Source organism: Nyctereutes procyonoides, unplaced genomic scaffold (genome assembly GCF_905146905.1).
Source record: "Nyctereutes procyonoides isolate TBG_1078 unplaced genomic scaffold, NYPRO_anot_genome, whole genome shotgun sequence".
Taxonomy (NCBI): Eukaryota; Metazoa; Chordata; class Mammalia; order Carnivora; family Canidae; genus Nyctereutes; species Nyctereutes procyonoides.
Window position 1 is genome coordinate 59976540 of NW_026575135.1, and position 144179 is coordinate 60120718.

Below are 144179 nucleotides of genomic sequence, written 5' to 3' on the forward strand. Positions count from 1 at the left end.
TTACAACATATAAAATGCCTGTAGTGAAATATTGAGTCTTCATTCCTTAATTTCTATTGAATATGTTTCCATATGGGATTGATTTTTTTCCTTCTTGATTGAACTACAGTTTAAGAAAGTTATAAAGTGGGCAGTCTGGGTGGCTCAGCGGTTTAGTGCTGCCTTTGGCCTGGGGAGTGATCCTGGAGACCCGGGATCGAGTCCCACCGTCGGGCTCCCTGTGTGGAGCCTGCTTCTCCTTCTGTCTGTGTCTCTGCCCACCCCCCTCTCTCTGTCTCTCATGAATAAATAAATAAATATCTTTAAGAAAAAAAAAGTTATGAAGTGTTCAATGGAGTCTCCTAGGCACATGTACAAACAGAACATTACAGATCTTCTCCATAGATGGCCCAGCAAGTGAATTGGACCTACAACAAGCAAACAAATAAACAAAAACCTGAGGAAACAAATGGTAGGAAGCGAGTATAATCTGTTGTTTGTATACTCAGCAATGTCATTTGAGACAATTTTACCCTACTGGATTAATGCCAGAAATATTCCAAAGCCAAGGGATAAACTGTTACTGAATAGCTTCTTCCTTCTCCCAGATGTAGCTTGTTTTCCTTTTGATTTTTAATATAGAAATGTCCAAATATATGTGTCTGTTACATAAAGAATAGTATTATGATCTCAATGTATATACCGGCAATTGTAGTAATGACCAGTCTTATGTCATTTTTTAACCTCACTCTGCCACGCATTATGGTAACCTTTTTTTTTGTTTGTTTAAAATGTTTCAGTTGAGTAATAATAAGAAATTGATATTTAAAAAATAAATGTTGAGTCCTAGATGCCATGTATGCTGCATGGCATAATAGTGATCTCTGGTTAAAAAAATAATAATAATAAAAATTAAAAAAATAAATAACCACAATGGCTTTTCTTTGACTGAAAAGCAGTTAAATTCATTATTCTTTTACGAAGAGAAGTCATGGGCCACCTGCTAATGTCTCCATGCTCAACAAAGTGGGTGAAATAGTTGTCTGGACCCATGTTTTTGTGGCAGTCTAGAACAGTGGCTAAGTATTCAGATTCAGGGTAGGCTTTCTACATTTAATCATGGCTCCACCAAGATTTGGCTGTGATACATGAAAATGTCACTTATCTTTTCTGCATATCATCTCATCTGATGATAACAGTACCTGCCTCATGAGACTGCTATGAACAGAGATTAAATGAACTAATATGTATGAAAAATTAAGAGTTTCTGGAACATGGTAAGTCACATGCATATTTCTCATTATTACTTAGAGGTTTTTGAATTACAAACCTCTTCTAAGTTTGAAAGAATTGTGCATCCCTAAGACATTTGTGGGTCTTTGGAGATAACACTGAAAAATTATGAAAGACTTTAAAATTATAGAGAAGGTGCAGCATCTTAGCTATGAAGAAAAAATACATTGTCTCCTTTGCTCCTAAAAATAGTCTGACATGACTACTTTTCAGTACTCAATTAACCATGTTTTAATGTAATGTTTCAGACTGTACAAATCTCAGAGACAATTCTGGTCAGGACAGATAATGCTAAGACTATAAAAATGAAAGAATATGCCAGAACAACGTGCTCATTGAAATCTTGTGGGATTCCTCTAGAATCCAAGGAAATGCCGTAAGAACCCAAAGAAATAGAAAACATTAAAATATGGTCAGAATAAGTGTCCTAGGCCTTAAATGCTATTCCTAGCAGTTCTCCAGTATGCTCATTAGGTTTTAAAGGTGTTTGAAAAAAAAAAAAAAATCAAAGGTGATTCCCTGGACGATATGAAGAATCTTAAAAAAAAAAAAAAAAAGAAGCAGAAGGAAAGAAAAGAAAGGACCAGAGCGGGGGGGGGGGTAAAAAAAGTAGGGAAAAGAGAAAGTGATTACAATATTTTTGGAAGAGGGTCCGCGGAGCAGGCTAGCACGCAGTGTACCTGGAGCTGTGGAAACCCCAACATACTGGCCTAGGACTCAGCCAATCAGGAGGCTGAGAAACACATTTCCATAATGATGATTGGCTGGGGGACTGGAGGCTCCGCAGGGCCGCGAGGATGGGGGGGCCGAGCTCTGCTGAAGGAAGTAGCAAAACAACTTTCTGCCTTTCTGTTGTTTATTGCATAGTCTCCAAACGATTGTAGTGATTCATCCTTTAGGAAAGCTTGTTTTGAAAACAAAAGAGGCACAGTCGTTCACAACAAAAGTGATACTCAGCAGCCAAAGGAGCCGAATATAATGGTACTCTTTTATTTTTCTTGAAACTCAACTTGAATCTCCGGATTTTTTTTTTTTTCTCTTCCCTAACCACATATATTAAGACTTCTTAGGAGATTCCTAAAGGTCGGATTTAAATTAAAATCAGACCGGGGGGGGGGGGGTGTTACTATTCCTGATAAGCATCTCTGCAGTATTCATCCGTCAGCTCTGTGAAATATGCACAAATGGAATGTAGTTTGTAAAGTGTGGAGACATCTTTAAATTCTAGCGCCAAGAGTTCCATGAAATACGTTCACAATTAAGGGGATTGTGTTACTGTTTCCAAGAAGAAGCTGCACTGGGAACATTTTTTTTTTTTCTTGGAGTCATGTATGTGTGAAATGTGGTGATGCATTTGCCAGTGTGTTTTGTATTACTCTCAGAAAATTTTACACATATATTAAAAACCCACTGTCATTAAATCGTAGAGATTTCTAAAAAAAATGGCAGGAGGGATGGCTGAGAGAGCGAAGCAAGGAAAAACGATGGGAGCAGAAGGCACTGGCTGTATCTTGCTCCCCTTTGGCCCTTTCGTGCTTGGTCTTCTGTTGGAGCTGTTGTTTTGGAGTCAAACAGACCGGTGACAACATTTCACCTACAAGTTTTTACATCTAGTGCAACCATCATTCTTTCCCCAGACCATCTTTCTGGAAATGAGAATAATTCTATAATGCAGATTAAGCAGAAGTATTTTTCAGGCTCTCCCAGTGACCATTCCTTGGCTAGCTAACAGACCAGCCATTCAGAAGCAATTTTCTTCAGGCTGAAATTATGTGCTGACCGTAGCAGAACACTTCCCATAATAACCCTTCCCCCACCCAACGCTAAATACAATCTGTCTCCTACTCACTGTAATAACGTGCAAATGACTGTAATTTTGCAGACAAGAAACAGCCCAAAGTGAAACGTGTCTAAACAGAGGTCGATTTGAAAAATCAGGGCTATTACCTAAATCTGTAAAATACATATTGTAATAAAACCAGCAACAGCAATCTCCAATAAGTAGTTTTAGAAAACTGTAGCTTGTGTTTTGATCTTCTTTATGTACCCGGTCTCCACTGGCATAAAAGAAAAATCCTTTTCCAGAAATGGCTTCATTACATGCGAGGTAAATTGCCTTACTTTGCTAACTGATCCGCAGACCTTGCTTGGGCACCCGTTCAGATATAGTAGCGTGCACCACGCCGCAAGGGCCTGCGCCAAGCGGAGGTAAGATTTCAGACACTTAACACTGACCTACATTGCAGTTCTCTCAATGTGAGCAGTGTACAAATGTTTTCCTTTAGAAGAATGCACTGTTTTTGCAATATTTGCTAGTTTCTCTAGGGCTGCACGGCTTTCAAGGGACAGGATTTGCTGTCTCTTTTCTTTTGAGTTTGAGGATTGGGAGAGAGAGGAATGGGGACATAGATACACATCTAGAGGGAAGCATCTCCTTTAGACTTTGTGTTTCTTTCCGATCAAACTTCACTGTGGTCTTAAATCAGAGCTATGGAGATTTTGCTTTATGTCATTTCGTTTGTTAACAAAACTGTTAGAAAGATTTGTGAAGACAGCCATTCATCTCTCTCCCAACAGAGAGTCAGTCCCTCTGTTGTACTCCCACGATTTGAAATTGAAGGTGAGCTAACAGTGTATAGAAGTGACCTGAAAAGTTTACACAGCTGTGTCGTCACACAATATGTTGTCAATGTCCATATTCAGGAAATGTGTTATCACAAGGCCCCCAGGTCTTCCAGGGCAGGGTGATCCCACCAGTGTCTTTTCTATGTAAATCCCACCCCAACCTCCACCCTTGCCCCCAGGAAAGGACCTGAAATGCTTCTCTGCACCAGTCTGGTCCTCTCCCACGGACGTCTGCTTCTTGTCACTTTATTTAGGTCCGGCAATATTTCTGGATATTGCAATAATGTCAAATATTTAACCAATTTAACTCATTTCTTTTTGGTGACAGTGGCCTAGAGATGGATGTTGTTAAAAATGCTCCACAGAAACTTGAATTGGATTTACTAAGCATTTAGGAAAAGGCGGAGAAAGTATTCTCTAAAAGATCTTTTGCGAGTGGCAAGTAAGGATGTTACCCACAGGTAAAAAGAGTGAAGACCTTCTAGTGTTTGTGTGGGTGTTCAAATCACCAACTCTACATCCCCTAGAAACCAGGGCAGGTCACCTGGCCGCTGCCTTGAGGCAGGTCTGTTCATAAACAACCTCAAACCAGTAAGAATCTTTCTCCGCAGTCTTCTTGGGCAGCTACAAGGTTTCTCATTATGGCTAAATTAAGTTCCTTTTCCCATAAATTAAGCCCATTTCCAGGTAGGTTTTATTTTTTTATATCCTTGCTTTCCACTTTCTCCACTCGTTCCTGAGTAAGTCTCAAGGGTCCATGTTGGCCGAGGTTTAGAAGAGCTGGGACCAGGTATGTACTCCCTTCCAAATAAACGCAGCTCAAGAATTTGTTTCTGATCCCTAATAATATGCCGCAATTCAGAGGAAAGAGGTACCAAAGACAGGCTATTGTCTTTTTCTGTGTTACTGCTTGAAGCCTCTGGCCTCCTCCACTTTGAGCTCTTTTACCCTTAAAATTAAGTAGCAAAGGCCTGTGCCAGGACCTTCTGATCACCTTGCAATCAGTGCAGAATGTCCTGGGGGCAGGGCTGTTGGTAGTGATCGGAGAAGGATAACCCTCTTTAACAGCCTCTCTTACACTATCCACCCCTACCATTCCTTCTAGACTTGTTTCCGGCCCGCTCTTCCCGTCTACCACGTCCCCGGGGAGACACGCACTAAACTGTTAAGTCACAAAGTGCACGTACTATACAATAGTGTGCCAGTATCAGCGAGTTTGCGCGCCTGGATATTAGTAGGGGGACTCCCGTGTTCCTGTGATCCTGTAAGAGACAAAGATAAAATTTTCTGTTCCCAGACCGAGAACTTCCCAATTTTGTAAGGGGAGTAGCTCTGATTTTCTAAAGCTGGTAGTTAATTATCTTAGTTTCACTCATCAATTAGCTGATAGCCCTCTGATGTCTCTTGATTGCCTCCTTTGTCAAACAAAACAAAACAAACACACGCAAAGCCAGCATAACAACTCCGGCTTATTCAAATCTTGGGGAAGAATGTGGAGGGCAGACGATGGGGGGTGGGGTGCCAATGGGGTGTTGGAGATGATGGAATGGCAGGAAACTGGTTTGGGTTAAATCTATTGACTGAGTTTGGCGTAAGCCTCAATCTTTGGTAGGTGGGCTTGCTTAACAAAAAAGTCTTTAAATTTTAGGGTTAGGTGTTAATGGTAGGGTTAGATCAGATTATGTATAGGAAGCCTGAGCTTTGGTTTTAGTTATCCTCAAATCTATGCTGCAGGCCGTGTGATTTACTTTTTTACCAAGGGAGTGTGTTGGAAGGGTGCTTGTACCCTTTCCGACTTTACCGACTTCAGATCTTATTTTCTGCGCTTCTTGAAGTCCAGTTATAAGAGCCGGTGATCGTTTTTAAAAAGGTGATGTAATATATGGGGTAGCCATGGTCTTCCAAAAGCTGAAATGGAGTAGATACCCTGGGGACCCTGGAGGGGCCCAAGAGTGACCTGAGGTTGGAGGAACCACTCTTCCAACAGAAGAAGAAAAGTTTGTTTTGTTTTGTTTTTAAATCACCCATATGATGCTGTGTTATTATCAAGGGCACGTAAAAAAATTGTAACATCTGTACATTCAACGATATAAAACAAATATCAAAGTGAAAATGGAGGGTAAGTGGATATCAGGTGGCTAATTTGCCCCATTTTATTTGTTGATGTACAGTGTTGATTTGAATACAGATCTACTTAGGGAGTTCTAAGGACTATTCTAGACTGCATTTCTCTAGTTTATAGACCTCAGGAAAGGGTGGAAACTGCTGTTTATTACTATTTGCAGCATCAAACTGAGTTCATCGTGGGTAGTGAAACAACTAATTGGAGTTTTTTTTTCTTAAGAACTAAATACATTGAAAGCCGAAACATGAGTCAAAAGACATTACTTAAAACATGTGACATAAATATTTTTATTGACCCACAAAGTCATCACTGAATATTTACATCATAAGCTGTCTTTGGCAAGCACTAATCCACTTTATATGTCCATTTGACTCAGTGAAGACACATTCTCACATTGCAGTTGTCATGCCGAAATTACAGTAGTGCTCCAGCTTTAATGCTTGGGATCATGGTGCTTTCAATTAAACTCAGATCACACTCTGACTTTAAAATTTCCACACTGTTGCTCCTAAAAGTAATGGCAAGTAACAAGTGAAAAATTAAAAATAAAAGTGCTTTAAAGGCTTAATATATAAATATATATATATAAATACGTTAAGTATATTAGCTGTTACGGTACAATACTGAACTTGTTATTTTATATAACCCCTCTTATCCTGTGACCTCGGAGTCCCATTAAGTTGGTTGTTGGCATTCGTCCTATAATAAACTCTAACATATTTCTGTAGTCTTGGTGGACTGAGCCGTGCAACCGTCAGAGGACTTTGACACCCCACTTCTTCCAAGATAGGGTTAAAGATTTGGGGAAAGGGGACCTCTGACCGTCTTTCTGTTTAAAAATGCACACTGGGACTGTTTAACGGGTTAATCTTTCTAGTATATTTATCTCCCACAAATCGATTGTGTAAAAAAAAATGAGGCTGGCCCGAGGTGTTAATATGGTTGGCTGGGACCTTTTTTCTTGTTTAATTTTTTTTTTTTTTTTTGGAGCGGCCTAGGACCAGGTGGAAAAGATTTGTTACAAATTCCAGGGAAGAACTGTTCCCGTAGTGGTGGTTCAGTGGTTGCCAGCGTTCACACTCGAGTGCTTGTAGACCAGAAGGCTGGAAACAAAAGGTTTACTTGTATCTCCACCACCGCCTTTCCCCCCAGATCGATTTTTCTTATTTAATCAGCGAGTAAAAAGAGAGACGGGGGGGGGGGGGGGGGGAGGGATTGGACGAAGGGCAAAGTGGTGGTGGTGGTGGGGGGGAGGGTTGAAAGCCAGAAGCTGCAGTCCAGAAAAATCAGTCTCGGGAGTTCGCGCTGCCGAGCCCTTGCAACAAGGAAGGGAAGCCACACCGCCAGCCTCCGGTTTTCTCCTCGCTCCGCGCTGGTGGCTCATTTGGCCTCCCTCTGCCACCGAGCGATCACATACATTATTTCCCCCAAGATAACACAATCAAACGTGTATTTACCGACATCCTTTCCTCGCAGCCTGTTTGAGATTTGTTTTAATAAATAAGTGTTTTCTGTGAATGATGGAGTCATTGAAAACGGGCGCACCATTTTTTTCCCCCCTTCTGACTGCAGGAGGTTCCTCAACCCCAATCTGGTTGGAAAATAAAACGCTTTGTCTCCACCACCCCCCCCACCGCACCCCCACCCGCTCTCCGAGTGTGTTTTATACGTGTGTGTATCTCAACCCCCTACAGTAGCCAAGAGAAAGCAGCTAGCCAATCAGAGAGCCCAGTTTCATAAAAGCTGCGCTCTGATTGGCCCGATGCGAAAGGGCAATGGGAACAAAGAGAAGTGCCTTTCAGGTATAGAGGCTGAGAGCTCCTTTTGCTCCACTCCCCCTGTGTGTGTGTTGTGTTTCAGTCCTGATTTCAATGTTGCAGAACAAGCTTGTGTGTGTGCACCGGGGGGATTTTTCTTTTCTTTTCTCTTCTTTTTTTTTTTCATTTTGATTTTTGCTTTTATAAAAAAAAATACACAGGACGGTCTGTGACATTTGATGGTCCATCTTCTTTAATAGTAAATTTGTTGAAGAGATTATAATTTCCAAAATAAAGCGGCTGCAACCAAACACACTCAATGCAGTTAGAAGGAAAAGGTCAACTCGATCCAATACAGACCGTAAGTACGGTTGCGTGGTGTGTCTCTATATAGCACTTAGCGGGGACTTCATGCAGGGGAATGTGCGAGTTTTATGCATTGAAATGAGGAACTAGTTACAGGGTTTGGCTTTTGCATTGAGAACAACAAACCCAAGAAGGGTGAATTTTATTCAGTGGAGGGTGAAGCATTTGTAACTTCTTCACACAAATTAAGCTTGACTGGGCACTCGGGGTAACTTAGAGTAAATTACCTTTTGGGCTGTAACCCAAGGAGAATAAAAGTGACACAGTTACATATCCTGATCTGCAGTGTCCATTCCCTAGCTCACCTCGCCCCCTCCCTCTCCTCTCCTCTCCTAGCTGGGCAAGACCCTCTTCCAAACCGAGCCAGGAAAAAGAGGGCAAAGGCAGAACAAGCCGATTTGTGTCTCTGGCCACATCCCAGTGCCCAATAATTTAATATTAAACAAGGGAATAGTTACCCATTACATGTAATGGTTATAATTACCATTTTCCACCTCCTTAAAAAAAAGCAAGCAGCAAAAACACCATCAAGGGGGGGGAAAAAGCCCCACCCAACCCAAACAAACCCACAAATAGAGTAACAATGGTGTGTTTATTACGGGACCTGGCTTGGGAGCTAGCAAAATGTTTTTCTTTGTTTAAGACATGAGGGGGGGTCCCCTAAAAACCCAAGTAGCTCTTGGCGGTGCCCTCCCCCGTCTTCTGGGCGTCCCCATCCCCGGCCCCTCGGGAAAGCCGACAAATTGGAGATAAGTTGAGGAAAGGTTTATAAGGTGTTTCTTTAAAACATCTGCTTTGCTCTTGTGCTCATTACATTTCACTCCTTCGAACTTCCGAGAGCCTAGATCTGCGAGAAATGTTTCACATTCATAACTTGTAGCTGCGCCCACTGCAGGGGGGTGGGGGCGCGGGGAGGCGGCGGCGGCGGCGGCGGCGGCGGGGGGGGGGGAGTGTGTGCAGGGGGAGGGGAGAGACCTTCAGCTTTTTTTTAAAGACCAGATCAGTATTTTCTTGATACGCTTGTCACCATTTTTGTTCTCACGACAACCAATTGAGCCCTTGATCCTCACGTGATGTGAAAGGCTTGCACTGTAACAAAATCGCTCCTTTTAGATGGTTGGTTGTTGCTAACTCGCCCATCCCCCTCTCCCGGCCCCGACATTTCCAGCAAAGCGACTCTCCACTTCCAATCCATCAACAATTCATTACTGCTTTTAGCTTCCAAACGCCAGCTAATTAAAAATACTAAGCCAAGCTCCGGGGCCATCTGACTAAACACAGGAGGGGGGGGGGTGGGGTGGGCGAGGGAGGAGGAGGAGAGGAAAATAAATAAAAAGGGAGACGCACCGTTTGCTGCGACTATCAATGGGAAAAACTGTCCTGAAAGAGGTCGCCTTAAAAAAAAAATCTTTTTTTTTTTTGACTCTAATTATCGAATTACCACATGACTGATTGGCTTGAGCGACAGCGGATTTTACCGCCCCCCCCCCGGGGGGGGACTATACTAGGAACTCGGTTCCTTTTTCTTAAAACAACATAAAACAGGAAAACATCACATCCTTTGGGTTTCGAAGACCGAACCAATTTTAAACGCCGTTATTTCCCTCGTCCCCCCGCCCCGAGCGAATGCTGTTACCACCGGTTTATCAGCTCACTGAATCATCTGCTCCCCTCCCCCCCCCCCCGCACCTTTCTTTTTCTCCTCTCGCTGGGCTTCTCATCCTCCCCTTTCTTCCTTCCCCTCCCCCCTCCCCCTCCGCCCTCCTCCCCCTTCCTCCTCCCCCTCCTCCCCTCCCCCTCCTTTCCTCTTAAGTTAGTTCAAGAAATCAAATCTGTCAGGACGGGCGGAAAAATGCCACTTCCCGACTAACAGGCGGAATCCAGCCCAGATTTTCAGTCGTTTCTTCTTATTCTTTCTTCCCTTTCACTAATTTATCCCGATGTTAGCACATTCTGTCTTGTTACTAGCGGACGCCTGTAGGTTTGCTACATGGGATCATTACTTACTGATCACCGTGACTCTGAAGTCTGGAACTGAAGGCGGAATGAGAAGTTGGGAAAACTTTTTTCTCTAAGCTCTCTCTGTCTCTCTCTCTCCTCTCTCTCTCTCTCTCTCTTTTTTTAAACTATTATTCTCGATGCTTGTTCAGAGGAAAAAAAACCTTTGGTCCTTCTGTTGTGAATGTGAAACATTATCTTCCAGCTGTACAGTGACACATTTTTTTAAGGAGAAAAGGACTCCTGATCCGTTTGCCAAAAGGGGGGTGGGGAGGTGGAATAATGTTATCGAGTGATTATTCTGGCTGAGATGTGTTATTTGGTTTCTTCCTTCTTGATCATTTGGTGTTTAAGTAAAATGAGGCACAGGCTTGTTTGCCGAGTGGAGTGGGAAAGGCATTTTGATTTGCTGGCCTAATTAAAAAATGATAAAGGATTAAAGGTAAGCAATGTCTGTGTGTGTGTGTGTGTATGTATATTTATTTATTTTTCTCGACAATCAACTGTTAAAAGGGGGCTGATCCCTTTAAAAACCGTTTTAACTGATCTTTGTCAAACACACACTCATTTGCGGTCATTGAGGCCACCTTGGCGCAGACTACTTAAAGGGCATGTCTTAATCAGTTTCCCCGTACAGTCAGTGGCACCATATTTAACAGATTGAGCAAGTCTGTGACCTAGGAATAGGGTAGGATTGTTTACATGTAATATTTTTCCCCCTCAAAAGGCAGGTATTCAGCCTTTTATTTAACACTGTCTTTGCTATAGAGAAATGCTCTTGAAGACATGTGTGTGTGTATTTCAAAAATACAATTGTATAAACTGTGGGGGAAGAGAGGGTATGTGTTTGTTGGAGGGGGGGTAGTTATTTGTTTCTCCTGTTCCTTACTGGGAACAAAAAACAGATTGCCCAGACAATTTGTAAAAAGAAGTAAGCAAATTAGAAATAAAGGAAAATTTAGGAACATCATTCTGAAACTAGCCTCAGAGAACTTGCAGGGTCTGGTCTTTGAAATTGCGAGATCTAGGACGCGTTTGGGGATGTTAAAAGCTGTGTTCCTCCCTCTTGTCTGAGTGTTTAGGTTGCGTTTCTGAGGTTGAGATATCACATGTATGAAAAAAAAAAATCCTAAACTGTGTGTGTGTGTTTTTTAAAGCTTTCTGGACTTGACTCAGATCTTTAAGATATCTTAATGCCTTTAAAAAAAAAAAGTGCTTATCCTTGTGTTGGTGATAAAGGGAATCTTTTTTTTTTTTTTTTTTTTTTAAAGCTACTGTAAGATGCTTACTGTCGTGGGTAAGTTTTTTGGGTTTGGTTATTTCCCTTTAAACCTGGCTGTGGAGACAATGTATGAGCCACTTTCCTCTCCATCCTTCCCTGTACCCCTTACTGACTCCCCAGTATTAATCGTTTTTTATTCTGGTAACACCCAGACAAGAAATATTCGACTTTTCCCCCCCTTCACAGGAAAAGGTGGACCTGGACTGAAGGGTGTAAAATCCTTGGACACATTCCTGGGGCAGGAAAAAGAAGAGGAAGATTAGAAGATTTTTTTTTTTTTTTTTTTTTTTTAAGAGCAAGCCCAGCGGAGCTAAACGAATGTCCCCTCATCTCCAAAGGAAAGTTCATCGGATTTTTATTCTAGAGAGCTCATCTTCAGGATGTCAGTGAACATTTCTACTGCAGGAAAAGGTGTGGATCCAAATACGGTTGATACTTATGACAGTGGTGATGATTGGGAAATCGGGGTTGGCAATTTAATAATTGATTTGGACGCTGATTTGGAAAAGGACAGACAGAAATTTGAGATGAATAATTCCACCAACAGCACGAGCAGCAGCAACTCTAAGGATTGTGGAGGTCTGGCCTCCAGTGGGGCCGGCGCTACCGCAGCCTTAGCTGATGGCCTAAAATTTGCTTCTGTTCAGCCCTCTGCTCCCCAGGGGAATTCACACAAAGAGACCAGCAAATCAAAAGTGAAAAGGAGTAAAACTTCTAAGGATGCTAATAAATCTCTGCCTTCTGCTGCCTTGTATGGGATTCCCGAGATCAGCGGCACTGGCAGGAGGCAGGAAGTCCAAGGGCGCCCTGGAGAGGCAACTGGCATGAATTCAGCGCTAGGTCAAAGTGTGAGCGGCGGCGGCGGCGGCGGCGGCAACCCGAACGGCACGAGTACCAGCCTCGGCACCTCCGCTGCCACCGCGGGGGCGGCCTCCTGCGGGAAAAGCAAAGAGGAGAAGCCAGGTAAAAGCCAGAGCAGCCGAGGCGCCAAGCGGGATAAGGATGCGGGGAAATCCAGGAAGGACAAGCACGACCTGCTCCAGGGCCACCAGAATGGCAGTGGCGGCCAGGCCCCTTCGGGGGGTCACCTCTATGCCTTTGGGGCCAAGAGCAATGGAGGTGGCGCGAGCCCCTTCCACTGCGGGGGCGCTGGGAGTGGCAGCGGCGCGGCTGCTGGGGAAGTTAGCAAAAGTGCCCCGGATTCAGGGCTCATGGGAAACTCTGTGTTGGTAAAGAAGGAAGAGGAGGAGGAGGAGAGCCACAGGCGAATCAAGAAACTGAAAACCGAGAAGGTAGGATCCAGTCGCCTTCCTAGATTTCCCACTCTCCTCTTTGTGTGCGTCTGTGTGTGTGTGTGTGTGTGTGTGTAGGGGGGGTGTTGTGTGTGCGTGTGTGCCGGGGAGGGTGTGTGTGTGTGTGTGTGTGTGTGTGTGTGTGCGTGTGCGCGCGCCTCTGTGTGCCTTCCACTTCTCACTCGTGCTCTCCGGTTCTTTGTGAGCTTTCTGTTGTGTGCATCCTTTCCGTGAAAACTTGCAGTGGGGGAGCTGACTTGGGTGCCCCGCTTTTAGCTCGCGCTGCGGCTGCGGGCGCTGCCAAGTGTCTGGGTCGCCAGGTGGGAGGGCCCGGGTGTTCCCAAGTGCCTTTTGCCCTGCAGCGGGGCTCCTGGCCAGCCAGCCGGTTGTGGTGTGCTTTTAATAGAAGACCTGCTCATGTACCCGCTTGACTCGTGTCCCGGTTTCTCGCCTAAGGAGAGGTGTCTTATGTTTTCATACGCCCGCCCTGGTCTTTCTGGTAATGTGTCCTTAGGTGCAGGGTTCACGGCCCCTCCCCGGAGAGGTATGCCGAGGATTCTCATTTACACGCTTCCCTCGACCTGTTTTCTCCAAGACTGTTCTGTCAAAGGGTATCATCCTTGGATGGGTTCCTCTTATTGGTCCCGAATTAGCCCCCCAGCCCTGGTGTCCTGGGGTCGTTGGTTTCTTAACCGCGTAGCAAGCCTGGAATGGTTTTGGTGGCGTCTAGGGCTCTCCCCTGGCCCCCTCGCACGGTTCTCAGCTGGAGAGTGAAGAGTGTTGTCGCTTGGACTGCTAGCTTGCCTAGGGAGTGGACAGGTCGGTAAGCGAAGTGAAACAGACTTGGCGGATTGCTGCCCCTGAAACGTGGAAACGGCTTAGAGGGGACGAGAATTTGGTGTCGCACCTGAGTAATGGGGGATCGCCCGTTTAGAGCAGCGCGGAGGAGCGTTCCTGCCATCTCCGTCATTGTCTTAAAGTCTAGTTAGAGACTGCCTTTGAGAAGCTGCCCCCGGGGGCTGCGGTGGCTGGTGTGGGAGGCCTGGGACTGACTTCCTGGTCTGGTGATGCTCATGCGTTGTTGAGCGGTGCCCTGGGACCCAAGGTTGCTCTGTCCACCGGGCAGGTTGGGAGTGAGCTGGGGGTGTGAGGAATGTTTTTATCAAGTCAACCTTCAGATGAATTCCGCAGGTTGTGCTTCGCAGAAGCAGAATTCCTATTTTGTGGTTTCTGGCATGGTTGTTTGGGAGTATGCTTATTAAATAATGTGCTTTTTTTTTTTTCCGACTTCTAACTTGATCAGAAATGGCAGATGTCTTTGGATGATTATTTCCGTGTACGGTTATTCACCGCTCTCCCTCCAGACTTTCCTGTTTTTGTTTTCTTGTATTTGAGATTGAAATCAGAGCGCAGGAAGAAAGTTCTGATTGTATGATTTTGGAAGTCGGCGGAAGGTACGTTAAAGTGCACATGATGCCAAAAATCACCAAGAAGCGTCCGAATGCTTCTTTTATTCATCTGCCTTTGGTCCAACAGCTTTTGACACCGTCGAACGTAACTGCATTTTCAAAAATCCCAGGTTTCGAGTCTTACGTTGCCTTGTGTCGCTGCACATAATTTCTGCTAAAAGGCGTCCTGAAATCTTCTTATTACTCAGTACAGTAGGGCATTTACTTTTGTTGCCAATAGTCTTCAAATTGCACTTCTAATCTGCTCTAACTATCTAGATGAATTGCCCTAATCCAGTGCTCACAATGGCTGTGGTTAAGGAGTCAGAGCCATTTGATTGGATTCACTGCGGCCTGGAATGTGGGAGGTACTGCCCTTTTGCATTCCCCTTAGCCTTTTAATCTTCCAGCCAAATGTTCACATTCAACAATTTTGTTTAGCTGGCAATCGGAACATTTCAGTATCTCAAAGGCTGCTGTCATGGCAACTGAGATTAGAGCTTGGTGTCGGTTCTCCGTTGTGTGTGTGTGTGTGTGTGTGTGTTCTTTTCACTTTCCAGTCACAGAGGAAACTGGATAAAGAATGAAGAATTAGATTATTCATATACATGCAACTCCTCTTCAGTCAGAGCGGTATAAATGTGATAATATGAATTACGTAAATGAAGAGCAAACAAGTCAGGTTGGGGGGGTAGGTGGGGTGGAGAGGGGTGGAGTGGAGGGGGTGGAGGGGGTAGGGTAGGGGTGGAGGAGGGGAGAAAGCTCAGCACATTTAGATTCAGTCCACCGCCCTCCGCCCATCGTGGCCGCTGGTGTTGGCACAGGGGCCCCTCAGGGATGGCTCTGGGGGGGCTTGGATCCTGCCGCGTTGGCCATTCTGTCAAGCAGGGGGGTGTCGGCCCGGGAACGGAGTTCTATAGGCTCTCCGCACCTCCCCCCCCCCCAACCGACTTCTCTTAAGAACACTTGCCTCCCTGCCACACAGAGATGGCACTGCCTTGCACAGATGCCACCCAGGGGTGTCACCCCTAATGCCACCAACTCACGGGAGAATGAGACCTCAGTGGAGGGATTAATTCCTTCCTTCTCAGCTCATGGAGGGTACCTATTTTGGGGGTCCAGATCGAGTCCATTGAGCTTTACCTGACAAAGTATTTTCACACCCAGGCATCTTTGAGGAAGGGTGTTTTTTTTTTTTTTTTGTTTTGTTTTTTTGGATGTTTTGTATCGTGTTTTAATTTCCGCCTTGCTTGATAGTCTGGGTTGGCAAAGAGCAAGTGGCTCCGAAGTGAAGATGATGAATTTTCAGCCATCAGATGTGGCTCAGGAGGGGCCTAATGTGAAAGCCGAAGGGGGGTGTGTGTGTGTCTGTCTGTGCCTGTGCTTTTCTTCTGGTTTTTTGTTTTTATTTTTTATTTATTTTTTTCCCCTGGTTGAAAGGTTTCACAGGAGATTCATAAGCCTTGCTGTCACCGGTTAATTTTCACAGCATGCTTAAATGTCTATTTTTGGTCTGTTTATTCTGTTTCTACACTACACAAAGTCATGTAAAACATGATAAATTGGACCTTATGAAACCTAATTAAATCAATGAGTGTTCTACTCCTTTATGTGGAAACCACAAGTATGTTGTAAAAGTCGCCACTCCCTTAATACGTGAACAAAATCAAAACATGCCATAATTCTAAGATGTTTGAGCTATATTTCTATAGCCCATTTTGTGGTTAAGCCACCAGTGACATGTCTGAATAAGTAGATTTGACGGGTTGGCTTTGGGTTGTTAAAACCTGCTTCTCCACCTTCCCCCTCCTTTCTTTTGAAGCATAATAGCCTGTATGGAGGCTCTTCTGCATGTCTCTCTCCTTAGCCGTCTTACAGTTTTGACTTATCAGACACAGGCACTCGGCCAGGCTAAATAGGGTACACGATTTTTATTGGATTGCCAGAAAATGCAAAACTACACAGGAGAATTCTTTAAAACACCTAAGACTTACCCAGACATGAAAAGGCACAGGAGAGCCTGCAGTTGTGTCTCAGGGTTCTGACTACTCGGTACATGTTCAGCAGAGAGAATTACTTCCCTGATATCATACTGCTTTCATTAAGCTGGTCCTTAACAGCCTAAAGGTGCTGTCTACAAATGGACCTGTCTATAAGGGGTATCATTCATTTTGTTTTATTCTCTTGTAGAAGCCTTTTACACTTCACTAGGGAATTCTGGCACATTTTCTAAGTGAGTGTGAGCAGTTTAAGAACATATTTTGATTAATGAGTTTTGTGGACAATATGCCAGCCTCCCCAACCGCACCCCCCCCCCGCCTCCACCCCTTTCCCCCAAATCTGGTGTCCCCTACAAATTCTCCTTAGAGAGTGCAGTTTACTGTGAGATAAAAGGGCAGAAATGTCACTTGCTATAATTAAAAAACAAAGTCCATTGTTGCAGGACAGCAAACTGTTTTGAAAGCTACATAAGGGATTTAGTGGTTAAAAATGTTGGTAACGAAGGCTGGCTCCCAGTCACCGTTGATCCTGCTCCTTACTTTTCTAGAAGCAGCCTCGGAGGGTGACAGGGCTCTTGGAGGTGAAGGCAGAGGCCATCCTTTCCCCAGCAAGTGTTCTGTGAGAACCCAAGGAAGTTGGGGGAGGATTTGTGTGACCAGGCGTATCACTGAGTCCTGAGCATAGTATTTGAAATGTATCAGGTGCACTGGAAAGATGAAAAAAAAATGCATACAGGGGATCAAGATTGTGCTAAAAAGGAGATGAGTAATGTGTAGCAACTTTTAATAACTTTGCAAATAGTCTGGGGTGGGGGGAAGGGAGTGGGGTGGGGAGTCATTGTCTAAATGTCACCAGGTTAAGAATGCTCTTCAAGTGAAATTGCTTGGCTGCAAGATGGTTTTAATTAGAGTGTTATAAAGACTTATTTTTCCTAAGCAGCATTTTATAGTTAGTAAATGAAATGTATGCCGCAAGTGCTAAGCAGAAATCTCCCTAACCACAGAGGTGTTCAATAACCAGATTCAAACAACATGGAAAGTACCATCTGTTCTTCGTTTTCAGCTTGAAAAACAAGGATTGAATGGCTGAGATTTGCTCCAATTTTGCCTGTGTCTGTGTGTGTGTGTGTGTGTGTGTGTTTTTAATTTAAAAAAGTTCACCTGGTACTTCATAGAAACTTGCAATTGCAGTAATAGGAGCAACACTGTGAAAACACATGTTCCTACATTTATTTTAACCAGTTCCACTTTTATTTAAAAGATTTCCAGAAGCCCAGCCATTGAACACTTTATAATGGTTATTCGGTTCCTGCAGGCAATCACAACGAGGGGTCACTTCTTCAAAGATCTCACTATTTAGTCAGTACCTGAATTATTCCGTCAATTTTCCCCCTGGAGGCAGGAGGGGCAGGGGCTCTCCCAGGCTAACTCTGGCCAGCTTTTATCGGGTAATCTGATTGTACGTGATAGCACTTTGGACTGGTGTTTACTATACATAGGCCTTGCTCGCCCCCAGAGCTGGATCCGGGACGGTTGATGAGGAGGAAAATATTCTTTTTCACCATGATAACTTCTGAATCTGACTCCTAGACACTGAGCTTGGTTCCGGGTTTAGGGAGAGCCCTGGGTGAAATGTTATCCGGCCTTTGTTTGAGGTCTTTTATAGAAGCTAATGACTAGGCTTGTGCCTCCCTGAGATAAATGACATTATCTCTGAGTGGGCTGACAGGAAACAGACATATTAATGGTGAAGCTGCGGGGAAGATCTGCTCTGGTTCTGACAAAAGAGTCAAGAAGGGACCCCTGGTTGTGGTCATTAACACATAATGCATTCTTGCTCTTCCTAAGAGGCCCTTGATAATTGGAAAGCTATTTTAGCCACAAGCACTTAAATCATAAATCTACTACTCCTGGTTCCTTTGCATTTTTAAAAGTCGCAAAGAAATGTGTGTTTTTTTTGGTTAACAAGTGTGTGATCTTTTTTTTTTTTTTTAAATGGTGGCAGTTCTAGGCTGGGCGTCCAGGAGCTGCCCTTCGAACTGGCTCTTTATCGGATGGGATCTCTCTTTGTCTTTCATCGTGGCTCAGTCATCCCTCTGTCTTCATAAAGCAAAAACAAAACAAAACAAACAAAAAACAGAAAAACAAAAACCTGGGTCCGGAAGCTAAAGAGAAACCATCTATATACATGAACAGGTCTCGTAGGAGACAGATTAAAAATCTATTATTATTATTTTTTTTAATAAGTTGGGGAGAAGATTTTGTTCGGCGATTTGAATGTGATGAAACCTGCCTTTTGAAGTCTGTTTAAAAAAGTCATGGGTATAATTGAGTTTCAGTGCAGTTTAAACTCTATTTCTTGAACCGAGATAATTGCCATGTTGAACACACTCTAGAGGTGTAGAAGAGGTGGAAAGATCATGTTATTCTATTCTTTAATATTAAGCACTGAAAGTTTTTTCATAGTAATTACTGGAGCACAACACAGTTTTGATTGCCAGCACTCTGAACTTGCCAGGGATCTGAACATCAAGGGTTTTGCTTGAATACTAAACAGTTTATTCCTAACTTTCTTGTATAGCATTCTTGTAGGACATGGGAGCCAGAACTAAGGACATACTGGGCCATCCCTAGCAATCTCACAGTGGAAATAACCCTTCTTCCCTATGCTTGTTGGCCAATAAATAATAGTTTCTTCATCTGGACAGTCAAGGTTAGAGACCAGGAAAGAGTACCAGTGAAATCTTTGCCTCCAGAATGACTTTGATCATCGTGAAAGGTGAAAGGCTGATATGCAGATTGTGTCAATGCCCTGCAACTCCTGTTTTCATAGGTGTGTGTACAATGATTAAATGGTGAAATTTCGCTGAGTAAATTAATAGACCAAATTGGCTTTAATCAAGGAGTCATGAATTGAGCAGTATCTCATCCAGCAAGTAGAAAGGAGCTCTGAAGAGCTGTCGGAAAGAGGAGAGGGTTTGAAAGGTAGAAAGGAGGCAGGAGAAGGAAGTTTATTAACAGAGTGCCTTCCTAAGGGGGGCTGGAAGGGGTCTATTGGTTTCCTTACTAATGCTGACCAGGTTATTCCATCAGGTTATTCCATAACGACGGGGTAAAGTCTACATTCCTGAGAGAGGCTGAAATTGCAGGCAGAGTTAGGTCTTAGTTTGCTGATGTGGGGCTTAGCACAAATGACTCCGTTTTGGGCCTGTTTCTTTTCTTTTCTTTTCTTTTCTTTTTTTTTTAACAGCTTTCCCCTACTCCCTGCCCTTAGATTAGACTGCTGAACTGTAGAGATGTGATCAGACTTTATGGCATTAGCCCCACTCCCCATGAGTTCCCCATCTGAAGTTCTCTCAGTTCTTCATCCTTTGGGTGGTTATTCGCAGGTCATGACCTCAGGCTCACCAGTGTTCAGTGGCCATTTTCTCCCTCCCTTTTCTGGCGTCCCAGTCTTAGGTAGCTAATTTGCTGGGTGATTAGTGGTTGCCAACATGCCTTGAAAGCTTCTGAGAGAATACAGCATGCCAGGGAGAAGACTGATTATTTTAAGTAGGATAGTTCCATAGTTCCCAATGTCTGGAGTGCACTTTGAAGCCATGGTCCCCAACACCCAAACCAATCAAAGTCAAGTAAGTCAGGGAAAGACTCTGCTAAAGGCATCACTTTATAATAAGCTAAGTGGCTCAGTGATCAGTCAGTAACTGAGTTTCCACTTCCAGAGAAACGTTAAAATCCAGGCATAGCGGGTGATGGTGGCTACTGCATAGACACTTCGTTGTTCAGCTGGAAGATAAATGAGGGCTGCCCTCTTATCAGAAATAAGTGTGGGCAGAGAGTCTAGGATGTTTCAGGGACAACTTTGCATTGGCGGTTGATTCTGTAATATTTTCAAGAGTTGAGGATGGGTTCCTGATCACAGCCTTGCATTTACTCCCAACCCTGGAAATTGAGACCTGCCAAAGGGAGCTAATTTTAGTCATGAAAGTCTCCTGGTACAGGCATGGAGGCCAGTAAAATTTAAGTGTTTGTAGACCACACTGGTAGTTTTATTCTAGTTACTCTTGACTCGTATTCCTTTCTTTGCACCGAACTTGAGTGCAGAGTTCCCTGGGTTTTGGGATTATTAACCAGAGATGTGGAAATGGACCCTTATGGTTAGGGAGTCAGATGAAATGGGTTGGGGCTGCTGAGTTTGAGAGCGTAGTGACAAGTCCAACAATTGTTTGGAGGTTGGATTGCCACCCTCCTTTGCAGTGGCCTAAGAGATATGGATGATGGTATTACCTTTTCAGGCCAGTGCCAGAGTAAAATAAAGAAAGAGAGGAAGAAAGTTTTAGGTTTAAAGTATGAAGTCTTGGTGTGACATCTTGGAAAGAAGCAGTGAACCTCAATGTTGGCTACTTGTCTTCCTAGTCAATTTGATCTTGAGGTCTCCAGCTGGAGTATAGGACCTGTCAGGTGGAGACTTCTTCAGCTGTGAGATATGTTGTGTAACCAAGGTTTAAGTCTCTGAAGTTTGGCTGCCATCTGGGTAGTGAGGGGCATCTGGTACATCCTTCCAAGGATACTGATGGGCTTAGTGATTCACAATCAGAAAAGTGGGAGAAAATTGGAAACAGTAGCTGGAGTGGTACCAAATATTTTAAGAAACAGAGGAATTCGGGGCTCAGTCCAGTTACAGGTAAATAATAAAACCTCTGAGGCAATTAATAGGGTTAGAATCTAATATAGAAATAAATCTAAGAACTAAATGCAAACTTTTTTTTTTAACTTTCTATAGTTATTTCCATTATTTCCACCAGAAATAATCACAGTGAAAGTGATTTGTTTGCTTTAAACTTGGTTTGATTATTTGTGTAAATGCAGCAAGAATAGTGATTGACCAAAAATGCTCTTTTTAAGACTGCATTGCTGGAATCTTTTAAGCACAGTACCTGCCAGTTTTTCCAAGGGGCCTTATTGGTTCCATAAAGTCAGTCTCAGGTTTTAAAAACACTCTGGTCCTGAGTCTATAAGGTCTCTCAAACACAACGTTCCAGTAAAAGTCTTGGTAATATAACCACCGTTTCCAGTTGTGTTGTGTTACAAAGAGACTGGATTCTCATTGAACTTGTATAAGTAATTATTTTGCCATAAAGAGAATACTCAAGAGTTCCCAAATTCTGAAGAAATCAAAGGAAAAAAGTAAATGTTTCATCTTTGTTCATGAAGATATACTTTACCAAACTACTGTAAGTCATAAATAGCATAAGGGAAAAAGTTTCCTCAAATCTTGAAAAGTAACATTAAGGAACTAGCAATATTTCACATAAGAAGTCATAAAAATTATAATCATCCTCCTCAGTTCATTCAGTCCCATGTTATTAATTTTTGTTCTGCTTTAATCCACATTTTCCATTCATTTTGGGAATTATTAACCAGTTTATTTTTATGATCTTAAAGTTATCAGAAACCTGTGTTTGCCAGAGTCCTTATTTTGAAGCCTTGAAGATGATGTACCTTTGCTGAACACATTTGCGAAAACATCTGAGTAAAACAGTAACTGCCTGAAAGTGAAAAGACTTAAAAAAATGTCCATTGCTAAAGATCAGTTCAGAGTTCGTTGTAAGGGAATTGCCAGGAAATTTGGTCATTTCTGTGGCACACATTTAAAAATAATGACTGGAACTATGGTAATAATGTTATACCAGGAAATATTGGACTTTAGGAATTTTATACAGTTTCTGAAACACTTATAACAAATGCAAATAACAACATAAAGAAGTCGTGGTATGGGCAAAGGGGAAGGGGAAAAAAGAAGTCTTACTATTATTTTTTGTTTAACAATGCTTTCCATGTAATTCCACATAGCAAATAAGCCTACTTAGTTTAACATCTCCCTTTTTTATAAGGAGAGAAAACAAATCTTTTCAGATGTTTTAGGGACCCTCTGAAAAATCTCAAAGTTCTAAGTGAAACAGACTTCATTTAGGATTTAATTTTGGGAAATTTGTCAAAAATTTTAAAGGTTTTAAATTACTTGGTCAAAAAGATCGTAGGTCATTGTGAAACAATGTGATTAAATATCTATTTAACAATGGGGGAGTTAAGACTTCACAGGTAGGGGTACCTGGTTGGCTCAGTCAATAGAACATGTGACTTTTTTTTTTTTTTAAGATTTTATTTATTTACTCATGAGAGACATAGAGAGGCAGAGACATAGGCAGAGGGAGAAGCAGGGTCCCCACAGGGAGCCCCATGAGGGACTCGATCCTGGGGCTCGACTCGGGGATCCCGCCCTGAGCTGAAGGCAGATGCTCAACTGCTGAGCCACCTAGGCATCCCAGAGCATGTGACTCTTGATCTTAGGGTCATGAGTTCAAGCCTCACTTTGGGTATAGCACTTAGTTTAAAAAAAAAAAAAAAAGACTTTACAGGCAAATACAGGAAATTAAATAGTTGTACAATGTCTTACAGACAACTCAACAGATGAAAGAAAATCAAGGTTTAGTTTTATATAAATACACTACTGACATTAAAGCTTATTTGTAAAACCCTTATAGCAAATGTTTTCAATCTTACTGTTTGAGCATGCATAAAATTCTTTCCTCCCAATTTTTTATTTCACAAACTTTCTTTTTTTCCATTCTGATTTTGTCATCTTTTTTTCCTTTTTCCCATCTTGACAGAGGCACCCTCACTTTAGGACAAAAGTACTTTTCTTTTCCTTCAACAAAACGCATCTCCAATCCTTGTGCCTTTTTTAAACCACATCCTACTTTGCATAGAGATGTTTCCCTTATTGTTTCTAGTAGCTTCAATTATATACATTAGAATTTTTTTTAATGTGAGACAAGGATTTTTATTTTGTTTTATTTTAATCAATTAACTAATTAGAGTGAGAGAGAGCAAGTGAACAAGCAGGAGGAGCGTCAGGCAGAGGGAGAGGGAGAAGCAGGTTCCCCACTGAGCAGAGAGCTCGAGATGGGACTCATATGGGGCACAATCCCAAGACTCTGGGATCCTGACCTGAGCAGAAGGGAGACACTTAACTGACTGAGCCACTCAGGTGCTCCACATACATTAGAATTTTTAACCCTTAAAAACTTTATGTTCTTGTGAAAAATAAGTAAACAATTATACACTGTTATAGTAGCTTGGCAAATTTATAAATATTTTGCATAATTTCTAGAAATGTTTTCTTGTAGCAAATTTGCTGTGGCACAAAATATGTTTACTATTGGACCCAAGTATTTAGTTTCAGTGTTTTATTTTATTTGGAGATGATCCAGATATTTATTTGGTGGCCTTGACTTAATTTATCATTTAACTGGACTTGGCAAAAGTTTGTTTCAAGTAGCTAAAAAATTTTGGAGGCAAGTTGCTGAAAAGTTCACAAACTTTATCTCATTTGCATCTATTTAACTCATCTGTTCTTAACAATTATGTTTAATTACCTATGAAAATTTCATTATATATCCCAAGTTATTTTTCTCGTTGATAAATGTTGTAGCAGAGATATCATGAACTTACTTGATTAGTAAACTCAGAATAAAAGTTGTACATCTGTGTTTTATTCAATGTTGGTAACTTTAAAGACACACCTATTTCAATTAAACCAACAACCTCAATCTAGTTGTTACACACAAAACAATTTTAGATCACATGAAATTGAAAAAGGAGTTGGGGTTTTTATATTTTTTGAGAATTTTAGGAGTCCTTCAGCAAAGACTTTAGAAGGCTATTCTTACTTTCTGGGTGCAGTTTTAGTTTAGTTTAGGGGGAAGGCCTAAAAACATCGTATCATGCTCTGAATAATAGCTTCCAATTTGGCCATCTACTGGGGGGGAAAAAAAAACCTTGGAAATATTTTGTCAGTTCTCACCTGGGACAAAGAGTAAATATTTCTGGCAATCTTGAACAACACCTTGGACACGAGCTGTCCCCAGAGATGGTGCTAAAAATACTTTATTTTCCTCTCTCTACTGGGTGCTACAGAGTTTTGGGATAGGTGACTCTGGTATGAATTTTCATCCTTAGCTGGCTTTTGTTAATTTTCCCAGGATTCCATCTGTAGGCTTCGAGTTGGGTTTAAAGTATGCACCAGAATTCATTAATTTCATTAATTTTAATTTTGGTTTTCCCTTGGCTTTTAATGGGAATAACACAGCATTCTACCAGAGAATTCCTGAGTCTCCGCAACTCTGCGAGGCAGGTGGGGGTTGGGAGACAGCTATATGGGATCCTCCAAGAGTAGATAATGGGTTTTCTGTTAGACCTCTAATTTGGCCAATTTTTTTTTAAGATTTTATTAATTTGGCCAATTTTGTTCACTGTCATGGTCGTTTCAAAGTGTTCACCTTTTATCATCACCTCATTCTTTTATTTTCTGTCTTTTTCATTAATCAGAAGATAATCTGTCAACAGAAACTTGAGGATGTCCCCTGGGTTTAGGAAATTTAATTTTTAAACTTATGGCCCTTAGTTTGGCCTTTGACCAAGGAGTGAAAGATACTTGAAGAGGGTCACTTGGAGCCTTGGGTGGTCTTATTTTAAAAGTGTTTACAAGTCTTTTCAGGGTGAAAAGTCGATTTAGATAAAGGATCAATAGATTGAGTACTGAAATGGTAGAGGAGAACAGTGGGATTCCATCCATCTTAAAGTTTTTTGTTTTAGGAACCTTTTGTACTTTTAGTTTTTCATTGCCCTTTTGCAGTGAATCTTTCAATTTAGTTATTTTGGAATTTTGAAGACCTTCGAGGCTTAAAGTAGATGGCCAGTTTTGTTTGGTTGATTTGGGAACCCTTGCTTTTAAGCCCACTTCTTCAATGATCTTATCTCATTGGAGCCTTTCCTCATAATGGTCTTTCTAAGTTCCCTGAGCATAGGAACCTGGCCAATGGAGTTTAACCTGTTTTTGTGTATGGCCATATTTTGGAACCCTCAAACCTTACAGTTACCTAGTCAAGTTCTTAGGACTGAAAAAAAGCTCAGTAAGGTTTTTGCTGTTTTTAAAAAATTGATCTTTAGTTTCTGAGATCATAATTCTTAGACACCAAATAAGCCGCTATGCCAGAAGGTGGCGCACTTAACTCTTTGGGTTTTAAGGATCCTTTTTTGGGGGGAGGGGGGTAAGTCTTTGGTTGTCTTGGAGCCAAACTAACACCTAAGAGGGGTATGTCAACTGGGTTGGGGATCATGTGGTGTTTTACATTGTGTCTTGTTGCACAGAAATTTTCTTGAGGTTGGCAGGTGACCTAGTGTGTCAATCTTACCCTGTTGCATCAATTTATCCAATAGGTAAGGCTCGAGTTTGGTGAGCACTGTAACGCCTTTAAATGACTTGACCAGTGCCATCAATTTTGTGGCCTTTTGTGTTTCTTTTTTGTTTTTGTTTTTGTAGTCTTCAAGATTCCCATGAACAATAGCCTTGACTTAAAATTTCATTCACCCAAGGCTTTGCATGGGACCCAGAACAGCTCAAATCAGGCACAGTCCAATTCCAGGCCCAGGCTGGTTTTTTAAGTTGGACTCAGTCTAATAACCACTAGCATTACCCAATGTGGAATCTTGGAGCAGTGGGGAGAGACTTTGGGGAGGGATTTCAATCAAATGAGGAACTTTGGAAAGCCAGTTAGATCAGAAGCTCTACGCCAAGAGAGTGGAAACCAGAACTGAGAGGAACTCATCCATGGCCTTCCCTTTGGAAATGATGAGAAAGACAACTCAAAGTTCTCAAGGATACCATGCCTGCATTTCTCTTTCTGTGTCCCCAGTGCCTTTGGACATCTCCTTCTGGTGCTGCCACTGCCACCAAATTTGCGAAACAGCAAAACACAACTAACTTTTGAAATCAAATTGGCTTTATTGAAGGACTCATGAACCGAGTAGCATACTGTCTTGAAAATAGAAAGGAGCTCTGGAGAACCATAGGAAAGGAAAGGTTTTTAAAAGTAGAAAGGGTTCAAGAAAAGGAAGTTTATTAGCACAGTGCCTTGTTTTGGGCAGGGTCGCCTTCTGAAGGGATTAGAAGGGGTCTTTTGGACAGATTTTTCTCACTGGTGCTGACCAGGTAATCCCAGATCACCTAGTTAAGGATGACATTCCTGAGAAGAGGCTAGAACTGCAGTTAGATTATGTGTTAAGTCTTGTTTTGCTGATGTGGGGCTTGACATAAGTGACTCCGTTTTGGGTCTGTTGTCTTTTTTTTTAGCAATATGTTATAGTTGCATACATAGATGTTGGGTTGGGAGTAGACTGGAAGTATCTAGTTGGTAGGGGCTTGATTTCTTTTAAAATAAGTGTCACCAGTGATTTTATGTTCCACTCGCTGCAGGGCAAATGGGACCCCCAGTACCCAGGCCCCTCCCGGGCTCAATTTTATCTCCCCACTCAAGTTTGACTGAGTGCCTTCCTGCTGTCTGCTGCAAGTTCTTTTTAAGTTAAAGTCTCTTGGCAATTGAAACAAAGCTTTCACAACTGAATGAAAGGTTATTCAACTGTTCATAGTCTGTTGACCAGCAGTCCGGCTGTTGGTAAGGGTTTTTTTGAGAACTCAAAGGATTTTTCAGGAGGGGGTGAGATTGACACAGGACTGCTCTGCTGAATTCTACGTTTGTGCTACATTTTGGTTAAGGATACCCTTTGGTAACATATTAACAGAGATTATGGATTTCGCATGAAGAACTGAAATGATCACAAAGCAAATATGTTTTGATAAGTCAGGCCTTGAAGTACCTGAATCTCATTTGGTATTCAGAAGGCTTCTCCCCCCCCCACAGTGAGGCTAAATGAAGATTTAAAAATTTGTATTATAAAAAAAAATTTTATTATAGCTGTTAGAGAGAACTCAAAAAGAAGGCCATTTTGGTTAGAACAAATGGGTTTGAAGTAATGAATAAATACTACTGCTGACTTTTCAAAGCTGCTCTCCTTTTCATCCCTACCCTCCTCCTCAGTTTGATTATTCTTTACTGTGACTATTCTAGCTCAACCACTGAGCTTTTCTGCCTCCTGGGAATCCTCATTGTCAGCTAGCACCGTAAGAAAAATGTGCCTACAGGGATATGTAGGTTTATTCCAATAATGCCATATGAATGCAGCTTTTACAGTTTCAAAATCTATTGATTATATTTTGTGTTGTATATAATGATTTTAGAAAGCAGATATTTAGGTTGTGGAATTGGCTTATTATGTTAACCAGAGAGCAGATGGCATGGTGCCACAGACGTATAATTTTACTTAAAGGGACTTTTAAGGTTTTGATGTGTTTTCTTTTCCTCTTATTTCCCTGATGGCTTCTTTTTATTGAAGGGTAACTTAAGGAGACCTGGTAGCAATTTTACTGCCTTCCCCTGACAGTTTGAAATAATAGCGTGGTCTTTGGTTGCACTGATCTTCCACCAGTCAACTCGATTCTGGTTTTTGTCATGTGGCAGTGAATTAAAAAAAAAAAAAAAGTGTTTGTAGTTATGTTTTAAGAAATGGACTCTTTTATATGCTTCAATTAGCAACAGACGACAAAGTTCCAATTGGTCACACTTTCATAAACTTCTAGAAGTTACAGTTCGTCCTTTTGATTAAAGAAAACTGGTTTGGTTTCTTAGGAAAGCACATCTGGCCCTCTGGTTCTTTTAGGTACACCTTTCTGTCTTTCTTTCGCCTTTAGTCACCGAAGGTTCAAAGGTCGTGTCTAAGTTGTTCCTAGTTAGCTGAGCAAGCTTTCCCCTTTCTGGAGGGCTGTACTTTTTGGGGGGTTGCTACACCTACCGAGTGTTAGAATTCACTTGGCCTAAATATACCATTTATTTCAATACCGAGATTCTACAATTTTACCCATTCGTGGAGAATATCATCGGGACCAGTTGGAAAGCGGCTCCTAACTTTTGTTTTGCAAAGTGTGCGTAGCCAGACCAGCGGACTTTTGGATTTCCTGTTACCCTCCTTGGCTGATTTTATGGATGGCTCATGTTAAAAGCAACAATAATGTTTGAATTGGAAGAGTCGAAGCCTTGGGTTTTCATTCTTCATGGAGAACTGTTTATTTGTGTGTGGTTCACCACAGTACATGGATAATGCTATCAAATCTGTGCTTTATTATAGGCTTATGACTAGCACAGCAGCACTCCAGTTCTGTTTCTGAGTTTTTCGTTCTTTGCCAATTCTTTTGTGATGGAAATGAAATTAGAACTGAATCTTTGCAACCAAGGGGAAAATAGGCACAACAAATAGAAATCGTCCCTTGAGCCAGTTTAGGAGTAAGCAGCTGTGATGGAAGTGTGTGTGTGTGTGTGTGTGTGTGTGTATACGCACACATATATATGAGTATTTATACACATAATGTATGTATGTGTATGTGTATATAATCTTTATAAATAAATTCCATCTATATGCCTATAATTTTTAAAACAGTAAGTGAAATGAATTGAAAAGTACTTAAATTTCACTTTTCTGTGAAGATCTCTGGCCAGTGAGCCCACCCCTTTGACCCACGGAGGGCTATTCCCCCTCTGTACTGTTTGCCATCTTCAGTAACTGATCGGAAAGCCATTCACAGGCCCAAACCTTCGCACCGCTTTGAAGGTGGAATCCGACTTAGGTAATACTGTTTGCTTCTGCTCCCGAAGGGAACAACGTGATTTTAAAACAGCAGTCGAGCTTCTCCGCATCAAACTCCATTTGGCCACTTGTCTCCATTTATATTCCTTGCCCAAATCTTTCACCAGCCTTTCCATGATGCCGCAGCAGATGCCAGACACTGAAGTAGAAAGCGAGCAGCTGTTTCCATTACTCCATTGCTGGATTATCCTCCACAATCTGCTTGCTTTCTCTCTCTCCCCTCCCCTCCCCTCCCCTCCGCGCGCCCCCCCCCCCCCCCATTTAAAAGAAAGAAACCTTCTCTCCCGCCGACTTTTGCATGCTCCAGTTTATCCGTCTGCAGGGTTTCTATCTTATCGGGACCATTGCTTTGCTCGCAGGCGGGTTTATTGTTCCGGGCTGCAGCAGATGGAGCGCCGGGGCCCGGGGGCGTGGCCGCTGGGCTGCCCGCGCGCGCTCGGGTCGGGGCCGGGTGGGTGCGCGTGTGTGTCGGGGGCGCGCGGGCGGGCGGGGCGCGCCCCCTCCCCTCCCCCCTCCCCTCCCCCTCCCCCTCCCGCCCGCCGCTCGTTTATAGCCCTGAGCGCTGTAAATCTGTCAGCTCTTCGCGACGCCCTCACCTCTTTCTTCATTTGCTCCAGCTTCTAGTTTGACAACGTTCCCCCGAGGCGGAATTCTAATCTGCTTCCAATTAGTTGCAAAATGTGACTGAAATTTCCACATTATGACTGCTGTTTTACTTGCACGCACACATCTAGAAACAAATTAATGCTCTTGAATATTTATTTTTTGAGCCCTTGGATTTACTTTAAGAGGAAGAGTTTCCAACTGTTTGGCATGGCTTCCAGGATTTGCATGGTTTTTTTTTTCCCCCCTCTCTCCCTGCAAGCCTCCTGTATTGTTTTTTTGTTTTCTGTTTTTTAAAAAGCATAACTATGGTGGGGTCTCCCCACCTCTTAATAAGCATTTTCCATCTTTTCAAGATTTCTCCAAATGTATTACATATGTTTGTTATGCAAATACATTTTGTAGCATTTCTAAAAACAAAACAAAGTTGTTGGCCTAAGTTTAATGGAGGGGGGTCCCGGTGTGGTGTTTTAATACAACACAGATACGCACAAAGTCACTTCTAAATATAACTTCAGTCTATTGGGCCAAAATACAAAAGACTTGTTTTATTTTTTTTTCATTTGATACTCAAAAGCTGTAAACCCCAGATAAATGAATTGTGGGATTAATTGACTTACCAAGTACAGGGCCAGCATTAAAGATGCCACTGTGGGCCGTAATGTCATCCTGCAAGTTTGTGCCTAGATCCCCAGCCTGTCCTGGGAGCTGTTGGGACTTTAGGGCTGCAGTAAGCATAGTGAGTGGCTTCTTGTGAGTTTAGTACCCTTTCTACCTGTACAGAATCCACTGTAAGACCATATGCTGGACCTGGGGTTTGGGGGCTCCCTTTGAGGGAGATCATTACTCCCAACCCCATTTACTCCTTTCCAGTGATTTTTCTCTAAAACAAAGATCTTGAGAGCACCTGGTGGCTCAGTGGTTGAGCGTTTGCCTTTGGCTCAGGTCCTGATCCCAGGGTCCTGGGATCGAGTACTGCGTCAGGCTCTGTGCTGGGAGCCTGCTTCTTCTCCCTCTGCTTATGTCTCTGCCTCTCTTTGTGTGTGTCTCATGAATAAATAAATAAAATCTTAAAAAAAACCCCACAAAGATATTGATTCACCTGATTATATGTAAGTATTAGAGTTATTTAGATCTTGATTGCTGAGAAGGTCAAGTTTCGCTTTATTTATTACTTGCCTTACAAACTGCCTTCTCATATACTAGTGAATTAGCACAAAGACAGCGGGTCCTCGGGTGTGTATTTGCAGAGAGATGGTAATCTTAAGTAATGTAAACGGGCTTATAGTCCTCAGCATCTTGGCAGATTGGTATCAGTAATAATCATGAATTTTGAAGTGTGGAGAATTTTATTGATGGGAAAAGTGGTTGATCACATTGCTTTGTATTAGTTTTATTTTATTTTATTTTTTTTAAAGGTTTATTTATTTATTCATAGATAGAGAGAGAGAGAGAGAGAGGCAGAGACACAGGAGGAGGGAGAAGCAGGCTCCAGGCCGGGAGCCCGATGCGGGACTTGATCCTGGGACTCCAGGATCACTCCCTGGGCCAAAGGCAGGTGCTAAACCGCTGAGCCACCCAGGGATCCCCTGTATCAGTTTTAATAACACCTTCATGCAAATAGATCATTTGGTTTTCCACCCCCCACCCGCATCATCATCACGTATAATCCTAAAAGCCCCACCTTGATTTATAGTATCTCTTTGGTACATATTATGTTCAATCTCTCTAATCAGGTGGTGGCGCATTTATTTCACTTTGTCTAAGGCAAAAGTGATTGTAATACTACATATGGACTGCCAATTATGTAAGTAATTTTATTTAAAAACTTTGAGCTATGCCAAAATTCCACAAAAGAAGTAGGGTCGCTCTTTGTGTTGCTTCTTTTCTTTCTACTCTATGACTGGTAGGAGAAAACATAGCCAGATTGAAATCCTTAAAAAACTTAAAATGTGGGCCTTTCAGACTCTCAAGACCTTCTGGGTTAAAAAAAAGAAAAGAAATTAGTGGCCCCATACTGAAATGCTCACAATAGGCACAACTGTGCTAGCCCCTCAAGTCCCGGGGTTCACTAATTACCCATTAATGAGGTCAGTCTGCCCCAGCTTTTTCCCTACCTTGGGAGGAAAAGCACACAAGACAGTTGGAGTTCAAGTGGATCTTGCTGTATTTGCAACTTAGCATAAATGCTTTGAAGGCCCCCCAGGCGCTTAATTGGGGCTAGGCATTTTTGTTTTGGGGGAGACTCCACACAGCTCCCCATTGTGTGTGTAGAAAGCCACTGTGCATCTTGGAAGCATTACATGCTTTTGTTGATGGTGCATAGGTTTATAAACTCCAAATGAGCTTATTGCCTTTTAACCATTGGGAGCGCTAAATAATGGAGGAACCTAGAAGTCTCTGGATTGGGTAGCCGCCAAGCAGTTAAAAAAAAAAAAAAGAATGAATGGTTTAATTGTAGAGCAAACCATTTGTTTACAGATTAAGATTTATTAGGTCACCAAATCCTCTGGACCGAGAGGTGAAAGAATAGGGTGGAAGGTATAGGACTTGAATGCCCAGTGTTCTGTATTGTGATCCTGTTCAGCTGTTTTTGCCCATTTTGCTCAAAAGAAAAATGAATTGTGGAATGGTGAGAGCTGCCTGGCCAAGTGTACTTTTTAGGCTAGAGAGAGAGAGAGAGAGAGAAAGAGAGAGGAGGAAGGCAGAGGCAGGTTGTCATTTCTTTACTGTCTGGTTCAGAAGCTGAAAACTTAAGGTTTCTTCCAACTGAGAGAGAGAGACGGACAGACAGCAAGCAGCTCTTGGGTGAATTTTCCTGTCTTTTCAGATAAGGGGGAGTGGTGGTGATGGAGGAGGTGGGGAGTAGAAAATAGATAGAAGGTGTGTGGGAAAGTGGGTGCTGGTTGGAAGGCCTTTGTAAAACAGCCCTAGACAATGCATTCTCTTGAATAATTGGGACCAGTTACAGGAATTCCCCACTATTTCTTTAGTTAGTGGCCATGGTACTAAATAGAAAGAAACTCTCCAGCAACGGCAGTGAAGTGGTACAGGAATTTTGGGGTGGGGTGGACAGGCTGTTTGCCAGGCAGCCTGAATTTCAGGATGTCTTTTTTCGTTTTTTAAGACTAGATTATATTGCACAGTAGAAGACCAGAAATCATGGCCTTTGTTCCCATTGTGGTTGCAGATTGTCCTTCTAATCCTTTTATGAATAATAGGCTTAAGGAAATCACTAGTAAAGTGTTGTTTTCTAAAAGTATCATTTTGAACACTCCTCTGTTTTTATTTTTGCATTCATTTTCTTGGGGATGAAACCCTTTTATCTCCAAGTGTGCTTTTGTGTATAAACTGTCGCCATAATAACAACTCAGGATACTTTCAAGTATTGTTGCTACATGATGTCTTTGCGTTCTGTTTGGCCATGAAAAAAGCGCGTTCCTTCTGGAACGTGAAAATTATTTGTTATTTGATGCACATTTGAAAAATTGAATTTTAAAAACACTAAATTGACTTAATGTGATATTGTGTTTTAGGTTTTTTTTTTCTTCTTTTTTAAAATTTTTTTTTTAAATTTTTATTTATTTATGATAGTCACAGAGAGAGAAAGAGAGAGAGGCAGAGACATAGGCAGAGGAAGAAGCAGGCTCCATGCACCGGGAGCCCGACGTGGGATTCGATCCCGGGTCTCCAGGATCGCGCCCTGGGCCAAAGGCAGGTGCCAAACCTCTGCGCCACCCAGGGATCCCTTTTTTCTTCTGTTTTCATTTTCCTTCTTACTCTAAGTTCTCCAACTATTTTGGTATCATGATCACTAAGAAAGGCTTGATTTATCCAGTCAAAATCATGGCTGATAGCTTCATTTTACAAATCTTTCTCCTTTGGAAGGTGGTGAGCAACAGGAGAAAGAGGGTAAAAGGTCTAAGTGGTTTCAGTCTTGTCAAACTGAACTTTTTATTGTGCTATTGTTCATTTTGGATGCTTTTCTATTAATATTTTCTAACCTGCATTTTACCTCTCCGAGCATCCAACATAACTTTTAAAACTTTAAACTTTGAAATCTCATAAAATTTAGCAGTTACAGTCACCAAGTTGCTTACATTTGTGTAAAGATGTTTTTTAAGGAAATCATGCCAAAAAGGAATACTGCGTTTAACAAAGAGGTAGATCCCTGCAAATGCTCACCTAAATTTGATTTCTTTGGGTGTTGACTGTTAATATGTACTCAACCTAAGTTTTCTTAGCAAACCAAAACAAAAGTGCAAAGATAAAAAACATCGCTCATGTTAATATTTATGACAGCCTGGAGGCTTTGCAAACTTAAAGTCTCTTTATAGCTTTAATCCCTCCTGGGAAGAAAGACTTTTACCAAATTGTCAGCGCCTCCACAATGTAAATACTTGAGAGGGTTTTAAAAGCCACCTGAACATCCTGGATATTTCAGTTTCAGTCCCATTCACATGTACACAGAGAACAGGGAGCCGGGGCCTCCTGGGTGGTTAAGCGCTTGCCTTGGGCTCACTCAGGTCGTCATTCCAAGGTCTGGGGATGGAGGCCTGCTTGGGGTTCTCTGCTCAGCGGGGAGCCTGCTTCTCCCTTTCCCTCTGCTGCTCCCCTGCTTGTGCTCTCTCTGTCTCTCAAATAAATAAATAAAATCTTAAAAAATAACAGGGAGTCAGTGCTCAGCCTTCCTGCCTAATAATGAGGGTTCCCCTGGTCTCTGGCTCCTCCTCCCTCACCTCTTCTGTGTACTATTGGAGCGGATGCTTTTCTGTAGCCCATTAGAACGTGAAAGGAAGGGTGCTAACTTTTTTTAAGGTGCTCTGCAAATGATTTTGATGCCTGTGTCTCCTACTTTGTATCTTAGCTCATATTCAAGGCGTGCTGGAAGTCTCCTTTGAAAGGCTAGTGTGTGAATCCAGAAAGCCCACTGTAACTCCCGGACCTTACTCCCTTGCCAGAGCCAGTGTTTTCCACTTACCTGGCAGGCAGTACCGCTGCGGGCTTCCTTCTCGCGGATGGTCCTGCGCAGGGCTGGACGGTCCCAGGTTCCCGGTGCCCCCAGCTCTCTACCGGGGGTGCAGTGTGGTTGTTGGATCTCAGCCAAGTACATTGACCCTGAAACCCGTTAAATTTTTTTCTGACCCTTGCAGTGAAACCCAGAGAGGTTCGAAGACTTTCATTCTTGGGGGGCGAGGAAAAATCGAGAAAGTGCCCAGTGTATTCAGATCATATTGTTCGTGGTGTCCCCCTCCTTAGGGACACAGGTCTCTGCAGATGACCTCAGGTTTGGGGAGCCGCTTGTCAGCACCCACTGGCAGCTGGGAGGGGGGGTTCGGTGGCAGGGGAGAAATAGGCACCGTTTTATCTTTTGTCTGCTAAATAAATTCTGACAGGTCTTTAGAGACTTTCATTTTGAGTGTGTGGTAGCTCCCATCGCAAGCTGAGGGCTGGGGCAGGTCCTGACTGTGCGAATGTTCTGTGCAGTGAGGTGTACTTGCCTCTGTGCTATTTGAGGCCTGAATGTGCGTGCATAATTGGAGAGATTATTGCAGACTGTTTTGCTGTGGTAGATGTGGTTTAAATCCTAGCACCGAGCGCAGCATTTACTTTCTCAGCTTACCCACAAAATCTGTGACTAATTTAGTGAATGCGAAGATTTTAGTCCAGATGGTTAGGTTTAATTGTAAAAACTGGAAAGATTTCAAAGTACCCTTTGGGGGAGTGCAGGAAACAACAACTGAACAACCAGAAAGAATGAAGAGTAACCGGAAGTCACTAAATATAGCGTATTTGTGTATTTGAGATTTTTAAACATGTATGTGTGTCTACAGTCCAGGAAAAGCTTGAAGAATTTATTATGCCAAGCAGCATAAACAGACAGGATCAAGAGGGTTTTTTTTTTTTTTTAAATGTTTAATGGCTTAGTGTGTTCTGTTTCAATTATTTGGTCAAATGTGTATGTGTGGCATTTCCTGGGCGTGAAGAAGGTTTTCTCTCAAGTGTATTGAGAGGCTGTGGCTTCCCTGTCCCCTGGATTCTTGGTTCAAGAGCATTGGCAGTTACCTCATCAAGCCTGAGGGCATTAGCGCTCTTGGATGGCGGGTGTCCCCCTTGCCATGGTGCTCTCTGAGGCCTGGGCCTGCCTGATCTTCCAGAACTGCCAAGGTGGGCTCCAGAGGGAGCCCAGTGCTTTGGAAGGATGCACCTTCTTGTCTGCACCCATTTATCCTTACCTGTTCTCGAGGTTGCTGGCCATGCACTAATAGGTCCCAAGAATTGGAGCTGATGCTTTTTTTTTTTTTTAAGATTTTATTTATTTATTCATGAGACACACACACAGAGAGAGAGAGAGAGAGAGAGAAAGAGAGAGGGAGGCAGAGACACAGGGAGAGGGAGAAGCAGGCTCCATGCAGGGAACCTGATGTGAGACTCCATCCCAGGTCCCCATGATCACACCCTGGGCTGAAGGCAGCGCTGAACTGCTGAGCCGCCCGGGCTGCCCAGAGCTGATGCTTTTAAAGCTACCCAAGACCACCTTCTGGTTGCTTCAGATCCAAGCTTAAAGAATAGAAATTGGCCCCTTCCTCTGTTGTAGCTGGGATGCCACTAACCTAAATCTTGGGTCAGTATGTTAGCTTTGAAGTTGGTAGGCTGATAGGGCTCTATGGAGGACTTTATTTATATTACCTGGAGAGAGAGGCAAGAAGAGTAAACCTATCATGGCCAGAAGGTTAGACCTTGGGGCTACAGATAAGATCTGCTTTGTTCCAGTGGAATTGCCTAGGGTTTCTGGCGTGGTAATCCCTAAGGCAAGCAGATAGACACAGTTCTGTCCCAGGAATGGAAATATGTCCACATATTGATAAACACATTTCATGATACTCAGAAATCATGGAGAAATGAGGCAAATTTATCTGTGTTACCGTTACCATCCATCTGTTGTTCTAACATCTGTGCCACAGTGTTGTAAAATGGCACAAGGAATGAGCAGGAGGTCGCCTTCCATGGTGAGGGAGGTCAGGAGAACAGCTGGGTGGGGCCGATGATTTTCAGATTATGGAAAGCCTGCAAAATACAGACCAAGAGTAGTTGCTTCCCAGGAGGAGTGAGGGTAGATCTTTGAGGCTCTTATCATTGGTGGCACAGAAAGCAAGATAAACAGAAGGTCAACCTCCCTAAAGCAGAAGCGGTCTTTGCCTCGATGCCCTCAGCGAAATTCCTTTTAAATATAGCCGCTTTTTACCTTCTGCTATCTCCTTATCTGCTTAGGGCCTAATTTTTCTCCGTTTATCAACAGTTTCACCTTCTGCTAGCAATCCATCAGATGACCCTAAAGGTGACTTTTAAGACTGGGCCATGCTCACATTGTGAGTAGACTTCTTTGGAAGGCCAAGGGATGGAATTCTCCTGTAGGGACCCTTTGGTAGGGAGGAGAGGCAGGGGAGATTTCCAGGAGTCTTAAGCACATCCTGCCCTTGGGCTAGGCATCTTCTCTGCCCCCAAAGCTGGTTTTTTGTTTTTGTTTTTGTTTTTTTTTTGCAAAGCTGATTTTGGACAGAACCTCTTTCAGTGTTTCTTAGTATATTTGAAGCTGGCAGCAAGGTTTAAGTGATGAGGTTGAAGCAGGGTCTGACATGGCTCCCCACCATGCCCTCCCTGTCCCTTGATTTCACAATGGAGATATATATATATGTGTGTGTGTGTGTGTGTGTGTGTGTGTGTGTGTATACACACATATTTCATAATGGATATATATATATAAAAGATATATATGTATAAAATATTTTATTTATCATGAGAGACACACACAGAGAGAGAGAGGCAGAGACATAGGCAGAGGGAAAAGAAGGCTCTCCATTGGGAGCCTGATGCAGGACTCGATCCCAGGACCCCGGGATCATGACCTGAGCCAAAGGCAGATGCTCAACTGCTGAGCCACCCAGGCATCCATTCACGACAGATATTTTTAAGGGAGTTTTATAACTAATGTAAGGAGTGTGTTTCAAACAGGAACCTAGTAGGCATATGAGATCCTAAGGATTGATCCTGCTCTTGAGTTACAGAGCAAGTCACAGACTTGAGAGGAGGATAAATGTCATATATTTCTATTTTCTGGATTAATAGATTTTATATATATATATGCATTTTTATAAGCTATATTTTCTTTGTGTATGTTTAATATATCTGATGAATTTGATTTGAGGAATAGAAATAACTGAAATAATGTGTGTAACTGAAGGGGCTATGAGGGCAAGTGTACAAGGTCAGGGTTACTGGGATTCTAGGCACACAGGTCAGAAAAGGACATAGTTCACCAGTGTATCCCTCAGCTCCCCCCACGGGACACAGGTCCTCATAGTTTGTGCAGGCAGTGGTACCTCTTATTTCCTCTGAAGCTTTGTCTTGGAAATACACCGTTACATATTCTTTCCATGGGAAATCCTGCAGGACACAGTGCAGAAGAGATTCATTGGAAAAATGGAGTGGAAGATTAGCCTTTAGCCTCCTTGTATTCTGTTAATATTTCTTTATGATCTTAGGACTTTGACGATGGGCACCATGTATTTAAGAGGTGAGTTTGAAGCAGCTGTGAGGTAGCTCTGGTTTGTAGCCCAATTACAGGGTAGGGTGCTTGTCAAGTACAAACTTGAGATGGGAAAGAAAGAGCAGATTCAGCGCCTGACAGTGACTTGAGGGGAACCAAATGCTTTTCTCCCAGTGATTGGATGTTTGCACTTTTGTTTCTGGATGTGCTTCCTGGTCTTGCTCTTGGCTGACTGCACATGCTGTGAAATCCACCCAGATAATAACACATGGAATGTGTTCCTGGCAGACCATGCCCAGATTGAATTGGGAGTTGAGCGCAGGCCAGATAGCGCAGGGCTTTGTAGGTCATGGGGAAGAGTTGGGATTTTAGTTTGAATATGATGAGAAACCTTTCTAGAATTTTGAGTAAGGGAGAGTGACAGTGTTTCTGAAAATTTACTTTTGACTGCTATATGGAGAATTGACTCTAGGGAGGCAAGAAGAGAAAGAAGGGGAATCAGTTGCAAGGCTTTTTCAATGGTCCTGGTGAGACAGAATGGGATAGACTTGGTCATGGAGGTGGTGAGAAGTGCTCACATTGTCTAAGGTGATGAGGACAGACTTGGATGTGGAGTGTGAGAGGATGAGACTTTAGGATAACATCTAGAATTTTGGAGGTGGGTGGAATCAGGAGTTGGGACACCCTTTGGGTGTATGGCTGCCAAGTGATGATACTCAATGGAATGGCCAGTGCTGGAGGCACAGATTGGGAGAAGTGGGTAGTATACAGGTGGGCTTTACAGTCAGAGGCCTGGAGGAGGTCATCTAGTGAGTGTAGTTGGGAAAGATGAGGCCAGTGCTGAGCCGTGTGGAGCATCAGGGGGAGCACAGCGTTCATTGAGGAGCAAGAGGACCCATCCAAGTCTGGTGCTTCTCAAAAGCCAGTGAAGACATTCTAGCAAGACTAGAATGTATGTAGTCCAATGTACTACATGTAGTCCAATGTGTCAAACGCTGCCAAGCAGTCAGGTTAAGATGAGAATCAGAAGTGAGTTCTGCCTTTGGAAAGATGACTGTTGTTAGTGATTTTAATACAAGTGGTCCTGGGGAAGAGATGAGGTGGAGCTGGAGGGAATACTAGTCTGATTGAAGGGCTTAGATTTTGGGTGTGAGGTGAGGAAAACAGAACATGAGGAGTATAGCACCCTTTACCATAAGGGACAGCATGGGGCCAGGGAATATTTTATATCATTTTTAGAAGTAGGACACTCTGTTAAATAGCTTGTTTGTCTGCTAGATAACTTGTTTGTGTGCCAATGGGAATGATACAGGGAGGTAGAAGAGAACTGATCTCCTGGAGAGAGAGCGGGGGTGACGTGACCTGGATTCAGGGTGGGGATGGCCATGGGAAATATCTGCTGCACGGATGCATCTGTGCATGGCCTCTGGAGCTGGGACAGGTCCCCCTCTCCAACAGGGGGAAAGTCAGAAAACGTGTACAGATGCTGTGGGTTTGGTAGGTTTCCTTTTTTATCGTTAGTGCAGGATATTGTTGCTATGTTAAGGAATTCTTCTAAATACAGATATTCTGGACAACAGGTGGATATTGAATTTTCATTCCCTGCTTCCTGTAATCAGGGAGGGAGCTTTGACTGTGTTGTGTTCTGACAGTAGAAATACCAGAAAGGGTGGAGGTGTCAACGAAGATCTCTGTGTATTCTTTCATTCATTCCTTCACTCATTCCTTAACCCACCAAACACTTTTTGCCTGTTGATTGATTGATTGATTGATTGATGGATTTGCCTGTTGATTGTTATGCCAAGCCCAGTCTGGGTCCTGGAGATACAGTAGTGAGCAAAGTTTCTGCTTTCATGAAGCTTATATCCTAGTTTATTCTGGATAAATGTTTCCGGAGGTGTTAGGTGCTTCAAGAGGGAGGACGTGGTAGAGAAGGATTGTGGGAAAGGAGAGTTTTTATTCTTTTGTGTTTGAATAGGGACCTGATAGTGAGGAGGAGCCATTTGATCCCCTGGGGAGAGAACTTTCTAGGGACTAGGGAACTGCCTGTGCACAAGCCCTGGGGGGGAGAGGGTGTGTGTGTGTGTGTGTGTGTGTGTGGTGGTTCAGGAAGACTCCAAGGTGGCTGGAGCTGAATGAAGGGGAGAGAAGCTTGCTCAGAGATGGAGTTCAAGAAGAAGCCTGAGGTCAGGCTCCAGGGAGCCATGAGGAACCAACTAAGACTCAGAGAAGGGGAGCGATGGGGCTTTTTGTATGTGAGGGGGTGCTGCACTGTGAGGTATATGTTTCCAGGTGTCTCCAGTTGTGTGCATGCACACGCACACACAGTGCCCCCCCCACCATGTGGCATTGTATTAATATAGTCGATCATTACTAAAATTAGAAACAATGAAATTCTAAAATGATGAGGTAAGAGTATAAATAGAAATTCTCATCTTTTTCTCTTGTGCCCCAGTGGATACCTCTCACATCCCCGCTGGGTTTTTACCATGCCTCTGTTGTGGGAGATGGGTCTAGAGCCTTGACACTAGTTGCATTTATTAAAATGTCTTTTAGTCAAGTTTTCTTTTTAAATTAAGAAAGCAGTACATGAGTCTATAAAAGTTTAAAAAGTACTAAAATATTATGTAATGGAAAGTAGGTTCCCTCCCCTACCCTCCATTAGACCTGCTCCCCAGAGCCAGCTACTTTGAGCAGTTTTGTGTGTCTTTCCTGAAATAGTCTCCATATGTTCAAGCATATATATTTATATTTCTCGTCTCCTTATACAGATCCGAGCATGCTAAAGAAACGAATATGCACTTTACTCTTTTGTATAACTGGATATCTTGGGATATGTCCTGTCTTTGCTTTCTACCTTTGATTCCGTAATTTATATGGCTGATTCTCTACTAACAGCATGTAGGTGTTTACAGCCTTTTTCAGTTACACAGTGCTCTAGTGATCATCCCTGAACACATAAATTTCAAAATTTATCTCCTGCCTTGATGGCATGACTTGCATTCCCACCAACAATGGGACACGAAGTGCTTGTGTTTCTACAAATTAATGAATACTGTGAATTATAATTATTTGACTTTAATTTGTGCTAATCTGATGGTGACCCTTTACTGTAAATTCCCCTTTTCATGTTTACAAGCCATTGTATCTATTTTCCTCCATATTGACAATTTATAACCTCTGACTCATTTTCTTGGGAGTCGTTGGCCATTTTTTATTATTTAAAGTATTTCAATGTATATTAAATACACTTTTCTTTTTTAACATTTTTTTCCAATTTTCTCCTGTGCTTGCAGATTCTTCCCCCTGATTCTGTTTATTGCTAGTTTTTTTTTTTTTCTTTTGCCTCTGTAGTATCTTAAATTTTGTCATCAGGTTTATTAGTCATTTCCTCATGTGGCTTCTGGGTTTTGTGTTAGTGTAAGAGGACCTTTTTTTTTCTCTGAGATGATTAAAATTTTTTTTGTATTGCTTTGGTCGTAGTTGTCTATCTTTATAGTCTTCAACTGGAAGGTGAATATGATTTTTATCTGATTGGCTCCTGGGGTCATATTGGCTTTTATAATAAATAGTGTTTATTAATCCTCTGTAATAAATAATAAAACATAAATAATATTTGATCAAATACCCAGAATCCTTGAACCTTTCATTTAAATGATTGTTCCTTAATCAGAGCTGTGCATCTGAATCACTTGAGAGTGCTTAATTTTTTTCCTTTCCCCAAACACACAGTTCCAGATCCCATATGTCTGTTCTGACTCTCTAGCTCTACAGGGAGGCTGCTTTGTGTGCATTTAGAAAAAGCTTCAGATAGCTTACTGGAAGTTGTCATTTTTTTTTTTTTCCCTCAAAAGCAAATGTTAGGAATGGTTATTGGAATTTCCTGTTTCTGGGGTTTGTTTGTTTGTTTGTTGTTGTTTGGTTCCTTATAAAAAAAATCCTCACACTATTGCTTTAAATATAACTTCAATAAGTGTTTTACAGGTGGTTAATTAGTGTACTTGGTCAAAGGGGAGGTGGAGGAGAAAGGACTAAGGATTTGCTGCACTGGCCCTGGGAATATTCACAGCCAGGTAAATAAATACCCTCTCCAGTGTTTCCTTGAGTCCTCCTAGAGCTCCCAGAGACAACCTGCACAGTGTGCTGCTTAAGCAGTCAAGATGAACCATGGTTTTGCTTAGTTAGCCACTTTGGTTTAGTAGCATGTAGGTAATTGCCACGCAGGCCAGAGGAAATGTTTGGGAGTGGGTAAAGCCTGCAGTTGTATTACTGCTATAGGTCTGATCTATGGGGGTCATCTCTTCTGGTCAGCTGAGCTTTAGAAAATTGCCAGTTTGCTATCTTGCCCTCTTACTCAGCAGAGCACAGCCAATAAATCCTGTTGGTGGTGGCCACATGTGGTCTTCAGGTAGAGTGGTCTTTGCAGTATTTGGGGGTGTGGGGGAGAGGATTTGATGGGGGGGGTGTCTTTATTCTGCTGCCTGGGTCATGATCCCCGGGAGAAGCTCTGGAATGGGAATAATTGGGAGACTGGTCCCACTTGATGCATTGGCTTTGACTTCTTTTATGATCCTGGGTAAATGTCACTATATCCCTATCCTTGAGCCTTGGTTTCTTCTTGGACCATGTGTTCTGAGTATCCTTTGAGTTCCAAAGAGAATTGTCATGTCTCCCACTCCTGTTGCACTGGACACCCCGTCCGTGTCTCTGACTTGAGCCTGGTCTGTTGCTGTTGTGTCTGCGTATATGTTTCCCCCCCCCGGCCCACCTGAGACCTTTGAGGCGATGGATGCCATCTTACTAACTCTGATCTCTGCAGCACCCAGCACCCAGCACTGTGCCTGATTGTAGGGAATGCTCAGTTAATGTTTGCTGAGCTGGATCTGCTTTTCATAGGATTGCAGGAGGGCCTCAAGGCTGGCTCCACTGGGTTCATATCTTTTGTCTTTTTTCCATGTAGAGATCACAGGCAAAACCATTGATGGGAATTATCTGGATCTTTTCATTTCTCACATTCATGTGGCATTTTTAATTCTTTAAAGCACCATCATCTGTAAAGTCTGTTATATTGCACCTGGTTTCCTGGGTCTGGTAGAGCATGTCTGTTGAATTTTAAAGAATAAAGATACTTTACCCAGAAGGGTTGTACTGTGTCAGAATAACAGATTGTAGTGACATCCTGTTTGCTGGCTGATTTTTGACGATTTTTTTGTCAGCCACAAAACCCTCAGGGCTAAAATGGAAGGCTACTCTTAAGGAAAAAAAAAAGGTCATTATTCAAGCAAGAGAGATATGCCAATTATAGCTTAGAGTTTAGGTGTGACCATGGGAAAATTGTTTAAACCAAGTTAACAATCTAATTTGGGAAAAAATAAAACAAAAACAAAGGCCAGCCCAGGAGTTTGGAGTGTAATAAAATCTTGGGAACTCAGGGATGAATTTGGCCCCTTTATCTTTGGTGAGATTTGTATAAGAACTTGGAGGACGGCCCATTTGGACAGTTCTGGTGTATAATCATTGATTACAGTGATAGGTCATTAATAGTCATAGCTTGTTAAATGGTGCATTGGTTTGATTTTTACCTTGAAGTTGGCCATTTAAACTCAACATGTTATTAGAAGACATTTTTCAAAAAAATACACTTGCCACTATACATTTAAGAGATTGAAACTACACAGGTTTATTGTGAGAGTCTTTTTCACCCAAGTGAGTTTCCAATGTTGCTGTGTTACATGGCCAGGGCACCCCTGTGGTTCTAGTGCCCACCAAGTGTGTGCTTTTCTGATGGCAAGAGAGCCTTTGCTGGAAAAGTGATGAGATGAGAAATCTTGTAATCAGATATATTATAAGATGTTGAGTGATGCTCATTAGTGAGAACTCAGCATCTTTCGGAGTTTCCAGTACAGTGTCAACAAAGCCTAGGAATAGTTTCTTTTTGAGACCTCCTCCCCCAACTAACTTTCCCAGATAAATTATTTACTCAGAAGGCTCTATCCTCTATTTTTTTTAAGGTTTTATTTATTCACTTGAGGGAGAGAGAACGATTGGGTGGGGGGTGGGGCAGGGGAGAGGCAGAGGGAGCCGCAGACTCCCCGCCGAGCAGGGAGCCAGACTCAAGGCTCCATCCCAGGACCTGAAGATCATGACTTGAGCCGAAGGCAGATGCTTAACCATCTCAGGCATCCCGGCTCTGTCCTTTCTAGTATCAAAAATGCAAACAATAATTATTCATCTTTGGACAACCACCAGCATCCAGGTGCCCCAGGAATGTTTGTTGAATTCAGTAACACCTTAAATGATGCTTAAGTAGTTCTGAAGCTGTTTCTGGTTGATTTTGATGATGGTCTTCAAGGTTGTTAGAGAGCATGTAACTGGAACAGGTGAAGAAAGTCAGGCTGGTAACTGATACACTTGAGCGGACATGTGTAGAGGGTGCGGTATAGTGAAAAGGGAAGTGTTGCTCCTGCCGCTGACTTTACTCACAGTTACTCAGTGCTTCTTAAGTCTATTTTGGGTTACAGTTTTATTGAGCATCTATGAGCTCTCTCTCCTGGGGGAAGGAAAAAAAAGAAAGCGCAGCGGTGTGTATAAACACACAAACCTTTGCTTCTATAATTACATGGTGTCTCAGACTCCACCAAGCGTTTGAACCCTGGGTAAAGAGTCTGATTTAACAGTTGCTTGTCAGCAAGCCCTTGAATTAAATGACTTCGTTAGGGGCCAAACAGCTTGACTACTGAGAAGCCACAGAAACCCCATGCTTCTTTTTCCTCCCCTAATGCGTATCCCACTACGCCATGCTGATTTTGAAATGATGAACAACAATTGAAATATTAGGGAAACACTTGGTGAATGCAGAGCGTTCTACAAATAAAAATAGCAAGGCGATTTCTCAGTGGCAAAGGGAAACCCAGGCCATGCATTTTTGTCATGTGGCTCATGTTCGCATATTAGGGAGCCTGCTGGAACCCCACGAAACTGTGAGCTGCCAGCTGTTTGGTTTAATTTGATCATTTACAAAAATACAGCCATCCTCACTGGTGCGTATGTTAAATACTGATATAACAGAAATAAATGCTATGCCCGTGGCATATATTTTTCCAAATGCTTTTGGTGTCTGGGTAGGGAGAGCTGGTTTGATGCTAATTGCAGAAATATCGGTGGGATTTATATATGTCTTCCTGAGATGGCTGGCAAGAAGACATTTAAATCCTCAGAGTTAAGAGACCACACATTTTGATTTTTTTTTTTTTTTTGTCCTGCTTTGGGAAGAACCGTGTTCATTTGAGAGAACCCGTGAATGTGTAGGTTGGCACTTGTCGTTTCTTGCAGTGAATTGCAACTTGGTGGATGGTGGAAGTATCCTACATACGGGAGGTTTTCCAACATTCCTTTATTTTGAGGGTAGAGCAAAAGCTAGTTGGTGTTTCTACTTTCTACCCTGCATATTAATTTAGGAATAAGTCAATAATGATCCCACGAATTTCATTTCAGCATTAAAAAAGGGACACGGAGAAGGCTTGCCTGTCTTTCTTCACCAAATAGCAGTTTTGCAGACCCTTACAAGTTCCCATATGTTAGTGAAAAACATTTTCCAAGAAATTGGCAGCGTCGCACTTTGTAGCTGATGCCAGCTTGTTCCTTGGGCCAATTCAACAGAGAGGAGAGAGGGAAAAAATGCCTTGTTTTAGTGGCTGAATTACTCTGACAAGCTTTCACATCGCCCCTCCTCTTATTAATATTCTTTTTGATGTGAGCTTGTAAAACAGAGGATTGGCTGTTAATCTCCAAGATCTCAAGGGCTTTTGGCAGTGGCCCATAATTGATGTGTTCACATGGCTGTTGTCTGACTACTGATGATTAGACAGCAGTGTTATCTACCAGCTACATCAGTGTTGCTTATAAATCACACTTGATAAACTGCAGTTTCATTTCTTCAAAGAGTCCGTACATGTCTACGTACTTTGATAGAACTGCCAGAGGCATTTCATGATTCTGTGACAGCTTAGATTAGGTTTATTTTTCATTTCTGTTTGACAAAATATTAGACTTTCTAACCATGTGAAAGAGAATTTTTTGTTCCTCTAACAAGGCATTTGGAGAATGATAGGCAGAGAAAGATTACCTGCTCTCACTGGGAAGATGTGCAGGTATGGGTGGCAGGGCGCAGTTTTGCCTCTTAGGGCCATACCTCTCGGGGAGAAGAAGAGAAGATGCCACGGGGGAGAAAGTTCTCAGAATATGGGCTTGGACTCAGATTGTGACATAGCTGGGGTCAGCCATCTAGAATTGTGAGATTGTACTAATTGTTCAATCATAGTATGTACTGAACCCAGGCGTGAGGTATGACTCTGCTGCCTAGAAGGGCAAGAGAAGGCAAGAAGGTATTACAAGAGAAAGAGGTAACAGCCACAGAAATCATGTCTGTCGCTCTCCTTCACTGCCCATATGGGGATACTTAGCTTGCCACAGACACACCCAGAGTACCCCATCTGCCCAGCGGTCTGATCACTGCAGAAATGCAACCAGGTTGCTCATTCCACGCACATGGTAGGCTGACTTGGAGCCTCTGCTGAGCCTTGGCCTTTATCCTATTAGAAACTCGTGTGTCCTTGCGGTAACTTTATCTGGAAAAAAAAAAAAAAGCAACTAAATAATTGCCAAGGTCGTTTTGCTGTTCTCCTTCTATACTTTTGCATATCCCTGGGCTGTGTTACTCCAGAGCCCCTGAGAGTCTTTTTGTTAACATTAGTTAATCCATCTTCGCTTATTATTTTTTTTAGGTCAAATACTAGATTTCAAAGAAGTAGTTATAATTATTTGATTTTTACAAATAGAATTCTCTTTACAGAGTGTAGAGTCACATTGCATTTAAGAGATGTCTGTATAACTTTAAGGTGTGGCAAAGTTAAATATTTTATCAAAATGTCTAACTTGTATTCAGAATAAAATTATGTATAGGCCAAGATTGGGAGTAAGGGTTTTGTTAATAAATTGTTTCTCTGGAGCTCTAGAATGTAAGAATGCAAGAGAATGCACTTAACACCAAAGCTACCTGAAACAAATTTCCCTTAGCTCACCCCCCGGAACCCAGAAGTTTGATAAGAATTCCAAGTGCTTCAGAGTTATTCTTAAAGTTACTTAAAATTGTTAGTTAAATGCTTGACAGATATGCCTTCTCTATAATAGTTTGGCATTTTTACATGTATGAAACAGTTTTCTCCCATTTTGTTTCTAACTTGTGTCCTCGATTCTGGGTCCTACATTTAATCCTTAACTGCCTGGGAGTGGCTTTGACATGAACACTCCTGTTCCCTAGTAAATTTTTGGCCTGTAATTAAAATTAGTACTGTTGTCAGTGAATCCTGTTCATTGATTAGCATTGAAAAATAAAGATATTTAGGCTTCTGAAATTGATTCCTAGTTGAAGGCAATTACCCCTTCCCTCCCTTTTTTATTAAAGAAAACAATATAAATATAAGTTGTTTGGGTTATGGTTATTTGATTTCAATAAACCATGGAAAGATATTCACGATTAACTTAGGATAGTCTTTCAGTGATGTAAATGGGTTCTTCATTTAGTTTTGATACATAAAGCAGCCATATTGGAGTTTCTGATGTAGCTGTAAAATCTGAAAAAAAGCTATTGAAAGATTGAATATGGTTTTGATGTGTAAAATACGTGTTCATGTGTAAGGGCTGGATGTAATATTAAAGATAAAGATAATTGGAATAATTTAAAGGGTTTTTTTGACATCTTTAAATAATAACTTTCTTTAAAAAAAGTATTGTGTATATATATATATGTATATGTAAGTTTTATGAAGTGTATTACGATTATGGCAAATATAAGTATGCATTCTTTAATTTTAAGAAGATACCAGTTCTTCTTGACTGATGATTTACATCCTGATTCAAATTAACTTGACTTAAATTTAGCTTAGTCTCATGCTAACATTGTCTGCAGGTGTTTATGGACTAACTGGAAATTACTGTAATATTGAGGGGGAGGATAATAGAAATACACATTTTAATATAAATATGAGAGGCTCTTTGCCCACAGGGTTTGATATTAGTATCTGTACTATGTCCCCAGTTTTTTGCCCTTTTTTGTGGGGAGGAGGAAGGCTACCATTTTATAAAATGTCTAATTCATTGTTTAAGAAATCTTGGTCAGGTTATAGAGTCAACTTTAAAAGTTGCGGTCATCCATTTATTTCGGACCTGACATCTCAAGGTTTTATACGACCAAGATTTAGAGCAGGTATTATCTGATAGATAGGAGTTTGGATCAATTACTGTAAAATCGGCCTTCATAATTTGTTACAGTCATCTAAAATCTGTTCTGAAATAAGACACGTGTAAGATTAAGTATTCTGGAAATATGAATGCTAAGATAGGGTGACCTCTCTCCTACTCCCTCATTAGCCCTTTCCTTTTCTACTCTAAAGAGGAAATAACTAAAATGGATTAGCTGGCATTGTTTGACCCACCCACCTTCATTTGTGATCCTTGTGCAGATTGTGGACTGATGGCCCAGGCAGGGTGAAATGCCCTAGATACACTTCCTCTGCAAAGGCTCCTTGCTTCAAAAAGGGATGGTGTTTGCATTGGGGAAAATGCGATTTGTAGCTGGGGGTAGAAACATAGGGAAGGAGAGAACATATTTTTAATATGGTTCCAAGAGTTGGAAGAGAAAGAGAAAGGACATAAATAGTACTATGTTGAACAATAGCAGTGAGAGTGGGCATCCCTGTCGTGTTCCTGACCTTAGGGGAAAGATTCTCAGTTTTTCCCCCATTGAGAATGATACTCACTGAGGGCTTTTCAGAGATGGCATTTATGATATTGAGATATGTTCCCTCTATCCTACACTTTGAAGAGTTTTAATCAGTAATGGATGCTTTATTTTGTCAAATGCTTTCTCTGCATCTATTGAGAGGATCATATGGGTCTTGTCTTTTGTCGATGCGATCTATCACGTTGATTGTTTAACGAATGTTGAACCACTCTTGCATCCCGGGGATAAATCCCACTTGGTCATAGTGAATAATCCTCTTAATGTGCTGTTGGATCTTATTTGTTAGTATCTTGGTGAGAATTTTTGCATCCATGTTCATCAGGGATATTGGTCTGTGATTCTCCTTTTAGGTGGTGTCTTTGTCTGGTTTTGGGATCAAGGTCATGCTGGCCTCATAGAACGAGTTTGGCAGTATTCCTTCCATTTCTATCCTTTGAAACAGCTTTAGTAGAATAGGTATTATTTCTTCTTTAAATGTTGGGGAGAATTCCCATGGGAAGCCATCTGGCCCTGGACTTTTGTTTCTTAGGAGGCTTTTGATGACTGCTTCAATTTCCTTGCTGGTTATTGGCCTGTTCAGGTTTTCTATTTCTTCCTGTTTAAATTTTGGTAATTTGTAGGTTTTGAGGAATGCATCCATTTCTCCTGAATTGCCTAATTTGTTGGTATATAGTTGCTCACAATACATTTTTATGTTAACCTTAAAAATAAAACTGCCACTTATTTTACCAGCAAAAATGGGATTCTTTGAGAATAGCAGAGAATTGCAATATGGGACAGGCAGGTTACAGCTAAAATAATAGCTAACCCTGGAGAATAAAGGAGTGAGCTCTTTTATGGAAGACAGAGGGAAGTGGGAAGGCTCTTATAAACTGAGTTTATTGTAGTAAACTGGGAGCTAGAAATATGATGCCTTCTCATTGGCTGAGCCATGACTGGCTCTCATTGGCTGGGCTGTTGCTGGGGAAGGAGGAAAGCCTTTCTTCCTTCTAGGGTAGTGAAGTAGTATCTACCTGCAAGGTTCTCTCTTCTTGTTAGGTCTGCAGTTGATGATAAGTGACAGGGCATGAGAACACTTCTCTGTCCCTTGCTGAATTTCCCATCTTTTGAGTGGGGCCTCCCTTTATTAATTTTCACAGTGTCTTCAGCTGGATTGAAACAGAAGGTTACAAGGAGGCGTTGGAGCCATAGTGTGGCTGCCAGTTGCTGTGAAGCTGAAATTAAGGGCTCCATTAACACTAGCCCTTGGGACACCTGGGTGGCTGAGTTGGTTAGGCACCTGCCTTTGGCTCAGGTCATGATGCCGGGGTGCTGAGATTGAGGCCCCCATCGGACTCCCTGCTCAGTGGGGAGCCTGCTTCTTCCTCTGCCCCTCCCCCAATTTCTGCTCTCTCTCAAATAAGGAAATAAAAATCTTAAAAAAAAAAGAGAGAAAAGAGTCACCACTCTTTAAAAAGCTAGCAGTCATGCTCCTCTAGGAGGGATGGGGGTAGGGCACGGGCCAGCCCCTCAGGAGTGGGCACGGACTTCTCTGGACTGGTCCCAGTGTTGGACACCATACCCTCCCCCTCCCACCACTCTGATCTTAGCATCCTGCTTCCAACCCTGTGGAGCACTGCCTGTCCTCCCCTACCCTCCTCACCACTGCCACCACCTTGGACCACTGGCATGGCTTCTTAACTGCACTCCTTTCTCAGGTTCCCCTCTACTCTGTTCCCTGTATGGTGTCCCATGTGCTTTTGACCAGAGGAACGATCTGGCCCACTCATGCCCCTACTTTATGTCTTTAGGACTGGCAGCTAACTCCACAATTACCCCTAAGTTATTAGCCTGATCCAGGGTCACCATGAGCTGCTTGCTCTTTCCCCTGCTTTCACTCTGACCCTCTGTGTTTCAAACCCCTTAAAAACCCCTGGGTGGTGGCTAGCATGGCCCAGCTCTGCCCTTGCTCCCTGTCCTCTCCCCAGGATCCATCCTCCACTGTCTGTTTGTTTGTTCATTCATTCATTCATTCATTCATTCATTCATTCATTCATTCATTTGAGACACACAGAGAAGGGCAGAGATACAGGCAGAGGGAGAAGCAGGCTCCCTCGAGGGAGCCTGATGCAGGATCCATCCTGGGACCCCAGGATCATGACCTGAGTCGAAGGAAGCGATCCACCCAGGTTACTGCCCCTGTGCACTTTCTTAAGACTCCTCTTCCACACACCCCACCCCATCCTGTGGGGCTGCCTCAGTATGCCACCTCAGCCCTGCCCACTTGCTGCTGGTGCCCCCTGTGGCCTTGGCGTCCCTCCAGGGCTCCTGTGGCCTTGCTAGTTACATGGTGGTTACCTGGCAACACATTTGTCAGATGAAGGAATGACTTCCCTGGGAAGGAGGTGGGTTTAAGCGGCAGCCTTTGTAAAGGGGATGATATGGGTTCTATGCATGGTCTTCCTGTCACACAAACTAGATCCTTATGCCACCCTTGACTTGTTGATCTCAGCACCTCTGCACAAGGACTTGAAATAATAGCCTTAATTATATGCTGTCTCTCCTCTGCATTGGCATTTGCTTACTTCTATCCTACAGTAGAAGGGCTTAACAACTTTTTGTTAAAAGTTTAGTTTTTTAAAAATTAGAAATGCCATACATGTTCATGTTAAAATTTCATGCAGAAGGCTGTCAAATAAAACTGATCCCCCCTCTGAGCTGCATATTTTTATGTGGATAACATTTCTGGAAGGATGCATAAGAAACTGTTAGAAGAAAGGGTCTCCCTAAAGAGTGACCTGTTGGCTTCTAGAATCTTTGTTCTCAGGAAGGAAAACAAAATTCTGGTCCTGTGAACAGCTCTTTCTCTGTGGGGCTTTGTGAGAAGAAACTTTCTTTTTTTTTTTTTTTTAAATTTTTTTTATTTTTATTTATTTATGATAGTCACAGAGAGAGAGAGAGAGGCACAGAGACATAGGCAGAGGGAGAAGCAGGCTCTATGCACCGGGAGCCCGATGTGGGATTCGATCCTGGGTCTCCAGGATCGTGCCCTGGGCCAAAGGCAGGCGCCAAACCGCTGCGCCACCCAGGGATCCGAGAAGAAACTTTCAAAAGTTGTAGTTTGGGTACAGAGCTTGGTAGAGGCCACAGCAGCTCTCCCTGGGATAGCCAACAGCCTCTAGTTTGGCTGCTGAGAAGTAACTTATCTCTTAAGACTTCAGATGAGAAAATATACCCTTGCCTTTCTGTAGAGCCCTAATAAGAGTGAATATGAAAGTCTCTGAGGTGTCCTTGAGAGCCTGTGTATAGATGATTGGAGGAGCTCTGTGATTCTCTCTCTCTCACCACTCTGTCTCCGTGGTAAAGCATAGAGAGCTTTCAGGAGCCATTTATTTTGATTCAGTATGAAATTAAAATTTTAAAGCTTTCATTCATTTATTGAAATTCATCAGTATTTTGGAACAGCATTTGGGAGGCATGGAGGAAAGGGAGTCAAGATGTTCACGCTGTGCCTCTCAGACATGGAATGAATTGAAGTGAGCAGAGTTTAGATTTTGCAGGGTGGAGAGTGAATGGTACCCAGGTGGTATCCTGGGCAGGGAGTTAGAATTGTCCCCTTCTATGGCTGATCTACCATGCGCTGCAGAAGCAGGTTTTTGACCCCTGCTAAGGCACCATCTTAGATCTCACCTCTGCAGTGCGACTCAGGTGCTTCCTTACGACTGAATTCGTTGTGATGAGCATGTGTTGCATTTGCAGCTCAAATCTCTAGAATTTTAACTGAAAATATTCTTTGTAGCAGATTGCAGGTGAGATTTCCTAACAGAGGGGCAAGAAAAGAATTGCTGTTAGTTCAGAAGAGGAATAATGTATTTTTTTCCAAATGGGCCTTTTTTTCTTTTTTCCTTTTTTTTTTTAGCCCCCCCCCCCCTTTTTTCCTCTTAAATTTAAGCCTGTGTCAAGTAGAATGAAAAGCCTAGGACCTTTCCCTATTTTTTAAGGAGAAATAGGGAGCATGCAGAGATGGGTACTGGAAGGCTGGCCAGTAGTATCTGCTCAGATATTCATTATTCAGGTGTTTTTGAAACTGATTTGCTTAGTACTGTTAGCTACACCCATGTTAAGCAAAATGCAGAGCTAAAAACCCAGAGTTTTATCACCGAGCTGGTTTTTTTCATTCCTAGGGGATTGGGAGCCGCGTCTAATGGATGTAAATGGGATTTGTGTGGACATTTTCAGGAATTCAGCTTTCTACAAAGTCAAGGAACTTGTGAAAAGAATTAACAAAGGGAGATAGACTTTTTTAAAGTACTTTTATGAAGGTCTCCTTCCTTTGTGGCTGATTATTGTGGTTTAAGTAACTTTGGAAATGGGCAGTATGAGAGGAAATCAGAGAACCCTTATGGACAAGATGTAAAAACCCTGGTCACTTAGTGCTCCTCTGTGAGCAGTGGAACATGTTTGCGGCACTTTTGAGACAGCAGAAGAATCTGTGGCTCAGCAGTAGGACGGGTTTTTTGCTGAGAACACAAAGGAAGTTAAGCGTGTGACAACGGATGTGGTCCTGTAGAGTCAGTCCTCCAGGATGGAGTCCTTGTGTCCTCTGCACCTGCCCTGGTGCCCCTCTGCCGGAACTCTATACAGTTGAGGGCCTCCTGGGGGAGAATTCTATTTGGCTTCAAAACAAAGACAAATTTAAGGCACTGAATCGAGTAGCTTAATTATACTCTATTTTTACGTACCCCGGTACCTTCTGTTTTGCTTTGAAAACTGCCAATGCCTAGAGAATGAAGGTAAAAATACCTGCTGTTGTTTAAAGTCTACTTTGTACGTGTTGCTGGCCTTTGTGTGTGTGTGCTTTGGGATCTGAGCATAGGGCTCCTTCTGGGGTGACATACTCACAGTGACCTCCTCCTGGTGCCGTCTCCCACCCAGGCAGCACCCTGTAGAGCCCCTGGATTGGCATTCTATGATTTTGGCATGGTGGGAAATGGAAGCAGCTGTCTCGGGGCAGACCCTCCCAGGTCTGCGGCTAAGGCTTTTTAAAAGCTGCTTTTAGCAGGTAAGCTTGTGGCCTTTTATTTTGGGCAGCCTCTGGTCGTCATAGCTGGAAATGAGAAAATGAAAGTAATAGTACAATGCCCAGCCGTTGTATGTAGTTGTAGCTTTTAGAACTGGATGATTTAATATAATAACCACGCCAAACCCGAGCTTCGGGTTCAGTGAGTTTTCTGGAAGGGATTGCAGTGTTTGCCTAGATCCCCCCGAGAGGCACTGTTCTGACCTATGTGCAGTGAAAGGTGATTCAGGTTTGTGACTTCTGACATACAGAGAAGGATGTGAAATTACCTTGGGAGAAAGGCTTCTTTCCATCTTGTGTTGTTGTATTTTATATTTTGAGGAGTTTGCTTTTCCTCTTGCCTTGCTGTGGGTTCAAGTTCTGACTCAGCCACCAACCCCGAATGACCCTTTACAGTTACTTACTTTTCCCAGATTTCCTTTTCCTCATCTGTAAATACTTGCCTTCTCAGTCTCAGTCTTCTGGATGGACCAGAAGAGCATACAGTATAACCCCTCCTAGGTAATAGGGGTTAAACCGTGGCTGTCCCTGCTCGTATTTTTATACGGGAAAGCCCAAAGACTTTGAAATCAGAGAGATTTGGCCTTGAGTAAATGGTCGTGATGGTGGTTCCGAAAGGAAAAGTCTCTACCACATTTAGGAAGGCCAGAATTTGGAGTGAGGGACCCCTATATGTTCAAGTTTCCCTATCAGGGATGGGAATTCATCCTTGGTGGTCCTTTTTTGGGAAAAGATCTGTGCCGAAGGGTTTCTTAAGCTCCCCTTGCTTTGCTATGTGAAGCTGCAGCGATGTTGGGTAGCATGGGTGGTTAAAATGCAAAGTGAGAGATGGTGGCGGTGGACACCTCCAAATAGCTGTGACTTCCCCTATGTGAAGGGCAGTCTCTGTCTAATGCATTTTATCTTTTTATTTTTATTTTTTTATATTTTATTTATTCATGAGAGACACACAGAGAGGCAGAGACATAGGCAGAGGGAGAAGCAGGCTCCATGTGGGGAGCCCGATGTGGGACTTGATCCCGGGACCCTAGGATCACGTCCTAAGCCAAAGGCAGATCACTGAGCCACCCAGGCGTCCCGTGTCTAATGTGTTTTAAAAGAAAGAGGTGACTGTGGGCAATCTCTTAAAACAGCCAAATACTGTGATTTGGAGAAAATGTGAGCATTAAATAATCGTGCCCCAGCGTGCTCACAAGAAGGTAAAAATACTGAGTGAATTACAGGTACCATCACCACTCCGTTTGGTGTTGATCTGAGGATCCGCGGGATTGAGGGGTTAATGGCCAGATGAGCTCGGTGGTGGAGACTTTTGCAAGATTTGTAAGAAACCCCAGGTCCCCTGTCGGGCTCCAGCTTGCCCCAGGGCATGGGGGGACGTCTTCCATGGAGGCTTGCCCATCCCTGGCCCGCCCTTCTCCCGCTTCCTGGCCCTACCACCTCCCTGCTGGATCTGAGGGGTGCAGGGGTGCCCACCGAGCGCCCCCAGCCCCGCCCTGGCCACCCTTCCTCTTTGCCTGTCACTCTCAGTAGTGACACAGCCAGTGCTGGAGCGAAGCAGAGCTGCTGCCACCAGTGCTCTTGGCCCTGGAGCCTGCCTTGCTCCTCAGCGCTCAGGAAAGCCCTTGAAATAAGGTGAACTGAGAAAATATTGCCAGAATCTCTCCGCAGATCCCCCCCTCCCCCAGCCCTCTGATTACACACACTAAGTGCCGCTATCTGTGTAAATAACCTTTCCTTTCCCGCCTCTCTCTGCCTCCCCCACTCCCCCACTCCCCCACTCCCATGCTCTTAGGCTCTCTCGAGTGATAAATAGCCAGGCTACTGCTCAGCGTGCACCAGCACCTGGGAATAATCATGCAAAAATAACAGTGAGAGACTGCCGTGCGTCTGTTCTTGACATTAACTTTCCTCAGTTTGACAGGCTGCCACCAGCAGCTGTTAGACTTATGGGTCCCCTCCCCCCCGCCCCCCACTGGAGATGGCTGCTTTCCTGCTTCTCTTTTTTTTGGGGGGGGGGGTAATAGGTTACATCAGTGTCCCATCAAGATGACAGAAAGGAGCTTTGACAAAGGAACCGTTGCTAAAACTGGCTAGTTTTCTATTATGGTCTTTTCTTCTAGATGTTAGTAGTCTTAGACTAATAATTCCCCACTGATTTTTTTTTTTTTGCCTGGAATATCCGATTAGTATTATTTTAGCGGTCTCCGCCCCCCTCTCCCCAAGGGTATTCGTAATCGCCTCCCCTGAATTGCCTTGAAATGTAGCACATCCTGGTATTTGGCTGTGGAGGGCCAAACCACCTATTGGTTTTTAGTTCGGGTCTCAAGTATATTTGTAATAACAATAATAATATTGGCAATGGCAGTAGCTCTCGTTTGTTGAGTGCTGTACCGGGAACTGAGCTCTGGGGCGTTTGTAGGATCTCCTTATTTCCATTTTATAGAGGAAGCCATTGAGCCTCAGATGGATCAGGTGATTCACCCAAAGGTTGGGTAGCTGAAGGTAGTGCTGGGATTCCAGTGTTGAAGACTGATGCCCGTGCCGCATTTTCCTTCACTACATGCTGTGTTTTGCACTCAGGCCTGATGGATCGCTCCTGGGATGTGGTTCTGCTGCATAATTTGGCTGCACTTGTAGGATTATTTGATTAGCGCCACAGTCTTGCTGATGAGGCAGGAAGGCCAGGAGGGAGGGACCCGCTTGGGTTTGGCCTGCTCTTGTTTCACCACCAGGCTGCACAGTGCCTGGCACACAGCAGGGGTGTTGTTACTATTTGTTGGGTGGCTGTGTGATCAAGTTGAGGCAACTCAGAGGTGACTTTTGAGGGGAGCAGCAGTGCATAAAAAAAGGTGCAAGTAGAGATTAGGAGATGGAGATTTTATATAGGTATAGGATTCATCAGGATCTGCTGTAAAAGTAGGAGTGGGTTGGAGGGATGAAGCTGGGTCAGCTGCTGCCAGATGCCCATGTATGAAAGGAGCAGTATTTCCCTGGGGCAGAGCTTCTCAGGGTTAAGCCCTTTTTCTTATACTTTTAACACACTTTAACCGCACTTAACCATGCATTTGGAGGGGATTATAGATTTATGTTAAATATAGTAGGATATAAAAAGGAGCTTTGTAAAGTTGCATGCAGGGTTAGAGAACTGTAATATCAGACCAGCGACTTTTTTTTTTTTAACTTTTTCAAAGCCAGCATTGACTAAGCTAGGCATTTTGTTGAGCCTTCATTTTGGATGAATTCCCTCACTGAGTCTTCACTGTGACCCCTTGGGGGTAACCGTTCGTCTTACTCCCATATCTTAGACCCGGGCATTGAGCCTCAGAGTAGCATGCTTAGGGGGCCCCACAGCAAATAGCGGGGAGATCAGTATTTGAACCCATCACCGCCTGAGATCCACCGCCAGCAAGTACAAGTGTGTGCCACTTGGAGGGAGTCCTTTTGCTACCGTGTGTGTTAACGCGCCTCATCGGTTGAAGAAGTCATGGTTGAGTCTAGGGATCAGTGACTGGGAAGTCAGGGTGCAGTGGAGTTGATCTTTTGCAGGAGGTAAAAACACTACTGAAAATGCCTCCGGATCCTGCTTTGCATATGGTGCATGTGGCTTTGTGTTGGGCACCAGAAGATTCACAAGAGAACTGAAACCTTCTGTAAGGGTGCATTAGCTGGCAGAAAGAAGTAGCGGCACTGTTATCTTCCTGCCACCTCACTTATGGCTCCCAGGACGTGTATTTTGAACTCCCTTCTGTCACGTTTCTGCTTCTAGAATGCGGCTTCCTTCTGCTCACTTAGGTTGCCATCAGAGCTAGCTTATTGCCCTCGTGCAAACATGGGCCACGTTTCTAGGATGAGAGGAGTTTGGTCTAGGTGGTCCTCTACGTAGAACATTTTGTGATTGTCTCAGAGAAAGGCTGGACTTGCAGAGTCAGCTGCCTGCCACCGGGCACATCACCGTGAGGCCAAAGGGAAGCCGAGCCCTGACGGTTGATGCCACCAGGAATGTGGGCCCAGCCCAGCACATTCTCTAATTATTATTTTAAGAGATAGTACACATCCAGACTTTTCCTTCATTTTTTTGTGTTGGCAAAAAATCCTGTTTTTGGAAGTAGCATGCCTACCAAATAAAACACCTCTGGGAGAGCTGTAATTCCCTACCATCCTCTGTGGTTGGTGACCTCTGGGGAAGAGGGGCTCCCAGTAGACCATACTACAAATTCTGAAAAAACAAGGGAGGAAAGTTCTCCCTTTTTTCTCTCACTGGTAGTGATGATTTGGTACCGAAAGGAACGGCTGCTTGTGCTATCTTGAGGAAGCCGGTGTTGTGGAAAGACCAGAAGTTCATGGTGTAGGTCAAAGAGTTGAACGTCTTAACTGTATTGCCTGTTGAGTTTTCCTATCGAGTTAAAGAGTTTTAGCCTGTTATCGCATTGAGGGACTGTCTGTGGTTAGTTCAGAGGGTCAAACCCTCTGAAACTTAGCTTCTTGTTTTTTTTTTTTTTTTTTTTTTTTTTTAGCTTCTTGTTTTAAGACATGCTGGGGAGGACAGGGCTCCAAGGTCTCCTTTATAAATTCTGTCAGCCAGGCTTTTACCATTACATTTGGATTGCGTGGTTGGAAATAAACTCAGTTAACTTGCTGGTAGGCCTAGGATACTATGGCCTTTCTCTCCAAGTCTTCTAGATTCTTTAGAGGTTTGATCTTTGGATTCTCTTAAATATCCCAAAGAGTAGGGTTGTGTGTGTGTGTGTGTGTGTGTGTGTGTGTGTATCTGTATGTATCTGTATGTATACAACATGCATAACTATAGTTATATTGAAATAGAGATTTAGTCCAGAAGTTGTATTGTGATAGGATTTGTCATCAGTAGAAGGCTGGAGGATACATTTTCCAGTTGAGGAAAGTGGTGTTCAGCAGAGGTTAAGTGACTCCCCAAAGTCACCAGCTAATTAGTGTCAGAGTTGAGGCCAAAATCCCAGTGTCCAACACCCTGTCCTAATAACTTTGTATTGTAGGCTTTGCCTTATTATAGGCTTTGCCTTCCAAATCGGAGAATTAATGGCCTCTTGGGCACCTTACCTCCTTTTATTTCATCCCATTTTCTTGTTTATCCAACTGAAGCTGTGTTTGTTCTCTTGGAATTAATGTAGGCTGTCGATCAAGTGATATACAGAGTATTTTGAGCATATTGTTCCATTTTGTCTTTTCAGTTTATATATGTAGCAACCAATTATAGCCAATTTACAGCTAACTATACACATTAAGAAGTTGTTGGCAAACATGCAAAAAAAAAAGACTATAGGAGCTGGTTTATAATTTTCCTTGGCTTTTTTCTTTTTTTAAATTTTGGAAAACGGTTCTAATCTTGCACAATCTTTCAGTTGTAGTAAAGACTACAAGATAGCATCGGGTCCGCCCCCCTCCCCCTTAGATTTCCTCCGTTAGAACCGCTTTCTTCATTTGTCAGCCCAGTTTTAAAATAGGAAATATCAGTGTGAACTTTGATCCACATGAAGCTTTATTTACGCGAAAGCATAAATCACCGGATCTGGGGTTTGGGGCCGTTAAATGCTTTTCTTTCTTGGGCTCTGTGATCAAGAATGCAGAACAATAAAAAGCGTGCAGCAAAAGAAGTTTTATGGCAGCTCTGAGAGCAGGAAATTAAGTTTCTTTACCATGCAGATGGGTGAAGGGCTGTTCTCTTGCGTCTTGGATCAGTCAGGCAAGTGAACGTCAGTTTATCATTTTAGGGAAAGGCAAACTGTAGAAATAGTTCCTGCAGTCATATGAACAAGGAGCCCACACAGATGACTGCTTCAGCTGTTTAACCGGGAGCACACTTCCTCATGTAACTTCTCTTGAAATACACTCTTTGTGTGTGTGTGTTTTTAAACAATGAAGACTATGTAATAGTATATCTGTAGCCACGTGTTGGTTCCTCATAAAGGTTAATTGGGAATAGATGAACCACAGACTCAGATGGCATCTTACCAGAAAAACCTTCTGTGTGTCCTTTTTTACACAGAGGACTTGTTGGCTCAGCTGATAGAGCCTACCATCCCGCGTAGGTATCTGTGTATAACAGGAGGATCTAGGGAATGTGGCATCATGGTGCCGGGGGCTTTGCCTTTGGCTCTTCCACATTTGACCACCCATCAGCAGGGCCATGATTATTCTGTAACAGTTCTAACAATGGTTAAAACAGGTCTGATGAACGAATGGGTTGGTTGGTGATTTACCTACTGAGTACCTGCATAGCCTTTGGTTTCATCATGGCCAGGCTACTGAAGGTTTTTGTGGTGAAGATCTCCTTCCCTGCTCACTAGGACAGGGGTGCAAAGGAGATAAACCGTTGCACTGTAAACTCTTATCTTGGCTGTCGTTTCTATTTCCTGGGATTTAGAGGGACGAATCCCAGGACTCGGTCAGATTCATCGGGGATCTTTCCAAGTCGAACCACAAAAGGATGCGTGCATTGGAGAAACTCCGGTTCTGTTGATGCTGGGCACATGGGTTTATTTCCCCATTTATATGAATTCTGCTAAACTTTGCAGTAGAGAACTTAATTAGGAGTTGATGCTTAATACATGCTAATAATATCCAGTTTATGTGTTTGAGTGTGTATAATCAAGTTTATGTATTTTATATATGCAGCAGAGTAAGTTAATGTATTTTTGCAGTGATTTAATTCATTATGGTTTATAAAGTACTTTGAAAACAGTATTAGTCCATTTCCTGTGCTTAACTGTCCAAAATGATGCATCTGCGGTGTTTATTGGGGTTTGTCCTTTGGAGAATATTGTAGCTTTTGAAACGTGTGATTCCATTACAGGCGGGGAAATAGCCTTAATTTTGCAGAGCGTGTTTCGTTCACGGAGACTGAGGCTAACCAGTTGTCCACTGGCGAGTCTAGGACGTGGGGGTCCCACCTCTAAGTCGGAACACAAGAGCCCCGGTGGTTGTCTTGTTTGGCGTGGGGTGGGCGTGGGGGGAGTCAGATGGTCGTTGCTATCCTGCTTTCTCTTTTGGCACCGTGCAAACACTCGAAGCGTATGATAATTGCAAATAGAATTTGGAAGGGTGATGTATTCTAGAAGGGATGTAAACAGACTGCGTTGGAAACCGCTCCGAGAATACAGCGCCACTGCAGTAAGCCTGTCTGTCTTTCAGGTTGACCCCCTGTTTACAGTGCCAGCACCACCGCCGCCGATTTCCAGCAGCCTCGCGCCTCAGATTCTGCCCTCCTACTTTTCCCCGTCTTCATCCAATATTGCAGCACCGGTTGAGCAGCTTTTGGTTCGGACTCGTTCGGTGGGTGTGAATACGTGTGAAGTTGGAGTACTGACAGAGCCAGAGTGTCTCGGGCCCTGTGAACCTGGGACCAGTGTGAATTTGGAAGGGATCGTGTGGCATGAAACAGAAGAAGGTAAATACAATTCACTTTTCTCTCTCTCCCCATGCCCTGTTCCCCGTGATGTATTTATTTACGTCCCCCGGTGAGGGGCCTTTGTCTTGTGGTCCTCAGAGAGGAAGAAAAGGGGTTTTTCAACTGTCTGGATTTCTGTTGAAATGACCGCATTCCCCCGTCTTTGTTCATGTTCATGGCTGCTTCTCCGTTCAGGATGGAGGAGGTGTCCCTGGAAGTGGTCTGCGCTTTAAATGCTAGAAGGGAAAGTCTGGGAAGCAGGGTGAGGCTTTTCCTTCTCTTCCCCCCAGAAGGGATCATGGAAATTAGGAAGACAGACTGCTCTCAAGTTCACTCTCTCCTTGATGTGCCAGCCGATCTGTCTGTCTGGACTTGGTGGTTTTGTTTGTCTTGACCTGTGTCATTGAGGCTTGAATTTACCTGCCGAATTGAGCTCGGGTTCTTGCATTTGGCGAGGGCCGAAGCCGTGATGTAGCTGTGGCTGATTGGTGCTCGGAGCGAACAAAGCCCAAGATCAGAGGCTCAAACCCCAGCTGCACCAGTCATTTCTCTCCTGTGACTGGAGACCTAGCCACCTTCCCTGCCCCTTAGCTCAGCAGGCCACCTGCCAAGGGTAATCCGGTCGTCACAAGAGAAATGGGTTAGGATTCATCTGTCACTGCTGTTACAAATATAAATGTGGCATATGCCATCCCTACCGTAGATCCGAACGCTGGCTGGCAACATCTAGCACACGGTCACCAGGCCCATTGTGTTTCCGATGGCCAATGTCACTGACCGTAGAGGCCCACAGGTAATTAAAAAGTAAAATACCAAGGGGAGCGCTGCATTGCTCCATTGGTGGAATGAGAGGAATAGAAAAGGTGAGGAAGAAATGTGCCCCAGGCAAACAAAGGAAAGTGAAGAATATAGGGGAAACCCTTTCTTTCCCTCCAAGCTATGTTGGTCAAGGACAAGGGAGATGACAAGTGTTGGTATCTTAGCCAGCTGGGAGAGGAGTGAGGGCAAGAAGGAGTTTAACTAGAAATCTGAGACTCAGAATCACTGTTTAGGTCCTTCTGTATCAAGGTGAGAAACCAAGGGCTGAAACTCACTGGAGGGAAAGTAAAATATATTAAAAAAAAAAAAAAAGATTGAAAATCAGATGACAGGTGTCTCAGTAATTATCAGAAGGAGGAAAGCAGCGCACCCCATCTCAAGGTAGAAAAGCAGAAAATCGTGGGAGAATCTTCGAATTCTGCATATTGCGTTAACTATACTGTTGAGGGATAGATTTTGTAATTGGATACCAAATTTTGTGGGTAGCATCAGTAAGGAAAAATCACTATAGAAGAAGGAACCAGAGAAGGTGAACGAAAGCTGGAAGAGATAGGCAGAGATCTTTTGTCTGCTCAGCTGAAAGTAGTGGTTCCCATTTGCTTTTGGCTTTACAAATGGCTGGTGTTTGCGGGGAGGTAGGGTGGGCACCCTCTCTGTACTTTGAACAGTGCTCTGCAGCCAGATTGGGAGGAGACGGTGGAGGAGGAGCTAGAATTCACATTTTCCTCTCTCACTTGTCTGTTTAGAAGCCGTCCAGTGCCAGGGGTGGGTCCCATGTGGGGAGCAACCTTTTGTTCTAGTGCCTCTCCTTGGGTTGTACACCCTTGGCCTTCTCAGATTTTCCCTGAGAGCAGAAGTGGTAGCTAATGGTGTCTGCGAAGAATCAAGACATTTATAAGGTTGTAGCTAATTAAGCTTAAGGTACCGATTATTCAGACACAAAAAGATTGGGAAAGGCTAAGATTGAATTTCCATAAACTAGAAAGAAAGATTTTCTTGTACTTGAATCACTTGCTCATTTGGCTAAAGTGGCGCCTTGCACTTACTTCTCAGCTATGACTTAGCGCCTGTCGGTTTATTGCTGGTCATGATTTTATTTATTCCTGTGTGGGACAGGACCGAGTTCCTGCAGTGTGACCTCACTGGGTGGCAGATGTTGTAAAATTAGCTACAAACTTTCTGGAACGCCTGCAAGTCTTGGGTTATTTTTTTGATTCACTTGGAAGTCTGCTTGGTTTTGACTTGAACCTGAGCTGCTAATGAAAGACGGAGTTCCTCGGGAAAAAAATGTATTCAGATACACTAGTTAACTCTGGGCAAATGGTTAAAGAGCCCTATGGTATTATCAGGGTTACTATTACAATCTTTTATTATTTCTGTTTGGTTGTGATGCATGCAGCATGCACAGCCTCACCAGTAGCACCGTGTTCTCTGAGTCACCCATCTCCCAAGTCCATGCACCCTGCCCTGGTGTGCTGTGATCCCTCTGGCCATGGGTGTGTCCCCTACCCTCAGGTGTCCCCTATCCTCCTGTGACACACTGATGGCTTTCGGGCGCTTTTCAGACACAGGAGTGGAACCTCCTGTAGTGCCAGCCTTCTTTTTTTACTGCCTCACATTTTCCAGTATTTGGAATGTGTGGATATTGAGTGTGGTGACACGAAGGAGCCCAGGCCCTTAATAGAGTTATTCTTGCTGCATAAACTAAACTTCCAACCTCCACAGAATCTGAGAACCTGCCTTTGTGAAGGCCTGGGTCCTAAAATGTGTGTTTAATGTGCAGCCATTCTCAAGAGCATTCCATTTGGTTTTTCTCCCCCAGTACAGTGTGTTTCAGGCTCTTGTACCAATTTAAAAATTAAACCCACTTGACCATTAATTTTTCTCTTTGGGGAAAAGACAAAGAGAGACAAAGAGAACAAACACATTTGGAGCTAGTTATTTGGCAGAGCTAAAAGGGCCGAGTTTGGGAAGAAGCGGAGGGGAAGTGAAGCCACCATGGTTTTCTACTATGGGTTCATGCTAATGACAGGCTCCTTGTTGAGGGCTCAGGAAAGGGCCAGTTGCCTGTGACTAATGGCCTTGGAGATGGAGTTGAAAAAAGAAATCTCTTCCCTGGTATTTTCATTTTGAGATTATTTGTATACCTGATAGCATTTTTCACAAACTGAATTTGTTATGTGTATTCATAGGGGTGTGTGTGTGTGTTTGTATTAGACCCTAGAAATTTCAGGAGCTGGTATCTTTGCAGTCTTTGGGGGAATATTGAGTCTTCTTGTGATTTTTTTTTTTTTTTTGGAAGGTAGTTGGCAACAGCAGGGCTGCAATATGAAATCCGCATTAAATTCTGATTGCTTCTTGTGTGTGGAATCCTCATGTGGGGAGGGTTCTTACAGTCACGGACGTTCCCCTTAGTGTCGCTGCCAGGACATGGAGTCCTGGTTGCCTGAGGATCAGACTGTCCTCAGGAGTAATGCGTTACAAGAGAAGTTCCCTCTGGAAATAATTAGTGGGTTTCAGAGCGTGCTTAATAGGAGAGAAAAACTATTACTGCATTTGGATGTTTAGTTAGCCTACTCTGATCTCTCTTCTGTAAGGTGAGTTGCATAGGAGCAGTGACGTATTGCGCAAAATTACTCTCAGATGTTGGAAAGAATTTCCTTAGCTTTTCATTCCTGACATTTGGGACACACATGCCTTTGTATAGTTATTTGTTTGGAAATTTACTCTTTTGGGGGTGGGGGTGGGGGTAAAGGAGGTAAAACCGGAAAAAACATGGTGTGTACAGCAGAGTGTGTAAATACGTACATGTTGAACTTGGCTTTTTAGCTCGTATGAATAGATTTTCCTTTGGATTATTATTAAATCATACTTCTTAGTGGGCTTTTCTCCCCCTTCCCTATCCGAGAACATACTTGGTTCAGCTGTGCCTGTACTTCATTGTCACATCTGTCATTTACTATGGCCTTTGAAACATGTATAGGTTATAGGACTGGGGTTCTCAGCTCTGTGCCTTGGAATCCCCCAGAGATCTTTTAAAACATGCTCAGGCACCACTTCCAGGCATTCACTTGGTCTAGGATGGCAGTTTGATCTGGTTGGGTGACCTGACATTAGTGGTTTTTTTTTTTTTTTTTTTTCCAAAGCTCCCCAGGGGATTCTGATGTGCAAACAAGATTGAGAACCACAGTCTCAGGGGAAGGAGGGGATGTCCTAACCCTCTGCAAGCTACTTGACCTTTTCCCTTTAAGGAAGTCACTGTGTCATTGCCTCATTTTCTCAGGTATAAAATGGACAGACACCCCACAGCCCTGCTCTGTTTACCTCCCAGGGTAGATAATGTCTGGAAGCTGCAGTCTGGCAAGTGAGCGTCGTTGCTGAATCACTGTGCCAGTGAGAAAGAGGGTCCAGCGTTTGGTCCTGAACCTGGACTTCACAGAGGTTAAGAACGACTAATTGGTACCACTCTTCCTAATTTATTCATATGGTAGGGTGGACCAGTGGCAGCTTCATTTCCGTGTGGTCTCTGCTGGATTATTTTTGAAATCGTTCAGAAACCCAGAGTATTAAAGAGAGTTAATAAAGTAGCCAATGAAAAAGATTGTACTCGCAGCATCACAGGGAGCTTTCAGAGGGGACAGTGAAAATGCAAATGGTAGCTTATGAAAGTGGTTTTTTAGAGAAGACTTTAGCACCTGGTGTAAGAGGAAAAATGGTTCTTTGTATGAGGTTTTTCATCTAATGTTCTATGTGTTTTCCAAGAACAGCGATCTTGGGAATTAATGTTTTAAAGGTAATTAATTGGGGGAAGTAAATGATTCTCTTTAAACCACTGGAGATATTCTTAAATTCTTCTGCATCTCCAGAGTCATAGAGAGGATAGTGTTTCAATGCAGTGTAGGGGTTTCACATCATTCATTAAAAGGCAAATGATCCTCTAGAAATTGACATGGATCTGACATAGGGTATTTTTACTCCTATGCTGCAGCATTGATTTACTGAACTTATTACTGGAAAAAGAACTTTCATTTTAAATTTTGATTTAAGAAGAGATTAAATATGAATCCAGGCTCACTTTGTGTTTTCGGTGTCTGAGCTCGGAACTCGTGCAATGCCTTTTTTTTTTTTTTAACTAAGTGCAATGTTATTACTTACTGAGGTATTTCCCAGTGATTTTTATAAATTCAGCTTTGACTCACAAGGCAAGTAAGCTGTCCACTTTCGCTTCTGCATTTCATTACCCGCCACACCAGTGATGATTGTAACTCTGCAGTCATAGGGAACTTGGAGATTGCTAATGAGCATGCTCCTCCTGGCAGTAATGTGCTGAATGGAGGTAAATCAGCTCCTGGTCTGTGAGTTTGGCACATGAGCATAGTCGGTTAATCACTGTGCTAAGAAAAAGCATCCAGCCTTGATCTTCAGCATGAGCTCCCAGAGGTTTAGAGGGCTGGAAGAATTATTAGTTAGTGCCACTCTGTATATTGGCCGTAAACTTGGCCCTCAGCATCCTGGGCAGCCTTGCAGTGGTGGTTGTCAATGAAAAGTTGAGATTCATCACCACTGGTGGCAGAGGAGCTCAAATGGTGAGCCTTTCAAAGTGTGCAAGTACCGTCTATTTTTACACGCAAAAGTCAACCCAAATAGGACACCATATTTGTATATTTGCTGGACCGTATACCAATTTGGTTACCTCTGATTATTCTGTGTCCAATGGCGATAGTTTTTTTTTTTTAAATAAACTTGGTTTAAGGACGTGATTATAAATAACTATAAAACGTATGAAAGTATTTGTTCTTTTTAAGATTACAGAAACTCCTGTTACCTGATTCATAGAAAAATCACAAATTAAAAATGGAGGCCAAGTCTTTGTAGTATGTAGTCTATAAACATTTGTGAATGAAGGGGAGTATAAGGAAGGAAGGGGAGTATGAGGAAGGGCGGAGACTTATCTGGGCCATCTTCCTGGGTTTGCTTTCCTCTCAGACCTACCTGTTTGATGCTTTCCTGATAGGGTCACCATTTGCACATGATGAGTGATGGTGTGTTTTTCTGGAAAGCAATACCATGGTAACATTACCACTTGTCAGTGTGAAAAAGAGGATGCTCTTAGGTAGGGTTCAGCTTCATGTTCTTAGACCAAACATTTTTCTTTTGTGTCATTTGTGTGTATATTTTGGTGGTGACTTAAGTCATGAAGCCATCACCTTTAAACTCACTTTATTGTATTTATTTATTTATTTATTTTTAAAGATTTTATTTATTCATGAGAGAGAGAGATAGAGAGAGGCAGAGACACAGGCAGAGGAAGAAGCAGGTTCCATGCAGGGAGCCTGACGTGGGACTCAATCGCAAGATTCCAGGATCACGCGCTGGGCCTAAGGCAGGTGCTAAACCGCTGAGCCACCCAGGCATCCCTAAACTCCCTTTAAAGGCCTTTCAGTATTACCTTTTTAGGTCGGTTGGTATTTGTAGCTAAACTTCTATGTGAATACAGAATGTGAGGTGTGTAAAACTCAACTTTTCTTTAGACTTGAACATAGTAAAAGATTTAAGAAGTTGTCTTACAAGATTTGCATTTGTAGTATTGTCCTCCCTTGATTTATCTTCTCCCTATAAGAGAGAAGATTTCTCTGAAGTTTACCAAGATTTCTTTGGTAAGAAAATCTTGAAAGCGTCTTGATATTACAGCAACCTTGAGTTGAAGATGCATTTTCTAATTTCAAAATGGAGATACTCTCATTGTTGCAAAGAATAGCCTTTGGCCCACCTCCGCTTATTGATTAAAAGGATTTCGTTGATTTTTTTAAATAGAATTTTTATGACAGCTTTATTGAAGTATCATTCACACAGCATACAGTCCACCCATTTAAAGTGTATAATTCACTGGGTATTTTTTAATGTACTAAGAGTCCTACAACCATCACCACAATTAATTATAGAGCATTTTTATGATTCAAAAGAAACCTGTACCCATTGGTACTCACTCCCTTTTGCTTGCCCCGATCCCAGTTTCATTGATCTAATGCATCTTTGTCTTCGATTCTTTATTGTTTTTATGTGTATTTTATGGATGAGAGGAAAGGTTGTTTTATTGAGTGCTTGTACCAGGCATTGTGCTGGACATGCTTGCCAGGTAATAATTTCCTTTAAACCTTAAACACAGTCCAAAGTAAACCATGTTAGTCCATATTTTCATGAAGGAGACTTAGAAAGGGATTTACCTGTGCAAGACCGCACACCTGTTTGGCCTTGCAGAGCCCTTCCTTGCTCTTCACACCTAGTCCCGGGATTTCCCCTGAACACAGGTTCCTGTATATTTCAGAGTGCTCTTTGGAAAGAAGAGAGTATGATGTTACATAATAATTGGAGTTTTTATTTTCTTTTTAAGCACAGAATGATAGGAAATTCTTTATAGTGCTAGCATCTGATTTTGGCAGGAGTAACTGAATCTGCTTCATCTGGGTTGATGTATACAAACCATCCCTTTCTGCCCCACTAAGCTGGAAGCTTCTTTAGTCCACAGATCCCATCTGTTTTGTTCACTGTTGGATCTCTAGCGCCTGGCACAGAGTAAGTGTGCCATACATATTTGTTGAATGTTGAATAAATTCACAGAACAAAGTGATATGGTCTTGATACCTGTTTAAGTTTGCATAGTATAGCTTTCTAGTCAAGAATATGTTACTTTTGAATTAAGTTTGGCCTAGACAATCTGGAAAATATTGCTCTGGAAATCGACTTTGTCACTGATTTCCTTTGGAGGGATGGGGGGGAATGCCACTATAAAATCTGATTACATTGTATTAAAATTCACCTCCCAACTTTGTTCTCCTTAGACCAATCTCAAAAAAAGGGGGAAACAAAATGATTTGGTTTGTTTTTTCTTTTCTGTCATTCATTTTCTCAGTATGGTTTTAATTTTCTGATGTTAGAAGGAATATCTGGCCATTTTGGGACATCCGCAGGGCAGAAAACACCTAAGAGGTAGAAGAAAAAAAACCCATCTATAATCTCACTGTTCAGGCAGTCTCTTTAATTTGTTGGTTTACTCCTTTTTTTGCTTTTTAAATACATTTTTTAAAAAACATAGTTGAGATCATTTGGTAAATAGAGTTTTGAATACTTTTTCTTTTAATCGTAACATTAAAACAAGCATTTCTGATGTTATCAAAACATTTTCTGAGATGCATTTTCCGTTGATATAAAACACATTATGGAAGGGACACAATAGTTAATTCAAATTCCTCTAAGTATGGATATTTACATTGCTTTCAGCTTCTTAGATGATATCAGCCTGCTTAGTATATCTTTGCACTTGAAATATTTGTACTGTTTTATTAATTTGCAGTTATTGCTCTAGGGTCAGCTTTCAAGAAACAATCACCCAGAGGACACAAACATTTTTGTGTCAATACATTGAAACATTTATTGATTGCTTACCTGCTTTCCCGAACAGTGACACTGGTAAATTGTACCAGTGTCCATGGCCCTGGTTGAGAACGCTCTTCTCTCTTAACCTCTCTGACAACTTTGGTCTCACTGACATTTTCGTGGCAAAAGGGATGGGTTGTAAGTCAAATGCATAGTCTCCAATGCTCACATCCAGGGTCCTGCCCTAGACAGAAAGGGAACGCGACCTTCTTCCCCTTGTAATAAAAATGACAGTGGCTCAGTCAGAGAAATCAGGTGTGCCAGTGAGGGTCCCCAGGCAGTGTGTAGCTCTCCCAAGTCCTGGGAGGACTTTGTTCTGGATGACACAGAGGTTTAGATATCACTTCTGTTTGTGTCTTTGTTGACATAGGCCCTCCCCCCACAAATGAAGCAAATTAAAAAATACTTCTGGATGTGAGGAATTCAAATACCTAGGGGCAAAACTGGGTCCATCAAGCATCCATTCTGAATGCGGAGCAACCTCAGCCAGTCCTGTTTGAGTTTTGCTCCTTCAGAATAAGGGTAGACTAAGGACAAGATCTTTACAGAAAACCTTTGCACCTTGTGATTTGTTGATAATACATCATTTGTCACTTATTAGGCTGTTTGCAAATTCTTCCCTGGCACACCTTAGCCCTGCCTTGCCTCCCTGCTTCCAACGTTCATTTTCTCTTTTTCCTTAGCCTCTTCCCTTTGGCTGCTGCCCTGTATGGCTGCAGCAGCAGGAACTGTCCAGGTAGTTTTAAGAATAGTAATCTACCAAAGTGTTCTCACACACATACCCTTTCCCTTGCCCTTCTGTCCTCAGATAAGATGGCTAATACCTTTCTGGCAAAAGGAAAATAAGCTATAATATGGGGAAGGCCTATCTGAGGTTGCAAAAAGCATTCTCAGCAAAGAATGTTGCAGGAGTTAGGCTCGTGGGCACCACTGCAGAGCACCTAGCAAAGTCTGATATAACACAGTCAGAGAAAACCCGAGACAGGTAGGATTCAAAGGGATGTGAGTTAGGTGAGCCCCTTGCCACTCATTTGATAATTGCTTATAAGTGAATAGTAAATGGAACAATTATAAACATACCACACCCATGTATGGTCTTCATTTCAAATTCAGCTTTCTGACTCAAGTATGTATCTGAAACAGTTGTGGAGTATTTCACTCCTTGGAAGTTAGAAATGCGGCTGCCTTCTTTACATGACACACGGCACGTTTGGCGTGTCTAGATGATCTAACACTTTTCCCTGGGGACCTCTACGTGGCTCTGCCAACACCATCTAAATAGCATCTTCTCGTTTATGTGGAAGATTCCCATCATGAGCCCTGTTACTCTGGCAGAGAAACTGAGGCCCAGACCGTTCTGAATAAAATGTCTTTGGGTCCTTTCTGGATTTTTGTTTTGTACCTCACATGACCAGCCCTTCCTCGTTTTTAAGTCTGTGTGTGTGTGTATGTATGAATGTAACCAATTATTTAAAAAATATGCTCAAAGGCAAATAAACATTTGCTTGTCAGTTTGAGGTTTTGACTGAAATGTGGGAACTCAATTCGGCTTATAGAGTGAGATGTTTTTTAAATTTAATATTCACCAAATATTTTTACAAAAATACCCAGAATGTTGTTTTTGACTACATATTTCATAACAAGGGAAAAAAATGGCCAACCACTTCCCATGCATTAGAGGCAGTGCCACATGTTCTCCTGGCTCAGTGGGCAGCTTGTATCCTGCCAGCTTTTGGGGGACTCTCTGGTACATCTGCACGGTTTGTATGTTGTCCTGTCTATGTCTTCTCGATATCCACATTGACAGACAACTTTTGAAGTAAGTCAACTTGAACATTTAATGTGTCTTATTTCCCTCGAGTAGCAGCACAGGCCAATTTGTTTAAAGAGAACCAACAAAGACTGCTTTCCAGTGCTTTCCCCAGCTTCAGGAGAATACCCAGCAGCTTTTCAGAATAGGAAAAGCCAGCCAGTCCCAGGCAGGCCTCGCGGTGAGCTGCTTCTTACCGGGACCTCGAGCATACACCTCTAAGATGATTTCTTACCCCAACATCCTGGAAGCACATTGGGTTGAAGGCCCTGGCTTTGCACTCTGAGCCTGGAACTGAGCTGGCTGCAGTAATTGAGCGCTGTGAGATGCTTTGAGCTCAAAGAGTCTTTGAATACCCAAGGGCAGACAAGTGAAGAGCCATAGAGTAGAACTATGACAGTCTTCCTTATATATTGAACTTGTCTCTTCCATAAAACCTCTGCTTGGTAGGGTGACCAGAAGGCAGTATCGTGTTCCCAGGGAGTTCTAAAAAAAATGGTAAGGTCTAGGTTGATAGTGGGACAAATGAACCCAGGAGGATTAGAGGAACAGAGGGTCAGCTTTCAAAGAAGCAGAACTCGGTGAGCTACTTACTATTCTATTGACTGCATGTTCATCTTGAGTGATTCAGAAGGCGAGCATTGACCGCAAAATCCTCAGTCAGTTACTAGAGAATCCAAAGTGTATGACCTCTAGGACATCTCCCTTTATATCTGACTTTTGAATTAAATATCTTCTTGAAATAAATAGCATCCGTCATACCAGTCCTCCTGAGCTTGCAGTTTCTTGCAGTAGCACATTTCCAAGTATGGAATTTCAACCAAGCGTAACATGTTGAGTGTGACTGCTGAGTATTTGAGGCTGTAGTTAGCATTCTCGTCTTCATTTTGTCAAAGGGAAGAAAATAAACTGTGGGGAATTTATGACTCCAGTGGAAATCAAGACAGAGTCTAAAGGAGAATCGAATACTACAGAGCTCCAGTAGCTTCAGTGATGGCTGGGGAAGGGTCCAGTGAGCCACATAGACTTACATCAAGATTTCAGAGAAAGGTGGGCTGGATCACAGTGGGGTCTTCTGGGGAATAATTCAGACCTGGCAGGCAGCTAACCCATATCCTCTGGGGTCTGGGTTCTGACTCCTTGATAAGTCTTTTTTCCCCTTCACATTTGACTCCCACCCTGACCTCGACTGATTAGCAGGTTCAGGCTTCATTCTACACTTGCCCCAAGGACGATGCAGATACTCTGCCAAGGCCCGTGCACCCTTAACTTGCATGTATTTGCTCAATGTAAATTGTTGCATATTTTGGAAAGTAGGAAAAGTTGTCTTGTGTTTACAAGGGAATATCAGGGGATTGTCAGGGCGTCTAAATTTGAGGTGTTCTCTCTGCAAATTCTGGCTGCTTCAACCTGTATGATTCAGAAATAGGTGCCATTGCCCTATTTCTTTCGTTCTGGTAATTAATGAAACATGACAAAGAGGTAGGAGGAGAGCCAGGCTGGTTGGTAAGCATAGTATGCTTGATTAGAATCCAGGACATTCATAATTGCACAGAAGCAGCCAAAGCCTTTCTTCTTTGCACATAAACTTCTTGTCTTTTGGTTACTTGATTAGTAAAAAGCCTCTTGGGTGACAGCACTGGACTAAAAAAGCACATGAGAAGCTACATGCCTTTATCATTTCCCGTGAGAGGTATTGTATTTCATACAAAATACTGTGTTGATTCAGATCTTCTGGAAGGGCATGAGTGTATCCAGCAAGGAACACTATAATTTTTTGGTTAAAAATTCTCCTTTATCTTTTTTCACTGCAGTGTTTGAAATCTATCCATTTAGCAGATGAAAAAAAAAGTACCATTGTAGAATCCTCCGGAGTTCTCAGTACTACAGTTGTAACTGCTGCTTGGAAAACTGGGGGAAGACAAGTGACTAAACCAGGATAAAAACCCAATCAAAATGATCTGATTGCTAAAACTTTGCAGTTACTAGAGTATATTGTTCTTAAGAGAAAAGGGAAAACGTCCCCTAATGTTGGTTATGCCTACTTCGCACCATCCCCATGTGCCCTAAAAATACACGTATACATAATCACCTGATGAGGTTCATTTAGAGTGTTCCTATTGCTTTTCTCTGCTTCTGTGGACATTATTCCTTGCCCACCCTGTAAGCTAGGGGCATTTCCTTGGTTCCTGGGCCTTGGTTTCCTCATCTGTAAAATGGGAGGCTTTAGAATATGTAATCCCTTGAGGGTACCTACCTGAGCTTTGGGGCAAAAGGTGGTGTGAAGCCCATAGAATGTGCTTAAAATTTTTTTTTAAAAGATTTTATTTATTTATTCATGAGAGACAGAGAGAGAGAGAGGCAGAGATACAGGCAGAGGGAGAAGCAGGATCCCAAAGGGGAGCCTGATGTGAGGCTCAATCCTAGGACCCTAGGATCACGACCTGAGCCGAAGGCAGACGCTCAACCACTGAGTCACCCAGATGCCTCCCATAGAATGTTCTTATCAGAATCATTTCAGACATAGCGGATTCTGAAGAAAATTGTTAGCCAAAAGTGAGCCTCAATGGGGTTACCCTTAAATCACCTTCTGGGTTTGTGCCAAATCCTGTTGAACAGCAGGTAGCCACGCCTTTGAGTGTCCGAAAGTTGATCTATTTCTGGAACTCTTTATTTACTGAAACCATTTATTGAACTATTAGCAGTTGTGCAAGTAAAGTGAAGTCTGGTCTGAGTAGGCTGACATTTATTTTACGCTCTGGTACATTCCACAGAAGAATGAGCACATGGAAGACATTATCTGAAAAGATTCCTAAAAGGTAGCATCATCAATTTCATTAGCAGATTTTTGAACCCCTACTCTAAAAGGCCCACACTAGCTCCAACGACTTCTGCATTACTCCATTTACACCTTGTGTTAGGAATCCTCACCGTCCAGGGGTGCCTGACTGGCTCTATCAGGAGGGCAAGTGTAAGACTCTTGATCTCGGGTTTGTAAATTCAAGCCCTACATTAGGTGGAGAGATTACTTAAAAATAAAATCTAAAAAAAAAAAGAAGAAAGGAAAAAAGAAAATCCTTAACAGTGTTCAAAAGAAGTCTGCAAAATAGAAAATTTATTGGATGCATGAGCATAAACACTTAATGTGGTATAATTTTCTCTTTAGGTTTTATTCAGATTACATGTGTTTATAGTTTAAAAAGCCAGAGTTCTACTAGGAATGTGACGGCAGAAAAATTCCCATCTTTTCCTTCACCTACTCCTGCTTTCCAGGGGCAGCTAACTATTTTAAGCTTTTGTCTTTGGTATTTTCATTATATTTTGAAAACACATGTTTCTGTAGGTATTTTGTGATGTCATTGTGTGGCTTTAGGCTTTTTAAAAGGTGGAAACTGGTGATTTAGTGCATACTTACCTCCCCAACACAACTATATTTGACTGCTGCCCATTCTCCCAATATAGTTGTGAGTTATCCATTGCTGTGCAACAAATGACTCCAAGACAGAAGACCTTAAAACAGCAAACACGGATTATCTCGCATTTTCTGTGGGTCAGTAGTCAGAAGAGGAACCTCCCTCATCGGTGTTCTCGTAACAGAGTATGTTGCTTCCACGGTGAGATCCAAGGGACACTGAGCCCAAAGTGGACTTCACAGTGTTAGTATAACTTCACGTTAGAACTACCCATTGCTTTTGCCACTTAATCTGTTCCTTAGGAGTCAGTAAGTCCAGCCCAGGCTCCAGGAGGGGAGGGTATCACATAAGGATGTCAATACCAAGAGGTAGGAATTACTTGGGACCATTTGGGAGCTGCCTACAACAAATAATTCTTCCTCAGGTCAATATTCAGTGTTTACATTACTATGAGTATGTATATATTATTTACAGCAGAGCAGTGTATTACGATTACTTTTCTCCCTCAACTTTCTACCTGCAGTTAATAGTTGCCTCACTTTTTATTTGCTTAGTGTTCTATGCACCCCTCACTAATTCACCAAGAACTGTCACGCCAGAATTATAAATTGCTTCTCACTTGTTGAAACACAGCCAGCATTCTCTGCATTTTATCTTTTGGAGCAGTCTCTCCAGAGTCTTCCCATCTGCTCCAATCTGGACCGGTATTTTAGGGGTTATGCAGAGTCCTCGTGAAATGGTTGTAAAAATTTGGGCTCTCTGTACACCATTCTGAAGATCCCATCCTGAGGTTGGATACTCCATTTCCTGCATTGGCATATGCTTTGCTCTCATTTCTGTCTTTCATTTTGGTGAAGCCCATCTTCCAAAAGTTTTCTAAGAAAGGGTCCACCGGGAGTAAAATAGTTGAAATCTTGGATGTTCACACATACAGCATTTTCCTTCAACCCTCATAGTTGATGAATGAAGTGGCTAGATGAGGAGTTGGTGAAAATCATTTTCTGCCAGACTTTTGCAGGCATAGCTCCACTGCTTTGAACTCTCCCCAGTGTTGTCCTTGAGAAGCTTAGCGCCATCCTGATTTGAGATCTTGAGTGTAATGGCTGTCCCCCTATTCACCCAGCCTTTATCTCTTCTTTGTCTCCAGCATTCTGATCTATCTCTGTGACATCCTTTGGCATGAGTCTTTTTTAATCTCTGGTGCTGAGCTTGGTACTCTCATTAGGAACTTGGGCCCTGTCAGTGTTAGAAATTGTATAGATGTCTTTCTTTGGAGGAGATACAATTTCCGTTTCCATGTTCTCTCTGGAGCTGCTTTTAGTTAGATGTTGAACCTCTTGTATTGGTCTTCTACTTTCCTTTTTTTTTTTTTTTTTAAAGATTTATTTATTTTAGAGAGAGAGTGGGAGTGGGGGGAGGGGCAGAGGGAGAGGCAGAGAATCTCAAGCAGACTCCTCACTGAGCATGGAGCCTGACATGGGGCTTGAAGGGGCTCAGTCCTGCAACCCTGAGATCACAACTTGAGCTGAAATAAAGAATTGGATACTTAACCAACTGAGCCACCTAGGTGCCCCTTGGTCTTCTACTTTTCTGATCTTTTCTCTCCTTTTTCAAATCTCTGGTTTATAGTTTTTGACATAGTTTCTGATTTGGGGAGTTTCCTCATTCTTTAAATATTGTCTTTGGAAAAAAAAAAGCTGTTTCATATTTTTCATTTCTGAAAGCTCCTCTTTGTTGTTAAATGTTATGGGGATTAATAGCCTCTGTTTGAGTTTCATGACTGCAGTGTCTTATTTCCTTGAGGACCCACCTTCCTTCTTCCTCCTCCCTCCCTTCCTTCCTTCCTTCCTTCCTTCCTTCCTTCCTTCCTTCCTTCCATCCATCCATCCCTCCTTTCCTTCCTTCCTTTTGTCAGCCTTGTTTCTAAGTTCCTTTGTGTGTTTTGTCTGTAGCCTTTCCTCCCGAGACTTTCCTCAAACGCCTGATGATCCTTGGCTGTCTGCGTGAAGATGATAGTCTTAGAAGCTGGTTTGAAGTCCCACATGTGTGGGAGGGCATTTTGAAGGTCTAGGAAGATATGAGTGGATGTCTCTCTAGGGGATCTCCCAGCGGGGGGGTTTCCATATGCCTTTTCTCTTGCTTTGATCAGCTTCTCCAGAAAAGCCTTCTCTGATTTCCTGGTCACCGACTTTTTTGGTGTCAATTTCAGGAAGAAGGGTGAAGGTTTTACTCCCTGTTGTGTCAAAACTGAATCTTAACTTTTTTGTTTGTCTGTTTGCGTTTTTTTTTTTTAATACAACTATAGTATTATCCACATACAGATGAGAAAACTCAAGAGCCTTAGGTTCCTTTGTTAAGTTTTCTTGGTAGTTACCATTTATTTCGTGACCTGAAGCTGAGATAGTTTTAATCAACTTGGAATGTACCATCATGATGATCACTTAACTTCCGTAGAGAGATCAAGTCATTCAATTTATTAGTCCCCTGCCCCCAATGTGGCAGGAGTTATACTTCGTTTCCAGACAGACTCTACATTTGGGAACCTAAAACAGAGGCATATGAATGAAAAAACAAACTGCCTTATTTTTTGGTTGTTGTTTGCCCACTGGTTATCCAAACCAAAAAAAATTTAGTAGCTTCTTCTTTTTCTTCCCCACCTTTTTTTTTTTTTTTAAGATTTTATTTATTTATTCAATAGACCCACAGAGAGAGGCAGAGACATTAGGCAGAGGCACTCGATCCCAGGACCCCTTGTGGGATCACGACCTGAGCCAAAGGCAGATGCTGAACCACTGAGCCACGGAGGGACCCCAAATTTAGTAGCTTCTGAAGCAGACTTTCCCAATCCCAGCCCTACCTGCTGCCCTCCCGGGTCCTGGCCAGATCATTATTTTGGGCTTGAGCTCTGTTCTTTTTACCTTATATTTAGCAACACAAGTTCTCCTCCCAATAGATTATTTTCCTTGTTTTAGCAAAAGTCTAAAAAAAAAAGTCCATTCCTTTGGCAAAAGTCTCATTCCCTTGGTTGTTGACCAAGCTTTTAATACCTCTACCTCTAAGACACTGAGGTTGAGAGAGGTCTCTTATAAGCTCTTCCTTCTACAAAGGATGGATGCAGTGCAGATGCCTCGTTAAAACTAAGGTCCCTTCCTTGGCAGACTTCCGTGCTGAACCCCAGCCCCGGAGCAGACTGTATCTGGAAGCAGCACCCTGCTCACTTACCTGAAGCACTTGTAACTAATTATTTGTATTTTCAGATTTTCCTTGTCAGCCTAGAAAGGGGCTTTTCTCATTTAGCCCCCTCTACTGTAGCAGAATATAGAGTACTTCCATGTTGAGTTGGATGGCTGTGAAAGACCATGGTAAACACCACGTTGCTCTCTTACGCAGTGTTCTTTGCCTGACTGGTGCACGCCCGTGGTGCCAAGCATGTGGGCAGCCACCAACAAATGAGTGTCATCTGCAGGAATGAATCCAGGAATGAACAGTGAGGAGAAGGGTGATCAGGCCAGGCACGACTCTGAAAGCCACCTGTTCTCTTCCCTTGCCTCTCCACACGATGCTCAAGCCCACGGTGGCACTCACTGGGAACTCGTGTGGCTTTCCTGCTGTTCTAGCAGTCGAGTCAATAGGTGACTGGCAGTAAGCTGAAGGAGATGTTTTTATATCCTTAAAAGTGTTATCTTTGAGGAGCAGTTGGTAATTCTGAAGTGAAAAGGAGCCTCTTGCAGTCAGCCGGCTTGATACAGGCAAAGCTGCTCATTTGTTTTCAGCTTCCAGGAGATTTAGAGCCTTGGCCTTCCTGGCAGTAGCTCACAGTGGGATTGTTTTCCTGCTCCTTTCTCTTAGTCTCCTGCCTCGCGGTAGGAAAAGCTGGATGTTTGCAGAACCAGTGGCTCCAGATTCTTCTTTTGCAGACAGGCATGGAGATCAGTGGTCGGGGACATCTCTGACTTAATGGCATGCTCTTGAGAAAATACGTCAACCCCTTTCATGTGTGAGGGCAACCACAGCACCTCCCACGGGAAGGTGAACTAGAGTCCAGTCACCCAACCTGCCGGGAAGGGGAGCATCAGAGCGAAAGTTCTTGCCTCCTCTCGTGGGCAAAGCACTGCCTGAAGTAGATGGCCTACAGAGAAAATGCAGATGGTACCTGACATACAGCCTCTGAAAATGCCAGTTGGCTATGACACATAGCCACCTGCAGCAGGCCTCACCCCTGGCTTTGCCTACCAGTTTTGAGATAGGACCGTCGGAACCAAGATGGCAGCCCATTGTGGTGGGGATGGTGGTTCCAGGTCATTCTTTCTGGCCTCTGGTTGAGCCTCCAGCCTGTTGAGGCCACATTTACGGGAACCTGCCAACAGCCACTTGTAAGGGGAATATAGAAAAAGAAACTCTTGTAGGTGGTTGTTTGTGTGTTCTGGGTCAGAACTTTCATTATTATGTAGATTTCCACAGTTAATCAGATTAATTTTTGTCTAATACAGTCCACTGAGATTTTGTCCCAAAGTGGAGGCGTTTGGGTACTGAGAGCTGAAGTTTGAAAATTTCTTGGTAATGCCTGGATCAGCCCTCTAGGAATTGCCTCTTGGCCAGCTTTCTTCTTTTTTGGCAATGGCAAATGCATGAATAATGCCTTCTTTGAAGCTTTAAGGCACACAATAGGCTAAGAACTCTCTAATTGAACTTTACAAGCTGAAGGGGCTGGCTTATGTGCAGCATTTGAACAAACTTCTAGTCACCGCAATTTAGTAAGGGTTAGCTGCCAAAAGCCATGTAGGGCTTTATTTGATCCATTTATGAATAAAGAGGCTGCAGTAAATTAATTACCATATATTGGGGCTAATAAAATCTAGCAGGATGAGAACGCCTTTGGGTTCATCTGTAGAGGGGAATCAGGACAGAGCTGATTCCTGGTATCAGAGTGGTTCCTGGCCCCAGGGCCTTCCGCAGTGCTGGGGAAGGATGGTGTTCATGCTCCATGTCTGTCCAAGAGGCATTTGAGCCAGCTTTTGGCTCTGCAATGCTGGAAGGCTTTGCTTTATTGATCATAATAAGCTGTTCCGTCTTATTAAAGTTGCATCATGGAGTCTGGTTTTTAGGAGCCCTATTGAGAATTAGTTGCAGAAGAAGTGATTTGCTTGTATTTTCCGACAGTTAACAGGCCAAGCAGATGGGGGAGCAGACCTGGGCTAGTTGGGTTGGCTGCCTGCCACTCTTCTATGAATTTTGATTTTCACGGATATGTAATAATTTTATTTTTTTCCCCTTTTCTGGAGATTCTTGCCTATGAGCCTTGAGAAAATGAATCCTTGGTTTCCTGTAAAATATGCCCTTATAATAGCGTATGTTGCTGCAGTACGTGTCACAGACCCTGTGTGGTGTCCATTAGATGGGGATCCCATAGGCTTCACACTTGGTTCAAGGGGAGAGCACCAGCTCCAGTTCCCCATGGCTTTTCAGGGAAAACAGATCTCACTTGCAATTTGTCTTGCGTTTTCAGGTGCTTCTCTTTTCTCCGGGCTGTGGTCACCGACATACCGGATAAATGGAAAAGTGTTCAGCTTCTGTTTGTAAAAAGGCATTTGTGGGACGCCTGGGTGGCTCCGCGGATGTGTCTGACTTCGGCTCAGGTCGTGATCCTGGAGTCTCAGGATCAAGTCCCGTGTCAGACTCCCTGCATGGAGCCTGCTTCTCCCTCTGCCTGTGTCTCTGCCTCTCTCTCTCTCTCTCTTGCTCTCTCTCACGAATAAATAAAGTCTTTAAAAAAATAAAATAAAAAGGCATTTGCATACAAATGTGAAACAAGCCAGAGCAGCATTTGGGTGAGGAAGGTCTGAGTTTCCCTTCAAAGTCAGTTCCAAAAACTTGTTTTATTAAATATATGTCAAATGCAAAGAAAAATAATATATGCAAAATGCTATTGCAGATGTGTATGGTAAAGAATAACATGAAAACAAACATGTATTTCCTACCACCTCCATGAAGAAATAGAAAATCTCACTTTCAGGACCTTTGTAAACCCTTGATGTGCCCCTGCCTTCATCCCTTTCTGCTTCTTGGGCTTTCCGTGAAACCACAAATCTGCATTTTGTGGGGTTTTTCATTTCCACATTTTACTGCACCTATAAGTTCCTAGGGAAGCACATTGTTTTACATGTTTTTGAACTTCATATGAATGGAATCATGTACAGTGCTTCTCTCAACTTGGTGTGAGCATTGAGCTCTGGTTCATTTTTACTGCTGGGTCAGGGTGTTTGAATATACCATTATGATTTATCCCTTCTTATGCCCATGGATTTTTGGATTCTGGCCAGTTCTTTGCTCTTTCAAACGTGTGTCCCTGTGAATGTTCTTGTAGTATGTCTCTTGGTATCTGAGGCAGTTTTTAAACAAACCAATCTATTTTAAACACTATGCTGGTATTTTTTTTTTTAAGCTTTATTTCTCCAAGAGGGTATGCCGCAAAATATTTCAGGTATCATAGATTGTAAGATGACCACTTATTACCCACTTCAAAGAAAGGCCCTGTATTTACACACCAGTGTGAAGGAAACATAGCTTTGTTTCTTGTCTCTTAATTGTGGTCCGGATAAAAGTTCTTGCTGCTCCAAAATGCGTTTCATTAATGTTTGTCAAAACTACAGCTTGAAGAGTCAAAAGGAATTTTAAGATCAAAAAGATAAGCGTGGGAAAAGAAACCCTCCCACAAGAAGTGGCTGCTTTGTCTACACGGGCTGTGTTCACCTCTCCTCCCTGAGTTCATAGAATATTTCTTGTTTGCACTTGCCACTCGGTGATCTGATTGTTTCTCCACTAGTATTCCCAATGGCCTTACATGGCCTCTCTTGAACTTCATGTAAAGCAGAGGGAGAGGAAGATGCCCGAGCAGAGAGCCTGATGCAGAGCTTGATCCCAGGACCCTGGGATCATGACCTGAGCTGAAGGCAGATGCTTAACCACTGGAGCCACCCAGACGCCCCAGATTAAGTAGGTTTCTAATTAAAGGTTGGCTGTAGTCTTTATATGTGTCCTAGAGACTAGAGACTTAAGGAAGTCATCAAACTCTTTAGCCTTGTTATTTTTCTCATCTGTGAAATGGGGTTATGGATGTAGTAAGTATAAAACATTAGCAGATATAAAATTCCTTTTTAAGCAAAGTGAAAGACGTGTTGCATGGGGCTCCCTGCTCAGCGGGGAATCTGCTTCTCCCTCTCCCTCTCCCTCTGCCCCTTCTCCCATTCATGTTCTCTCTCTCTCTCAAATAAATATCTTAAAAAAAAAAAAAGCTTTCAGAATTTTCCTGTAGGAAAATAATAGTCTTCAAAAATAAAAATACCTGTCATTTGGAAGGCTCCAGAAGACTATTTCTCTCTGACCTGACTCCCAGGCAGCTTCAGTAACTTCCCGTGAGAATATGCACACGTCTGAATGTTGTGTGCACTTAGCTCATAGGAACTGGAAACTTATTCAGAATATTTTTATTTTCCTCTCTACACTTAGGTATTCAGAGTTTTTGAAATTTGACCCCTGTTGATACTTTGTGATATTCTCTTGTTCTTTTATCTAGGCATGTTATTCATCTGCCAGCTAAGTTGCAGTATCCTTCAGAGGAAGGACTGTTTTGCTTTGTGATGTGTGATTCCATTGGACAAACATAGTCATGTGCCAGGCGGAGAAAGAGTGTTTGGATAAAAGCTTATTACTAAGTTGTTTAAATACTTTGTATTAACCTCAGAATCTACTAGACCCTTTCTCTTCAACCCAGACCACACATTAAAATCATCTTAGGAACTTTTTTGGGGGGGTGGGGGGAATGCCATGGCTCAGACCTCACATCCAGATACTCCAATTCCGTTGATTTAGGATGGAATCTAGCATTGTTTTTTTGTGTGTGTTAGTTTCTTTGTGACTCTTGAGGTTATTCTGATCAGCAGTGAGGGTTGAGAACCACTTGAGGAGATGATTTGTTTAGAAACTTATCTGTCTCCAGGAATCTCTCTGGGAAGAGAGGACATATTGATGCTTGGGGCCTGCTCAGAGTGGTTCAAATTTAAAGCAGGATGGGCCTCAGGATTTTTTTTTTTTAAGATTTCTCTCATGATGCTATTGCGCCCCAGTTTTTGAACCACCGTGCTCCACTGTGGGCTGTATAAACCCAGAGCTGACGCAGGAAGGCCTGCACAGTTTTGTATTTTGGTACGACTAACCTGGAATGCTTCCTAAAATGCAGATTCCCAGACCCACTCCAGAATATCCAGAAGAATACTTGGGGAATCCCATACTCACTTCATCAGTGATTCTTATGATCATGCAAGTTTGGGGGACCTGGCCTGAGCCCAGTCAATATTGCTTTTTACTATTTTATGCTTGTGAATGAATTTTCTCATAATGTGCTTGGTTTGACTCTGAGCAAAGAAACCAGTTAAAACAAAAGTATTTCAGATTCAGGAGAAGGTATACAAACAGCAAAATGTGTGAGTTATGACATTTCAGTGGACAATTGTAATTTCTTTTTCTTTCTGTAGTTAAATGGTAATTAAGTACAGGTTGCATAAATCTTTGAAATAAAAAGCCTGTTGAGATACATATTTAACCACAGGAGTATGGCTAACCCTCACCTACTTATTAGAATATGTAGGAATTCAGAGGCAAAACCAATGGAAAAAAAAAAAAGTCTTATTGTACTTGAAGATCTTCTTCTTACCCCTGCACCTGGGCTTTTTAAAATTTGGGGCTGTTGACTGGATTGTGTTTTGCTCTATTTTCATTAGTCTAGTTTCGAGATACTCAAATGTGGCATTCTATTAAAAACAAGTAGATAAGCAAAGGTGAGAAAGCAAGAGCTGTTGGGTCGTACTGATTGGATACTAACTATGTGCCTAGTGTTGTGTGAGCCACTAGGAAAGAGATTAGAAGATCATGTCTTGTGGTTTTTGGATAAATGTGAATGTCTTGCAGTGTCTGAATAATGTACAACCTGTTTAATCTACCAACTGGTTCATCACTTGCGATAAGAGTGGCAGCTGTGTACAATATGCTACATTGTACTATCTGGTGGTTCTTGTCATCTGTAAGAGGTTTTCCATCATTTGTAGGCAGAAGAGCCCCATCCTCTCCTGTGAGTTAAGAGATGGAGTTTAATAAAGCCAACTTTGTGCTGAATCCACTGGAAAGAGCTTGAAAAGTGAATGATAGTTGCGGGCGAGCCTAGTGGAGGGTGTCATGACTTCAGGTGTGGCAGTCAGGTTGCCCATCATTGGATGGCAGCTCCAGAAATATACTAATTCTGTATGCCCACTCTCATGTTACATTTTTTTGCATCGTGTGAGAAGGCAGTTGATTACACTTCCCTTTTCTTCTTAGTTTTTTCTTAGAGAATGAGTGAAATAAGGTCCTTATTGTAGGACCCTATTGCTGTCATCATGTTCTAACGACAAACCCATGATAAATGACTGGGGTTCCTACTTCTTTCTGATGAGAGAACTTTTAGGAGACCTGTTTGTTTTCTCTGGGTTGGAAAACAGTGAATAATGTTTAAGATCTGAGATTTATTTATTTACTTATTTTTGTTTTTGCCTTTTAGCATTGGAGATGCTAACATCAAAAGGCGGTTTCCCTCAAAGAAGTTCATGTTGCTATTTAAATGGTAATTACTTTTCTCCTGGGTTAGCTCTGAGCTTGGTAAATTTAACAGGCTCAAATATTTTTATTTTGTATTGTTGGTACTATGAGATGAGGGTCGTAATCAAAAAATCCCCACTAAATTCTGATTAGGAAGACAGTCGACTACCTCAATTGCGCATCTGTTCCAGCGTTCCTTGGGAAAAATCATAAACTGTGCTCCATTTTCGATAAGTGAATGATCCTTTCGCTTTCTGTTATTGTCTTTTTTTTTGCACATAGGTTTCCTTTAGTACCTGGAGACCTTTTTCCCAGTGAATAGAGCCTACTGATATAATTGAGCACAGTTTGATTCATTCTTTAGGGAATTAATATTTTCATGGAGGGGGAGAGTATTAAAATCACGTTTTAAAAAAAGTGCTAGGAAACCAAATCACAATATCAGGGGTCAGGGCATGGCACAGTTGTTTAAAAACAAAACAAAACAAAAAGCCTTTCCCCCATATTTCAGATATGCAGCAGAATCAGAAACCACTGATACAGACCAATTCTGCATTTTATTTTGGTGGGGAAGAATTAAATCACGTTTATTTAACAAGGTGCCTATTAATATTTTATATTGTGTTTCTCAGTAGAGTTTTTAGGAAGAGAAAGTGTCTTTTGGCTTTTTAATAATTTTGCTGGGTAGTTTCGTGACTGATCATTGATCCTTTCTTTCTCTATAGAATTGGGTCTCTGTGAGGACCATCCCCTCTTTGGTGCACTCTGTGATGACACAGACCTCACGGCCCAGCAACAATATGATGTATCTGTTTCTTAACAACAGAAATAAAACCCCACTTCTGTCCCCTTACAAAATGCTTTTGGTTAAGGAAAATGAGGCAGATTTGGCTCTGGAGGTATTGTGTGGAGACATTGAGAGGAGAGGATTGGAAACGATGTGTCGAGCTCCCTCTGTGCTGTGGTCCTTAGGAGAAACTTAATGTGGAATGGGATTTGTCTTTGTGGTTTCAGATGACTGTTTGGTTATGGCAAGTTATTTAAAACCCCAGGCGGCAAGGTGCATCCTGGCACATCACCAGTCTCCGAGTTGACAGTGAGACATTCAGGCAGAAAAAGACTTGACTGGGCTTCTCTTTATGTCGTGTTTCTCTCCCCCCATCCCCGACCCTTTAGTTAGAGCTTCCTTTGAATATTTTATTATCTACTTGGTTTACAATCAAGACCACCCACCTGATTTTAGCCTGCTGACTTTTTTCCCCTGCCTTTTTATTCTTTCAAGCCCACAGTGCATGTGTATTCATGTTTTTGCTTTCCATTCACGGAGATCTCCAGCTGGGAAAATATAGTGTGTACAATACTCTCTGCCTTCAACTGACATTGCTCATAAATTGCAACAGAAACACTGCTATCAGCAGCTTAATAGCAGGTAGAATAGAGCTCTACATATCAGGTCTCAGCAGGATACAGAAACTATGGTTACCAAATTTCCAAAGGAGAGAGGAGAGAGGGTAGAAAGTTTTCTCTCTAAGGATAACCGAAACAACACTGAAAATTGATTCCCTGCAAGCAGCTGTTTGAAGGGGACTTAGAAGGGCTGACTCAGTGGTTGCTCTGCTGTCACTTTTTGCTGAATTGTTATTTTTGAAGACCTCACAAGAGGTTTTTTTGGTGGTAGAGCAGGGTGGAAAAGGCTGGCTCGTTTGCTTCTCTTTCTGCCTGCCTGCCTGCCTGCCTGTCTTTTTCTTAACCTTTTAAAAGAAAAGGCCTTCAATAAACCTAATGAAAAGCACTGATTACCTCTCATTCTGCTGCAGGGTGATGATGGGGAGTGAGAAGGTCCCCTCAGGCACACAGCCCCCCTCACCCATGCCAGTGTCCCCCTGTCTGCAAGGGTGGAAGAGCTAGCCGCGTCATCAGTCTTGGCTCCGAGCTACAATTTCTTTTATCTTGCCCGGTGACCTGTCCAATTATTTGACTTCTGGTAAAAGAGCACACAATTACATAGCATATCAAGATGTTAATATTTTAGGCTGTGATGTGAAAACGGACGCTCTTATTTGGAGTTCCATTCTGTTCAAAGAAGAAGAAGAAGAAAAAAAAAAGTAAAAGAAAATATATAGCAGCTCCAGTGTGAGAATTTCCAGTGCTTTGGCACATCACTTTATCTTAGGAAGTGAGATGATATTAATATTTTGTAAAGCTCCCGATTCCCCTCTCTGAAGAAGGGATTGCCGGACTCCATCATCTTTTGTGAGTCGCCACAGCGGAGCCCTGCCTCTTGCCAGAAGAGATTAGTGCGGATGGTGAAATAATTCTTTCCTTAAACCCAAGTTAAGCTGTTGTATTAATACTACTGTCCAGAGGCTCAGGCAGATGAAAAGTTCTCAGCATCATTCCAGGCTCCTTGGTGACTTTTCCTAGAGGAATAGCATAATGCCTCCTATCCCCACCTGCAGCCCTATCCCCCAGCATGCTAGAAGGTAATTAAGCATAATCCTTCTTCCCCATTTCTGTCCTTGAAAAACTCAACATGGTTTATGTATGTCTTATTTTGTGTGATGTACGTTTTCCTTTAAAGTCTGTTAGCCTAGTTGCTCTGATAAGAATCACCTTAGATGTTTGGAGTTGAGCTAAGAATCAGTATTTTTAATAAGCACTCAAGAGGATTTTTATCACCCAGGGAGTTTGGGAAAATATTAGAGTCTGATAGGCCTGGGTTTGAAACCACATGTGCCATCTTCTAGGGGGTTTGTATGCACGTGTTTGTGTGTGTGTGTGTTTGAGTGAAAGAAGTGAGATTCACAGATTTCTCTGTAGTTCAGCCAGGGACCCACATCTGGAAACCTGCTCTATATTTTCAAAAGTGGAACCCTGATTTTTAACATTTAGAAAAAGCCAGAGCCTTGAAGCCCGTGGATTTTGGTGTCAGTAATGCTCCATTTGGATTGAGTATTGCTCATTACCCACTCACTCTCGCCAGGTCCCATAGCCATGTACCATGTCCATTAGGCCAGAAGGGGGTGACGACCCATTGCCATTCCAAGAACACCACCTCTTCTGAAGCAAAGACAGTCACCACCTGGGGAGGCATCCCCTCTGCATTTCAGGCATCAGCAGCTACTTTTTGAGCTTTGTGATAAAAGGAAGTAGAACAAGAGGCTCTCAGTGCAGTCTAGATAAACCTTTTGTCATGTGATTTCTGACACCACAGAGATGCAGTCTGTTGGCCCAATGTGTTGGTAGCAGTGGGGGAGGGGGAGGGGCAGGGCCAGGGGGAGGGGGGCACCATAGGAGTCACCAGACCCCTCCTCTGTGACTTGTTACCTCTCTTTTTATCAGGGTGCTGTCCCAGGAAGCCTGTGGTTGTAGTCACTGAAGGCAGATGGGTATAGCTTTATCTGACTTGTTTTCTTCCTCATTCTCAGTACACTAAATGTGGCACTAGATGAACTGTGTTTTATTTTTTTATTTTATTTTTTTTAAATTTATTTTTTTGTAAGTTTTTTATTTATTTATGATAGTCACCGAGAGAGAGAGAGAGGCAGAGACATAGGCAGAGGGAGAAGCAGGCTCCATGCACCGGGAGCCCAATGTGGGTTTCGATCCCAGGTCTCCAGGATCGCGCCCTGGGCCAAAGGCAGGCGCCAAACTGCTGCGCCACCCAGGGATCCCTGAACTGTGTTTTAGCACTGTGCCCACTATGCCCTCTGCAGCAAGGAGTCTTCTGATTCTTTTTAATCATTTTATGTGCCATAAATTTGAGATCTTCACCTTCAGCTGCCTTCCTAATTGGGCCAAGAAATTTAGGATTGATTAAATGAAAAGTTAAATCCCTGGTTCCTGTGTTCATCTACCACAGGACTTTGGTCTGGGACTTAATCCAGAGGACTTTATCCAGACCTCAAAGAAGCCTTTTCTTGACTGTCCCCTCTTCTCCAGAGTAACTTTTTATCACTTGGATGCGTGTTAGTCTCACTGGGGCAAAATTCTGCAATGGCCCCAGACTCTGTGACTGACTTTAAAGGAACCTCTTGCTCACCAGAGAAGCATTGAGAGCCCCATCCATGCCATTCTAGCTGCTGCCTACCTATCCTGGGTACTTCTGTATGGACCCGCAGGATCACTGGAAGAGAAGAAAATAAGAGACCCAACTGTGGTTTTGGTCCTTTTCTCCCTTGCGGGGGGTACCTGGGATCAACCATTTAATCTCTGGGTTTCAGTTACTTCCTCATAAAGAGAGCAAGTTTTGAATAAGTGATAGCTAAGATTCTTTTGTGCTTGAAAATAACATGATATGTTTGTTTTGGAGGGAATTCAGGACATGATATGATGAAGTTTATTGTGTAAATTGTGTTTCTTGTCATTTAAATTTGGCATCCTGACAAATGAGTGCAAGAGGAAGACTCCTTAAATTGGGGGCCAGGTGTGTATGCCCTGGTGTCTTCTCCATGAGGACACTGGGTAACTGTCACAGACTGGAGCCAGGCCCCTTGGGTTCCATTGCAATGCCACGGGGTCCTGCCTTTGTGATCTTGGGACATAACTTACTGTCTCTTTATGCATCAGCCCATTATTTGTAAAGTGGGGAGTATATAGTACTCTCCTTGTTGGGTTGTTAGAAAGCCTACTTTAAGACATTTCAAATAATGCCTCGTACACAGCATTAAATGTACTTTCAATGAAAAAAAAAAAAGCCAAAGTAGAATTCTCAGCATTGTAGTATTTTTTTTCTAGGGAGTGACAGCAGTGCTCTTCGTTAGCCTGCCAACATGTTCTCTCTAATTTGGGATTCCAGCCTACAAGATGGGCAGACGCTCATACTAGTAGATATTCTTCCAGTTATTAACAGTGTGTTCACACTGCCCTGTGTGTCCTCTCTGACAGCCATATCAAGCTAGCAGGTGTCTTGGCTGCAGATCCCTCCAACAAAGGTGACATGAGAGGAGAGAAGAGCCATGGTCAGATAGTGACCGCATCTTGGGATCTGCAGTGAACGAACCGTCCTCCCCTCGGAGCCTGTTTACCCTGCTTGTCAGAAGCACCTTTCCTCTGGGATCACCTAGAATGTAAACAACAGGAGAAGAGGTGGTGGGGAACAGTGCTTCACATGTAGATGCTTTGTAAAAAATATTTATTGCCTCCTCCCCAGCCCCCAAACCCATCTTCGTAAATTTTTCTTTTATTTCCTTTATCTAATGACTGTGCTTGTAAGTGCATTTTGAGTAGAAGTTATTTTGAAGGATTGATCCTGTATACCTTATGCATTCAGGGATCAGGCAATTCATTTTCGCTTTCAATTGAATTGCTAATTTATAATAAGTGGAAATTTGCATCTTTATAATCTCCTGTTCCAGAGGATACATGCTGCATCTGTATTACCGTGTCTACCTATGTATGGATGGCTGGCATTTACACTGTTGCTATTATGGCCCAGTTTTTTTGTTTTTGTTTTTTTAGCATGGCTTTTTTTTTTTTTAGATTTTTTAAAATTTAAATTCAATTTGCTGACCTATACATTATAACACCCAGTGCTCATAGAGCATGACTGTTTTTACCCCCCAAAATCTTTTTTATTGGTTCTATCTTGTAGAATATTTACGTGCAAACTGTGACTTACACATATCTACCAAGTTTCTCTTTCACAATATGCTGTATCGTAAAACTAGACTAACCTCATTCACTGGGATTAAACATTAAACACCACAGTTTGTTGTACAGATCAAAACGCATACAACAAACCTGATTTGGAGTTGGATCATTTGAGTTGTGAAGACACAAGTCAAAATGAGTTCCCAGTCTTCTGGGGAAACAAAGTGCCTCGTTACTACTTTGTGAAGGCAATTGCATTGAAGTAGTATCCTTTCCCTGTCTTTCCTTTATATTAGGCGCCTCACGGCCTGAAGATCTGGTGCTTTTCAAAGGAAACTAATCTATTTGTATTACTGGGAGAGTGTGAGATACAGAAAAGCACATTGGCAAAGACAGTTTTGCGTCTGGCACCAAGGAAGTCCATATTAAAAGTCATGGGCCACTTGTTGAGGACCCAGGATGCATGCACACACTTCCAGTAACGCTGACTTGCAGTTAGTACCAGTTACCAGTACCAGCACTGCTTCTGGTAGCACACTACCCAAAAGATGGGTGAAATAATCCACACCCAGGAAGGATCACAACAGGCCACCATCACAAGAGTTTTCAACTATTCCTTGTCATGAATGTGGAACATGAGATTTGCATTGCTGAGCAATAAGGGAAATAATTTTATATCTCCTTGAAATCAATTTCTGGTGATCACACATGCAGATTGAAAACCATGGCTTTAAGATTTACATTCAGCAAATAAAATTTACGTTCCCTGAAAGGCAAAGAAGGCTGTCATTTCATGCTTCCTAACCTTCATTGTCTATTTCCCTTTGGTACACCCACGCAGCCCAGGACGCACACACGTACGTGCCCATTATGGAGAGATAGCTTTCTGCTCTGTCAACTTTGTTTTATAAAAGCTCTGTTTTCTTTATTGCCTTTATCTATTACATCTGTAAAATTTATTTAAGCAATGACAAATCTGTCTTTGGGGCCCCAGAGTCTGGGAGAATAACCACTGGCAGGCCCATTGGGAGGAGATTTGTTGGATATGACTGTTCATTAAATTGCAAGGAGTAGTGGGAGAGGCCAACGGTCCGGATCTACCGTGGCTGAGCGGTTATGGTCTGTGTTTAGAGCTTCTACATCAGGTGAGCGACAAATGTAGCTCATCAATTGCTTTTGTAATAGTTCAATAAAAGTGGATGGCTTTTGCAATCCTAGAGGAAGGTTCTGGGTTTCTCTAACTTGTCAGAGTACTTAATTCACAAAAATTTCCAATAAAAATAGAACTCAAAAACCACATTGTTTACATTTATATTATTACCAATTATTGTAAAATTGGAAAGAATCCACTGAGATGCGCTCCTTTGCTTGGGAGGAATCGGATTCAGGTGACAAATAATCATCGGCATTGCAATTTCACTTCTTTTGATTTTATACATAAAATAACACAGGGGCTTCTATACGCTTCTACTCATCTTTTTTTTTTTTTTTTTGCTTCTACTCATTTCAATATTTCATTTGCCTTGGGGGGGGGGGAACATTTATTGAGCATCTGCTCTTTGCCAGGCACTTTGAAAGACTGGTGCTGAGTCACCTACAGAGGTTGACAGGTGAAAATCCGGCATTCTGAATGTCATTTAGGTCCTGTGGTAGAAATATCTGCGGGGGCAGTCAGGCATTTCTCAAGGCGTCTTGTGCACCAGGACTCAGGCTCTAAAGATTAAGGTGGGCTAGTTTCTCCCTGCAAAAGGCAGTAGGAAAGCATGAAGGCAGAAGTAACCTGTTGTGTGCAGGGTACATCTAAAGTCACTTTGAGGTATTGTGAGGTGGGGGAGAGGGGAGTGGTGACAGTGGAAAAGTAAGCGTGGCCCGACTGTGGACAGTGGTCTGGATGAAGAGGAGGGGATGGAGCTAGGAAGTTTAGTGGGAGTCAAAACAGTTACAGCTTGGTGACCAATTAGGTGTGAGTGTTTAAACGGAAGGAGAGATCTGGGATTGCAGATTGTGACTCCTTTGAAACAACAGCTAAAATGCTATAAGTTAGAAGTGTAGTCTATAGTGAGTTCTAGAATTATCCCTCAGTTTTGCACTTCAGATAACTTCTAAGCACCCAAACATAAATATGGAAGAGTTTCTAGGTTCCCTGCTTTCCCTAGACCCTACTAATTCTTTCATGTCATCTTATGGGAAAGAAGAATGGCATTTCATCAAATGAAGGTTTATCACCATTGGTGTGCTGGTAAATTGTTAACAACTGGCTCTGTTGCGCGGGGGAGGGAGGGAGGGAGGTGGTGGCGGGAAACCCTGATTTGTCATGTTTGCTGCTATCTGTGGTGTATATATTCTCACCGTGGTCGATTGCAAGCTTCCAGTGTGCGATCACTGAAGGTGGGGCCAGGAAGATATGCCTCAAAGAAACTAATCTATTTGTTTTACTGGGAGAGTGTGAGATACAGAAAAGCACACCCACAGCACAGAACCCCAAGCATACCAGTGCTCTCCACCTAGACGGCCTCGCTGAGCTCGTGGGCTGCCACGCACACACATGCAGCTCCCTCACGAAACTGTTATTTATAAACTTAGGTTTAGGTGACCTCACACATTGCACGTAGGAGCATGGTATCAGCAGTCAGATGGCTTGTGTTCTAATCTCTTGACTCTAACAACTTAGGGCAAGTATGTCAGATAAACTATCGTGGGGTCAGTGTGCTCATCAGTAAAATAGTAATAATCAAAGAACCTGGCCTGTAGGTGGTGAAAAGTAAATGAGATCATCTGGATCATCTATGCCATGATGGTATTCTCATGGCCTGCAGAAAACAAAGCCAACCGTATTCCTTCTCTTTATTTTCTGTCTTCACCCTCTACCCCACCCCCAGGGACGTTAAGTAACACAAATGTCGACCTACCTGTTGTGGAAAATGTATTAGTTTTGAATCTCCTTCTTTGAAGCTTTCGAGGGGACCTCCTATACCACTCTATCAGGATTTATTCTGTCTTGAGTTCAGTTTGTCCATAGGCTTAAACATTTTCATGGATGCCTGTTTTGTTGCGGGTCCCTTCTTTGGTGACTCGAGACTTAACCCTTTGAAATTGTCCTTATGACTTGCATACCGTAGTTGGGTTTTCTCCGCTTCTTTTCCAAACTTATTTCTGGGCTGAAAGAAGTAGGAATACTCAAGGAAGTTCTTTGATATGAACAGGTTACACGTTCAGTGATTTCTTCACTAGTCCACACAACTTCTTTAGATTTGATTGCACATGGTATTTATGAGTTACATGTGCTTTGGCTGTACATTCTTATTGAATTAGAACATTCTATTTTTCCTTGATATTGAAGTTGAGTCGAACGGAATGGCTCCAGAAAATGTAGTCCTTTGTGGCAAGACACTTTATCAGGTCTGAAAGCACAGTTTACCCTCTTACACCTTTCTCAGAAAGGTGTAGTTATCAAATCTAGCATTACATTCATATACCTTGGAGTTGGTATGCCGTCGAACACACAAATGAAGCAGAGTTTAATTGAAAAAGTGGCTTTCTGTTCACTTATTTGGAGAAGTATGTCCTAATTTATGTGTACTAATTCAGATTCTGGGAGGTACTAAATAAAACAGCATAATCAGTCTCTTAGCTAAATGTAGGATTTTTGTGGCTGAAGATTTCTCAAGCAAAAAAGCTGAGTGAAAAGCTAAGCCTGTTGGGTTTTTTTGTGTGTGTGCTTTTCTTCCTCCTGTATCCAAGAAAAAGGATTTCCAAAAAAATTCCTCATTCACAGTGTTTAGTTTGTAGCCTGTTGTTCAATACTTTCAACAGGTGTTGGGGAGACTCTTGCTGTGTGGCTTACCTATGTGGTCACCTACTGCCCAGGTCTGCTGGGAAGCAGACTGCATGCTCTGGGGCTTCACTTCTGCCTGGCCACCGCCTTATCTCTCCCCTCCCCTGGGAGGCCTGTTTGTCTAAGAAGGGATAATGATTTGTCTGGTTTTTCTTTCAAAGGACACTGGAAAGCTTTTGGACCTAGTAATTCTGCATCCCTTTCAGCGTGCTGCATTCTTCAAATGAAGCCCGTGTGGCTTTGTGTCCTCTCCCTGCCCAGGCCACGCAGTCTATTGCTGGCCACTCACAAACACAGTTACTAGTTTCAGCTGAAAAAAGATCTTTGGTTATTTTAGGCAGAGGACCTCAGAAGGAAATAATATGTTTCAATCTTATTTCTCCAGCTCCCTGCCACCCCCCACCCCCACCATGTACTAATCCCCACAGATATTTGCCATGAAAAAAAAAAAAGTTGAATGCACCATATGCCAACTCACGAGTGTTACCATTGTGCGATCAAACATTCCGTGTTCATGGTGGTATTCAATTCAGCAACCCAGGGACCGTGATGGGTATGAATCAGATTTTTGTCCGTGTGTGTGTGTGTGTGTGTGTGTGTGTGTGTGTGTGTGTGGAGGGTGAGAGAGAGAGAGAGAGAGAGAGAGAGAGATTTAACTCTTGAGAGAATTACAAGGCAACCTGGAAAAGATGTTGAAATGTTTAGTCAGGTCTTCTTTCATTGAAAAGAGGTGTATGAAACACAGCCTGATGATGAGCACCAATTAACAGTGCATTACTTTCTGGAAGAGACTTCAAGCTGGCTGCCCTGCAGGTCAGAGTCAATAAAAGACTGAGTTACTCACAATAGCCTTTCTCTCTCGCTGAAGCCTTGGACTTAACCCTAACTTCATCAGACCAGAGAAGAAGAGAATCATGCAAACAATAGGAGTCTTGGAGGTTGAGTTGGGCCTAATGCTCAGAGGCCGTAAAAGCTGTCAGGAGCTTGATTGATTGGCTCTCACGCCTGAGTCCCCAGTGCAAAGCACTAATGTTCCAGCCTCTTCGGAGAGGGTTGATGTGCCACCTGGGGTCAGAACTTATCAGCCTGCAGGGCTAATGTTTCAGATGAGGCCAAAGTGCAGTCAATAATTTATACGGAAATTTGTGCTTAAGAGTTGCAAGGAAAGCCAAGTTTTGACTTGAATTCCTGTCGGTTCAGAAGAGCAGTCCAGGTCAGCTTTGGATCTCCCTGCCATCATTGTTGCGGGTGTTAATAACATTTAAGATGAACTTTAATTGCAGAAGAGCGTTGGAGCCGCTGTGGAAGGTGTATTTATTTGGCAGTTACATGGAGCCAGGTTTCAGGAGCTTCAGGATTGAGAAGTAAAATGGGGGTGGGGGGCTGGGGAGAGAAACATCAGGTGTTTGGATTTGTTAAAAAACAAAAGTAAATCACCTGTAGAACGTAATAACTAGGTTGGGTTAAATCATGGTGACTTTGGAAACTATTAAGTGTCCATGGGGAGCATCGGCTTACAGGCTCTGAAACTGAGGTTCATGGTCCTGACAGCTTGGAGAGAAACGGTGGGGAATATTGAGGACCAGAAGATGCACAAGTATCAAGAGAGCAATGCCTTGAAGACTCGATCCCTTCTGCAGAGCAGTGTCACCCTAAGTTAGCTTGGTGGCTGCATGTGGCTGTATGCGTGTGTGTATAGAACATCTCTGCGCCCACATAAACACATGTATTTATACACACGGCATATAGAAATAGACAGCAAAGCAGTGACACCGAGCAAGACTGGTCAATCAATAACCAGCCAAGTTTTGTTCTGCTCTAGCAAAATGATGACTTGGTCCAGTAAGTGCTAACAAAGGCCCCTTTCCCTCGCTCTGCGCACGGAGAGCACTATTAGTCACGCTTCATTAGGCTTGTTTACAGAAAAGAGCTGGTCTCTAAGCACATTATTGAAATACTTGTAACTCTGCTGGGCCTTTTTCTTCCCTGAAAGATAGGGACTTGGGATTGGGGGTGGAGGGAGGTACCTCTGACCATTGTGGAGAAATCTCGGCTGTTCAGATGGTAATTGGAAAGATGAGTTGGCCTTTAATGTGCTCTCCGCATCCCCCCCAGAGCCTTGCTGCGGGGGCTTATTCCTGTGGGCCAGGTACTGGGGACCTTTAGTTTTGCCTTTTGTCATTTAGACAGTGACCAGGCATTCTGTTTCGGTGGCTGTTCCTGCAAACTGGGGGTGAGGTCTCCTTACCCCATTACCATACTGGACATTTTAGGGCCTTAGAACTGCATGTCTCATCTGGTAGTGGTCTGGAGTGTGGGGAGGGAGGAGGAGGAGGAGGAGATGTTTGCTTTCAACAGTGGGGATGTCAGGAAGGAGAACTTGATGTTGGTTGAAATGGGTGGTAGGTGTAGAAATAACATAAGCCCTTCAGGTTGGAATTCACAGCTCCTGAGATTCTACAAGACAGATGTGCCATGTGCCTGACGGTCTGGTCACCAGGACTCCGGGATGATTTGGGTGGATGCCCGTGTCCGAGGGTGCTTCACCTGGACGAAGTGCAGTGTGGATGGCTGCTGGCTGTTCTCTCCGTGCGCAACTCCTAGTACTTTGGCATCTCCCTCCATTCTTCAGCTTGTTGACCTGGGTTCCAGGGGACTTTTGAAGACGAGGAAGCCAAAGTCCGTTTGCTGGGTGGCTCTTTTGTGCCAGTGCATGTGTTCCATGCTTTACAGAAATCACACCAGATGATCTGATACCCGGATTGTCCCTGTTTTATAGATGAGAAAACCGAGGGGCAGAGAGAGTTTAGTTCAAGCTGAAGCCCCAGCTGCAGAGCGGGCTGGGAGCCAGGTGGGCCTGTCTCCAGAGACATCTTTTCGGGCGCTTGGGATGCTGCACTGGGATTACTGAACACTCTTACTCTGTCTTCCCTACCTAGTCTTCAAAATAAAATTGGCTGCAGAGTGAGCTTGATTGGAGTTAATTTCTTCAGCTTTCCTTATTACAGTCTGAATCGGAGCCATAATTGTGTGGCCTCACTAGGAGAGTGTGCGAGCTCCCTCCCCCACTGCCTGCAGGGCTTGTCTGCCTCCAGGTGAGAATAGGGAACTGTTCCATGACAGGCACCTCACTCACCCCACTGCCTTTAATTGTGAGGGTGCTGACTTTGGTTCCTCTGACAGGCACATCCCTGGTTTCCTTTTTGGATTTGCAGAGTAGCTGACTTTTAGGTGACACACAAAATGTGCCCCTCTGTGTGCCATAGACATGCAGAGCCTTCCTGTGTACACACATGCACGTACACACAGTTCCCTGGTTTTCAGCCGCTGTTGTAAATTGCTATTTTAAATTTCAGCAAGTGGAATAATAGCAGAGTGATCATCTCCAGTAAATGCTATTGGTCTTTGTAAAGAATGGCTTGTTCAGAGGATTTATGATTTATGGGGGACACAGCTGGTGGCCAGCAAAGCTGTAGGAATGTGTGCTCTCCTGGGCCGGCGAGAGCTGGAGATGAAAAAGGCCCAGAGCTGGCACAAAAGCAAATAAGCACTCTGACTTTAAATAAAGCATCATAATTTATATGAAGCCTGGCTCTTGGGTCCCAGTGAGATGCATGCATCAGTGGCGGCTTTTTGATGTGAGCATAATTGTCATTTGGTTCCCACTGTCTCCCTGTATCTCAAGGACTGGTGATGGTAGGAAATTACTTGAAAACACAATCCTGTAACCTAGAGTTGTATTACACATATTTTGACAAGCAGTTCACTAGCATCTAAACCTGAAACTCGGCTAATCACCCACCCAGATTGACCCACTAGAGGTTTGTGAGCCAGGCCAGGAGAAAGGTCCCTCCCTATTACTTTCCTGAATCTGCTCCCTTTCCCCAAAGTATATGAGGTTTTTCATTCTTAGGTTTTATTTCCCTGGAATGTTGGAATTTCATTCAGCTCAGCGATTGCTTGGCCTCCGCAGTGCCCCTCCCTACCCTGCTCCTGCCTGGGAGGGGCTTGGGGGGTGGAGAGCACTGGGCAAGAAACAGACTGCTGTCTGTACCTGGCATTGCAGTACAAGTACCCAGTCAGTGACTTTTCAAATTCAGAGCATCTTGCACCCTTCTTCCCGCTTTCGGCTTCAGAACACTCTCTTCTAGGGGCAGTGGTGTAGAGCTGGGCTTGTTGCCTGCAGGATAGTTTGATTTTTGTCTGGTCTCTTTACCTGTCTCTGAAGGGGAACCAACGACCCTGTGGAGATCCCCGCTGTAGAAGCTGTAAGCAGAAAAGATGCCATGGTTAATATTAAGCACAGGAAACGAAAGGCCTGCATTCTTTCAGCTGCTTATCTTTGGTGGCAGGCGGGTCTGACAGTGGGATTGTGTTGAGACTGTGTCCTTTCCGTTCTGGGTGAGGTTGGGGTGGGGGGCATCCTCGCTATGCATTGTGGGCCTGGGTCCCTTGTACACAGCTGCCTCCTAAAATAACACTTGTAAAGGAACAGCATATTAGGAGGTAATAGGATAAGAATCGTATTGTGACCATGGCTCAGAGTAAGCCTACTTCAAGAAATACTTGTGAGATAACTTTTCCAAACTTTTGAATGCTTTTATCATGTTCAGAAAGAAAAAAAAAAGATCTCCTAATGAGCTAATAATTAAAGCTCGTGAGGCTGGAGTAGGGGAGATGATTCTGTTCTGTTACAGTTGGCACTGAACCGGTCTTTCCATGAAGAAAGGGAGGAGGAGGGATGAGAAATCCTGCTTCTCCAGTGAGGAAATTGTGCCTTAAAAAAGGAGAGGGCTGAGGAACTAAAAATCATTCATCTGAACTCATCAGTTTTCAGAGATATGAATGCATGCCTGCAAAGGAGCAGGAGAAAAATCCAGGCTTCAAACTTCGCACCAGAAATCTGAGTGGTGCCATAGCTTATCTCTGTGCCAGCCAGCCTCAAGGCATTACTTACTGGAAAGTTTGATCAAAGACAAGAAACCTCTTTATACAAGTGTATACCTACATACTTCGACTCCGTATGTGTACATGGACACTTTATGCATTGAAACTTTTCCAAATGCCTGTCTCAAGACTTTGTGGGGTTTTTTTTCTGTCCTTCATCTTTTATCTTTTACTTGAGCTTATCACTTCATTTTACTGTGTGTTGGCTGAGCCTTGATAGACCACAGGCTGAAGAGCATCCCCTTGGGGTTGCAGGGATAGCTTCTGATACAGCCTGGCTGAGTGTGACTTAGCTGGGGTGGGGTGAGGGGACAAGCCTGAGTTCCCAACATTGTCACCTGAAACCTGCCCTCCTGTCTATCCCCAGGTGGGGGCGGGGGACTCCCTGCACCTCTGCAAAATCCTGGTGTGAGTGGTTGTATTGTATATATATTTAAAGAGTAGCCTCAAAAAAATAAAATAAAATAAAATAAAATAAAATAATAAAATAAAATAAAATAAAATAAAATAAAATAAAATAAAATAAAATAAAAAAGAGCCTCAAGCAGCAAGGATAATGTTTCCTTAGGATGCCTGTGTCTGCCTAACTTGAAATCAAGTGCTTTTTGTTCTCATCATGTTTAAATTACTTTGTAAAAGGTCTCCCTGTGATTTTTTTTTCCATTATGCTTTTGGCTCCCTGAGATGTCTATAATGACACTTAGACCATCTTATAATTAAGAATTAAGAAACTTAATGAAACTTACATACTCATTTTTTTTTAAAGGAAAATGTCTCTGAAATGAACATTAAGTTCTAGTGATCTGGTTTGATTTGGTATATTTCTTAAAGTTCTGTCTTGGGCTATCAGACTTTTCATTAATACTTAAACTTGAATAACGCTTGGTCAGTGAAAATCTTGTCATTAGCCGCATATGCAGTGCAGGCTCCCATGCAAATGTGTAGGACAGCACTTCAGTATTGCTTGAGGTGCCTTACAAAAGCCTTATTTCTTCTCCTCTTCTTACCCACAAGACTTTTTAACAGGTCATTGTATTTTCTAAAAGTGGGAAAGGATAATGTTACTAGGGAAGCAAGAAAAGAAAAGCAGCAAGAGCCTCTTTTAGCTGACCAGTCAACTGGATATTGACCACCTGTCTTCATGGGAAAGAAATAGATGGCAGTGAATAAGCGAGAGTCTAGTTTTCCAAGAAGCTCAATGATTTTCCCAAATCAATACAGCTCATCAGGCCTCAGAACAAAGGCTGCGGGGGAGGTGACAGTGATGGAAGTGGCTCTGTGTTCTTTTGTGTATTAAACCATAAGGCCCATGGGGAAACAAGGTTTCTTTAGCTATGTTTTTTCCCCCCTCCTCCCCTTTTAGGGTTTATTCAGTGTATTAAGGGAGGGGAAACCTTTCAGTTTTGTTTTGTTTTTTTAATAAAATTTCCATAGATGGTATCCCAGTGATCAAATGTACTTTTGAAAGAGATAAGTAAGCTCAGTCAAAGAAGAATGCCGTCTTTTAAAATGTAGATTCGAACAACACCATTTTGCCATTGCTTTTTGCTCTCTGGTGTTCCATTAGCCAGTGGATCTCCTGCGGCTCTACCTTTATTTATGGATTGGGTTTGGACGAACCGAAAAGCAGTATCTCCTTGTTCAGATGAACCTCTGGCAAATGGAGAATCATTACCGTCCTCCCCTCCCCTCAGCGAACCTTGTTCCTGATGCCCTGAAAATAACACCAGACCCTAAAAGGAATGCTGAATTGTCGTCGGAGAGGTTATAATTAACGTAGATAGAGCGGTGCCAACATATTCCAGCCGCCAACAGGGAACATCTATCCAAACCAGCAATTTTTATCCTGTCAGTTCTTTAATCTTTAAGCTCACTGTGCTTTCATAAAGTAGTACATTAACACCAGAGCAGTGTGTGTCTGGGGTTTATGACTGGGGTGGCGGCACACTAGGGCATAAAGTGTTTCATTACACTCCCCTTTGTTGCTGCTGCCCTATCTCCCATGCTCCATTGCCATACACTATTTGTTCAGATAAAGCCCAGTGTTCAGAGTGACTAATCGCAGCGTTGTGTTCCAGATGGTTTGATTACAGGATGTGGTTAAAGTGACTCTTCAAACATTCAGCTCCGCAGTAGGGCTCTTAAAAAAAAAAAAAAAAAAAAAAAAACCTGCATTTTCTGGTCATGTGACTATACTTTTCTTGTCCTTAGTGCTCCATAGATACTTGGCATGGAGAATAGGAAAGTCCCTCTGCTCTTTAGCTGTCAGAGATTTCATTGGCAGCCTCAGTCATAAATTAAACATCTCCTTTCCTCCCCCCAAGAATTAGAAACTCAACTTTGTCCTTTGAAGAAAGAACTTTCTGAAGGTTAGATGCTTTGAAGGCAGAAAAAGGAACAAGTGTACTATACAAGACTCAGTCTTTTTAAAGAAGGTACTGGGGTTGGATACAATGAAACCACAAAAATAAAATGTTGGGGGAGGGAGGTGGAGTACAAAGGAATGGTGATAAATCATACCTGGTACAATAGTCATGTTGCATAAAGATATAGGTAATAGGATACCTGAAATGCGTGAACATTATCCTGGACTCATGAAACCAGCGTAATGTGGCCTTCTTATTGTCACTAATGATTCCCCTAGAAAAAATATATGAAAGGAAAGAAATGTGTAAACTTAAAAAAAAAAGGGTTGTGGCATAACTGGGTTACATTTCGGTGCTATTAGAGTGAGGTTTCTGTTTTCTGCATGAGTGCACGCCAAGTCCATCCAGATGTGGTAGTCTGAATAGGAGTTCAAAAAAAAAAAAAAAACGACCTCTGATTCCAAATTTGGCATTTGCAGTGCTTGGCAGAGACTTCTGTCCCAGGGATGAGGTACTTTAAAGACTCTGAAACAGTCTTTAAACTGTAATACAAACAGAGTTATGCTGATCCGCTGGGAAATCAGGCATTTGCCCAGTTCTTGAGGAAACATCTTCACGAATACCAGAAACAGTAATTCATAAACCATATTTATAACATCTTTGGAGTACAGTCTTTCCACAGAGAATTTCTATCATCTGTATGCTAGTGGGAGATGATGCTTATTGAAAAAGTATGGTAACCGTGAAAAGAAGGATTCAAATCTAGATTCCCTTCTGTCACCATGTCATTATGCCCAGGTGTTGAGCAAGCTCTCTCTGTCAGCTGGGTCCTGTGCTCCCAGGTACGGTGGGTGGGTGCAGACCCTGCTCCTGTGTTCGGGGAGTGTGTTCTGGTTGGAGGAGAGGCAGACTGTGTCTGTGAGAGGAGTAGGATGTCAAGGGACTGTGCATTTAGCTTAAGACAGGTTCGGTGGCATGCAAATGTGGGAAGAGTTTATTTGCTGCTTTCCTAATAGTCTGAGTTTGGTATTCCTTTGGTGGGTTTTCCTTGTCATTCTGGGTCCCAGATGAAGGACACTCTGCCGTCCTCTGGTGGTCTTCATGGTTGCCCTAGTCTGTCCCAGCCAGCCAGAAAGAGGAGGAAATGAGAAGGACATACGGGGTGGGGGTAGGGATTGTTGTGGGCCAGACATAGCCAGTCACTCACCTAGACCTGAGTGTGCCACAGATCCGTGTCTGACTGGGCGGGAGGCTAAGAAGGGTCTAGCTGTGGACTTGGAGGGAAGTGTGGATTCTGGTGAGCATCCACTGGTCAGATGACTGTGGGTATAGAGTTCCGTGGGGGACTCAGAAGGGGGGTAACTGCTTTTTGATGTGTGTGCACCACCAGTGTATGAGTGGAGAGCATTCAGAGAAGAGATAACATTTGCCTTTGTCTCTCTTTGGTGTGGATTCTTTAGGAACTTGAACTCTCCTTGGAGATTTGGAATAGAACATCGTCCGGGGATTAAAATTGTGGCATAAACAGTGGTTGAAGAAACTCACGTAGGCTGGAGGGGGGAAAAGGAGAGTGAGCTGGGGGTGAAAATGTTACCATGGCCATTGCCGTTGCCTGGGTGAAAGGCCGTTGGCTGGACTTTAGGTAGACTTTCTCTGCAGGGTATCAGAAGGTACCAGCAGGAGCCAAGGTATTCAGAGACAGATTTAAATTGAGAACCAGGAACAACTTTTTACCAAGGTGGCTGGAAAATAATGGGGCAATCCTGGGTGCTGTTGAGCCCCTATCACTGATGAAGAGGAGAAAGAAGGAACATACCAGTACTAAGGGTCTTGCACCCATTGGCTTCTTCATCTCCTAGCTCTTGTATCCTTGGGGCTTTGATCCACTTAAGTTCTCTCAGCCTTTGGTACCTTGTGACCTTGAGATTTCTACTTATGTTGTTAATTTGCCTTACGACTGACTCTGATTCCCAAAGTAAGTCTCTGGTTGCCTCAGCTTTAGATGCCCATCACTGGACACATCAGATGAGGCCAGGGTTAGGATTACTGGCTTAGGAGCCTAGTCACCTAAAACTACCCTCTGAGCAGGGACTGTGGGCAAGGTAAACCCTGGGAAAATCTCATCCAGGGTCTAGTTTGATGGATCACGGAGCCTGCTCTCTAGGTGTGGATAATCCATAATCTATACTTCCCTTTCTGGATTACAGGTATGCCTGTGTTGGTTCTGTTAGAAGTTTGCAGGCTCTTGCAGAATAGACTTTGGATGGAGGTCTCGCTAGAATGTGGCTGATCCCATAGCACCAAATAAGTATCTAGTGTATATAACCTAAAGATACACAATAAATGCTTAATGGGCCTGATCGTCTCTCTGGGAGCACTTAACTGCTAAGTATCGACAAGAGCAAATAATAGAACCCTGTGACTGTGGAATCCTTATGAGATCTCAGGGCTCTTTTGGCTTGAGTTAAGGTAACAGGCTTAGGTCACAGAACACAGAGAACGTTCTTATAAGTGTCCTGTAGATAATACATGTTTTTTGGGGCAGTAGCTTAGATTCTTAGATCAGTATCTAATTCAGAGCCTTAATATAAATAGGAAAACCCTGTGTGGTGAGCACACACAAATAATCCATTGCTGTCTTCAGCTGTATTTGTAATTGGCAACAATCTTCAGATGTCTCTCAAATATAAAACGTTACGGGGCAGCCCGGGTGGCTCAGCGGTTTAGCGCCACCTTTGGCCCAGGGCGCGATCCTTGGAGACCCGGGATCGAGTCCCTACATCAGGCTCCCTGCATGGAGCCTGTTTCTCCCTCTGCCTGTGTCTCTGCCTCTCTCACGAATAAATACATAAAATCTTTGGGAAAAGAAAACGTTACAGGGCAGGCATTACCAGCATTTTGAGAAACAGCATCCTCATGAGTGGAAAAGGAGGGGACAGTAAATGTAGAGGGATCCTGGAGACTATAAAGATGAAAAAGGCTGCCGTAGAGCGTCCCCAGCACCTGGTTCATGCGCTAGGCGGTTGGAAGAATAAGTGTGCATTAAAAGAAATATTAAGTCCTTTCGTAATAAATGTGCATTTATTTCCATCGTGCATAAGATAAACGAGAAACACAACTGTGCCCAGATTTATGACATTCAAAGTAGAACTTTTAAAGGACTCATTTCCATTTTGGTGAGTTAAAGAGTGGAGTCCACTTGACATGCCCCCGTGGCTGGGTTGCAATGCATTCAAGATGTTGAGACTTGAGCAAAAGGAGAAACCGTTTGCATGTTTTAGAGCTAAACCGCCACCCTTCTACTTGGCCCCGCACAATGGGATGTTGTCTAAACACAGACTTCCTTACAAAGAAACAATACACTTTGTAGTTTATATGAGCAGCATTCCTGAAGCCTTCTTTCCAGTGTGGCTGTGTCACCATGGGTGTGCGTGTGTGCGTGTGTGTGTATTCGCACGTGAATCCTGGGCAGACAGAAATACTCTTGTGGCAGAAAGAAAAATAGACACGAGCACACGTATTCCATTAGCCCGGCCTGATGGAGGCTCCTCAGCATCTCCCCGGGAGCAGAGCGTTTGGGTTGAGCATTCTCAAACGCCGCCCAGGGCTGCTGGAAAACCCAGGCTGGCTGGCAGGCCGAGGCCCCATTGGAAGTTGTGAATGGACTCGGTGGGGTTCCACCCCCCCCCCCGCGCCCCGAGTGCCAGTGCAGATAATGAGGGACCTCGCGGCATCACCGGGGCTCGCACACGAGGTCTGCCCGCGTGGCTTCTAGAAGCCGCATCCGGCGGGGCGTGCCTGCTGCAGCGCGAGCTCAGCCTTTGTGACGGCTCCCGGCGGCCGACTGCCGGCGCGGGCGGCCCCCGCGTTTCCCGGGGGTGCTGCGTGGGGCCCCGCGCCCGGAGCAGCCCCGAGCAGCCCCGAGCAGCCCCGAGCAGCCCCGAGCAGCCCCGAGGCCCCGCCGCCGCCGCCGCCGCCGAGCCCTCATCCCGGGCCGCGGCCGCCCCGGGCCCAGCCAATCAGACGCGAGCGTCCCCGGCAGGTGCCGGCCAATGGGCGGCCCGCGCTCGCTGGAAACGCGAGCCCCTTAGGGGAAAAGCAATAACAAAAGCCTTTCACTGCAGACAAATGTTAAGTGTCTGTGCAGACTTTTCCTGTTTTTAATTTTATTACTGCAAGAATGGAGGGTTTGTTGTTTCTTTCATGTTTCCTTTCAAGCAATTTTAATTATACATTTGTGCTACATCAGGGACTCTGGAACGCGGCGATTCAGCCTATTGCGTCGAAAGCTCAAATGCAGTAACCTTCTGGCGATACAGATATATTCCTGCGCCGTAAATAGAGCTGACATGCTGAAGAATTTTAAGCAGCTGCAAAGGTCTTTGACACCACACACAGGGCCCCAGAGAGCACATGATGAGAAAACCAGCTCCATCTTCCCCTTCGCCTCCCCGCCCACCCCCTCCCTTTTCCTGGAGGGATGTGCTCCTAAAGAATCCTTTCCTCCAATTGTTCTGTCTTGTGCAAATTTTGACCAAATGCCTAATTACCATTGATTCGCATCTCAATATGAATTTTTATACTCAGTGGTTTCAGGATTTTTTTTTCCCCCTGAGGGAATCAGAATGGAATCAACCCGTGATTTGAGGAAATGCTTGCTTTGCTTCATTCCCGTCCCCTTTCCTCCCCCCCACACCCCCCCCCCATTGCTACAGTGAGTAAATTCAGCTGTCACCTAATAGCAACAGAGACCATATGGGAAACAATTTTCAAATCTCTTCCTGAGACTTTTGGAAGAAAGCCTGCCTTCCCCGCTACCTGAGTCCCAACCATTCAGATATTTTCCCCTGCTGTTAAAAGGCTCCCAGGACAATCAGTCTTACCTTGAGAGGTGTCCCTTACCATAGAGGAGTGCAACACAGGTTTTCCTCTGCAATTCAAAATGGCAGTGAGCGAGTGAGCAAACCAGCTAGAAGTAGACTTTGAGTAATGTCCCTTGGTGTTTCCAAGATGGAATGGGTTGTAGGTACAGAAAGGAAAACAAAGGCTCGTTTAAGTGTTTCCTTTATTTACCCTAATGTTTTAGGTATGTCTCACAATCCTAGGTGCTTTTATTATACATTTGATTTTAAGGAGTGATTAAAAAAATATACAGCGCTGGTCCTCTGGGGAAATAAAGAGGACGTTCTATTTTGTTTTCCAGTGACATTTGGTACACTAAGTGCACTTAAGTTTAGTAATTCACAGATGCAGTGCTAAATTAAATTGTCTGTCTGCAAAGCAGTTGGGAAAAGCAGAATGGCTTGCAGGAAACAAGTGTGTTGGTTTTGAGATTTTTCTTCTAATCCTCTGTGGCAAATGCTTACTAAAGTTGATTCTAAAGATAACCCCAAGAGCAAACCTATTGTGCACATTTATTTTCTTAAGAGGGCTATTTTAGGAGTCCTTAATATGAAACAAGACCAAACAGTGAAACAGATACCATACCGTGGCTGATTTCTTGTCTCACAAAGCCAGAGAGGGGAGGATTAGGAAAGAGAAATTATAGCTGATTGTCTGCTATCTGGACTCTAACCCCCTCACACTCCCCTTCTACGTGTATTTTTGTGCACCCACATAATCTTTCCCTAAATAAAAATCACCATTTTATATTGTTGAATTGGAAACAAAGCCGATGCCTTTCAGTCACCTTCTGGTTTAAGCACTGGTAACTGGCGCTTAGTTTTTGTTGGCTGCTTGCCAAACGAGAGCAATTATGTGTAATAATAGAAAAATTAAGAGGTGAGTGTTGCTGTTTTACAGCAGGACATGGCAAAAACCATTTCCTTCTGTCAGCAGTATCTTGATTACACTCACACACAGTTTTACCCCTTTTGTACCGCATGCGCACAGGCATTACACACGCGCGCGCGCACACACACACACACAATTTCCTGTGGGTTTTCACTTGAGGTCACTGAAACCAGAAAGAGGAAGAATGCAAACCACAGCTTTTGAAAGCAAATGAGAGCAGAACTTTGCTGGTAAAATCATGATCACCATCATCTTCATCATTTGGAAATAGAGGAATCAGTGCTAACCGTGGACCTCCTTCATTCCCCGTTCCCGCAGGTGTTCTAGTGGTCAATGTCACGTGGCGGAACAAAACTTACGTAGGGACCCTACTGGACTGCACCAAGCACGACTGGGCCCCTCCCAGGTAGGCACAGGGCCTTTTATTTCAGGCTCTGTTTTCTCTCTTCCTTCTCCTTCCCCTCTCCTTTCCCCCATCCTCTCTTTGCAAAGAAACCTGAGAGATAGATTAATAATGCATAAAAGTCTGCCTGTAATTGAAACCAGGCAAAAGAGAAACGGGCAATTCAGGATTGCACACAGTGAAATGCAGATGCAGGATTTCTTTTCTGTCACCGAGAGCTCTCCTCCCTGCCCCGGCTCCCTCCCTCCTTTGTTTTCTGTCTCTTAAAATGGGAATTGGAACTGGATTTGAACTAGCTATCCGAGCCGTTTTTCTTTGGTGTTCTAAAGCATATACACCCTCCCTAGCCTGTTCTTTCGCAGGGATTGAAATAGCTGAAGAAGAGGGTGTGTTCTCCCTCTCTGGGCCCAGCCCTCAAGCTGTTGGGGGTGTTGGCCACCCTTGCCTGCATTGTGTGGCTTTGGTGTTTTCACCGGCTCTTTTGGGAGTGCTCATTTTGACATGTGTCGCTTGCTCTTCCCTAGGTTCTGTGAGTCACCGACCAGTGACCTGGAGATGCGAGGGGGCCGGGGCCGAGGGAAGAGAGCCAGGTCTGCCGCGGCGGCTCCGGGCTCAGAGGCCAGCTTCACCGAGTCCAGGGGGCTGCAGAACAAGAACAGAGGGGGTGCCAATGGGAAGGGGCGGCGGGGCAGCCTCAACGCCAGTGGGCGCAGGACACCCCCAAACTGTGCCGCTGAGGACGTCAAAGCCAGCCCCTCTTCCACCAACAAAAGGAAAAACAAGCCCCCGATGGAGCTGGACCTGAATTCCAGCTCCGAGGACAATAAGCCCGGGAAGCGGGTCCGCACAAATTCCAGAAGCACTCCCACCACTCCTCAAGGGAAGCCGGAGACTACTTTTTTGGACCAAGGCTGCTCCTCTCCAGTGTTAATCGACTGCCCCCACCCCAACTGCAACAAAAAGTACAAGCACATTAATGGCCTGCGGTACCACCAGGCTCACGCACACTTGGACCCAGAGAACAAGCTGGAGTTCGAGCCCGACAGCGAGGACAAGATCTCCGACTGCGAGGAGGCTCTGAGTCACGTGGCGCTCGAGTGCGGTGAGCCCAGCACCAGCCTCTCGGCTTACGAGCAGGTGAAGGCGCCCGCATCGCCCGGCCCCGGGCACCCGCCGGGCACCCCCAAGGGGAAGAGAGAGCTGATGAGCAACGGTCCGGGCTCTGTCCTCGGCTCAAAAGCGGGGAAGAACTCGGGCAAGAAGAAAGGCCTCCACAGTGAGCTGAACAACCTCCCGGTGATCTCCAACATGACCACCACCCTGGACAGCTGCTCTGCGCCCGACGGCGGCCTGGCCGCCGAGATGCCTAAGCTGGAAGCAGAAGGCTTGATCGACAAGAAGAACGCAGGCGACAAAGAAAAGGGCAAGAAAGCCAACAACTGCAAAATGGACAAAAACCTCTCCAAGCTTAAAACTGCCCGGCCCATTGCCCCCGCCCCGGCCCCTGCGCCCGCCCCTCCACAGCTGATCGCCATCCCCACTGCCACCTTTACGAGCACCACCACGGGGACCATCCCCGGACTGCCCTCCCTCACCACGACTGTCGTGCAGGCCACACCAAAGAGCCCTCCATTGAAACCCATTCAGCCAAAGCCCACGATCATGGGAGAGCCCATCACCGTGAACCCCGCCCTTGTGTCCCTCAAAGACAAAAAGAAGAAGGAGAAGCGGAAGCTGAAGGACAAAGAGGGGAAAGAGTCGGGGAGCCCCAAGCTGGATGCCAAGCTGGGCAAACTCGAGGACGCCAAGGGGGCTGGCAAAGATTTATCTGGGCATTTTTTAAAGGACCATCTCAGCAAGAGTGAAGGGCTGGCCAACGGGCTGTCGGAGTCCCAGGAGAGCCGGATGGCCAGCATCAAAGCCGAGGCTGACAAGGTTTACACCTTCACGGACAACGCCCCCAGCCCCTCCATAGGCAGCGCCTCAAGGATGGAATGTAGCACTTTGGTGAACGGCCAGGCGCCCCTGGCCCCGCTGCACGTGCTCACCCAGAACGGCGCAGAGGGGACCGCGGCCAAGACCAGCAGCCCCGCCTATTCGGACATCTCCGATGCTGCAGACGATGGCGGTTCCGACAGCCGGTCGGAGGGCATGAGGTCCAAGGCCAGTTCCCCGTCGGACATCGTTTCCAGTAAGGATGGTGTTGTCAAAGGGCATCCTTCGGCTCCAGCACAATCATCTCAGATGAAAGAGTCCCATTCACCCTACTACCATGGCTACGATCCCTACTATTCTCCGAGTTACATGCACCCCGGGCAGGTGGGAGTCCCTGCAGCTGGGAACGGCGCCAGCGCGCAGGCGATGAAGATCAAGAAGGAGTCTGAGGAGGACCCGGACAAGAAAGACAAGGTGGAGCAGCTCGATGCCAAGAAAGTGGACCATACCTCAGCACCCTTACAGCCTCAGCACCAGTCGGTGATCACACAGAGACACCCTGCCCTGGCGCAGTCACTTTACTACGGCCAGTACGCCTATGGGCTCTATATGGACCAGAAGTCCCTGATGGCCACCAGCCCTGCCTATAGACAGCAGTACGAGAAGTACTATGAGGATCAGAGGCTGGCAGAGCAGAAACTGGCCCAGGCTGGCAGAGGAGATTGCGACAGGAAAAACGAGCTCCCCTTGAAAGAGCTGGGCAAGGAGGACAGTAAACAGAAAAACCTGCCGTCTGCCACAATCTCAAAAGCTCCCTCTACCCCGGAGCCTAACAAAACCCATTCTAAACTAGGGCCGCCAGTGCCTAATAAAACTGAGGAGACAGGTAAATCACAGCTTCTCCCCAGTCACCAGCAGCAGCTTCAGGCCGACAGCTTCAAAGCTAAGCAGATGGAAAACCACCAGCTTATTAAGGAGGCTGTAGAAATGAAATCTGTCATGGACTCTATGAAGCAGACAGGTGTAGATCCAACCTCGAGATTTAAACAAGTAAGATTGTGGAGCGTGGCCCCCACAGGGAGAGAGCAAGTCTGAGACTTGGATGTGTCTGGGCTTGATCTGGTTAGACGTCTTGGCAGGAAATAAGCCAGGGGCTCCTTAGGGTCGATCCCCTCTCCTCCTAAAAAATATCGGACAAGGTTCCCTCAGGAGTTATTTCATACCTCTCAAGCGTCGCGGTCCTCACTATTGCCTTGTCGCGTTGTGTGGTAACAGGAACTTCGGATGTGTGCTTGGCAGACTGGTGTTCTGTGCCGTTCACTCACTGTGAATCTGATGAGGTCCCCCGGTTTCTTAACTGAGTCCAGAGTGAGGGAACTCTGGTGGCTGCTGAGATCCTGAGTCTGGTCTCTACAACATTTGTTCTGTTACATCCCCAAATTTCTCCTGGCACCTCCAAGGGATATTATTAAGGCTGGGCCCTTCAGTCCACATTTCCCATCTTTCGTCTCTTTCATAAAACTTGGGGCCCAGCCGTCTTCCACACGGTGTCCAAGATGCCTAGATGTTAGGAGCCCCAAAGTAGGGTTCGGTGCCCATCGCCTGTGAGGCAAAGTGTGGAGTATGGCGGGGGTGTCTGGGTGCATGGGCCTCCCGTAGTCCTCCCGGAACCCCCTGGCCAGCCAGCCTGAGGTTCCATGGGCCGGCACCTGAAAACCAGCCACTGTGAAATCGCACATGTGCTGGCACTTCCTGTCCTAGCACACACGTCCTGACTCACTGTGGTCTCTTGAGAGTTAAGAGTTAACGCTGGAGGTTTCTGGCATCCCGACCCCTCTCTCCACCCCCATGCTTTTGTCCCTGGGGAATCAGAGTCACAGAATCCTGTCTTCATGCTCATTACTGCCCAGAAGTTAAGATGTAGGCCCAAGGTTGAATGTTCTCTCAGGACCTAAATATACCCAGTGGGTTTTTGTCATGATTGGGATGGGGGTTGCAGAGGCCTTGCCCCACTTGTGGAGGCCTGAACCAGGCCGTAGCTTCAAAGGGCGTTAGAACCGTACGCTTTGGGGCGCGGGGTGGGGGCGGTTAGAGATGCCTTTGTTTTCTAAGAGAAAAGCTATAACGTGTGCTATTAATTTGAAATTTTGTTTTGATTAAGATGTCTGCACAGGAGACATGAGCCCGTGTGTTAAGCCTCAGCTGTTGTAGGTGAAGAAAATATGTTAGGAAACCAAGAGTTTCCCCCCACTAACTGATGTTAATTGATATGATGATGATTTAAATTTACTATGAGCCAGCCCGAGTTGGGAGTTTTTAAAATTCTTTTTGCCTGTGTGAGATAGTAAAGGGAAAATGAGTTTTCGATTAAATTATGTCTGAGCGTGCTGTTTAATGTTGAAGGATCCCACGAAGGGCCCAGCTCCATCCTGGGCAATGGTGCGACCCTGATGTTCCTGGAGCTTTTAAAAGCTTTGGTTTTGTCTTGTGTAAAAGAGATTAATAATGATGCCTACAGCAGACGTCATGACTTGGGGAAAGAGGGAGGTAATGCTCTTGCACAGTGCAAACCCAGAAATACATGTTAACTTAGTATTAGAAGTAAGAGTAATAATGCTGTCATGGTGATTAATGGGTTTTGCTTCAAAATGGAAATTTTAAAACAAATCTCTCCCCCCCCCCCCCTTTTCTTTTCTTTTCTTTCTTTCTTTTGTTCCCTCAAAAATCAGGATCCAGATTCAAGGACATGGCATCATTACGTATACCAGCCCAAGTACCTGGATCAGCAAAAGTCAGAAGAGCTTGATAGGGAAAAGAAATTAAAAGAGGATAGTCCTAGGAAGACCCCCACTAAGGAGGGTGGCGTGCCCAGCCTTCCTGTATCACTAACAAGCATTAAAGAAGAGCCCAAGGAGGCCAAGCGTCCTGACTCTCAGTCTCTAGAGGAGAACAAGCTGAAAAATGATGATGGAAAGACGCCTATGAACTGGAAGGACTCTCGGGGAGCGAGAGTGGCGGTGTCCTCGCCCATGAGTCAGCATCAGTCCTACATACAGTACTTGCATGCTTATCCTTACCCACAGATGTATGACCCCAGCCACCCTGCATACCGGGCTGTCTCTCCCGTCCTAATGCACAGTTACCCTGGTACGTGTTGCGGGTTCTCGCTATATTGGAGGGAACAGGCTGCGTGCAAATATTAGCTGTTTGAAAAACTCAGGATAAATGAGACGCTTCAACAGTAACCTTTGTTTCGCTTGTTTTTAGTTTGCTTCAGTTCCCCAAGGTGAAACTTATTTCATATGAGGTTTTTTTTTGGGGGGGGGGGTTGGGTTTTGTTTTGTTTTTGTTTAAATAAAATGTCAAGCGTCCTCAGCTCTCGTTTGTGTAGACTCTGATGGTCTGCTCTAGCTGTTAGACTGACACATACTTTATTGCCTATGAAAATATTCTAAGCACTTACTGTCATAATCATTATAGTTCCTATTCCTTTCACTTAAGCGGACACATAAATGTATGAAATGGCTGTAAGCTCAATTCTGTTTATAACCTCCGTTCATCAGGATGAATTAACTGGGAGAAGAAAATCGGAGAGCCTACCTACAGTTTAACGATGATGTAGCCCACTCTTAATATAATCCCCTATTTTAAGATCTCCGACTCTTATCCCAAGTTCATGTAACCCAGATGATGTTATTTTTTGTTTTTGTTTTTAAAGATGTAGCCCGTAACTTGATGTGGCATTTGTTGTGTATCTGCAGGGGCCTATCTCTCTCCAGGATTTCATTATCCTGTTTATGGGAAGATGTCAGGGAGAGAAGAGGCAGAGAAAGTCAGTAGCAGCCCTAGCATTAACACGAAAACAACGACGGAATCGAAAGCCCTGGACTTGCTACAGCAGCATGCCAACCAGTACCGCAGCAAGTCTCCTGCCGTAAGCCTCCTTTTGTTGTTACTTAAAAGTACCATGTTTTGGGGGGCGAGGAAAGGGGACAAGCTAGGAAACGGTCTTGAAATATAAATGGTTTTCAAACCCAGCTGTGATTTCAAGATGCTGTTTTATCTTCACACATAAAGAATGGGGAATGTTCAAAAGTGAGATGCTTTCACACGGCGGGGGGGGGGGGGGGGCATTGTCAGAAGTATGTGTGCAGTGCTCACGAGCTTTTCTTTTGCAAGAGGCACTGTACCCTTGACTCCCCAGGAGGGTGCTTGTTAGGTGGACATTTAAATTCATAGGAACCAACTTTTGGTGCGGAGGATTTTTGACGCCTGACCTATTGTTACACTGGTCTGCCAGGGTGATCACGTGAGAGTCTTTTGGCCTTGACCCATTGTCCTGTCCCTGGAACTTCCCGAAGCCCTGCAAACAAGTGGCTTTGTGAAAGACAGCTCCACCCTCACTACTCCCCGCCGCTTCCCCGCCAAGGAAAAGGGAAAAGGGAATCTGCTAGTTCCAGAGGCTGTTGTGAAAAGAGACAAAGGATGTGGTAGTTCTTGCCTAGAAAAGAGAAGTGTGGCATAAAATGTAGGATCTGTGCTGTCAATGAGCCGACCAGAGACTCTAGAAGCGAGGAGAGATGATTTAGGAGTCTATTTCTTTGGGTACTCCTTCTAGTGCAAAGATTTTTTTTTTTTGCAAGTGAGAACAAAGAACTTTCGGCTGGCGGAGTTCTGGTGGGCAGAAATGTACGGGAAAGACGGTCCTTGACTAAACTGTTATTTGGCAGAACTGAGAGCTTTTGTATGCGCCTTCAAAAACCGACAGGTTCTGGAATGCTTCCAGAGGCAGAGGGCAGCAATTTCCTGTACTCGGTATTGACATACAGTGCCGACACGTGTATTTTCAACAGACTAAAACAGAGACAGGCGTTTTTGACTTTATGAGATAGATTCTCCCCACCAAATGTACGTAAAAGACAAGGATAATTCGAAAACTTGACTTAAATGTCCACAACTCCTCCGCCCCGACCCCCCACCCCGCCTTGATCCCAGTATGAAAGTTGTTTCTGGGAAGAGATTGGGCGAATTCTAACCTTGCGAGTATGAGCGGGAACCAAGAGTAGTCCCCTTACTGCCGTAGTTCGAGGGAAACCTACCTTGATGCCGCTTGGTTTACTTGTGGGTGGGAGCCTTGCTTCAGTGTTGGCTCAGTTCCTGCCTGCGTTTGGAAATTGTCCTCAATTAATAAGGAATGTGAATTATCTGCGCATTCGTTCCTTAATCATTAACACACACTGCTCAAGGGACGGAGGTGGTTTGGGACTCTTGCTGATGGTTTTTCAGAGTTTGAAGGGGGACCTATGTCTCTTTTCTGTTGCAGCCCGTGGAAAAGGCCACCGCGGAGCGGGAACGGGAGGCCGAAAGAGAGAGGGACCGCCACTCCCCCTTCGGCCAGCGGCACCTGCACACACATCACCACACCCACGTTGGCATGGGTTACCCACTAATCCCGGGTCAATATGACCCTTTCCAAGGTCAGCCGTTCCGTCGTTATCGTGTGGCTCGTTCTGCTTGGGGAAAACCATGTGCCCACAGTACATTTCATGTCTTAAAATGAATACACTGAGCTTTGGGTTAACATGAACTCTGGGGAGTAAAGAAGTTCCTCATTCTTATTTCCTCCGATTCCCTGGTGACACAACAGAGACGATCGCCCGTGTCTTTTGTGTTCTATTGAGACATGAGATGGCTCCCACTTAATAATTGTCACTGGTTGATGTTATCGGCGGCTTACCGTTATCTCACAGACCGAGGTGGCGGCCGCTGTCTGGGGCACCGAGTATAACAATCAGGAGATCAGATAGCTCCTTGAGGAAAATTGCGGGGAGAAAAAGGAAGGGATGGTGAGAGGCTTGGGTGAAATTATGCTGATTTCTGCAGGCCTTTCTCATTACCCACCCTCCCCGCCCCGGAAGTAATGGGAGTGATGTGTTTAGGTTTAACATCTTTAATCACCTCTAATTCAGGGGCTGTTTGCAGCCACTCATCACCGTGACTTTCACGATGGAGGAACATTTTGAAAAGCCATAGAATCGACGTGAGAGAGCCTTCGATTGGTGGTGTTATTAGCTAAGCTTGTGTTGTGCCTCTTGTCCCAACTTGGACACCTCATGGTGGGGGAGGTGGGTCCTGGCCCTATCTCTACCAACGACCCACTTGCCAGGTTCTTGCTGTCCTAGTTAGCTCAGACTTCCAGGACACAATGTCATGGACTCTATGGCTTTCAACAGCAGCAATTTTTATCATAGTTCTGGATGCTGGGAGTCTGAGATCAGGGTGCCAGCATGGTCGCTTGTGGTGAATGCTCTGTTTCTGCCTTGTTATAGGTAGCTTCCATCTTACTCTGTACTTACACGACCTCTTCTCTGTGTGTCAGAGAGAGAGAGAGAGTGCAAGAGCATACTGATGTTGGGTCAGGGTACCATCTTTATGACCTCATTTAACCTTAATTATTTCGGGTCTTGTCTTCAAATACATTGGTGGGTTAGGGCATCCACCTAGGAATTTTGGGGAGACACAGTTGTTGCACTTGCCATGTTGCCCCTTATGCTGCTGTGTGAATATAAGATTACATGCCTAAAGGTACTTCCAAAAGTGGGAAGTGCTCTACAAATGTGAAGGTTCTTTTTTCTCTATTCAGCCCATGTTTTTTGTTTTGGTTTGGTTTGGTTTGTTTTTTTGTTTTTGTTTTTGTTTTTTATTCAGCCCATGTTGCTTGCTGTCAACTAGTGGCATTAAGAAGGACCAGAGAGAGGGGCACCTGGGTGGCTCAGTGGTTGAGCCTCTGCCTTTGGCTCAGGGCATGATCCTGAGTTCCTTGGATCGAGTCCCACATCAGGCTCTCTTGCAGGGAGCCTGCTTCTCCCTCTGCCTGTGTCTGCCTCTCTTTCTGTGTGTCTCATGAATAAATAAATAAAATCTAAAAAAAAAAAAAAAAAAAACAAAACCAGAGAGGACATAGAAGGAGAGTAATTTTCTCTAGGTTAGCATTTGTTTTTTCTATTTTTCTCGGGATTGTTTTCTGTAGAATTAAAAATTGCTTCCTCTTAGGCAACTTTATGCCATCTGGAGCTCTTACATTCTCTGACTGCCATTTTCCTTTTGCAGGGTACAACTTAAGACTATTTCTAAGTTTGACTCCCTGATTGTATGTGCCTTACGGAATGTGTTGTCTTCGTTCACTGGGGAAATGTTGAAGTGATAAAAGTTATGATGAAAGTATTGTGTTCTAAGCAAATAGTGTGTTGTTTCCATCATTTACCGTGACTTTTGATTCCTCTTATGACCTGGTGCTTATTATTTCTCCTGAGCTCTGAGCTTCGTATTTGGGAATGCGTGCAGACCACTTAGCACCATGCAGAGTCTGAGAGATGGAATGCTTTATATTCCCTTTGAGCAGCTATTAAGAAAACTACAGAGTATGGGATAAATGGATAGATGTTGGTTAGGCTGAGTGGTCTGTGCTCGGTCCTTGCTGAGCGAAACATACCGTGCGTGTTTAGGAAAGGACAGATTGCTGCTGTAGCCCTTTACTGTGGGACCCGTACCTGCTTCTTCTCTCACCCAATGTCACAGAAACCCTGCATTTTTTTCCCCATTAGGCTTGACCTCCGCTGCCCTCGTTGCCTCTCAGCAGGTGGCTGCCCAGGCATCTGCATCAGGAATGTTTCCTGCACAAAGAAGGTAAGTATCCTGTACATTTGGAATCCGTTTTCTACAGGGAAACAGCATGATGGGTGGGAGGAAATTAAGTCTAGCCTTTTTAGAGCAAACACTTGGCTCCTTGGGATTTTTTATATATAAAGATTTTATTATTCATGAGAGACACAGAGAGAGAGGCAGAGACACAGGCAGAGGGAGAAGCAGACTCCTCCTGGGGAACTCGATGTGGGACTTGATCCCAGGACCCCGGGATCACCACCTGAGTGGAAGGGAGACGCTCAACCACTGAGCCATCCAGGTGCCCAGAGGGTTTTATATTACTGTATCAAATGTACCTCTCTGTCTCTGGTGCTTCAGGTACAGCTTACTTTCCAGGACTCTCCTTTCTTTAACTGTAATGTAGGTTAGTAATTAATCTGTGGGGTTTTTAATTTTTGTTTTGTTTTGTTTTTAAACACTTGGAAGTCTCTCAGGTTGTCCTCACAGCCTGCTTAAAATAACCCTCCATGACCCCCTTTGTTTTATCCTGCTTAAAAATAAAGTCACAAAGGGAGCTATTTATTTTCATAATGCTAAAGGTGATGTTTGTTCTTTGATACTTTTAATTATCCCTCAGGTTGTTTTAGAAGGGAAAATAATTTCTTTTTCTGCAGTGTATATCATTACCCTTGTGTTCATTCACTTTCTGTAGAATTGAATGTCTTGAAAGGACTAGAACTAAGATAGTCTGTCAGTCTTGGGGTTTTCATATTTGCAGTGGACAGAACCCTGTGCTAAGCGTCTTCTTTTCTTTTGCAGAGAATAACAAGATCGGAGATGTACGTTGTCATGTGACTGGATCACATGGGGAAGCGCTTTATACAGACATCAGTTCCATGGTGTTAATTTGAAATGCCTTTAATGGCAGGCAAAAACCAGTCATTTCATTTTTGTAAATTACAGATTTTATCACAGAGTAACAAATGTTGCTGTAATTAAACTTCTGTTTTATATATATATACGTATACATATATGTATATATACATATATATATATATATTCTTTACTTTTTGTATCAGTAACCAGGCTCGCACACACAGGGTCTGCTGCCAAGTCGCAAACCACTCAGTAAAGGAAATAAAGAAAACGTATTTGTCATGTTGAAGAAGTGTTAGCCACAAAAGGCTGCTTACTTTTCCTTTTCCTTTTCCTTTTCGATTGTAAATAAATGACGTTCTGTATCAGTGTGCCTGAACCTTGCATATCCTTCATAGATACCCTGTAAGGCCCTCAGAAAGGCTGGCTGTGATGATGACGCTTGGGTACAATTTAGATGTCTATTTGGTGGCTCCCGTTAAAGACACATCAGTGTGAAATGTTCCTGTAGTCACTGTTTGTACTTGTGTGTTGTGGAAAAAAGACTTTTGGAAGGCATGGGGTTGCCAGTACCACAAAAACTGTGTTGTATATAATGTAAAGATTAAAATGGGGAAATAATGAGCATCTGTGAATAATGAGGTGTCATTTTTTTGATAATCTTGAATGGCAAATAACCCAATAGCCTGCGTACCAGAGACATCTGTGATTGTTCTATTACTTGAATAGTCTTGCAGTCCTTTTTTTTTTTTTTTTTAATGTTTACAATTATCCAGTTTTAGAAGAGAGAGACTTTAACGCCATTGCCTGGTTACTTGTTTTATGCTGTAATCTAGTTTATTTTATGTAAAATGTATATTGAATGCTTTCCTTTTTTATACCTGCCTTAAATAATTTGGCAATCAGAATTAAAAAGTTTTTTTTTTTTTATAACGGCTTCTTGTCTGACTCATGTTACTTCTAGACGGCCGATGGTGATTCTAATTTTCAAAGAAAGGCTTCTTATTACTATGAATGTTCAATTCAAAAGATAATGTACGCACATAACGAGTTTTCTCATATGATACACAGGTATAACATCCAAGTGGTATATTTAATTCCGTGGACATGTGCATATTTATTGGGTGTTTACTCCACACATGGAGCATAATATTGGTACAAATCAGTAGTTCCAGATTTCTGTGATAGGAAATGATATTCCAAAGATGTAAGACTTGTGATGTGTGGACAGTAGAAAAGTTGGTCAGCCAGCCATTTATTTAACCTGTCACTGAGTTGTTTCATTAGCATATTTTATGCCACATGTACAAAATGAGCTTCCTTCCTGCCCCCTCCCTCCCTTCGAATAAGCACTGAGCGCCTCCTTTATCCCAGACATTGTGTAGGTACTGGGATAGAGCCATGGACACAACAGATAAAACTTCCTATCCTCATAAAAATTGCATTTTCTATTAGGTGTGGTAAGCCTAATAAAACATCTGAGTAATAATCCAGAGCGTGTTCGATGGTTGATCAACACTGTGGACAGAGAGCTTGGGAGTAGGTATTGGGAGCATACGAGGGGGGGCTGTCTGTGGCTCTCTAGAGTGATGGGGGAAGCCTCACCACAGGAGACAGGAAAGCAAGCAGTCCTCACCCAGATCTGGGGGGAAGGCGTTGCAGCTGGAAGCAAAAGCAAAGCAGAAACCATGTAGTGTGCATGTGCTTTTGGCGTTTGGGCTGGTTGATCTCAGGGCTTCAATTCCAGCTGCCACTTTCTTCTTTTACTGTCACGGCAAATGGCAGTTCTCTCACTTGGTGTTCTAAAACGTTCTTGATGTTGACAAACTTTGTTCTTGGTATTCATTTGGTTAGCTCTCCTCCTTGGACACCTTAGCTTCGCAGACGAATAGATCCCTGCAATCGAAGTAATCAAAGTGTTTTCTCTGCTTTTGGAAAATCGCCTTAAAAAAAAAACAAAAACGTGTTACCTTTGCGGGTGCCTTACACATTTGTCCATGTTCTTAATAGATTTCTCCAGAAGAAGATTTTTCTCTGAATTTTCAGCTTGCCTGTCTTTTGAGTTTCATCCATGTGACTATTTCTAAGAACCTCGGTGGTGGTGGTTTTTCCTACCTATATGAAATTTTCACATACTGTTCATCATTTTTTAAAGTTATCAGATGTTTTCAGTTTGATGAGTCCTTGAATAGTCGATGTAATTTTTTTCTCATGCTGTTTATGCCAGTATGTTTCCTCCGTCAAGAATAGGGTTTAAAGTATGTCTGTTGATTGCCTACATACTGCTGCAATTCCAGAATAGACCAAACAATTCGGACCCAGGTCAGCTTACATCTTCTGCTGAAATCGCGTGTTTCTGTGGCGGCTGGGTGATGCTATGGATTCTGGATGGTTTTCCTGCTTTTAGTAATAAGCATCTTTAAAAAATTCCGTGAAAGCCAATCTTGCCTTGCAGGCGCAAAGTGACTGGGTGTGTGCTGACGACACACCAGCCTTTTAGATCACTACTAGTTAGGCGCCTAAGTGGATAGAGTGTAAGTAGGTGCATCTGACCATGCTTCGCTCTGCTACTGTGATAAACAGGAGTGCCGAGATGGCAGAGAAATATACGGCCAAAAGCACAATGCGATTTGAATAGTCTCTCCCTCTAGGCTTTTACCGGAACATTATTCACGACCGGTTTACATTAATCACTAAATGAAGTTTTGTTTCTTCGCCCGAACTGTTATGGTGTTGTCTTTGCTTATGACAACATGAATTGCCCAAAGGCCAGGGTTTGTTTATATTATGTGTGCCGGGTCTCTAGCTGAGTACATAGTCAGTACTGAATGGTAAATTAAAGATTCCCAAAAGGCAGGCATACTTGGCTCCGTTATATTACTATGATGAATCTGCCATTAATACGGTTCTAATTGTTTTACTTTTATAGACATAAAATCAGTCCCCTTAGTGACTAATAATAGGGTTTATTGATTTTACTAAACATTATTCATTCCAGGCCTGCTCATATCAGCTTGTCCTGAACATATGCAAAAAGCCCGCCAGTGCTGACACAGTGCAAATTAACTTCCAGGAGAAATGGGAGTGAGGAGTTGTTTACAGCTGTGGTGCCATCGAATGCAGAATATTAAAAACCAGGTAACAGGCCCCGTGGAGAACCATCGGCTCCTAGATGAGGATCTCCGCTGGCTTCCTCATGGAAGCTGGCCGGTGGCATCCAGTACCAGCCCTTCACACCGAGAGACTTAAAGGCTGGCCTTCTGTGTTCACACTGGCTGTGACCCGGATTTACCGTGGTTTGGGCCCAAGGGTCTGAGAGTAACCAGAATGAATAGCTCTGATTGATATGGGATAAAACAGCAGTTTCCATGATAATTACTGGTCATTTCATTCCCTCCCTGACTCTGGAAAAGAGACTAGACAGGCAAAGCCATTTATTATTGTTTGTCACCAAACGAGAGCCATCCATCCCCTGCTTCCTGCAGAAGCCTGAATCACAGTGTTGTTTACTTGCATGAACTTTACTTGCATGAAAGGAGTAGAGCCCACGGTTAGCAGGGCTTCTGGCATGGAATCTTTATTTTTCTGAACAAAAGCCTTCTCCAAAGCGTTGCTTCCTGGCCTCGGTGCGTCCTACTCCTAAAATCCAATTACTGTTTTAGCATTGAGGACACTGAGGCACGAGGTAAAGTAACTCGAGGTCTAGGGGCCGCCTTTCTAACCACGGTTCTCTCCTGCTTCAGAAAAGGGATCATGAAGTGTCTCAAGTAATAAGACGAGCCAGCTTTCTTGGCTAAAGTCCGTATTACTTTCAGAGGGGGCAAATGAGGGAACTGTAGTCTGCGTCTCTAAGTTCTCGCTAAGATGAAACCCTGGTCCAGCCTTTCCCAGAGCCAGGGAGCAGCCCAGGCCTAGCATCCTGAGAGCTTGGAGGGTCCTCAGCTCATCGTTGGCCTAAGCTGCTGGAAGTCTTACTTTTTCCCTGGTGATCAGGGTGGTCCTTGCTGCCCCTGATAATCTGCATCATGAAGCTGGGAACCCGAAGCTCAGAATACGAGTTAGGTTTGATGGGAAGTGGTGCTGGTGTGCCAAATGCGGGAAATGGATTCTGAAAAGTTAAGTCAAAAAAAAAAAAGCGAAGCTATCCATGGGCACCTGGGTGACTGGGTGGGTGGAACATGGGGCTCTTGATCTCTTGGGGTTATGAGTTCAAGACTCACAGGGGGCCTAGATCCTACTAAGGAAAAAAAAAAAAACTAGAAAAGGAAGATGTTCAAACTGCTACTTTAAATTCATTTCCCGTAACCAGATCTTTTCCAGTGCATTTTGTGTGCGCCAACGTGGCAGATGGAGATAGGTGAAACATTTTTTTGCAGAAAATAAACATTTAAACTGTACCCTGTTTTCTACAAAGTTTAGTGGAATTACTTCTTTATGTTAATATAGTGGAAGCCTTAAAAAAAAAAGATTTCCCTTGACCTTTGACCTCCTCTTAACCTTTGACACTGGGGGGTCACAGCAGCTAGTAGGAAGAAGGTAATGGAATGGCCCCCCATCTCGTGCCCTTCTCTCAGTCTCTCCTGGCTCCAGGGTGAAGAGGGGTGCTTCTGGGAAGGCTGGAAAGCTCAGTGGTTCCATGTGCAGGTCTCCGAGTGGGTGAGGGGTGGGCTAGAGCTCCACCCAGCAGATCTAGTGATTGGCAACATGTTGGGTGGGATTCAGTTCCTTCCAAAGAAGGAATTTTGAAAGTGGGTGAAGAGGAGAGGACGCAGAATCCTTTCAGGAAATATTTCCCGGGTGCCCACTAAAGGGCCAGGTGTTTCCTAGGGACACAGCGCCCAGCCCTTGTGCTCACAGCCCTTCTAAACAGAGGGGGGCATGGCCCTCCTCTCTGTGCATCAGCCCCCAGCAGGTCTGGATCAAGCCGCCCCACAGACCTGCTGTTGCCTGCGAAGATGTGTGTGCACGTGAGCCCTCACCCTGGGGACCCTGCCACCGAAGCTCCTAAACCTTCAAGCCTGGTGTGCTCAGCCTCTGAAATCCACAGGTGCCTGGGTGTCTGCTGCCCCCAACCCCCCACCGTCCTCACAGTGGTAAGGATGCACATGCAATTAAAGATGTGTTTTATGACAAGTTTGGTGACCAGATGGTCTGGGGGCTGAAGCAGGATTAGTCACAGAAGGGCCCCCAACAGGCAGCTCCAGGACGCCCTCTGCCCTGTGGTGCTGCAAGCTCAGTCATCAGGCTGCTGGGGAGGGTGGCAGATGACAGGCCCGGAGGTAGGAAGCGCCAGTGACTCATTTCTGCCCCTTGCTTGGAGGCTGCCATAGTCAGTGAGCAGCACAGTCAGAGGCAAAAAAATGCCACATGGCCAGGGGAAGTCCCAGGGCCCCTTAGTGCCCAGCCTGTATGTGGTTTCTATCTTGAGAGTCCCCTTGCTGTGGCAGTGCAGCTTCTGGAAGCCCCACATGGCAGTCCAGGGAGTCCAGGAGCGTTCCCAGCCTGCCTCTGGAGGTTGAGGTGGGCCAGGAGCACGTTGGTGACCAAGGAGCATCCCCCAAGATCAGCCCAGAGGGACTTCCATCTCATGGTCTGGTGGTGGAAACTGATGACTGGCACTTATTTTATTTTAAAGATTTTATCCATTTATTCATGAGAGACATGGAGAGGGGTAGAGACACAGGCAGAGGGAGAAGCAGGCTCCCTGGAGGAGCCCGATGCAGGACTTGATCCCAGGACCCCGGGATCATGACCTGAGCCCAAGGCAGAGGCTCAACCACTGAGCCACCCAGGTGTCCCGATGACCGGCATGTAAGAGGAATGCAGGCCGCTCCTGGGAGGCCAGTGTCTCCACAGGGCCCGCTCCGTGTGGCGGCGCTGGGGGCCTCTGCGGCTCCTTCGGGATGCCTCGCAGGCTCACTCGAGTACTTGACTTGGCCGAGGACTTCTTAGTTGTAAATAGCAGAGACCTCTTCAAACAAACTTAAGTAAAATAGGTAGATTCAGGGGCGCCTGGGTGGCTCAGCAGTTGAGCATCTGCCTTGGGCTCAGGGCGTGATCCTGGGGTCCCGGGATCGAGTCCCACATTGGGCTCCCCACAGGGAGCCTGCTTCCCCCTCTGCCTGTGTCTCTGCCTCTCTCTGTGTCTCTCATGAATAAATAAAAGAAATCTTAAAAACGAAATAGGCAGATTCGGAGTGGGGCAGACTGGTCGTCCTGGAGCACAGGCAGGAAGTGGGGATGAGCTCCAAGGGGGCAGGCACTGGAGGTCCCCGGGTCCTTCCTTGGCCGTCCTGCTCTCCCCGCCCCTGTGCTTCTCCCCGAGGCCTCTGCTCGCTGTCTGCTCCCTGGTGCGGATCCTCTGAACGCGAGGCGTCACTGGCTGCCAGTATTCCCGCATCTCCGTCCTAAGTCCAGGTTCCCGGGAGAGCGGAGTCAGCGGTCCCCCGCGGCCAGAGGAGCTGCGGCTCCGGGTGAACCTGCCCCCCGAGGGGGCGAGGAGGGGGCAGTTGCTCTGCGGGCTCCTGGGTTCTGCTTCCTGGGGCCAGCCCCGCACCCCTGCCGTCCTCGCCTGCGTCCAGGGGGCACCGATGGCCGGGACAGAGACCCATTCAAACCAGCTCAGTTACAAAGAGGGTCTGTTGAAAGCTTACAAGTGGGTCTCGTAATGTCCAAGGACAGGGAAGCAATTGGCAGGTGACGGTGACGGTGTCTAGAAAACGCCTCATCTCTCTTGAGTTGACACTCACGGTCTCTTACCCTTGCTTCTTTTGGTGCCACTGTCCCCTTTTCCTGCCTCGGTTGACAGACAAGCTGATGCTACCTCCTCCTGGCTTCCCCACTCCTGTTATTAAGTATAGCTGGGGGCAGCCGGGGGGGCTCAGCGGTTTAGGACCGCCTTCAGCCCAGGACGTGATCTTGGGGTCCCAGGATCGAGTCCCACGTCGGGCTCCCTGTGTGGAGCCTGCTTCTCCCTCTGCCTGTGTCTCTGCCTCTCTCTTTCTCTGTGTCTCTCATGAATAAATAAATAAAATCTTGGGGATCCCTGGGTGGCGCAGCGGTTTGGCGCGTGCCTTTGGCCCAGGGCGCGATCCTGGAGGCCCGGGATCGAATCCCACGTCGGGCTCCCGGTGCATGGAGCCTGCTTCTCCCTCTGCCTATGTCTCTGCCTCTCTCTCTCTCTCTCTCTGTGACTATCATAAATAAAAAAAATAAAAAAAAATTTAAAAATAAATAAATAAATAAATAAAATCTTTAAAAATAAATGAACAAATACATACATACATACATACATACATACATACATACATACAGCTGGGGATGGTCACCGAGTGCGCTCTGGCCCATTTCTCACCATCTTTCACCGACTTGGCCTTTTGCTTCTCACTCCAAATCCTATGCCAGGTGAGGTGAATTTCTGTCCCTGTCATAACCTGGTGTGGCTGGCCAGACTTGGAAGAGGAGGGACAGAATCCTAGAGCTTAGGACTGTCCTCCTAGAAGTGTCCATAAGGCAGATTCTCAAGAGTGGAGGTCAGTGGGTGGCATCTCTCCTGTATCCCACATGACATTTCCTCACTCATCCGACAAGTATGTATTGAGTGCCTGCACGCTCATGCAATTTATGTTCTCCTAGGAGAAGGTGACCCCCAAAAATATGCGAGTTAATATGTGACATGTCAGGCGGGAGTGAACCATGTAGAGACAGGCAAAAGTAGAGCCAAGAGGATAGGGACTACTTAGCATGTGGAAGAGGAAATTCCCATTTTTGTGGTATTCTATACATGTAATTAAAACTCCTTATACCCTTGGAATTGCTGGTGTGCCTGAGCAGCTCAGCTGGTTTAGCATCCGAGCAAGTCTTGATCTTGGCTCAGCGTCGCGAGATCGATCCCCATGCAGGGCTCTGCGTCTAGCAGGGAATCTGGTTGAAGATTCCCTTTCTTCCTCTCCCTCTGCCCCTCCCCCATCCCTATAAATCTTTAACACAAGCAAACCAAGCACAACCCTTGAAATTGCCTGAATGATGGGAGTGTATTTTGTTATTCATAAGGAGCCCCTGTAACCACACCCAAATGTACAGCAATGAGGTGACTCTTTGCAGCTTCTCAATAGCTTCCAGTTAGGGCTGGTTGCAGAGGAGGCAAACATGTGATCAGAGGGTGGAACTCTTAGAGGGACAAGGACTGGAGATGGAGTTCAATTACCAATGGCCAATGATTTGATGATGCATGACTATGTAATGAAATTTTGATAAAAGTACTTCCATAGGGAGGATCGAGGAACTTCCAGGTTGGTGAACACTCTGATGCGCTGGGAGGGTGACATGCCTGGAGAGGACATGGACGCTCTGAACCGTTGTCCCATGCCTTTTCCTATGCTTCTCTTCCATTTGGTTGTTCCTGAGTTTTATCCTTACAATTAAACTATAACCGTAAGTATGCTTTTTCTAAGCATACTTGAAATTGCCTGAGTGATGGGAGTGTATTTTATTATTCATATGGTTTTCTGAGTTCTAGAAGTCATTCTAACAAATCATCGAACCGGAGGAGGGTGCTGGGAACCCCTAGATTTATTGTTGTCTGTGCAGAAGCGCAGGTAGCCTGAGGACCCCATTTGTACCTGGCATCTGAAGTGGGGGCAGTCTTCATTTAAGAGACTGAATCCTTAACCTGTGGGATCTTTGCTAACAGGACAGTGTCAGAATTGAACTGAATCATAGGACACCTGTCTCACTTGGTGTCAGACAACTGGAGATTCGTTAGAAAACGATGCAGTTTTATGTGGGGGAGGTGTTCAGGAAATAGACACCCAAAGGAGTTGAGGGAACAAGTCATATAGATGTCTGAAGAATAGCATTTCAGGAAGAGAAAAGAGCAAGCGCAAAGGTCCTGAGGTAGGAGCGCATTTGGAATATTTAAGGGAGAGGAAGAAGAGTGTGACTAGAGCACAGGTGAGGAGTCCATGGTAGATAAGCTGTGTGTTGACACAGTCTTACAATGCTAACCTCCACGTACCCGGCCAGGCAAGCTGTCCCATGGTTGTGAGACAGAAAGCACACAGATTGAAGATGCACAAATTGCACAGTGAATTGAACCGATGTAAACTGAGTTTGAAGCCTGTGGAAATAAATGGGGTGGATTAATACACTGGCCAGGGCCCAGGCAAATGGAAGGGCCACACCTCCTGAGCTCTGTGTTGTACATACGCTTTTGTCTTGTTTATCTCTGTGGTGCAGCAGCCTTCCCCACGATCTTGTGGTTGGGAGGACTAGACATGAGGATGATGAAGACAGGAAATGCCTGGAGTCAACACAGGCTGATGGGCAGCTACGGGCTTTATTTGCTCGACAGTAACAGGGGGCAGGGAGAGCTTTGCGTGAGTGTCATCAATGAGTGGCTGAAGTAAGGCCTCCTGGATACTGAGTGCCTCTCGTCCTCATCTATATTTAGGACATAATGAATATTCAGTGCTTTGTGTGTCTCATGTATATTTAGCGATCATGAATATTTAGTATTTACTTGCTTCTTCCATTTCCTTTCTATCGAGGTTCACACACACATTTGCTTTATCTGTCTTAACCTGTCTCCCAGGTAAATAATTTAATTATCTGTGCTTTACACACCTAATGATTTGCATCAATCACTTTTGTTTTGTCTTGAGTTGAATATTCTCAGTGTGGCAGAGGCACATAACACGAGGCCCGGGAGAGGGATGCGGAGTGGTGGCACAGCATCAGTGTTAGAAGCCATTGCAAGGACTTAATTTTTACTCTGAAGGGGACGTACGAGCTGTCGGTTTAGATGAGCCTAAAACTTCATCACCTGAATGGGAGATTTTAGGAAAGGCAAGAGGTGGGCGCAATTATAGAAGCAGGTGCCCGCAGAATCTTTGCAGAGGGATGTCCTTATAAAAAGGTCCTGAGAATGTGGGTCCCCCAGACTGCGGTATAGATATTAATTTTGCTCATTTGCCTACCAGCTGTTTCAGTCTTGTGGTGGTGAGGGGGCAACAGTACACGGGATGAGGCAGTGGCCCCATGATGTGAAGGGAGGGGCCGGGCACAGATGCAGGCAGCGCTGGGAGGAAGTTTAATGGGAGAAGTTTGCGAGGTGGGAGGTGACATGGTACCTGAGAGGCGCTGCTGTTTTTAGCCTTTCATTCAATCTTTGCAATAATCTTGACTTGCCTCCTGAAGATGCCCTATTGTATATGCCTTCTATACTTTTCCCCATTTGAATGAATTTTCAATGATACCATATTAATCACCCTATTTCTGTGATTTGGGTTAGCTGGGGCAGAAAAGTAACACATTTAACTTCTTTGATAAAAGTTTTGCACTGTGTTCATAAAGCAAAAGGAATCAGCGATTTCAGTGGATATATAACCCTAAAAAATCCACTGAAGCTCTACAGAAGAAATGATTTAAAAATGTCTTTGTGGAATATAATTGATTTCACTTTTTTTTAAGGAGTCTGTCTTGTTGAGAGAATTTGCGGGGTATTCCTTTCTCATGTTCCTCTAACACAGCATTAACAAGTGTGTGTTATTTAAACTGCAGATTATGATTCTTAAAGAAATATATATTTTAAAACCTATGGAATGGCTATAGTGCACTATTAATATTTCTGAAAAAATTAATGGATGGAAACATATAAGTCTTTTTATCTTCATCTCTAGTGAAATATTGCTTAATCAGCACAGGTTGTGTGTTAGTATCTTAAACATGTCTTGACACACTGATTGAGCGTATGAGAGCAAATAGCCTGCAATCCAGGAGAACTCCTTAAAAACCAGTTAAATTCTAGAAGAATCAACCATTTAGTGGAAGTATCATAGCACCAGAAGAAAACACAGGTGATTTTTTTTTTTTTTTTTGTGGTTTCAGGGCTGGGAGTGATGTTTCTGTACATAGTGTCAGATTCAGAAACCGAGGAAAAGATGGGTAATTTGACTACATTAAAGAATTTAAAATTGCATTTGGGGAAGAACGCCGTGAATAAAGTCAGATAACAAACAGGAAACTGAGGGAAATATTTGCAAAGTTGACCGCAGGCAATGGGCCAATTTTTATACTGAAATTGTTTTTTAAAAGTATTGAGCCAGCAGCCTCATGGAAAGGAGGGATGAAGGATACAAACAAACCAGTTAACAGGAAAGGACCACAATGAGGGACAGGAATATAGGAAGGTGTTCAAACAGTGAGTGAAAGGACAATGGACTTCTTTTCACCTATTAGGATGACTAAGGTTAAAGACTGGGTGAGGGTGTGGCTCAGAGGTGCTACGCTATTAGCGAGAAATATGTGTGTGACAGATTTGGCACTGTTTGTCAAAAATATAAACATACATAGGAATTTCCTTTTTGGGAGTTTAGCCTCCCAGCTTTTCTCACTCAGTTACACAAAGACTACAAAAATGTTCACTGCATCATTCTGAACAACCCAGAGCTACTGAAATGTCCCTCAGTGGGGTCTAGTGAGGACAGAGCCACAGTATGCTGCCTTGGAAAGATGAGTGTTTATGTATTCACACGACATGGTGGCCACAGCATGTGGCTTGTGTGTGTACACGTGTGTGCTTGTGTTCTATATTTGTATTCGTATAGACATCCTGGAAAGCGTGGTTCTCAAATTCTTTTCGGTGGTTACCTGCCATGAATTGGGAGTGGGGAGTAGCCTAGAGGAGGAAGGGGCTTTGCTTTTCCGCATCATTGTAAAATGTTTGGTTTTTAAAACGAGGGACACAAATCACTTTCAAAATAAAATGTCATTTCTCTCACCAAGAATAGGTAGCATGATATCTGTCTCTCTCTCTTATTTTTGTTTCTCTTGCTATCTTACTTCCTCTTTGTCATTCATCTCTATTTAATATATATACATTAAATTAAGGGAGAGTGTTTATTAGCTGGTTCTAGAATCTCTCACAATGATGTGAAGGGGCTTGAAATTTATTATGTGAAGTTTGTCCTTGGCTATTTGTGTATAGTGTTTTATTTTAGCATAACATCGTATGCATACCGTTACATGCTTAATGAGGAAAGCGCCTGAATGGAGTAGCAAACAAATAAGTGTCTTTATTAAGAATAGGTTGGGGATGCCTGGGTGGCTCAGTGGATTAAGCATCTGACTCTTGGTTTTGCCTCAGGTCATGACCTCAGGGTTGTGAGATCCAGCCCCTCCAGCTTCATGCTGAGTGGGGAGTCAGCTTGAGATTCTCTCTCCCTCTGCCTCTACCCCTCCTCCCTCCTGCACTTGCTGTCTCTCTCTCAAATAAGTAAATCTTACAAAAACAAAAACAAAAACAACCCTACCAGATTCAGTAACCCTCTTATTGGTGCTTAATATTTTGGAGCTAAAAATAGACCATACCAGTTATGGAAAGGTCTATCTTAAATTCTTTTAATACACATTTTTTTCTCATTTTGAAATTATAGAGTTTCATCTTTTTAAGAGATACAGTTGTGGTGGGCATTGAGGAGTGGGCAGTGGACTCATCTGCATTGTGGTTGGCATTTTTAAAAGGGCACTTCGGAGACCTTGGAGATAGGGGACATATAGTGGCTTAGATGCATAGTAAGAATTGGGTATAGTAAGGAGTCAAGGTTAGCTAATGCCTAAAATAGGTCTTCCTTTCCCCCCACCCCTGCTTAGCATCTGTAGACAAGCAGAACCTAAGAGGACCAGGCGCTGTAAGCATGCTTAGGATATACTCATATACTCCCATATATTTCTTTTTTTTTTTAAGATTTTATTTATTTATTCATGAGAGACAGAGAGAGAGAGAGAGAGAGAGAGAGAGGCAGAGACACAGGCAGAGGGAGAAGCAGGCTCCATGCAGGGAGCCTGATGTGGGACTCGATCCCAGGTCTCCAGGATCACACCCTGGGCTGAAGGCAGCGCTAAACCGCTGAGCCACCTGGGCTGCCCACTCCTATATATTTCTATGTCAATAGAGGCAAGCCGCCATTTTTAAAATTTTGCTTATGCCTGGAGAAATCTTTGCCTATCCTTTGATTTCAAGCTTTCTGAATCATTTGTTTTAGATATGTCTCTTTTATGCAGTAGATAAATTTCTCCGTAAAATATGATCTGAAAATCTATTTCTTTTCATAGTCAAGTTTATCCCAGTTTTATTTATGGCTATGAAAGATTTGTTTGTTTATGTGCTGTCATGTTATTTTATTTTTTGCTTATTTTTAACATTGCCATTCTTTTGGCATTTGAGAAGGTTTGTATTTATGCACAAGTATTTTGTATTTTTGTGTAAATATTTTATTCAACCTTCATACAATGGTATATATAATAGAATGACCTCAAATATTATCATCAGGGATGCCTGGGTAGCTCAGCAGTTGAGCGTCTGCCCTTGGTTCAGGTCATGATCCTGGGGTCCTCAGATCAAGTCCCAAATTGGGCTCCCTGCATGGAGCCTGCTTCTCCCTCTGCCTGTGTCTCTGCCTCTCTTTTTCTCTGTGTCTCTCATGAATAAATAAATAAAATATTTAAAAAAAATACTATCATCAGTGATAAAATTAGCTTATGTTCTCTTCTTTCTCCATATACTCCTTCCTTCAACTTTATTGTGTTTTTTTTGTTGCCATTTTAATAGTATTATGTCTTCAATTCTGCCCATTTTAAATAACATTCTTCTGTGCTCATTTAATTCCTACCTTCTATTTATTTATTTATTTATTTATTTATTTATTTATAAAAACATGTTATATAAAAACATTTTCTGTACTTAAAAAGAATTGTACATGATTTGATCTTTTTGCCTAGCTATCCAGGGGATTATTTTTTTATCTTAAAATCCCAGTTAATTCATTAGAGTGTGTCTCAACGTTGGTTGTTCTGGTTTAATTTTCCCTGATACACCATATGCTGTTTGAATGTGTAGATACAAATCTTCATTGATTTGAGGCTAGTTTTCTTACTGAGTGTTTAAAAATACTTACTCTGCTTTATTTTCCTTTCTTGAGAATTCCAATTGTCTGTAGGTGGGTTACCTTGGACTTTGTATCTCTGTTAGATACATTTTAGCTTTTATAATTGTCGTCATCTTCCTAATTCTTTAAAAATATTTCTATCTACCTCATTTAATTAGCTGATTTCATTTCTAGTTTTAGTATTCCCTTTTTTTTTTAGTTTTAATATTCCTTTTTGGGTTTTCTGCAGTATCTATTTTCCCCTCTGCTCCTTTCATTAAAAATAATAATAGTAATTTCCCAAATTTCTTCCTCTGGCATTTCTTTCCCAAGTTCTGCTATATCTATTTTATTCTGTCTGGTATTTGTTCTTCCCTGCTCTGTGTTCTTATATCTTTATTTTTTAAGCCTTCCTCTACGGAGATAATTGTTTTATTAGTAATTTTAACATATCACGGTAAAATTGGTGATTCCAGATGTCACCTACCTTATGGCAATATTTTTGAGTGTGTGCGTGTGTGTGTGTGTGTGTTTAATCTATTGCTAAATTTTGATGCTTTAAATTTTTTTCAGCCTCATGCTAATTACGTTCCACGTGATTGATTGGGGTAGATTTTCCTGGACCATCTATTTATAGGATATTAAGGGTGGGAAGTAGGGCAAGATGAAATTCTAGGCTTTGTGACTTAAAATCCTTTCCTTCCCTGCCTTAGAGGCATTTTGCTTCAATGTGGCATCTCTGTGCTGTGCACTTGGCTTCCTGTTCCTCTCTGAACCTCGTGATGTGATCTCAGCTCTGTTAAATCTTAGTCATCTTGGAGCCAACTTCTCTTTGGTCTTTCACTTTTTAGTGGATCTCTTTCAGTCTTAGTGTATTAGTGCTGATATTTGTTGGAACCTACTGCTCCCCGGTTCCCTTCACCCCTCTGTGAGAAGGGGGGCTTTCTGCTGCTTCCAGAATAGCTTTTTCTGGGGCTTTGATTGATCTCAACTGTTGGAAGCAACATGAACAATAAGTTTCTAGTGTGTTTGGTATCCAAGTTTTACAGGGATATTTCTTTTTCATTGACCTGATTGTTCAGTCTGGTTTCTAGGAAGAAAAGAGAGATTCTGAACCAAACTCTCTTTAAGTTTACATCAGAAACTTATTTCATTCTCATATTTTAAACATGTTTATTTCTATTGTGTCATTTTTTTCATTGCATAGATCGTATATAACTACGAGTATTTTAAGAATTATTTTAAGTTGAACAGAAGAAAAAAGGAAATAAAGTCTCCCTTAATGCCTCTTCTCAAACTAAAAAAAAAAAAAAAAAAAAGCAACTCTGTCACTGGTCAGCATGTGTCTTTCTAGAGATTTCTCTGTATGTATGAAATTGATATTATATATTTTTGAAATTCATATATTTAGGGACACCTCTGTGACTCAGTAGGTAAAACGTCTTGACTCTTGATTTTGGCTCAGGTTATGATCTCGGGGTTGGGAGACCAGTTCTGTGTTGGACTCCTTGCTGGCCTTGGAGTACGCTTGAGTTTCTCTCTCTCCCTCTCCCTGTGCCCCTCCTGCTGCTTGAACATGCATGTGTGTGTGTGTGCGCGCATGCTCTCTCTCTCTGTTTTTAAAAAAAAGAATTCATACCTTTAATCTTGACCTTTGTGAGTGCTCAGTTGTTTTTTTTTTTTTTTTCTGGTTTCCTTTTCCTTATCTTATGCTGCCATTAACCTCATTCTTACTCCATGGCTGCAGAACCTGTTGATAAATTGTTAGAAGGATTATTTATTGGTGTTGATTTAGAGCAGTTCTGCCTCCCTGCAAGGACAGAATATTTGACAAAAGTTGACTGTTCCCATAGTGGCGATTTTGCTACTTCTTTCAGGTGAGCTTTCATTTAAACTCTTTCCCAAAATCTGAAAACAACGCCTAAAGTTCTGTTCTGCCCCCACACCCCTTCTCTCTCTCTCCATCCTTCTGTATTTCTGGCAGATTCTAAGATCATTTTTCACAAACACAGGACAGGACCTCTCTCTGGGAAGATGATTCTGGAGCAATACTACATTGTTGTTTTTTTCTAACAGTGTCTTTTATGCCCTTGATGTGCAGTTTACTTTTTTTTTAATTATGAAATGATTTTAATTTAAATATCCAAATTCACATTTCTGAGATAAGACTTCATGAAATGCTTTGTTTTGAGCATTCACTTAATGTTTCAGCAGTTTCTCTTTCTGATTGTAACCATGAAAAAGTTTGCCTTATTACATGTATTTTTTCCTCCTTACTAGTCATCCCTCCTTAAAGAAGGGGTTTATTTTTGGCAGTCTTCAAGCTGAGTCCTTAAGTTAGACTCATGGACACAGCCTAACCTCGGAACACTCATTCTTTTGTGCCAAATAAAGGACAGACATCACTCTTGTGGCTGCTCGGTTAGTCATCCGATTGAAAGGCCGATCCTGGACAATCTATCATTTGGACAAAATAGTCATTTGGTACAGTTTGGGTTTTTAGAGTTTATTCATCCACAACGAGGATAAAGAATAGCTGCATAAGGGGAATTCTTCACAAACAGATTTGCTTGAGAGAGAAAAAGAAAATGAAAGAAAATGAAAACCCAAAATTGTTGCCCTCAGGAGAAGCAGATGCTTCTAAAGTGTCTTTTACTGCAAAAAGGTTTTTGAGTTTACACATTATCAGCAAGGCTCTGGAGGTGCAGGAACCTTCCTGAAATAAGTGGCAGCATTTTGCATTACATGGCCATACAGGTGTTTTTTTTGGAACAAAACATCTTTAGTTTTAGTTAGATTCCAAGGATAGAAATGAATGAAGTTTAAGAAATATGACTAATACCAATAGTTTGCTACTATTTTGTTTCTCCATCTTGTGGTCATTTTTTGTTCCCACCTGGCATCTGTTTCCCTGCTCTTCGATGCTCTCCCGATGTCCGCTGGGGGACTCTGTCCTGGGCTCTCACCCAGGGGCTGCAGGCTGGGTCCCCTACACCTGCTCTGGAGCGTTCAGGCTCAAGTGTGGTTGGTCAGCGCACTCTACCCTCCTGGCCACAGGGAGTGAGTGGTTCAGGAGTGGGCCGGTGAGTCACTAGGGACCCGAGAAATTTCCATCTGAGAATTTGCTGGAACTGCAGAGAAGTTGATGAGCAGATAGACTGGAACTCTGGGGCTGATGGAGCATCTGTGTAGTGAAGGCTTTTCTTGCAAGCAAAGCCGACAGGAAATAGAGCTGAGTGAAAAGGTGGCAGGAGAACCTCATGATACCTCCGGGAGCCCCTGGAGTGTGTCTACAGGGGTCTTCCTTCCAGACTTTTTCACCTCTCTGAGCCAATCATCACCCCTCCCACACTTCTTCATTTGTTGGTGAACTGAAATGTGTTTGAGTTGGGAATTTGTCACTTGAGTGACCAAGAGTCTTGTCTGATATCTCTCCTCCATGAGTACATATGTGTTTCTTTTCTTCTTCTTTTTTTTTTAATTTAAGATTTATTTATCTGACAGACCACAGGCAAGAGGAGCAGCAGAGAGAGGGAGAGGGAGAAGCAGGCTCCCAACTAAACAGGGTTCCTGACACGGGGCTCGATCCTAGGACCCCGGGATCATGGCCCGAGCTGAAGGCAGATGCCCAATCGACTGAGCCACCCAGGTGCCCCTACATACGTATTTCTATATCGTTTCTGAATATTCCGGGAATAGCCTTTGTACAAGTGGCTGTGCATGGCCATATACAACAATTTATGCGATGAATGTACTTGACCATTTTGCATATATATAAGTCTGCTGAGCTTTTTTAAAGTTACGAAGACAACTCTTTGGTTTTCTAGCATGTAGTGTAGCTTACATCTTCTTCTTGGCCTACCAGGTTTTGCTCCTGAAAAAAAAAATGTTTTCCTGCCCAAAATGACTTTCATGTTCGTTGGGCTTCATCTGATACTTCTACTAGGCCCTGTGGGTTCCTCCTTTCCTGTACCCTAAGGCCCCAAGAAGAGAGTGGAAGAAATCAGACAAACGAGGGCACCCAGCTGTGGCCACAGGATCATTCTTATTGTTGCATTTGGCAACAAGAAAGGGTGCCCATCGTTGTCGTCGACTCTGACATTCGGACAGAAAACAAAGAATCATTTTGAAAAATCTTCTTATAGTGCCGAATTAGTGGGTTCTCTTATCAAAGGTACCATCCCAACAAAGCTGGAAAAATTCTTAGAGATGCTCAAGTGCTTTTTCAGTTTCTGCAAAAAAATCAATACCGTCTTCACCCTAATGTTAGCTTGCATAAAATAGGGACTGCGGATACATTCCTTTTTAGTCCTTACGTAAAAACGCTCATCTTAATCGTCCACCGGGTCCTAATTGTTTCCCCTCCCTCTCATGGCAAGAGTAATGAGAGGACAGCTAAAAGCAGAACCATATAGTTATTTTATAACTGGCACTAACAAATTTCGCCAATTACAGAGTCCATTCTGTAAGCAATGAATGTGTGGCTCCCAATTAATCTAGTGCACCTCTAGGCAAGGTCTAAATCAGCTGGATACAGCTAAAGCAATTTGCACACAGCTAAGAGCAAATTGGAAAGTAAGTGTCCCACGCTGCTGCCTATCTTTCCAAGCCAAAGACACAATCAGTATTCTGGCAGCAGCCCTCTGTCATGTTATTTGCAGCTATCAATTTTAATTATAACAATTATTGATTAGTTGGGAAAGTGAATAATCTGAAGCTCAAATAAATGACTGCTGCTTCAGGAGACCCTTCCTGCCTCTCGCAAGGTATTGCTGAGTCCTACTTAAAGATTCCACTTGGATTCTGGACAGTTCCCTCCTCCTTTCTCCTTCGCCTCCCTGCCACACCCACACCCACACCCACGCACATGCACACGCGCGCGCGCGCGCGCACACACACACACACACACACACAGTCTTCATTTTGCATTTTGCCTTAAAGACTCCTTTGACCTGAAATAAAGCTTGGTCAGCATCTTTTTCTCACCGAGGAGTTTAAGAGACAAAGACGAAGCATTACAATATTGAAAATTTGTAATCCATTCACCTGTTTCTGTTCAGTTGGGTGAAGAAATGAGAAAAGAACTTCAGTAGAAAGAGAGCAAAATAAAGCAAAAATAAAAATGGTCATCACGTTGGCAGATGGAGCAAGCGAATCAGTATGGTGTAGCGAAAACAATAAAGTAGAATTTGGGGCTAGGAGGCGTGAAAGAATGCCTGTCTTGAGATTAGTGCCACATTTCTTAACTCTGCAATCTTGAGGAAGTGAGGTAACATCGCCAAACCTCTTACCCCCTAATCTGTAAAATATGGATGAGAATAACACAAGGAGAATACTAATTTTAGTTGTGTTTTTTTCGGTGAAGAGGGTGGAGAGCGAGAGGCAGTAGGGCAAGTGACTTCATAAGAAAGTGTTCTGTGAGATGGCTGTAAACAGTACGTTGAGCTCTCCCCAACACGTTCTATCATATTTGTTGAATTAGCCACGTTCTCCTTTGGCTCAATTTTCTCCTGTCACATTCTACATGAAGGAAGCCCCAGAGAAGTAGGCAGTTATAGAGATGCTAGATATGAACATAAATAAATTCGTCTCTCAGTTTATGGAATAGATGCCCGTTAGCAAATTTGTCTGTAAAGTGAATTTCTGCAAAGCAAATCCCATTTCCCCATTGATAATGATTATAAAATAAGATATATATCCATGGAAAAGAATTTCCCAAGATACTAAGTCAAAAATTATTACGGGACAGTAGCAGTTACTTTGAAGTGTGTTCAGAATTTTGACGTATTTGGCATGATTTTCCCAGTTCTGGGATTCATCTGGAACCTATCGTTGCATAAGAGGCTCCAAACGAACTAAAAAGGACCCTTAAAAGAAAGCTCTTGGGACTAAACTCCCCTTTTTAACTCCAGACTAGATATACACAAAGTCCACGGACCTGAGCTATAATAATGTTTGTTGCTAATGGATGGTATCGTTTCGGTGCCAACTACTACAGTTCCTTAAATTTCAGAGGAGAGAGTAGAAAATCAAAGAATGTTGTACTTTAGCCCTTTCTTAATCTAAGAATTCAGCAAACTGAGCTTATTAATAAAAGGCAGGTGGAGCTGCATGCCCAGAGTGGCACATGAGGTGGTTCTGTCCAAATGCTTCCAGTACAGTCCATTGCATGGTCAGTGAGTTTCCACAGCAGCCTTCTTACTCTTTTAGCAGTTAAAAAAAAATCAAATAACTCACGATCAATCTTCACTTGATTCTTCTTGCAGGAAGAATCAAACATTTAGAGAAGCATGCTTAAAGGATTCTAACCTCGTGGAGAAAATAGCCAAATACATAGCTTCATGAAAATCAGATTTTTTTCCTATAGATTTCCTTGAGATAATTTCAAATCATGTGGGGACACAATCTACTTTTATTTTGCTCTCTAATTTTGAAGGAAAGGCAAAGCCTACTTAGTTTTCTCTGTGTCAGAGAATTATGATTTAAGGATATATATATTCTCATATAATTGCTAGCAAGTCTGTCACCATATTTCAAGGGAATCTATTTATGACTTTAGTAAACATTTAAATTAAACACCAGAGTAAAATAAGATCTACAACCATGACATGAGAAGGAATTTAAACTATTCTAGACTTATTATTTTTTTCAAGCATCCTCTTTGGATATGCAAGATTAGTCATATTTGGGTGTATTGTAGAGCATCAGATTCCTTTCTAAAGGACCCCACTATGGTATTTTTGCTTTTGAGCCTTTGCTTGAACACATATTATAAAACCCACAATCCTGTATTTCACTATTTGGTACTTAAAATGCTTTAATGATTTACCACAATTCAGTTAATTGAAATTCTTTCTATGAATAGAATGGGCATACAGATTTCCTTATATGATAAGAGATTATTTAGCAAAGCCAATTACTTGGACGAAGAATGTTCTTAGGATTATACCCACATTTCAAACTAATGTGATTTTCACCAGTGAATGTGGAGTGATTTGATGGAATCCATCAAAGCATGAGACTATCATGCATGATAGCAGGAGCATAAGATTTGGTATCAGAAGCACTCTGGTCACACCTTGAATCTGTGCCCATTGGTTTTATTTCCCTGGGCAAGTTATTTAACTTCAATGGGTATCAAATCAAATGGGTATAAAAGAGAAATAAGAAATGAATTGCCAAGTATGCAATAGTTGCTTGGTCCATGTATTTTTCTCTTTTTCACTCTCTTCCTGTCTCAAAATAAGAGGGGCAGGATGTAGATGGAATCTATAAACTCTGACTTCTTTGTACTCAAAATCAGTCAAGAAATAAACAGAAAAGCGATCCTAGATAATTTAATCATTTAAAAAGCCCAAATCTTTATTGCAAGAGTGTCTTTGTTGAAACAAACACCTTGGAAATCCTAAATTTTGGTCTACACACTGTGAGTGATAATTTCCAGAATCGTCAAATCTCAATGGTAGAAGAGATGTTAAGTATCATCAGGTTTCATTGATCCCCTAGTGACCTGATCCCCTTTGTTTTGTAACTTGATCCCCTGGGAACCCCACTGGGGGTTGGGCCCGGGAGGAAGTCACTGAACCGGAATTTCATCTGTGGAGCAGAGTGGTGCGCAACAACCCAGGTGACCTTATTAGATTTGTGTGATCTACAAGCCTCTGGAGGCCCATGGTAAGTTATGGAAGCCTTCCCTGACTTGCCCTGGATAATTTTTCCTGTACCTTCTCCAGAGGACCATGCTGGCTGCTCCGGCTCCTTGGCCTAGGGTAGCTTCCTGCCCAAGCCTGTTCTCCTTGGCCTACCTGGAGTCTAGACCATTTGCCGCTCTCGCCTTTCTGTCCTTCACTGTTCTGGACAGACTGACGGATTTGTTATACCAAATTTATAAATCATTGGTTATCTCCTCTCTTGGGATTATTTTCATCCTAAAGGTGATTTATACAACTATAGTGGTTTAGCAGCAGAAATGAAATAGGGCTGTCTGGGATTCGAGCAACCTCACGGTGGAAATATATTGGGACAGAGAGGCATGGGGATGGCTCCCTCTTGGAATCATATAATGTAGTTATCTTCTGCCTCTTAGAAAGATCAGTGAAGCCTAGAAGTCATGGGCACCAGGAACAGAGAATTACCCTCCATTACTCAATGCAAGCAAAACGCTTTAGCGTAAACTTGAAATAATCCAGAAAAGGCTGATTCCTATCACATTAACTTCTGAATGCCTCAGGTGTTGGGGTTTTTCTAAAAAGAAAAAACCAGCCCAGCTGCTTCATGTGTAAATCCGGCACCCTTTTAAGTGGCCGTGAACAGGTAGGAAAGGCCTGCCGGGTGAAGCTCACTGACGGGGGTGCCTGGGAATTGTCATCCTATCGACAGGAGGCTCTGCTGTCTGAGGAGCAAATTCCCTGTGGCGGGGCCTCATTTAGAAATACCAAACCCAGCCCTAGGAAGTCTGTGTGCGGAAGAATTCAAGTCGATGCTGTGATAATTAGACGAGACAATTATTCAGGAAAGTGGCTGCTCAGAGAGACTGGGTGATATCCCAATGAGGGCCTTTGGGTGACTTTGCTGCCCAGTCACGACTGGAGGGCATGAAAAGAAATTTCAGAAATGGTTAATTTAATCTTTGCTTAATTCTCCCAGATGCTGTGATTATCTGTGTAATGTCCATCCACGTTGGAAAACAGAACAAGAAAAGGTTTGGTTGTATTTTCTTTATGTGGAGAGTGCTTGTGTTGCTGAATGCTGTGATGACTGGTCTCCTTTGGTGAGTGTGCCCCTACGTAGGGGGGGTCTGACTCTATGCTTAATAATTACACATAGGTGATGTTAGAGTCTCTTTTTAAGATTGTATTTATTCATGAGACACACACACAGAGAGGCAGAGACACAGGCAGAGGGAGAAGCAGGCTCCCCACAGGGAGCCCAATGTGAGACTCAATCCCGGGACCCTGGGACCCCGACCTGAGCTAAAGGTAAGATACTCAACTGCTGAGCCACCCAGGCATCCCATGTTAGAGCCTCTTAATCACTGAACATGGATTTGGCCACTGCATAGAAGACTCAAGAAGGAAAATATAGGCTAGTGGAGGTCACAGCTTTGACTTTGTTTCTGAGTTCAGATTTCATCCTCCTAAACAAACCTCAGCAGCTCCGCCTCTTACCCATCTTAACCATCCATGACATAATGTGGTCTCTCTCCTCTTCACCATCAAACTTCTTCTTGAGCTTTTTATTACTTGTGTTCTTTCTTCCTCACCAGAGTGTTTCACATTCTGAAACCTGGTGTATTCGCTCACCTTTGTCCTGAGACTGCTTCCCTGACTGGAGCCTGGCAATTGACAGAGGATGTGGCACTTCCCTGGGCACACGTCCCTCAGCATCTGCCACCTGCCCAACTCCCTCCTCCCTCAGCATCCGAGACCTGGTCCATTTGTGATTCTCATCTTTGGTTTTTGAACTCTCCTATCTATGTGGCTCTTCTCATCCCTTTTGCCCTCAACCCTAGATTTTTCCTTCTGAGTTCTTCCACCCTCAGGACTTCAACCACTCTTGCCTGTATTGCCACTTGCAAACCTGTATTTCTATTTGTGTCCCATCCTAGTGATAGTCCAGTATCTCCTCCTGGGTGTCTTTGTCAGTCTTAAACTAATTAAATCAGAAACCCAAATTCCTTCCTCCTACTAGATCGGCTGCTTTTCCTGGACTTTCTGTGTCTTTCCGGAGTGCTACCTACCACCCATACTCAAAACTTGGAGTTATATTAGCCCCTTCTAAATATTCAGGAATTTGCTACTTTTGCTTAGCAATTTTTCTGATATACACCTCTTGCTTTCTTGTCATCACTGTAACTCAGATTCTCATTCCTTCTTATTTTTACTCAAATATCTTCCAGGATCATTCTTCCTAGTTCATTGATACCTGGGCATTCTATATACCACACTAGAGATCTATATATTTTAATAGCAATCTGTATACTACAATAGAAATCTATATGCTACCGTAGAAATCTATCCACTATAGTAGAAATATGCTACGGAATATTTGTATACTTTGTATTTGTGTCTACAGTATACATCAGTAGCTTACAGGTTGATAAAAAGAATGTCAGTTAAAACAGGGAATCTTGAGTGACGACACACACATACCATAAACATTTCCTTTTAACTTAAAGCATGTGCATTAGTCTAACACTTCCTGGGCTACTGATTCATATTCTACATTATCTCAGCCGCACGGTTTCTTTGGTTTTGGGTTTTCCCTTTTTTTCTTCTCCTAAGTACAAGAATTAAATGAATTTTTGAAGCAATCTGAAAAGAAATTCTTCTAAAGTTTTACATTAGCCCAATGAACATTGATAATTTTTTTCACCCACTCCTGATTTGGTATTTTTAAAAAACCCCTCTTTCAGAGAAAGTACAAATCTTGCTTCTGTCACTTTTATTTTATCAGTTTCTTTTAAATAGTAAATAAATTGCCTAATCATAGTAACAAAGACAAATTATATAGACAGGTTTAGAAGCCAACACAGCTTCTTCCTGGCAGATACACAGTATAACCCAGACATTTTGTCTAGGGCAGAGCCCACCTTGGTGGCCAGGAATTATCACCTGGCCTGTGATTTGGCTCTTTTGGGATCAGTTAATGGAGCATCCACTGTATTGTCAAATTACTTGGTGTGAGATAGCTTTGTTTCTGAAATCCTAAGGAATACCACGAAGTCTATAGAGATACCTGCCCTCAAGGGAACATTACTTTGAGGTGGGGCAGTGTCGGAGTAATAATACCCCTTTACCCTACTAATACCTTTTACCTTGGCCAAGAGGGCTACTAGTCTGTTATCAGCTATGGGATCTTTTCAAGTTTTTTTTTTTTTTCCACAGAGACTTTAAAAATATTCACACATGCAACAACCAAAAAAAGAAAAATGAAGACATTTATACACATCTGATTTTAATATAGAATTTCCATAGCAACATATTACTCATTGTTTAATGTACAGTAACTTAGAGGCCGACTTGCCCATAAAACAATTGGGTAATGTTCAGATTTAGATTATAGGAATCTCATTCGTATATAAAATATTATGATCTTGAGCCTTTCAATCTACCATGAGTTAATGCCTACTCTGGGAATTGATGTCATATTTCCTAACTAGAATCACTCCCGGAGAGCAAAAATAATTTAGTGAGAAAAGAAAATCATAAAAGAAATCGAGTGAACTAATCCATGGTTTAAAATATAATTTAGAAAACTCTTTGTGACTTGATAGACTTCATCTGTGAAACAATTTTACTGAGTCTCGTCCTCTATGAGCACCGGCTCTGCCAAAAACCAGAATCGCTTCCTTATAACTCTTAAAAATGTAGCGCTAAGCCCAAAGCCAGCTCAACACCATCTTGAAATTCTTGAAAAAGTGCTCTCTTGCCAAGGCAAGCCCATTCATTTGGCATGTGTTTCCAGAGGTTCATGGACTACTGGGGACTGAGAGGTTCAGATTTCGTTGAGATGCAGCAGGTGGACTCTGGATCCTGGTAGGACCCTTCAAGCAGGACTGCAAAAGCCAGCCTGGGCCAGTCCCCTGGACCTGTGTGAGTGTGTTGTCCCCGGGACTTCGGAAACATTTTACAAAGCAGCCCTGAACTCTGCTGCACGGATGACTTGTTTTTCCGAAAGGAAAGGAGGCTGGTCTGACTATGTAAGCAGAGGAAGTTGACATGATCTCATTCATGGGCCTTTCTTCTATTTGTGCCCGGGGAATCCGCCTCTGCAGAATAGCAAGCCACACATGGTTGTCTGCTTAATTCTACTCATTCTTAACCTTTGCCTCCTCCTTGGAACAAAGTGTGACATCCTGCCAGGATTCTGCCTTCTTTCTGCATATCTTCGTCACAATGGTCAGGAGGTGCAGGGTTAAAGATGTTTGCACACCCAGAAAATAACTCCAGGACGTGGGACCAGGTCTGAACAGCCACCTCCAATGGGAAGAGGGTCTACAGAGAAAACGGTTCAGAGAGAAGTGGTGGCTTCTGCTTTATGCAACATACATGGTAGATACCTAGTTAGATATTGTCTAATTTACATTAGTGATAAAACTATCTTGTAAATAATAAAAGTCCCCAAAGCAAAACTTTCATTTCATTGTACTAATTGCCTTTGAACCACTCCTTCCTCTTAAAAACAGTTTCAATCCACGTAGCACATTAATTATTAAGTAATATTAATATCCTTGTGAATTAATAATTTAATTGGCTATGTTTTATACGATGATGCTTTGTTTTCCTAGTCTCTCAGTGGCTGTACATATTGTGGAATTGTGAATAATTCTAGAGATTAATTATTCTGAGAAATGTAGAGACATCACTTTGACTATTTGCAGCTCACAATTGAATCCACATTCTGTTCCGCTACTCACAAGACATTCAAGAAGGTCTTTATCATGGTCTCAGTTGTGACTAGAACCATTTTATTTGTACTGGTTTGCTTAAAAAGAGAATGAAACAGTTCTGTTTCTGAATGTATGAGGCTAATATCAGCTGGTAAGCAGTGATTACATCC

At 43.4% G+C, this 144179-nt stretch overlaps 1 protein-coding gene across 6 annotated transcripts; it reads left to right on the forward strand.

Annotated features, from left to right (window-relative positions):
* Positions 1-7876: 7876 nt before the first annotated feature.
* On the forward strand, positions 7877-118601 carry ZNF608 (zinc finger protein 608). 6 transcript variants are annotated; one of them, XM_055302334.1, is made up of 10 exons: positions 7877-8140; positions 11612-12717; positions 60944-61199; positions 107154-107241; positions 107763-110223; positions 111903-112320; positions 112935-113107; positions 114497-114650; positions 116778-116859; positions 117637-118601. In XM_055302334.1, the coding sequence occupies exons 2-10, from the start codon at positions 11806-11808 to the stop codon at positions 117641-117643; spliced, it is 4551 nt and encodes a 1516-aa protein (XP_055158309.1). In that variant the 5' UTR covers positions 7877-8140; positions 11612-11805; the 3' UTR covers positions 117644-118601. The 6 variants fall into 6 exon arrangements, with proteins under 6 accessions (XP_055158309.1, XP_055158312.1, XP_055158311.1 ...); XM_055302333.1 differs by lacking the exon at positions 7877-8140 and adding an exon at positions 10002-10585; XM_055302335.1 differs by lacking the exon at positions 7877-8140 and adding an exon at positions 10002-10197.
* Positions 118602-144179: the final 25578 nt, after the last annotated feature.

Coding starts and splice junctions, on each gene's coding strand:
- ZNF608 (XM_055302334.1), top strand. CDS start 11,806: ATGTCAGTGAACATTTCTACTGCAGGAAAAGGTGTGGATCCAAATACG. Junction 12,718..60,943: donor AGAAACTGAAAACCGAGAAG/GTAGGATCCAGT, acceptor TCTGTCTTTCAG/GTTGACCCCCTGTTTACAGT. Junction 113,108..114,496: donor ACCGCAGCAAGTCTCCTGCC/GTAAGCCTCCTT, acceptor TTTCTGTTGCAG/CCCGTGGAAAAGGCCACCGC.